Consider the following 144,179-nt stretch of genomic DNA (forward strand, 5'->3'; position numbering starts at 1 on the left):
CCCCAAAGTTAGAGATGTATTTTGCTTTCTACTCTCAGTGTCCCTCGTTTCTTCTAAATCCAGCCTTTAGATGGCACTGGTCTTTACGTGGAAAGGGCCTCCTCCCCGCAATCCCTACCAAAGCGGGCGGGAGGGGTTCTAGGGCGGCACTGGTGTTAGATGTGCTGCGTCCTAGCTTCATGGCTCTTGGGCCAGGGCAGTCAGACTAGTGGTTGAGCACCCTGGCTGGTTTGCATTATAGGGGTGTGAGACGCATTGTTTACTTTCCCTTTTGTATCATTCATTCATTCATTCATTCATTCGCAGAACTAAGCGTTTACTTCTATGTTGTAAGTACTGTGGAAACACGGGGCGCAGAGGGAAGGCTTCACAGAGGACGGGGTACTTTTTATACTGAATTTAAAGAATAAGTATGATTTGTTCCCCCTTCCATTCTTTATGTTCCAGCTTTCCTATACGTCTTCTCTCTCCTTGATCTGTGGCAAGTGATTGTGAGCAAGTGCTAGGTAAGGACAGTCTTGACCTAAAAGATTCAACTAATATTAACGGGGTGATGTGTTTGTCAGGTGCTTTAAATTCAGTTTCTAAACCTTCTGGTAACTGAGGAGGATAGGTAGTATTTTTTTTTTTTTTTTTTTTACAGAGGAATAAAGGAAGGCTTTGAGGAGATGCCAAAGCCACAGACTAGTAAATGTTGGGAGTACTCCTCTTTTTGGAGTAAAGCCTGTGCTTTACCTACTGTTTACTTTGCTCCCTCCTTGGGAAGAAGGTTAAGTAGACTAACCTACGGTTAAGGTCAAATCTCTGGAGAGAGCAGTAATTTCTGTAGGTGGCTAGATGTTGGTGGGAACTCTGCAGGTAACATCAGAAACTAGCCAGGGTGGGCCTTACCTGTGTGTCTCCTAATCCCAGTACAGCACCTGGCCAAGGGGAAGTGCTCCTAAATTGTTGCATTGGAATTTCCCTGGTTTGGATGGAGTCCTTGAGTTCTCGTAGGGGTTCTTTGCCGTGTGTGTGTGTGTGTGTGTGTGTGTGTGTGTGTGTGTGATGGACCTCTTTGGAATCTGGGGGAGCCAGTTTTTAAAAGGCATTAAAAATCTTCATTGGGAAACTTGAATGACCGTGATAAGCCAGAGTTATATAACATTTTAGTTTGGACTTCAAAAAAGAGACAATAATTATCAGCATTACCGTGGTAAAGTAAATTGTTCTTAGGCATCATTGATCTATGTATCAATTGCAGTTGAGATGCAGATGACCAACTTGATGTTGAAGAGGTAGAAATAACCTGTTTAACTTGTGTTCTGCTTATTAGTATGTCTGATCGTATATAAATGCATCCTGGGTTCTGAAATAAGTGGCCCTACTTTCTTCTCCACACATAGATCCCAACTCATTTCTCAAAGTTTATGTTTACATCTCAAATATGCCTGGTCTAATTCGTTATATAAATTAGGCCTAACTGGTAAAGTACATGTAAGCAATCTTCTTTGAAGGTAATATTTTCCAAAGAGTTGGTGTAAAATATAATCTTTTGTTGTTGTTCATTCTCACCTGAGAATATTCTTCCATTGACAGAGTGGAAAGGAGGGAGAGAGAGAATCATTGATGTGAGAGAGACACATGGATTGGTTGCCTTCCGCATGACCGCGACTGGGTCTGAGGATTGAACCAGCAACCCAGGTATGTGCCCTTGACTGGGTATCGAACCTGCCACCCTTTGGTCTGTGGACCAGTGCTCTAACCGCTGAGCTGGACAGGACAGTCACCAAGAAAAACATTATTTAAATTTTTCTCAGTTTCCACATATACCTCAGTCAATCTGTCACAGTAAAGTGTATTATAGTATTAAAAAATAGCCCAGCCAGAGTGGCTCAGTTGGTTGAGCGTCACCCTCTGCACCGAAAGGCTGCCGGTTTGATTCCTGGTCAGGGTACATGTCTGGGTTGCAGATTCCGTCCCCAGTGAGGGTGCTTCTGGAAGGCAATTGGTCAATATTTCTCTCTCTCTGAGCATGTCCTCTGTTGAGGTTTAAAAAAATAAATATTCAGTGGATTAAGATTATATTGAAACAAAGTTATCAAAATGGTGCAAAAACTCAAATTTGTAATAGAGTATTTTATGTTTCTTTATTAATGCCTTAAGTAACAAAATTCAGTACTGTATGAAATAACTGTCATAATTTTAGAGTATTGATGCCCATGTAAGTGATATTTTGAGATATTTGCAACAGCTGCACTGTGATATGGAAATGTCCGTGACTCTTATTGGTGACAGTGTCACCAGAATCGCTCTTAGTGGTATGGTTTGTTGTCCACATGTATAACCAAATGGAATCCTGAATTTCTGTTAGAGTTTCGTGAAAATGAAGATGTCGTAGAAACAATTTTAAGTTCATGGCCCCCTGGATTCTCCCCACGGACACCTTGGAGGGTACCCTAGGTCACACCCCTGCTTAGCGGCTGCTTTCCTTCTGAGTTCTTGCTGGCCGCCCTAGGTCATTGCTGTTTCCTTCTCCCCCAGCGCGTGCTCAGGTTCACAGTTGTTCCTGGTGATGAAAGCTGTTGAGAGGGAGCTGCTGGGTTGTTTACATTCTCTGCCTGCTCCACTCCTTCTGTCGGTATTTCTGCTGGAGAATATTCCTGTGGTCATGGAGGTTTGACACATAGTGCATGCATGACAGCCATTTTTTTTTTAAGAGGAAATGAACCTAAAAGGTGTATGGTAATACCAATGTCAGGGAAGAAAAAGGACTTATGACTAGATATCCCAGACATTTAAAAAAAATCTTAAGATGTTCTTCTGAACAATGTTATGGTAATATGTTTGAAAATTCATATAAAATGGACAAGCTTTTTTAATAAAATGCCTCACCTAAGACATAATAACTAGAAAATCTGCATAGTTCTATGACTGTTCAAAAAGTTAAATTTGTAGTTAAAAAAACCTTTCTATAGCACAATTTCCAGGCCCACATGGCTTCACTTGTAAAATATTACAAACACTTTTAAAAAATGAGAGAATGGCCCTGGCCAGTTTGGCTCAGCGGTTAGAGCGTTGGCCTGCGGTCCGGAGAGTCCCGGGTTCGGTTCCCGCTAAGGGCATGTACCTTGGTTCAGTTTGTCCCCGGCCCTGGTTGAGTCATGCAGGTGGCAGCCACTCGATGTGTTCCTTTCACGTCGGTGTTTCTCTCTCTCTCTCTCTCTCTCTCTCTCTCTCCCTCCCTCTCTACCTGAACAAAAAAATGAAAAAATGTCCTCAGGCCCTGGCCGGTTTGGCTCAGCGGTTAGAGCGTCGGCCTGCGGTCCCGAGAGACCCGGGTTCGGTTCCCGTTAAGGGCACGTACCTGGTTGCAGTTTGTCCCCGGCCCTGGTTGGTCGTGCGGGTGGCAGCCACTCGATGTGTCCCTTCACGTGGATGTTTCTCTCTCTCTCTCTTCCTCTCTCTCCCTCCCTCTCTATCTGAACAAAAAAAAATGTCCTCGGGTGAGGATAAAAAAAAAAAAATGAAAGAATGAAAAGGGCCAGTATAACCTTGTTACCAAAGCTTGATAAGGACCTTACAAGAAAATGACAGGCCCAACTCTCACAAAAAGATACAAAAGTCTTAAAATGATGTGTTGGTAAGTGAAATCTAACAATGTATGAAAAGCATATTAAACCATGACCAGGTTGGATTTATTCCAGGAATGTAAATTAACATTAGAAAACCAATAAACGTACTTTAAACCACATACACAGAATAAAGGAGAAAGTTATTTGATAAAATTCAGCACCCATTCATAATAGCAATTCTATTTATTTATTTATTTATTTATTTATTTATTTATTTATTTTTAATTTTATGAATTTTTATTTATTTTTTTGTTACAGATATTTTACCTTTTTACCCCATTGGCAGCCCCCACCCCACCCGCCTCCACCCTGTCCCCGGCTTAGTTGTCCATGTCCATTGGTCATGCATACATGCATATAAGTTCTGTGGTTTATCTCTTCCCACCCCCCCCATCCCCTCTTCTGAGGGATGTCAGTCTGTGCCCTACTTCCATGTGTCTGGGTCTACTGTATTCCTCAGACTGTTATGTTCATTATATTCCGTATATCAGTGAGATCATGTGGTATTTGTCTTTTTCTGCTTGGCTTCTTTCACTTAGGATAATACTTTCCAGGTCCCTCCATGTCGTCTCAAAGGATAAGAGATCTTTCTTTCTTACCACTGCATAGTACTCCATTGTGCATATGTACCACAGCTTTTTTATCCATTCGTCTACTGGTGGACACTTGGGCTGTTTCCAGATCTTAGCTGTTGTAAATAGTGCTGCTATGAACATGGGGGTACATATATTCTTCCTGATTGGTGTTTCAGGCTTCTTAGGGTATATTCCCAGCAGTGGGATCACTGGGTCAAATGGAAGTTCAATTTTTAATTTTTTGAGGTAGCACCATATTGTTTTCCATAGCGGCTGCACCAGTCTGCATTCCCACCAGCAGTGCATAATAGCAATTCTTTGCAAGCTAAAACATTCAGAGAATTTGGAGATATAAAATAATGGAGGGTACGTCATTGCTCCACAAATAAATCTATAGATTCAGTACAATCCCAATCAAAACCCAGCAGATATTTTCCCCCAAAAAGAGGCATTGATGAGTCAATTTGAAAATTGATTTAGAAATTCCAGACAATCTAAGAAAAGAGAGCAAAGTTGAATCACTTAAGTTAGTAGTATGTAAGTATGGTATTGGCACAATGCTAGACAGATGATGGGACAGAGCAGGGAATCCATAAACAGCCTCGCACATATAACAGGTGACAGCACAGTGCAGGGAGAAAGGGCAGCCTCTTCAGCAAATGATGCTGGACCAATTGGATATCCATACGGACAAAATGAATCTTGATCATCTATATACAAAAATTAATCAAGATACACTGTACAGCTAAATGTCAGAGCTACAGCACTAAAGCTTCTGGAAGAAAGAAAAATATCCTTATGGCCAAGGTACAGTCAAGGTTTATTGAATGGGACACAAAAAACACTAATTATAAAGGGAAATATTGGTCATCTAAAGATTCCATAAAGAGAGCGAGAAAGCAAGCTGCAGAATGTAACACATATCCAGTAAAGAACTCACACCCAGAACGTAGAAACAACTTCTACGTTAATGAAAAAGATGCTCAGCCACATTGAAACGTGGCAAGTCACTTCAGGAAAGAGGATCTCCAAATTTCCAAGAAACACATGAAAAGGTGGTCAACCTCATTAGCAATTAGGGAAATGCGAATTAAAACTGGAGTGGGATATCAGTATACACTCACCAGAGGGGCTAAAATTAAAGAGACGGTCAATGCTAAGTGCTGACCAGGATATGGACAGACTAGAACTCTTGTTGCTGATGGGTATGAAAGTTAGTATAACTGGAAACTGCGCTGTCACCTACTGAAGCTGGACATACACATCTGTGACCCAGCTACTTTGCCCTTAGATAAACACAACAGGAAGGCATACATGTGGGCACCATATGTCATGTGAAAGAATATTTAGAGCAGCTTATTCATAATGGCCCCAAGTTGGAACAACCCACATGGTCATCAATAGTAGAATGGATGGAGGCAGAAGTAAATTGTTTTTGCAATGGAATACTCTGCAGTAACGAGAGTGAACAAATCATTGCCTCCCACACAACGTGGATGAACCTCAGAAACACAAAGCTGAGCGAAAAGAAGGTAGACACAGCAGAGGAAGTTCTATGTGAAGTTCAAAAATGGGCAAAATGAAGTAAACTAGGGTGATCCATGTCAGGCTAGTGGTCAGGACTTAAGGAAAGGACAGAAGGGGCTGCTGAGGCATTTAATTTTTTATATGAGGGGTAATTGCTGGAGTCAGTCTGCTTTTTGAAAACCTTACACTTCTTTCTTGAAGTATATTTTGATACAAACTTTACTGAAACTATTCTAAAATATTTGGTTCATTCAGATGCCCCTAATCCGGGGAGTGTAAGATATGGTGGGCATTTTTCTTGGTGATTAAAAAGGTTTCAAATAGATTGAGAGTTTTCAGGGGAAAGAATACAATATCACAGCAGTAGCTTTTCTGACTTAGGGATTTATAAAACTGACTCCTTCCTTTTTGCCAGTCTCTCACAGCCGACATCTGGCTGAAGGGCAGTTCATATAAAAAGACTTAGAGTTATGTTTGACGTTAAGATTAATATCAGTGTGAAGTAAAAGCCAAAAAAAAAAAAAAAAAATGCTCAGGTGAGAACTGAATACAAAACGTTGTTTTAGGATTTAATTTTCATGCTATTTAACTTTATAAGAGTTGGATTAAAATAGTCTGATGTTTTCTATAAATCCTTTTTAGTTAGGGACTTGCCTCCCACCAGGCAGGGATGGTATATTGGTTTCCTGTTGCTTCCTGACAAAGGACACAAACTTAGTGGCTCACAGCAGGACACATTTATCTTGCAGCCCTGGAGGTGAGGAGTCCGAAGTGGGTCTGCAGGGCGCCTGCGTTCTGGACGCTGGGGGAGAATCTATTTTGTTGTTGCTTTCTGATGCCTTCTACATTCCTTTGTTCCTGGTCTCTTCCTCCATTCTCCGAGCCCATCATCACCTCTGCTCCCGTCGAGACGTCTCCTCTTCTCTGTCTCGGACCCTTCTGCCTCCCTCCAGAAGGATCCCTATGACTATATTGGGCCCACGTGGATAATTGGGGATAATGTCTCCATCTCAGGATCTTCACCTTAATCACATCTGCAAAGTCCCTTTGCTATGTATGGTAATATATTTCCAGGTTCTGGGGATTAACACATGGCAATTTCTGGGGAGCCATATTTGGGGGAATCTGACAGAGGGGATTTTTATATTTTATCTTTACAAATAGCACAGTTCCTGATTCTCAGTAAGAGCTCATTGATATTTATTGAAGAGGTGAGTGTGAGGTTTTATTATTTGAAGTATAGTTTCTGGAAAAAAGAGAAGTGAATTCTTCTCCGATGCTCACTGCCACACCTGGAGTTCCGGGCTCAGCTCTAGGCACCTGTATGATGAAGGGATAGTTGATGGAATGAGAAAGGGCCTGGGAAACAAGTCACTGAAAAAATGGTTGAAGGGATCATGGATGTTTGTCCTGGAAGAGGGGTTGGGATGGAGTGGGTGGCATTAATTATCTTTAACTCTTTGAGGGAGTTAATATTAAGCTGTTTGAGTATAATAACAATAATATTTCAAACAAGAACAGGTGTTTCATAGCTTTGAATGCCCAAAGCATGGTTCCATTATTTTGTAAACTCATTAATTCTCACAGCAACCCTCGGAGAGTTGCTATATTCTCTATTTTACAGATAAGGAAAATGAGGCACATAGAGGTCATGCAACTTGTCCTAGGTCACACAGCTACAAAGTAGCAAAGCTAGGATTTAAACTTTGGCATTCTGCCTCTGGCATCATACTCTAAACCACCACATTGTCCTGCCTCATGCCTTTAGTTCCAGAATGTGCAATAGAAACTAGTGGCAGAAAGTTTTTTAAAAATAGAGGGCCAGTCCTGGCCGGTTTGGCTCAGTGGTTGGAGCGTCAGCCTGTGGTCCAGAGAGACCCGGGTTCGGTTCCCGTGAGGGCGCGTGCCTCAGTTGCAGTTTGTCCCCGGCCATGGTTGGTCGTGCGGGTGGCAGCCACTCGATGTGTCCCTTTCATGTTGATGTTTCTCTCTCTCTTTCTCTTCCTCTCTCTCCCTCCCACTCTATCTGAACAAAAGATGGAAAAATGTCCTTGGGTGAGGATAAAAAAAATAAAAAAATAAAAATAGAGGGCCAGATTTGGACTTGGTTTAAGGAAAAAACAGGATAACAATCAGAACTGCTTGGCAGCAGTTTCTCTGCCTTGTAATGTCACTGGAAATGATCCAGTGGGTTATTGTAAAAGGAATTCCCAAACCAACTGGAGATTAGACCAGATGACGATAAGGTCCCCACTGATTTTGAAATTCTGATTTGGGAGCATAATTACTTTTTCATTCTCTCTCTCGCTCAACCTTTTGACCTTTTATATAATAAAGATCCATTGTGAAATGTAGTTTATTCACTAACTTTCCAGATTTTATTTATTAGGAACTCTGACATCCTGGTGTGGTAGGCCATGTCCCTGCCCCTCTTAGAAGGCCATTGTTGCTCCGCCCATAAAGAGGTGGGGTCTCCCTCTTGCCTTGGGGCTGGCCTTTTGAGTTGCTTTGACCAATAACATGTTCCGTGAATTCTGAAGCCTGGTCCTAAGTGACTTTGCACTTCTTGCCTTTTTTTTGTTTTGAAACCCTGAAGCTGCCGCGCTGTGCAGGGTCTAGCCCACCAGAGGATGAGAGCCCACATGGAGAAGCCAGACACAGCTGGCATCAACTGCCAGACATGTGCGAGAGGTCATCTTGTGCCCCACCCCAGGCCCCGTTGAGCCACGTGGTGACCTTGTCATGAGTGGTGCCCGGTGAGGTCAGCAGAATGACTGCCCAGATTGGCATCACACAGAATCATGAGGAAGAATAACATCTTTGCTTTCAGCCACTGTGTTGGGATGGCTCAGTATGCAGCGATACGTAATACGACATTTCGGTGCATATTTGGAAGTAATGGTATGTATTCTAAAATATTCTGTAATTCAACTTTTTGCCCAGCTCAGCAGACCTCCTCCAATCTGGATAATCATTCTTCTGGGTTTGGAGAAGTGTTTCCCCATAGTATTATGTGGGTAGAAGAATACACTCCTTTTTTTTTTTTTTTTTTTGTGGTATGTGCCCCTAGCGGGAACCGAACCTGGGACTCTCTGGTCCTCAGGCCAACGCTCAACCACTGAGCCAAACTGGCCAGGGCAGAATACGACTTTATAAAACCCTTTAACAGGGTTTGGAGAAAACTGGGATGTTCGAAGACAGGATGAGTCTAGACTTGGGTTTTCTGGCAAAAATCATGTAATTTATATTCTGCAGAATAAGTTTCTGTTTCATTAATTTGGACCCTGGAAAAGAGCAAAAGTCTCATACCAATTTTTTTCAGATGCGCAGAATATTGCCCTACTATTTCATCTTCTCCGAGGCTGCTGCCGTTTCAGTGGGCTTGCGCTCCATTGCTTTTATTACTTTGTGGTTTCCAGAATGCTTGTTTGGTCCTGCATTTAGAACTCTTTTAACTTTACTCGGCCCTTATCTCTGTGGAACTGCTGACTTTCCCTTCCTATATCTGAACTAAATTGGTTTGGTTTAGTTTGTGTTCGGTAAATCTTTTAAGGAATGTATGAGTTAGGTATTTCTTATGTATTTTGATTACATCTAGTTGATTTTCAAGTTTTCTTTGCTCCCCAGGGGATATCTAAATTATACATAACTTAATAAATTATCTTGTGTTTATGTAGCTTATATTACCTGCTAACATCCAATGGATTGATTTCAGCATAGATGTTGAAAAAAAAATGAACCTGATGCACCCTGTAAGAATAGGGAGGTGGCGGGGGGAAGGCCCGGAGAGGGACTTGGTGGGTATGAATCTCAGCTCAGCTGCTTACTAGCTGGGTGATTTGGGGCAGGTTTCTTGACCTTTCTGGACCTGGGTTTTCTCGTGTGTTAAATGAGGATACCAGAATGACCAAACTCAGAGTTGTTATAAAGATTAAGTGAGATAATACTTGTGAAGTGCTTTCTCCACACAGGTAATCTCTAAATAGTACTTATTACAGCACAGCTGTTACCAGCTCGTAAAAATTCCTTTTTCTTTTTTTTATCCTCACCTGAGGACATTTTTGCATTCATCTTCAGATAGAGCAAGAGGGAGAGGGGGCCCTGGCCGGTTTGGCTCAGCGGTTGGAGCATCGGCCTGCGGTCCTGAGAGACCCGGGTTCGGTTCCCACTAAGGGCACGTACCTCGGTTGCAGTTTGTCCCCGGCCCTGGTTTGTCGTGAGGGTGGCAGCCACTCGATGTGTTCCTTTCTCATCGATGTTTCTCTCTCTCTCTCTGTTCCTCTCTCTCCCTCCCACTCTACCTGAACAAAAAATGGAAAAATGTCCTCGGGTGAGGATTTAAAAAAAAAGGGAGAGGGGGAGGAAGAGAGAGAGAGAAACATCATTGATGTGAGAGAGACACATCGACTGGCTGCCACCCACACAACCCCAACCAGGGCCGGGGACAAACTGCAACTGAGGTACGTGCCCTTAGCGGGAACCGAACCTGGGTCTCTCTGGAGCACAGGCCCACACTCCAACTGCTGAGCCAAACCAGCCAGGGTGAGGAAAATTTCAGTGTAGGACACTGAGCAACAGTTCGTAAAACTGGTCATGGTGATGCCGCTATCAGAAGGATGGTTAGTTTAATGCTGAGAGCACCCCTCTAATGGCCTGGTGCACGTGGGGATGGGGTGGTAGCCTGGTTAATGGTAGAAATCAAGACCGAGAAAATGTTTAAAATGGAAATAGTGGAATCCATTTGTTGCACACATCAAAAATAAAGATGACAAACATTTGAAATGATAATGGTGTTTGCCAGGGGGAACGCATCTTACGGAAGTTATGTTTATGCAAATTTCAGGCTTTGGCACAGTGAGCCCAGACTGGGGAACAGGATTTCTGTCTGTGAGAGCGTGGGTGTTGGGAACTCGGGTTCTGGTTTTGCTCGCTGGCTGCTTTTCCCTGAACAGGACTCTTAATTCCTGATAAAGAACTAACAGTACTCCTGGTGAGGATCAGAGTAGATGGCATCTTTGCAAGTGGGTGGAGTATTAAATGACGAGGTCAGTGTAAATGGAAGTTCCTTCAGTATAGAAGGAAAACTCTAGGAGCTGAGGCATTCTTGCCATTTCACACCGAAGATTTTATTCTGTGGGCCTCCTGAGTTCTGTGGTCCTCAGATGAATACTTTTCTGAAATACTTTGGGGGGTCTTATACTCAGTTTGGAGGAAGGGACAGTTCCCTGTTACTCCAGTCTGAATTCCTTCCCTGTGATCCCAGGGAAACCTCTGCCACAGTTTCCTTCCAACACCCAATATTGAATGCATTTTCTCCTTGGCTCCACTTGCCACACATTTCTCACTCTTGTTAATAATATTAGCTTTGAGATACGTGGTCTTACAGCTTTGGAGCTGCTGGTTTATGTTCTTTATTTTCCCTGTTTTAAAAAATATATATCCAACTGCCTCACGGACTAGTTGGATGCCAGATGCAACTTAATTTTTCTTCATCTGTGCTGCTCTGCTTGAGCACCTTCTCCCACTTCCCACCGAGGCCCCGGATCACTGACCTCTGCCTTAGACCCCACCACAGGGTCAGAGGGCTTCTTCCTGTGCTTTGCTCAAGTAGTGAAATGCACTAGCTCGTGAGCCTGAGGTTTCTTTAGGAAGACAAGTTTAAACTTGTAATCATATACGTTTAAGCCCTCTGCCTTGTGGCTCTTACTGTCTCTCCACCTAAACTGTCCACATTCCTTGTTCTTCACAGCCCTGACCAGCATTCGCACTGAGGTGGCAGTGTGCTAGACACCTGTTCCCCATCAGACGTCCAGCAGTCCCCCTCAGCTCTCACAATCCATGGCCCAGACTGGTCAGGTAGACTCTTACTTAAAAACAGGCCGTGTTGCTATAGATTGGCTCTTCCCTACAGAAACAGTGTTACAAATGATGATTCACGTCTGGGCTGTCTCACAGATACCCACGTAGCTGATCATGTTTCTGCAGGACTGAATGCGTGCACAAAGAAGAGAAAAGAAGGTTGCAGTTTGTCCCGGGCCCTGGTTGGGTTGTGCGGGTGGCAACCACTCGATGTGTCCCTTTCACGTCGATGTTTCTCTCCCCATCTCTTCCTCTCTCTCCCTCCCTCTCTATCTGAACAAAAAACGAAAAAATGTCCTCGGGTGAGGATAAAAAAAAAAAAAAATAGAAAAGAAGCATTGCTTTTTGCTTCTTTGATTTCATCTTGACAGCTTATGCCTGCAAAGGACATGCTCGTTCAGGGAATGAGGAGAGAAACGTGAGAATTTCCTGGGAGCGTTTTTGGGAACCTTTTTGAGCCAGGACATTTTTGTAAAGTCCTGGTTATATTCCCAAATGCGCAACTTTCCTCTTCTTTGATACTGTTGAATCACTACATTCTTCAAAACATGTCTGCTTTGATCTGCCTTCTGAGCGCGCCCCTGAAATGCACAGACAAGCCCTCACGGGGAGGACTCTTCTTGAGATAAGCGGGCAGGAGTTGAAAGGAGAGGTGTGAGGAAGCAAGGTCCGGTAAGAGCACGTGGGTGTCTGCGTGGTGGTGGTGTTTTGAAGAGGCGTCCCTGGAACTGGGAGCGATAGACCAAGAACAGTGAGAGTACCTCATGTCATTCCTTTGGGGACAAGAAAAGAGGTGGTGAGGATGAGGCAGAGACGCTGGGCAGAAAGCTCTCTAGGTTGTCCCCAAGGACTGTCTGTCCCGGGGGCCTTGGGTTGGGTTGGGAGGAGGAAGAGGAACAAGACATTCGAGAGCTCTGGGGATGTCCGTCTGCTGAAGGAGCCCAGCAGCAGGTGGGATGGCCATGTCCCACAGAAGGTCACTAGATGTCCTCGATTCCCAAAGGAAATCAGAGCTCTGGCTCAGTAAGCTCCTAATGAATTAAATCCACTCACTGGCCCTGCTGATGGACTGTAGCTAATGTTTGCCGAGTGTCCACTCTGTGCCAGACTCTGGAGAAGCATTTTACATTTCATCCATTCAGCAGCCCTGCGAGGAAACGCATCTGGGAGGCTGTGACCCAGGCAAGTCCCTCAGCCGACCCTGGACTGCCCCCAGCTCCGCTTGGTGCAGAGGGCACCACCGTGCTGTCAGGTGGAGGTCATGGGGTCCAGTCCCCAAGTTTTAAACGTGAGGACACAGCCCTCCGCTTTGTTTCTCGTTACCAGGTGTCTGCGTGTGTCTGCAAGACAGACAGACAGCTGAGAGCTGCCTCGTTGAGGGAAGTGTGACGGCCCTGAGCGTTGTAGTTCCGACCGTGAGATCATTACTGCAGAGGGACTGAGTGTCTAGAAGAGGGTTCGTGATGAGCTTCTAAAGAGCAGGGCTTCTAGAACTTTCCTTTAGTCTCCAGGACTATTTGTGTTCAAATTTCAGTAGCACTTTTAGGGGTTCAGCTCTTTGTTAATCACAGATTTGTAACGAAGTGAGGAGGTCATCCAACATACTGCTGCCCTCCTTTGAAAGGAGATGCATGACAAAACCCACAGGTTAACGTTAATTTCCCACTAAAGGAGTGGCTGGCATATTTCTACAAATTTCCAGAAAGAAATTTTAAGATATTCGAGGAGATGCCCGGTATTTAAAAATAAAGTGACTAGCCCGGCCGGTATACTCAGTGAACTGTGCGTGGTCCCATGGACTGAGAGGTCCCAGTTGGATTCTGGTCAGGGCACATGCCCGGGTTATGTGCAGGAGGCAGCCGATTGATGTATTGTTCTCACATCAATGTTTCTATCTCTCTAAACAAATCAGAAAAAAAAAAAACATATTAAAAATAAATTAATAAATAAAAATAGAGCGATTAGAAATGTGTGAAGCTAGAAGTAGTTCCGTAAACCAGTCGGGGGACCCAGGAGGGCTGTCGTTGAAGTTCGAAGAGTTAAAGAGTCCCAGACAGAAAGCGTGAATGTCTGCTTTTGGGTCTGAGGTTGCGGGAGAAACCTGAACCGACCTGACTTTCAGGGCTCTCTGGTTAGAGGACCACTCACTTGTGACCTCATATTTCATGCAAGCACAAGTTTATATCCCTTTCTGTTCTGTGTCCCCTTAGTCCGAAGAAAGCGGTTTGGGTGTGGCAGATTCTGGGCCGGGCTCTAAGGACGAGTATCTCCTTGGACGCCCTGGCTCAGGGGACGGTGAGGGCCAGGTGGTCCCAGTCACACGTAAGGAGGGAGACTGACTGCTGCAGAGTGGGCACCTAGCAGTGTTTGCACAGCGGCCCGGCTCTGCCGTGAGCTTCCCTTTACGTGCACAGAAGAGGGAAGGCGGAACAGTTTCCCTGAACCCATTCTTAGGAGCAGCCGAGGGAGGACACTGGCGGGGAGGGCCAGGAGGTTCAAGCCAGTGGCTTAGAACAGGTTGGAGATGATTTGAGCTTTTCTTTCATTCAGGCTTTTGATGCCATGTTTTATTCAGGGAGCAGCTTGTAGTCCCTTCTTGCTACATCACACACTCTGTGCTAGGTGTTGAGGACTCAGAGACCATGGTCCCTGCTCCCTACAGGTCCACTCCACGGGGAGAGACAGGTGTATCAGGCAACGAGGACAGAACTGTCTGGTGAACACTGTGATGGGAGGAGGATGGGGTCTACAGGAGCTCAGAGGGAGAGACCTTCCCCCAGGGAAGCAGGGTGTGTGTGTGTGTGTGTGTGTGTGTGTGTGTGTGTGTGTGTACATGAACTGGCAGGAGGAGGTTTCACGGGGGTTATATCTGTGTCACCTTGAATAGTGACGGGTCCCTGGGAGAGTGAGTGAACGGACTGGTGATAATGTGCTGTTCTCTAGTGTCACGTCCAGGCTTAGTGTTTTCATTTGTTTCTCTGTCTAGAAACTCTCCACTTGGGCATCAGGACCTCCTGTCACAAGAAGCAATGCTGCCCCGCTGGGAACTGTCTTTCTACCTGCTTGCCTCACTCGGCTTCCACTTCTATTCTTTCTATGAAGTTTACAAAACCTCCAGAGGTAAGTCCCAACTTTTCTGAACTTGTATCCAGAAAGAAAGGTGGGCGGTGGTGCTCAGGAAGATGGCCTCGGGCTCTTGGGATGACTCGGGCCCCACTTTGCTTTCCCTTCTTCTTAGACATTTTGAATCAACGAGTCAGTGGAGTTTTCCACCACAATCCTGGCTCTCTTAGGTGGTCCTGTGGCGAGTCCTCCGTAATAAGGGGGTTTGAGTCAGTGGCTCTTGAAGGCCGCAGAGGGGACTTGCATCATAATTTGCAGTAACCTCTGACTCTCTTGCAGACATCTGGAGACAGCTCATGGTGTTAGAGGCCCAGACTCCTTTTCCTCTTCTTGTTCTGCTGTCTTTAGTACTCCTGTGTGTATTTAGAAGAGGAATCATCACCAAGTCCACATTCCAGCCCACTGGAAGGGGGTTGGGAACCTTCCTTTCCTTTAAGGGTAGCTTGGCTAGTTACCCTCGTCACTTCTCACATCCAGTTGGCCAGATCTGAGCTCTGGCCACCCCCGGGAGGCTGGGAATGCCATCTGTAGTTTGGCGGCTGTACTGTGGAAGAAAGAATTTTGGAGGCAGCATGAGCGATCTCTTCCGTAGTCAGGGACAGTTTCCTAGAGGTGATGGTGAGCCTTGCCCTGAGGAAGAACAGGAGTCAGCCCTATGAGAAGGGGGAGGATCTGTGGACAGAGATGAGTGTGCAGGCAAGTAGCCAAGTGTGTGCAGTGCCACTGGGGTGTGAGAAAACACAGCGTGGGCTGGGAAGTGCACACCACTCCCTCGGACTGGCGTGCAGAGTGCAAGGGGAGAGGGGCACGAGTAGAGCTTCGAGCACAAAGCAGGGATAGCGTGTGAAAGACCTCACATATTCCGCTGAGGGCGCAGGGCTGTATCTCAGGGCAGGGCAATCTGTAGTCGTGGTCACTTAAAACGGCAGCGGCAGGTTTTGGGAAGCACAGCTGGGCAGGCCCGACCCTCAGCCTCTACCTCCTGTGCTCCACCAGGATGGACTTTTCTCCCGTTCTGCGTATGTCCCTCAGAATAGCCGACACAGTATGGAAGGAGATGAACGAAGTCAGCAACCTAACACCACCCAACTCTGAGACGTAATATTGTGTTGGCTATTCTGGATATTTTGCCTCTCCATATAAACGTCAAAATCAGTTCGTCATTATCCACAAGATAGCTTGCTGGGATTTTGATTGGAATTACACTGAATCTGTAGATCAAGTTGGGAAGAATTGACATCTTAACAATAGTTCTTGATTTCTTTCATCAGAGTTTTCTAGGTTTCCTCATATATCACTTGTACATATTTGTTAAATTTATACCTAAGTATTTCAGTTTGGGGGCAGCTAATATAAATGGTATTGTGTTTTTAATTTCAAATTCCACTTGTTCATTGCTGATTCATAGGGAAGCAATTGACTTTTATATATTAATTTTGTGTCATATAACCTTGCTCTAATTCCTTATTCCAGGAGATTCTTTGGATTTTCTTCCTAGAAAATCATGTTATCTGCATACCAAGAGTCTTATTTCTTCCTTTTCATTCTGTGTATGATTTATTTCGTTTTCTTGTCTTATTGCATTAGTTAGTACTTGCAGCACGATATGAAAAGGAGTGGTGAAAGGGGACATTCTTTCTTTTTTCCTGACCTTAGCAAGAAAGCTTCTAATTTCTCATTATTAAATATAATGTTAGCTGTAGGTTTTTGTAGATGTTCTTTATCTAATTGAGCAAGTTTCCCTCTATTTCTAATTTACTGAGAGTTTTCATCATAAATGAGTGTTGGATTTTGTCAACTGGTTTTTGTGCATCTATTGATATGATCATATGATTTTTCTTTTCTAACGTATTGATGTGATGGATTCCACTAATTGATTTTTGTGTTTGGTGAGACTTTGTTTTTAATAAACCTGGACTTGACTCAGCTGGGCAGTTCTTCTGCTTCATGTATCGTTACCTGGGGCTGCCATCATCTGATGGCTTCACTGGGCTGAAATGTCTATGATGGCTCACTCACATGGCTGGCTGGCAGCCAAGAGTTCAGCTGGGCACTGTCAATTGGAGTGCTGTGGTTCTCTCTCAGGAGCTGTCCATGTGGCTTTCATGTCTCATAACAGAACAGCTAGGTTCCAGGAGGGAGTGTTGCAAGCGCACAAAAGCAGAAGCATCACATCTCTTAAAGCCCAGCCTGGGAGGTTGTATAGGTTCCTTCTGCCTCATGTATTGGTTAAAGCAAATCACAGGGCCAGTCCAGATTCAAGGGGAGGAAAGACCACCCCTCTGTATGGCTGGATTAGAATGTATGTATAGGGGGAGAAGGAACTGATGGTGGCCATCTTTGGAGTCTCTCCAGCACATGGATGCCGAGACTGGAAGATGTAACTTGTTCAAGGTCACACATCTAACAAGTAATGGAACTGGGTTTAAACTCTAGATCCAATATTTTGTTCTGTTCTGCCACTCGTATTTATAGATAATTCAGTTTCCTAAAGCACCTTGCTTTAAAGGCAAAGCCCTTGTGTCTATTCTACTATTGAACTTTAAACTTGTATCCCACAGGAATAACATTTTTCCTTTCTGTGCCGTGTAGCTACAGGCTTGGGGGTGGAAGGGGGCCCTTCTGTGGGTACAAAACTTCTGCACCTCGACTGATTCAGAGGCTGTAGTGCTGTCTGACTCATTACTGACCACTGCCAAGCCTAACACTCCTTTATCTTTTATGTTTTTCCTGTTCATGGCAGTGCTAACGTGTTTGGCCACTCCCAAGAACGGTCTTCTTTCTAATGCTTTTGCCAGTTCAGCTCAGGGAAGCCGACCCCCCTGCCTGGCCAAAGTGTGAGATTAAGTATGAATGCTGAGTTTTTGCTTTCTAATTCAGGAGAAAAGTGCTGCTTACTCGCAGGTCTTTGGGAAAACTGTCTTCTGTCAACACTTTTGGGGTGTCTGTATCTGGAGCAGATACAGGCAGGGCCCAGGACAAACTGGAGGCTCAGAACTTATTAAGTGGTATGCTGCCCGTGGGCGTCCGCACAGCTGCACTTCTGGGCATGGGGCTTGTTTACTGTGTCTCCCATCAGAGTGGCAAGGTTATCAGGACCCTGGGGACAGCAGGCTGAATTCAGCAGCCTTCGTCCAGTGGCATCTCCTGGTAAATCCACAGCAGGGACCAAACAGAACACCCCTTGTTCCTCCCAACTCTGCCAAGCATAGGGCATCTCAAAGGCATATGGAAATACTGGGGGTGGTGGGTGGAGATGCTGTGCCTGGTGACCTCTCCCCGCGTGCTCTGCACTCAGTATCCTGGCTAATCCAGACCTACTGCTTTAAGCGTGTGCTTCGTGGTTTAGTAGAGGTAGAAACACTTTTATTTCTCCCTGCTTGCACATAACACGAGGAAAGGTATGGTACGCCATGCTCAACCCTGAAAGAATTCATGCCGCTGCCCAAAGAAAGGCCATGTGCTTTTGTGTTTCCTTCAGTTTAGTGCAGTTCTTAGACTGAGAACAGTTATCAGTGAAAACTGAAGAAGCATCTAGGAGGGGAAGTCGTCGGCTGCTGTTTCAATTTACTACCTATTGGTTTATATTGACATTTTCTATTTTTTTTCTGGTATCTGTTTTGACACTTTTTGATTTTCAAGGGATCTATGCATTTTATGTAGGTTTTTAATTTCATTAGTATATTGTGGTTCAGAATACTCTTATTTTAATTTTTTTGTTATTTCTGTAATTGGCTTTTCTTTTTCATTGTACATGTTGTTCACTTCTATTTTCTCTGTAACTTCCTCCCTTGTTCATCTCTCCTTCCTGTTCTTTTTTTTTCTTTGATCAAGTGTGCCAGAGAGCTTATTATTCTTTTCAGCTTTGGGCTTTGTTAAATTTCTCAATTGTTTTTTTTTATTCTCTAGTTCATTGACTTCTGCCTTATCTTATTATTTCCTTCCTTATTGTTTCTTCAGGCTTGCTTTGTTCCTTTTTATTCCACCTTCTTGAATCGAATGCTTAGCTCATTGATTCTAAGGAATCAGTTCATATGGTTGTGTTGTGTTGTCTTTCTCTGAAGGATTTTCATAAGAGGAATGACAGTCAAACACATGAATGTTTTTAAGGTTCTTGCTAGACATGCCCAGACTCTCTCCAGGAGGCTGTGCCGGTGAACACTTCTTCTGTTGGAGAGTGTCCACCTTATTTTAGTCCCAGTGAGCTGAGCTTTCTTCTTTAAGCCGTCTCACATGTATTTGGTATTTCACATGAAGTGAAGCGTTAAATTGTTTTTTTTCCCAAATAGATACCCAAACACAATTTATTAATCTTTCTTTCCATATTAAATTATGATGCTAAAAAATATTTTAATTGATTTTTTGGAGAGAGATGAAAGGGGAGAGAGACAGAAATATCCATCAGCTGTCTCCTGCACTCCCCCTGCTGGGGATCCAGCCTGCAACCCAGGCATGTGCCCTGACCCGGAATCGAACCAGCGACCTTTTTGTGCACAAGACAACGCCCAGCCAACCAAGCCACACCAGTCAGGGCTACGAGGCAATCTTAATCATGTGCTAAAATCTTATATATTCTCCAGTCTGTTTGGGGAGATATCTTTTGTTTGTTTCTTTGATGTCTCAACCAAGTCTTACATTAGTACTGAACTGCTTTAATTATTTTTGCCTTATAAAATGTTTGAGTATCCAGTGGAGTTAGTTACCACTCATTGTTCTTTATTTCCACACTTTCCTTATCTATTTTTATTCTTCCAGATACATATTTGAAATTCTTTAAATAATCTCAATTGTGTTCTTATTAGAACTACAGCAAATCTAAAAATTAATTTATAATAATTAACATTCTTATAATATTGTGTCTTTCCATCTAGGAATATGGTATTTTTTATTTATACAAGGTCTTCTGTTACTTCTTTTAATGAAGGTTCATGGTCTTCTTCATAATAATTCCTGCTAAAATTCCTGTTAAGAGTATTTCTTAAGTCTTTTTTTTTTTTTTTCCTTTTATGATTGGGATATTTCCAGTTATATTTTCTATAATTTATAGCTGATTATTTCTGGTCTGTAGTAAAAATGTTTATTTTTATTTGTTTTTATATTCTAACAATTTTTTAAAATACGTTTATGTTCTGTTGGTTTATCATTTGATTCTCCTGGGTTTTGTATGTAGATAATATCATCCAGAAGTAATGATAATGATTTGGTTTTACCTATTGTTGCTTAGCTAGGAATTCTAGAACAATATAGTTGGGAAAGGATGCTACTTTTGTTTTCGTTCTAACTTTAATGAAACTCCCTATATTGTTTTTACCATTAGTGAAAAGTTGAATAAGCTTTGCTTAAACAAAAAAATCATGTTAAGAAATCTTTCTAAACAGTCTTCTGAATCTAATATGTGGGATGCTGGTAGCTTCTGTGAAACATAATATAATGCTATTTATTGGGCAAGCATTTTGTATCATTATTAAATCTTTAATAAAAGTTTAATTCAGTGATTAAAAAAAATGAAATCTTTCTAGCCTCACTTCACTAAATTTCTAAAATCAGCAATAAATATTAATTTTTACCTATTTTAAAAGTATCTATATGATTACACAGTTTTCCAACATAGTTAATATGGATTCCTACAACAAACCTACTATGACCATGCTATTTTAAAATACTTTACTTGCTTTCATTTAAAAAAAAAAAATTGGTCATAGTCTTGGCTGGTATGGCTCAGTTGGTGGAAGCATCACCCCTGCACCAAAAAGGTGCCAGGTTCAATTCCTAGGCAGGGCACACACCTAGGTTGCAGGTTTGATCCCTGGTCAGGGTGTATGTAGGAGGCAACTGATGGATGTTTCTCTCTCACATTGATGTCTCTCTCTTCCTCTCTCTAAAACCAATTTTATAAAAAACAGTTATAAATAATTTCTAAGTGAGATTGGTTGGCCTATAGTTTTATTTTTTGTTTTAGCCTCAGATTTTAATATCAGCATTCTGTTAACTTTTTAAAATAAATGGAGAAGTTTTTTATTTTTCTTTTATATTATGGAACTGTTTAAGAAGTATATGAGATATCTGCATCAAAATTTGATATCATTCACTTGTAAGTTTGTCTAGGTGTTAACGGAGGGGAGGATACCTCATCTCCCCCTGTCGCTGCTGTGGGTGAGTTCTTGGGGTACCACTGGAATAAGTATTCCCATAGGAGGATGACATGTGGTAGAAAGCTTTATTTTCATGGAATTATACCCCCCTGGGTTTCCCAAGTCCCATTTCCCTTAGTCCAGTCATAAAAGAAGTGTAGCCAGTGCTTTGGTAGAGCTAAAATTAGAGCCAGTGTCCAGAGATTCCTTTCCAGGTTGGAGCTGGGTCCAGCTCAGCATCAAGCTAGCTTAGCTTATATTTCCCACTGCAGTTCCATCAGTCCATTCATGTGGGGTCCCCATGGCTGTGGGCCACAGGGGCAAATGCAGGAGAGCCAAGGGAACACGCCCCAGACAACAAGAGTCTCAGGGGTTCAAGTGCACACGAGCACCAGGGAAGAGCTCCTTGGTTCAAGGGATTGCGTGTTCCAAATCGTCACACCATTGCAGCGGCCATGCCCACTCTGGCCAACCAGCTCTGTCCCCCAGTGTGATTGACAGGCAAGTACCTTTCCTATGTCACCCCAACTTTACTGGGCATGTGTCTCCGCCTTCCCTATGTGGTCCCCTCCCCCAGTGTTTTGCAGGGAACATGCCTATAATGTCTGGCCTTCCCTTTGCTCCTTTTCTGTTATTAATAAGTTAATTACAATAGTATCATAGGTATGGAGTTTCTTTAGAAGTAGACTCATTGAAAACTTATTCTGTAGCTTTCAGGATTATTGATATACTTCGGTTATCTTCTTAAGTCAGTTTGAGTAATTTATATGTTTCCATTTCATTGAAACTTACAAATGTAGCAGCATAGTTGCCTGTTACATTATTAAAACGTTTGGAACCCCACATGTGTCTCGTTTCTCCTATTTTAGAACACTTACCGAAGGAGTTGAGTGGTTAGTAGGTTAATTCCCTTGCAGAGAGCAAGCTCTTGGATTCACTTAGGAATTCTGCCGCTCTTCGGTTTTGAGTGAAGACCGCTGTCTGCCGAGCGGTGGCTGCTCCGGACCTTTCGTTTCAGAACCTTCTACGTTCCTCTCCCCGAACAGTTGCCGTTGGCGATACGTGATGACTGGAACTCTGCTGCCCGTGGGTTTGCGTTTCATTTCACAAGCACTTCACTTTCATTTGTTTCATCTTCAGTGATCTGGAGTTAATGTTGACCTAAAGAAACTCCGCGACACTGTTTGAGCAGACGTGCAGCACATTATTCATTGCCGCCTCCAGCCTCCAATGTCTTTGTCTTTACGTCGCGGGTGTTCTTGGGGCGGATACAACGCTAGCTGAGCGGATTCTCCTTCTACCTTTTGTTTATTCCTGTGCACACCTGTTCTTGTCATGCCTCACCAATCTCAGTTTACGAGAAAGGACAGAGCTGCTCATTTCTAGATGAATTCTTTCACGCCGTCATTCAATGCGCTCACCTCTGGTGGGGGCTGGGCTTTGTGACCAGGAGGTAATTTTACTGTCTGCTTCCTGATTAGAGGAATTTGGCTGCAACATGGCCAGTGACTCAAGGTGGGGGGGAGGGGACGGGCAGTTCAGGGTGGGGAAACAAAGGCTACTGGTCCTGTCCTTGACCCCTTGTAGGGGACCTTGACCTGGGAACCAGGTGAGCTGGCTGACTGTGGATTGGGCCACCTGGGGCCTTTTCAGTCTACTGTTTTTTGTGAAGGGACCCAAGGGCATAGCCCCTGCAGGAGTCCAGCACTGGACAGACTGTCTGGACCGCCAGTGTTCGTAGTAGGTGTTGTGGCACAGCTGAGGCTCGGGGTGACCTGCGTGGTGGTGTTTTGTGTCATATTTGACCCTTTTTGCCTGTGGCCAGCATTGTAGGAAACAGTAGCGTTGTTTCCAGTAGCCTTCCTCCTGGGATTCCAAGCCCACCCCTTCTCTCAAGCTTGCATTGTCCTCAAGGGAGGAGAATGTGGGCCTTCAGGGAGTCTGCTTTCTTGACGCTTTTCATAAACCTGTCACAATGACTTGGGCCAGGGCCTGGGCTGTAGGGCATTGGAGGGCAACCCTAGCATTAGACTCCACCGTCCCTCCTTGTCCCCCCAGCCAGTGCTCCATGTTAGATCAAATAGAAAGAACCTGCGCAGAACGTAAGACTTCCTTTCCGCTGGACTGTTTCTGTCTCAGTGGGGCGGGGGCTCTGCTACCCCTCCCTGGAGCCCTCAGGCCTCCCATGCTAAGGGCAGGCCTGCTGGTCTGCTCCAGTAGACCCAGAATTCCGCACGTGAGTTGCAGAAGGGCAGCCCTGTTAGGGAGGTTTGTGTCCTTTATTGCCTTGTACAGTGATACCTCGGTTCTCGAACGCCTCGGTTTTCGACCAAATCGGTATTCAACCAGGAGATTCGAGAAACTTTTGTCTCGGAATCCGAACAAATATTTGGAACTCGAACTTCCGAGATGAGCCGAGTTGAGCCGAATGGCGTTCATTCGGCCCAGCGCGCCTTGCTTGCGTCATCAGTGTGAGTGCAGAGAGAGAGTCACGCTTTGTGGAGAGAGTCACGCTTTCCTATTGGGTTTCATTGCTTCGGTTCTCGAACAATTCGGTTCTCGACCGTCCTCCTGGAACGAATTATGTTCGAGAACCGAGGTATCACTGTATTCTATTTACATATATGGTTTACTTTTACTGGGGGGATTCTTAAATCACTTTTTCACTCCCTGAGTGACAGTTGGGAGCCAGGAGGAGAGAAGGAGCCCCCACACCTCGATAATACGGTGGGAAAACGAGCACCTTATCATCCTCTTCTATATGATATTTTATAGGAATGTTGGAGAGTTGCTTACCATTCAATTATCTCATCGTTTGAAGCCCATTTTTCTGCTCCCTTTCTCTACCCTTACTACCACAGTTCTCTGTACCCACAGGCTTCCTAGAAAGATAAGAACTGTAGGAGCTGATTAGAAGTTTTCACATGCACAGAAGCAGCAGGATGCCTTCAGCGTGATTGGGTGGCTACTCCCTGGCAGGGGCTGTATCCCTGGGGGGCAGGTGACAGTGTAATGTCCCCTCTCACTGATTACTGCCCTCCAATTACCCCTAACCACCCCAGAACTGATTTCCCATCAGTGTTGAGGGTGAAAGGGGTAGGTTAGTTAGAGCGTTTAAGTAAATGGTTTAACACTTGAGCCCATTGGGAGTGATTAAAATGCAAATTCTCTTACTCTGTAGGTCGAATGGGGTTTTGATGTACCCTTTTGTTGGGTGGGGTTGGAGAGAGAGACTCCGCATCGGATTCAGTAGTGAAGGCTCAGCAGCAGAACTGGTTCCATGTCTAAACTCAGACACTTTAGTGCAGCACTGAGCTTTGGGAAATGGAACCAGGTCACCTAGAGGCGGCCTGTGCTCAGGCGGAGAAGGCGCCTCTCCATCCGCTGCGTCCTGCAGGAGTTCCCCTGAACACTGGTCTCCCCGAGTGAGAGCGAGGGCTCCCTACCAGAGGTGTGAGCGAAGTTCTGAGGGCTCCTGGGGTAGGAGCTCCTGCCCCGCGTCTCAGCCTCCATTCTCCGGTGTCAGCTGAATTCTGGAGCAAGGCGTTTTCCTGACTGAAGACACTGATTTCCGAAGGGGTTGTGAATGGAGTTAGGTTGTAATTTAACATGTATGTTATAGAGAATTTGTTTGTGTCAAGAAATCAGATGAGAGTGATTTGTAGAAATTCCCCCAAATGTGAGGGGGGTTGGGTCTAGAGCTGGGCTGTGCATCACTGGTCGTTTGACGCGAGGCTGGAGAGCACTTGAAATGTGGCCACTTCGCCTTGAGATGTGCTGTCAGGATGACATGCTTGCTGGATTTCGAAGAATCAATTTGGGAGAAAAAGGAATGTAAAGTAACTCATCCACAATTGTTTAATATTGATTCCATGTTTGAATACTGTGTAGGGTATGTTGAGATAAATAAAATACACTATAATTAATTTCCCTTTGTAAGAACTTTGGGAAAAGTGGCTACTAGAAACTGTGGGTGAAATGGGGCCCTGTGGTAGGCAACCTGAGCTCAGGGGAGGCCTGCGTGGCGGCCTTGCAAACTCAGAGACCTAAGGTGACCACAAAGGATGGTCTGAAATTAAAACTTTCAAACTAAAAGCAATTTATGGCAGGTAGTCATGTCCTAAGCTGCTATGTCCCTTTGCTCAGGTCAATCTTGACCTTAACTGAGCCCATCTATTGTCTTTCTGCATCTATGATAACATACCTTCGGAATGTCAGGGTAACTCCCCCGTTTGCAGACCCCTCAGGATGCAACCAATGCACCTGGGCAGAGACCACCAATCTGCTCATTGTTATTGTTATTTTGTTAACCGTTGACTGTTAACTATCCTATACCCACCCATGTAACAGATGTATGTGTCTATCATTTTACTTTTTTTTCTTTATTAATTTTAGAGAGAGAAGGGAGAGGGAGAGAAAGATGAAAACATCCATGAGAGAGAACATCGACTGGCTGCCTCCAGCACACCCCCCACTAGGGATTTGGCCCACAACCTGGGCATGTGCCCTGACTGGGAATCAAACTGGTGACTTCTTGGCGCATGGGTTGATGCTCAACCACTGAGCCACACCAGCCGGGTTCTATCATTTTACTTTCCACCCAATCCAGAGGTTTCCCTGCTTTGCTTTATCCACCTCCCTAATCTATCACCAATGGATTTCATGTAACCCACTGTCTCCTCACTCTTGACTACAATGTATAAGATAAGGTGCAAAACTGCCATTCTATGGAGCATCCTCTCAATCTGTTGAGATTTTGCTTCCCAGCGATTGTCTACAGTTTGGCTCAAATAAACTCACAAAAATTATAGGTTTGAATGTTTCTTACGTTGACAGAACTTTAAAATCATAAATGTGTGTGTGTGTGAGAGAGAGAGAGATTATTTCAGTTGGACGGTGCCCCCGCTGGACAAGGTATGGTTGTAATTCTGTCTGCACAGGACTCCTTTTTCCCACTAGAGGGAGGTGTGCTCCAGCTTCAGGAAGTCTGGTGCTTAGCGTGTCAACTTCCAAGATTTTGAATGTACTCCTTTTAAAATGGAGGAAAAAATAACTAAAGTTTCTGCTTGTTTCTCTTTTAAAAAAAAATATTTTAATTTTTATTGATTTTTTTTTTTTTTTTTTAGAGAGAGGAGAAGAAGGAGAGAGAGAGAGAGAGAGAGAAACATCCATGAGAGAGAGAAACATCCATCGGCTGCCTCCTGCCTGCCCTCCACCAGGGATCAAGCCTGCAACCCGGGCATGTGTCCTGACTGGGAATCGAGCCAGTGACCTCTTGGCGCATCCGAGGACGCTCAACCAACTGAGCCACACAGGCGGGCTCTGCCTTGTTTCAATCCTTTATAATTCTGATGTATCAGGAGGTTGCTCTGTGTATGAATGTGAAGCTAAAACCGAAAAGGCAAGAAACAGGCAAGTTGTCCACCCAATTTGCATTAATGAATGAGGAGGCTCCTGTTACTTCTTTGTACACAAAGTCTGTGCACAACACAGCATGTACACAACCACACCCCTCCAGCCCACCCCCTGGACCACGTGGAGTGCCCTGTGTGTGGCAGAGCTGTGCCCTGCAGTACCCTGGCACAGGGCTAGGTACCTCTCCCTTTTCTGTCGTTCCTGGGGCCGTGTTGCCTTTGGTTTGAGTTGAAGCTGCTGTCTGCATCTAGTGTGTGGGAATCTGTCCCGTGGTTCTACTCTAGACCAGCATCATTTCATAAGTACGTTTTAGTAACACTCTCTTCTGGTTTTCCTCTGATCTCTTTGGGTAGCTGCTTTTGGTCTTCTGTGGTTTTTGTACTTTTCTTGGTCCATAAGCTGTGGTTCCCTTGTTCTTGTCCATGCACTCTGTGCCTTTCTGGGTGATGCCAGCCCTTCTGGAGGCTTCATCACGACCCTTTTATTGAGGACTCCTGAGTCTTTATTGTCAACTTAGGGAACTCCTGAGCACCATCTATGTAAATCATATAGACACCCCAAAATCAACCTCTGTAGCTTCCTATTACTGTATCTTGGCTCTTATCGGCACTATTGTAATTTTTTATTATGTGTTTGTCAGTCTGACCTAGTGTACAGTAAGGCCCAGGAGGGCAAAGACATGCACTGTTGTCCTGTTTCATTCCTGGTGTCTCACACCATGCCTGGTTATTGTGCAGCCTCAAAAAATATTTGAATGGCCCAGGCCAGTTTGGCTCAGCGGTTAGAGCTTTGGCCCACAGGCCAGAGAGTCCTGGGTTTGGTGTCCACTAAGGGCACGTACTTCAGTTGCAGTTTGTACCCTGCCCCAGTTGGGGTCGCATGGGTGGCGACCACTAGATGTGTCTCTCTCACATCGATGTTTCTCTCTCTTCCTCTCTCCCTCCCACTCTATCTCAGGATGAATGCAAAAATGTCCTTGGGTGAGGATTAAAAAATAAAGTAAAAACTATTTGAATGAGGATTTTATTATATCTTTTGTTTTAAACCAATTGTATTGTTTGCCTTATAAACATACTTATTACTATTATGATTCCATCTTATAATCTTGTTAGCAATATATCATATCATGAGGCTATAATCACCATCACTGTTTAAAAACCTTTTTGCCCTGGCGGGTGTGGCTCAGGTGGTTAGAGTGTTGTCCAGTGTACCCAATGATCACGGGTTCGATTCCCGATTAGGGCATATACCCAGGTTTTGGGGTTTGATCTCAGTTGGGGAGCATGTGAGAGACAACTGATTGATGTTTTTTTCCTCACATAGTTTCTCTCTCTCTCTCCCTTCCTCTCTCTCTAAAACCAACAAAAACAGATCCCCAGGATTGAAAAAAATATTTTACCACCTGTACAAGTGGGGATTTGCATTAATCCCTCCTGTGGGTCCCTGTGCTAGAGGCTTTCTCTCTGGATACTTCTCCTTTCCTGAGCCTTAGTACGAGGGGGCGGGGTTTCCAGCAGCCCCGCCCCGCATTAAGGAACTTCGCTCACAGAAACTGGAAGGAAGATCACCGCGTGATCACGGCGCTCAGTCCACAGGCAGCTTTTCCAGGACGGATTCCAGTTTCTTTTAGTGCCTCTGCTACTGAGCCCACCCGGTTCTATTTAGATTGGTGACTAACGGACACTGTTTTTTCTTGTCAGAACATGAAGAGCAGTTGGACCAAGAGTTTGACCTGGCGATGGGCACTTTGTTTGGAGGATTAAAGAAGGTACAAAGTGGATAAATGATAACCCTCGATTTTCAAGCCTGGTTTCAGTAGTTTGCATCACTTTGGGGTTGGCATTGACCCAGGTATAGTATTCATCAACAATGAATTATCTTTCCTGTTGTAAAAGGCACGCCCCGTGGTCTTTATCTTCCTGTCCCTGTTCTCTTTTGAAGACACCAGAAATCACATTATGTAACCTGATCACTTGATATAAATTTCACTCTTAAAGTTTAGGAACTTTCTTCCTGACCTAGCTGTATCCGAATTAAATGTGGCCCCAGACATCCCTAAACCAACTGTAGGAAATTCTTCCTTCCTGCCTCCCATTGCCCTGTCCACACTGCCGCAGAGCACGCTGGGAACCCCCTCCCCCTCTCCTCCTGGTTTTTTGGTGCCTGTGGACTCCTTTGTCTTCGGCTGCAGCTCATTGTGCCTGTTTAGGTAGCAGGCAGTGTGGCTGCTGTTCTGTCATGTACCCTGCGCCCTCTTAGATGCGACAGCACATCTGTTCATTAGAGGATGTCATGGGGAGGTACCAGAGCCTCCTCTTCCAGATGTGAGATGCTAGGCTCCTTTTTCCCTCCCAGCAGAACCCCTTGAAGCTGGGGCTCTTCTCATTCTCCCCTTCAGTTGTCCAGGACCCCCATTTCGGTAATGACTTGGATCGCAGGAGTCCAGGCTCCGGCTTGTGGTTCAGGGTTCCGGTCTAGGCTAGTTGTAGCTGTGTATTTGTTTTTTCTAAGCATTTTGATATATTTTTAAAAATGTTATCACAACCTTGCCTTTTACTGTTTTCCCTCTAAGGGTCTAGTATGCTGGATATTTGTACGTTCAGTCAGCTTTTCTGGGCTTGCTTGGGCCATAAGATAATGCTCGCATTGCAAGTTCTGAATACCCAGCTCACCAATGAACCAGTTTGCATTTGCAAACTGTACATGGCCTGTCCCGATAAGTTTCTATTTTGAGAGTTGCCCATCTTGCTTAGAATTGTAGCGAATTTATCTCAATTTGTATCTGTTTCCAAGGGTGACCTGTCCCTTCTTTCCCACTCTGGCTCTGTCATTGCAGCACACAGAAGGCCCATGTTTGTCTGGGATGGGACAAGTTCCTGGCTTTTGTTCTTCTACCCACCAAATATTTTCATGAAACTTTGGATACAAATTGGATTTTCACTCGCTGGTCATTTGTGTTTTTATTTAAATAAGCCCTTCTTAGGGGTATTAGTAGGACTTGTAAGGTAGGTGGTATTGTGTGCATTTCAGAGATGAGAAAATTTGGCAAGCTTGATGTCGTAGTGGAATTTGAGATGTCAGAGTGGAATTTATGAGTGTCTGGGATCAACTGTTTAGAAATATACCACCATTGGATCTCTTCCGACAGACAGAAAAAAATGGTGATTTGTTTTGTTTTCTTTTAGAGTCACAGTTCAGGCATTTCAGAGAATACAGAATTGTTTGCCAGAGGCAAAAACAGGCCGAGCTTTTTGGCTGAACAGAGGCACTTGTGAGGGTGTACGAGAAGCTGAACAGGGTCAGGCCCCAGCATGTTTCGGAGCCACCAGAGATGTCATTGTCAAGGACAGGCTCAGCCTGCTGTGTTCTGCTACTTCTAGACAAAGGGGACTTTGTTTTCACCGACTTCCCAGCTTCTGTTATCCAGCGAGGTCCGGCTGCTGGATCCCTGCCAATGCTCTAGAGTCCTGGGAGGTGAAATCCTCTAAGTATTCTCCATGACACTCCCCATAACAGGGTGCAGCTCAGGGCGTGGCAGTGTTGAAGCCAGCTTGCCCTTGTCAAAAAAGGCACAAAACTCAGATGGACACCCTCGGAGCTCCAGAGACTCAGTCTTTGCCATCCTGAAAAATCTGTGTGTTTCTCCCTCCCTCTGTCTGTCTGTCTATCCATCTATCTGGTGCTACGGAGCACCCTTTGATGCCCTCATCTTTCTGTGTGTCATTATCTTGCAAGCGGGGTGGGCAGTTGGGAGTCCTAGGATTTAGAGGGGAAATGATGAGTCCTGGTGGGTGGCCCACATATGACGGGCATTATCCTGTGTCCCTGGTGAAGGTCACTGCTGTCTGCTGAAAGTCTTATTTGGACTAAACTAGAGGTCTGAGAGGCCCTGGACACTCCTCACTGAATATTTCCTTTCTTGGGGGTTAGGGGAGGTGGCAAGTAAACACTGCCACCAGATTGGTCCAAATTGTAATTAAAAGAAGGTAAATGGCATGAGTAGAAACCAGGAAGTTCAGAAGAAAGCTTTTATGTTCTCTGATCACCGCATCCCTTGCAGGTTGGGCTACAGCAGGGTTGCTAAACCTCAGCACTGCTGACATTTGAGACCAAATGATGATTGCGGGGGAGCCGTCCTATGCAATGTGGAGCGGTTAGCCACCTCGTTGGACCCTTCCCATGAGAGGCCAGTGGCACCTGCTGCCCCAAGTCATGACAGTCAAAAATGGTGTGTGCTGGGAGCCTGTGTGTGGCTGGGGATGCGCTCAGCCCAGCGCCTTTCTAGGTCTGGCCGTCACCTGCCTTGGTGTTTGGTGGACCCCGTATCGTTTTCCTTGCTCATGTTCTTGCTATTGGTCCCAAGGGGGTAAAAGAAACTTTTTTTTTTTTTTTAGTGTCCAGGTCCTTTGTTTCATATAGTAAACTTGTTTCTAGGCAGGATCTGAATCAAATAGATGTACATGAAACTCTGTGTCAGCTTGTATTGTCATGAATTGCTTCCCTTTTGTTGTTATTTCTGAGTCAAGCTAGTGGGTTGGCATCATGGAAGGAGCCTAGGTTTGGAATCGGATGGATTTGAGTTCAAAATGCAGTTTGCTCCATTTGGGAAAATTATTTCCCTTAGTTTATTTTCTGAGCCTTAGTTTTACTTTCTGGACTACGGGCCCGGGAGGTTGGGGGAAGGGATGATGGATGCGGAACACCCAACATGCACATGCTCGGTCCAGATGGATGCCCAGTCCATGCTGTTGTGGTTGTCGTTACTTTGTTTCCTTCCATGGATGATGACTTCCTTGTTTTAGAGGGTGCGTCAACACCCAGAGGCACTGGGAGACACTGGGGACAGCTGGGTGGAGAGAAGAACACGCATGAGGACCTGGGTTTGAGAGGGAGAGGAATTCAGCTTAGCTGGGAGGTTGAATGAGGGGAGGGGGACGACACGAGATAGACAGAGGCCAGGTCACAGATGCCACTGGGTGCCGCGTGTGCAGTCTGGACTTTATCAGGAAGTTATTGAAGGAGCTCAGGCTGTTGCCCTTCCTTCTGTGGTCTCTTTCAGGAGCCTGTGGTTTACCTGCCTTGCCTGCTCCTCTTCCCCCTCAAGATTTGTTCGTCCCTGGAGTCAGTGCCTTGGAATGTATTTTTCATAATGTTGCTCCAGACCCGTCAGTGGTGCCCCATTCCTCATGGCCACAAAGGCTGGACTCTGTAGCTGACATCCAGGCCCCTCTGTCCACTGGCCCTACCTTGTTTCAGCAGCCTCAGCTCCTGATAGTCCCCCTGTGCTACTAAGTGACAGGATTGTCTGCCATTCCCTGGAAATGCCTTGACATTTCCTACCTGTGACTTTCCACAGACTGGCAGGCACTTCCTTCTGCTTAAGCAGCAGCCCACGTGGGACCTCCTGTGACCCCTCTCAGACCAAATTCTGTCACCCATGTAGACATTTATGAGGTGAAGTTCACTATGGTGTAAGGGCACGCGTCCTAACCCCGGCTCCTCCTCCTCTCCACGTTCATGTCTCCCATCTACGAGGTCCGCTCCCCGGACACTTCCCTGCACCTGTGTTATGTCAGTTACCTGTTCTGGAGGTAAGGGTCTCTCCTCTCTGCCTCCCCTGCCTGACACACAGTGGGCCTCCAGTAGTGTTTGTGGGGAGACTTATAGTGAAGGAACATTGGTCCCTAGACCACATTTGTTTTGTTTCACGTGTTGAACACTGCTCCTTTCATTGGTAAATTCTTTCTTTTTTAAAAAATTGAATTTAGTGGGGTAACATTGGTTACTAGCATTTTATAAATTTGAAAGAATATGTGCATCCCTATGTTCATAGCAGCATTATTTTCAATAGCCAAGATTTGAAAGCAGCCCAAGTGTCCATCTGTAGATGAGTGGATAAAACAGCTATGGTACATTTACACAATGGAATACTACTCGGCCAGGAAAAAAAAAGGAAATTTTACCTTTTGCAACAGCGTGGATGGACCTGGAAAACATTATGTTAAGTGAAATAAACCAGTCAGAGAAAGATAGGTACCCTATGATTTCACTCATATGTGGAATCAGTTGAACAAACTGAACTAACAAGCAACATAGAGACAGACGCATAGAGACAGGCTGACAACTATTGGGGGCAGGGGGGCTAAGTGGGGTGGAGAGATTGAGCAAAAAAGGGGGAAAAAAAGAAAACTCATGGACATAGACAACAGTGGTGATTGTAGGGGAGAGGGGGTTGGGTACAAGTGAAAGGGTATAGGGATAAGTGGTGATGGAAAAAATAAAATAAAGAAAAATTAAATTTATTGGGGTAACATTGGCTAATAACATTATAAGAATTTCAGGTGTACAACTTCATAATATATCTGTATATTCCATTGTATGCTCACCACCCAAAGTCTAGTCTCCTGTTACTGTATATTTGACCCCATTTACCCTCTTCGCCTTCCCCCTACTATGTATTTCGAACATTCCTCATGCTAGTAAACTTTCTGGTGCAGCCTTAGATACCAGTACTGAAATTGTTTGAATGGGAACCATGTCTAGGACTAGATTTCTGATTAGGACCCTTATAATGCTAACCCACTGCTTCTGGACTGTGGATTCCCCATCTGGGAACATTTAACATTAAGAGCTTTGCCTCGGAGGTGGAAGAGTTCATTTCCACAATGTATCCTATGTAAGCGATCTAACAGGTGGGACTCAAGAGAGGAGTAGGGATTATTCCAAGACTAGAGAAGGTTGAACAGTGGGACTTGGAGGTGAAATTTGGAGAGACATGAAACACTTCCCTCTTACCTTCCCTAAGAGTGGTGCCTATCAGCATTCTTCACAAAGATAGTCCCTTTTAAAATCATGACATGACAGTTGGTAAATCTCCATTAGAAAGAAATTAGAAGCAACTGTAGGGTAAGAGTGAGGTCACAGGGCCCATGGGAGAAGATGTGAAGGGTGGTGTCTGGGTGGGGAACAGACTGAAGCCACTTTGAGAGTAATAGGAGCTGCTAAAGTGGGATAGTTGTCCATCATAACGTAACATCCAGGTTTCACGACAGCATAACCACATGTGTCCTCAACAATCCAGCTATTGCTCAAAAGTAACTCAAAACAACAGATACTCAGAATTTAATTATAATGACTTAGTAAGAAGTGAAAACTAAGTTCACAGAGTTTTCTTTTTCTTGTACCAACAATATCTGCCCTGCAAAAGCAAGGCAACAAAAAATTGAATATAAACTCAGAATTGTTCCTCTCCACGGAAATCTTTAGTAAAAGGCGAAAGATTTATACGATCTGAAGAGAAACCAGAGTGTGCAGTGAGTTCACCAAATTCCTTCCTCCAGTAGCTGCAATTCCTGTTTCACTGATGGTGACCCTTTAGTCCTAACAGGTACTTCCTACCTAAAGTTTACACAAGGAATTTTGTCAGTAAGTCTCGTGTAGTTAAAAATTTGAAGTTAAAAAATGTCTTTTAACACATGAAAGAATTGTGCTCCGTGCAGGGTATTATGGGTATGCAAATGAAGTCTGAGTCATCACCCTTGAGATTCTACAAACACCTTCATAGTTACTGGGTGTCTCTGGAGTCACCATTAGGGGGCTAAGCAGAGGTCAGGCTCGCTGGGCTCTAAACCTTATTCATGTTCAACCGAAGAAACTCTGGTTTTATCTCTTTTTTATGTTGGGGTCTGGGTTTGGTCCCTCTCCTTCCTTCTCCCTAACCGCCCACACAATTAAGATGCAGAACCAGAGAGAATTCCCTCATTGCTTCTTGCCAGTCATACCCACCCTCCCCTCCTCAAACCTAGCCCGTGGAAGCCTCTGCTTTGTTTTCCGTCTCATAACTTGGTCATTTTGAGAATGTAACAGAAATGGGATCACAGAGTATGTGACCTTTTGAGACTGCCCCGCCCCCCTTAGATAACGCCCTTGAGATCCATCCACGTTGTATCAGTTCACTCCTTTTCACCGTTACTAACCCATGATGTGGGTGGACCACAACTGACCGGTCCACCACCCGTTAAAGGACATTTCGGTTGTTTCCAATTTGGGACCATTATGAATAAATCTCGTGAATGTTTATGTGCAGGTTTTTGTATGGATGTAAATTTTAATTTCTCAGGGATCATTGCCCAGGAATCTGCTGGATTATATAATAAGTATATGTTTATTTATATAAACAACTGCCAAACTGTTTTCTAGAGTAGCTCTACCATTTTATATTCCCACCCGCAATTTTGAGATACTGATTTTCTGCATACCTGCTAGAATCTGGTATTACCGCCATTTGAAATGGTAGCTGTTCTGATTGGTGTGCAATATCTCATCATGGTTTAATTTGCATCTCCCTAAGGGTGATGTGGACATCTTTTCATGTGCTTTTCTGTCATCCGTGCATCCTCTTTGGTGAAATTCCGTTCATGTCTTTTGCTCATTTTCTACTTGGATTATTTGTGTTGTTTTTTGTTTTGTTTTGTTTACTGTTGAGGTTAGAGGGTTTTTAAAATTTAGTCCAGATACCAGTCCTTTACCAGATCAGTGGTTTGCAAATATTTTTTTTCTTAGTGGCTTGACTTTTCATGCTCTTAGTAAGGTCTTAGGTTATGCTTTTGATGCCATGTCTAAGAACTCTTGACCTAGTTGTATACCCAAAGATTTTCTTTTTTCCCCCAAAAGTTTGAGTTTTGCATTTTACATTTAAACCTATGATCTATTTTGAGTTAATTTTTGTTTTAATTTAGGTAGAGTTTTCTTTAAAAAAAATTTTTTCCCCTTTATTGATTTTAGAGAAAGAAATGAGAGGGAGAGAGAGACAAAAACATAGATGAGAGAAAACATCGGCTGGCTGCCCCCTGCATGCTCCCCACTGGGGATCAGGTTCACAACCCGGGCATGTGTCCTGACCAGGAATCGAACCAGTGACCTCTTGGTGCATGGGTCGATGCTCAACCAGAGACACACCTGCCGGACTAGGTTGAAGTGTCTTTATTTTATTATGTGCTTATATGGATAGCCACTTGCTATAGTACCTTTTGTTGAAAACACTATTCTTTTTCCATTGAATTGTTTTTGCACCTTTGTTGAAAATCAACTGGCCAGACTTTTGTGGCCCCATTTCTGGGTTCTTGTTGCTTTCTTTTGATTTATGTTTATAGAGTTTATCCTTTTCCATCCCTTTACTCTCAACCTACCTGTATTGTTGTATTTGAAGTGATAAATACAGCATGGAGTTGGATCATTTTATTTATTTGTTAATCACCTGAGGATATTTTTTCCATTGATTTTTAGAAAGAGTAGAAGGGAGGGCAGGAGGGAAGAGGGGTAGAGAGATAAACACCAATGTGAGAGAGACACACTGATCAGTTGCCTCCTGCATTCGCCATGACCAGGACCAGCATTGAACCTGCAAACCAGGTACATGCCCTTGATCGGCAATTGAACCCACGACCCTTTGGTGCATGAGCTGACACTCCAACCACTGAGCCACACCAGCCAGGGCAGATAATTTCTTAAAAATCTATTCTGCCAATCTGTCTTTTTATTTGTATATTTAAATTGATTGGGGTTCATTTGACTTCTTGAATATGTAGGTTTATGCCTTTTACCAAATTTGCAAAAATTTTAGCCATTATTTCTTTGAATATTTTTTCAGCCCCACATTTTTTCTCCTTTCCTTTTAAAATTTCAATGATATGAATGTTGGATCTTTTATAATTGTGCCACAGGTGTCTGAGGTTCTGTTTGTTTATGTTTTCAGCCTGTTTTTTCTGTTACTCAGTCTGACCTGTCTTCAGGTTCACTGTTTCTTTCCTGTGTCATCTACCTCTGCTACTAAGCCTATCCAGTGAGTTACTGCATTTCTTTGTTCTCATCGTCATTCCTTAGGTCCTGAGGTCCCTAGCCAGTCTGTATTCTTATTTCCATTGTTCAGAGACTTCTTATGTTTATCTTATAATTACATTTAGGGTTTTTAGCTGTCCTTAGGGAGAAATGTGTTTGTTATATCTTGCCTGGGGCAAGAAGACTCTGTGTTGAAGTCTTTTAAAGTTAGTTGCAGACATCACAGAAAAGACAAGTCATTTTAATAACAAGCAAATACGTTTCTGCAGAGAGATGGCTGAGGCAGTGCACTGTGGGGTAGTGGATGGTGGAGTCGTGGTGACCCTTGGTTCTTGCTCTTGTCTGTCTCTGTCCCCAGCCTTGGAGGCACCTGAGCTACCATGACCATCCTAAGAGATGCTCTGGGATGGGAGTGTGTAGAAAACCTACACCCTACTACTCCCGTGTTTCTCTTTCACTCTCACCCTATGACCACAGAACACTTCCGACACCCGTTGTGTGTGGGGCTTTCCTACACCACGCAATTCTGCGACACCTGGTTGTACTGCAGTTCAACTCAGTGCTGACACTCTGTGCCTGGAGATAGCGTCAGATCCCACAGGTTAAGGTCTCAGTCCCAAAAGACTGCTCCCACCCACCTCCTTTGGATGCCAACCACAAGTCCAGGTTGTCACCCATGACCCCTTCTGTAGGTTCAGTTAATTTGCTAGAGTGGCTCACAGGACTCAGGAAACAATTTTATTTACTGTTTAACAGTTTATTATAAAAGGGCTTGAGAAAGGACACAGGTGATCATCCAGAGGGAAGAGACACACAGGGCAAGGTATGTGGGAAGGGGTGCTGAGCCTCCATGCCCTCTCCAGGGGTGCCACTCTCCCAACACCCCACATGTTCACCAACTGGAACCTCTCTGAACCCTGTACTTTTGGGATTTTTATGCATACTTCTTCCAAGGCATGATTGATCATTAACTCCATTTTCAACCCCTCTCAGAAGAACGGAGGGCGGGACTGAAAATCCCGTTTCTAATCATGGCCTGGTCTTTCTGGTGAATAGCTCCGATCCAGGAGCCCACCCAGAGTCACCTCATTTCAACAAAAAACACTGTTATCACCCAGGAAATCCCAAGGGACTTGGGAACCTTGTGTCAGCAACCAGGGTCAAAGACCAGCTATTAGAACAAAAGGTCTCCCAGTGCTCCTACCACAGGAAACTGCAAGGGTTTTAGGAGTCTGTGTCATCGCGGGCAGAGACCAGCATATGCATTTTCTGTTATTTCACAGGGAGCGCCCTCTCGGAGAGCTCGGAGAACTGGCTGAGGGGCAGAGGGGCAGAGGGGCAGACCGAAATGTGTGGGAGAATTCCTCCACATTCTCTGCCCACTTCCCTGGTCTTCCACGCAGTGTGCAAAATTCAAGGAGGAAAATGGCACCTGGGATTAGGAAGAGTTGCCCTCTTCTCCCCTGGATGGAGGGCAGGAATATTAGGTTTTTCCCTTTTTCTCTCTTTCACCAGTCTTCTCTTTCTCAGTTGGCTTTCTGCTTGGAGACCTTCAGCATTTTGAGATTCCATCTGGAGTTCCAGGAGCTAGTTTGCCTACCAGAGATGCTACATATTAGCTAGTGTTTTTGAAGGTGTGAAGACTTCCTAGACAGGAAGCAGATTCTCTGAGTGTGAGGGCCATTTTAGGGACTGCGGCCCCTAAAGGGCTGGGAACCATTTTTTCTCCATGTCACTGTGACTGGCTTTGTCTTTTTGTATTCTGCAGAAGTGACACCGATGAGATGTCTGATTCATCAGCATGGTTTCTGGCTGGGGAATCTTACGAGGTTATGTAAGCTGCTGTCTAGTCATCCCATTCGATTACACATTTTTTGGGTCAGGATCCCTAGCTTATTGGCCAGCCTTATTAACCATTTACAACTCATTTCTCCACATCTGTACCTTACAGAAAATATGGTTAGTATTTTTCCAGTTGAGAATATGGGGAAAATAACAGTCTTTTGTGCCTTTGCCTTCATGCTAGAATTTAGTAGTTCTTTTAAAAATTGTGATTTATTCTTTGTTAGCTTTAGAAAGAAAGGGAGAAGTATGGACTAGGCAAAGCAGGGAGACAGAATCGCTACTTGTTTGATCAAATATAAGCATAAATCTGGCATAATCTGGAGTAGCGTCTGGGAAGGAAGTAGGTAGCGAGGTAGCCAGAGGAAGTTACTGAGTGTAGGTTGGCAGTTAGGTTGAAGAGATTCAAAGAACTTACCCACATCAGTGACGTTCTCTTGATTTAACTAAGCCCATGAGGGGTCTTCTCTTTCCTTCTTCTACAAAACACCTCCCTGTCCACATTACACCCTGGACTGATTTGCCTGACTTCGATCAGAAGGCCAATTAAGAGACTGGGCTGTACCTGGTAGACCAGCGCACTCTGAGCTAGTCCTGTTGATGGAATCCCTGCCTGTGAGCATCTTCTTCATCTGCACAGAATGGTGAAGACATTTAAGCAGAGACTTTGTGATTTACAGGAAAGAAAAAGTTTTGTTAATGAAAACGTTTTACCTTTGAGGAAATGTTGGCGGGGGGAAGAGTGTTGTCTCTGGAAATTGTGAGCAGTGAAATAATTTCACTCAAATTATTTTCAGAATAGCAAAACATCTATTGAAAGAAAAAAAAAAACCTCTTGCAATAATTGCTGCATGAAGCTTTAGGCTAAGTTCATCCAGAAAGCAGTGTGGCTCTGTGAGAATCCCTATAAATACATCCTTTTCCTTTTTCCTTTGGAGATTTATAGACCATTAAGGTGAACTTGCTACCTTGGAACGCACAGGGAACCATTTCTGAATTCAAATATCTTATAAAAGTTTTCTGAGAACCTTATAAAGATTCCAAGATTATTTTTGCCCAGTGTAATTGGAAATTACGGATGGTCTCAAAATAAATAATATGCACATAATGCTATTTAGGAAAAAGATAACACAAAAATGCCTAGTATTTCTTTTTTTGCAAAATTCTGGATACAAGGGTAAGGAAAACAGTAAACATATTCAGCTCTCCACTACTTTCTCTATCTGAGAAGAAAAGAGGTATGCTAATGAAAAATACTGACTGGTAGTAAGGCTAATCATTTTCTTTGGTTTTGAAATACATAAACAGATTCACTGGTGAATGTGTTGTAATGTAAACACTCGTTGCCTCCATTATCCAGTTCCAGAACATTTCCTGGACCGACCTAGCTGGTGTTTCCCTCCATTTAATTTTCCTGCATGGAATAGGCTTATTTCAGAATAGTTTTCCACAAAATGAATTATTTTCGTAATGCTTCTATTATAAAATTTGAGCTGGATTGCAATTAGAAGAAAAATTCCTTCCAAAGTATATAGATTCAAATACCCCTCCCCCCCAAGTATGTTGACCAAGTTTCCACTGAGCCAACAAAATCCTCTCCAGTCGCTTTAAACAGAAAGAAATTAGAGTGAGAATTTAAGGAGATCTCAGAGTAGTCAAAGGGACTGTAGGGACAAGCTCACTCATGATCTTCCCTGGTCAATTCCCGGGGTGGCCCTGCAAAACTGGGGCGGCTACACAGTTCCCGGCTTGAGAACGAGCCCAAACTGCGCACCGCCGGTACCTCCGCGCCGCCCGGACCGTGGAGTTTCCACCGGGCTGCAGGACAGCAACCAAAGGCCTCTGCCCCATTCTTTCAGAAGAGTCTCCCAGCACATGTTCACGTGTTTTCACCTTCAGAGCCTGCGCGTGCTCAACGGAAACAAGGTCCTCTGCAGCCCTGCTAGCTGCAGGGGCTTCTGGGAAATGTAGTTCTCTGCACCGCGGACTCTCCCTGGGCCAGTCCTTCTAGCAGGGCTGGAGGAGGGTTGATTGAGGCAGCTGGTGGTGTCTGCCATGCAGAGCAGACGTTTCATTTGGAGAAGGTTAAGATCGTTGTTTCCCCGTGGCATTTCAGATGTGGTTTGTCTGAAGGCTGATGTTTCCCTTTGTTAGCTATGGATTCACTCCTTTTGAGTCCGTGGTTTCTAGAACCTTTCTCCTTTCCTTTTTTTTTTTTTTTTAAACTGTGTTTGGAGGATCTTGAGTAGCTCAGCTCTCTCAGATTTTACCATGAGTACTTCTGTCTGTTTCAGGACATGCAGCTTGAAAGTCCCTGGTTTATGTTTCTGAGGCTATCAAAGTAAAATAGACTTTGTCCTTTGTTTATATAAGAACTTAACAGACATGTACATAGTACTTCGTAAGCGCCAGGCACTATTTCATGGATTCCCCATATTTTAATTTACTTAAATCTTCTAGTTAAATCATGAATAGGTCCCCTGTTTTATAACAGTACTCTGTTTTGTCCATCTCTTTACTCTGAGTAATTGATGAACCAGAGAGTAGGTCTTGAGTTAGTGAAGATAATCTGCAGAGCAGATCATTCAGAACAAACTGTTCCATGAGTTTGTTTTCTAACTGTGATCACAAAGGCATTTAAAGACAGGTGCCAGGTTCTCCACTATTTGGAGATCGTGCTTACGCTGGGTTCTTAAAAATGATTTGATCCATTGTATAAGCATTCAATGTATTCAAATAGCTTTTATTGAGCATCTAGTATATGCTGATTTCTTGGCAGATACTGTGCTGAATGTATGTGGAGTTCCTGTCAGAAAGGAGCTCACGGTTTAGTGGAGAGGCAGCTCGGTAACCTACAACTAAAGCACAATGTGGTAAGTTGCCATGAAGAAGGTAATCATAGTGCATTGTGGGAGCAGATGTAAGGACGTGAGTCCAGGCTGTAAACAGATGGATTAGGAAAGGGTTCCTGGGGGAGGGCTTGCCTGAGCTCAGACGTGAAAGGTAAGTCATCATTATAGTGATGTTTGAGGGACAGATTTCTCCAAGTAGAGCGAGCACAGGGTGGGAAGTTCTGGCTGTATAAACACAGTATGTTTGAGTGACTGTCAGAGAGGTCAGCACAGCTGTATTGTAGGACTGGTGTGGGTGGGCAGGGCCAGATATGAAGATCTGCATGAGTCTTCCTTAGACTGTTCCCCTGGAATGATAAGGGGGAAATGTGAAGAATATTAAGTGGGAGAGTAACACGATCAGGTGTGGTCTTAAAAATATTCCTTTGGTGCTATGGATAGGGGAGAGAATGGAGAAAACAAGCCTAAATGTGCAAATAATAGTTCCCTGGATGGACAGAAGGCAAGGAGGAAAAAGATGTGCAGTAACTCCAACTTTTCCCCGGATAACAAAGGCTAAGTGGTGGGCTACTGCTGAGATTCTTCGGCGTCCAAAAGATCTGCTTCTTCTGTAGCTGTGGACTTCAGGTCTGACAGCAGATTACCTAAGAATGCCATCCATCGGTGTGATAAAACAGTGCTCCTGACCTGCTCCCACTGGGAGAAAAATGGTGGGTCTAGGAGACATGGCAACCCCTTAGAACAAGGGGGGAGGGCAGCCATGGCCTGTGGACCCAGTTTGGCCCCCTACCTGGTTTTGTAAGTCAAGTTCTACTGGAACACAGCCGCACCCACTGGTTTGTGTTTTGTCTGTGACCGCTTTCGGGTATGCCGTCAGCGCTGAGTCGTTGCCACAGAGGCTGTGTGGCTCACAGAGCTGAAGCTATTTCCCATCGGGCCCTTTCTAACAGTTGGAAGACTGTGTAAGTGAGACTGTTTCGATAAAAACAAGCAGAATGGATTTGGAGGGATGAGTTCAATTTCTGATGCATTAACTTTTCTAACTTTAGACTTTGGGCTTCATGAATCGATTCCTTTAGCTTTCATGATTATATTTCATGCTAATTATAAAGGAGGACTGACCAGCCCAAGGTCACATAATGGTAGGGGGCAGAACTCGAACTCAAGCCTGGGTGTCCTGAGTGTGAGCACAGTCCCGTTTTTGCCAGACACAGCAGGCTTTGGGAACAAGGTCACTTTCCCGCATTGTGGTTGACACACACTCAGGGTAAAAACAGAATCATCTGGAAACAAGCAGGCCTTCCCCTAAGGACACCCATCATAATCGCTGTCCTCTGTGTTCTTGGTGTCCCTCGGGGAATATTAAAGCTCAATAATCTCCAAATTAGTGATGCTAATTCCCTCAGTTAACTGTGAGAGTCTTCACCCATTCTTTTCTGAAGTCCCCAGAGGAGTGTAGAAATAAATGTCAGATTTAATTCTGTTGAGTCAAAGGAAGTAGTTAAACATTTTAGTTAGGCTGTAGCTCTTCATGAACCCTGAGGGATTTAATTTTCAATTCTAAGGTCCTGAACCCTCCTCTGGTAGGTACTGAGCCACGATCGGCTGCACCAAGATGATAAAGTTCTTTAAGTTCCTGACCGTTTTTAAGGATGGTGATAAATTTCTGGTCAGAGAAGATTTCATCATAATTTAAACTTCAGAACATTAAAAATTTAACATTTAGTACACCCATGTTCATAGCGACATTGTTCACAACAGCCAAGAGGTGGATGGGACCAAAGCAACCCAAGTGTCCATCAGTAGATGAATGGGTAAGCAAATAGTGGTATATCCATACAATGGAATATTATTCAGCCACAAAAAGAAGAAAATTCTGCCCTGGCTGGTTTGGCTCAGTGGTACAGTGTCGCCCCGAGGACCAATGAGTTGTGGGTTCGATTCTGGCCAAGGGCACCTACCTCGGTTGTGGTTGGTCCCTGGCCCTGGTCGGGGTCGTGCGGGAGGCAACCTGTCGATGTGTCCCTCTCACGTCGATGTTTCTCTCTCTTTCTTTCCCTCCCTCCCACTCTATCTAAAGATAAATGGAAAAATATCCTCTGGTGAGGATTAAAAGAAGAAGAAAATTCTGACACATGCTGCATCATGCATGAACCTTGAGGAAACTAGCTCAGTGAAATAATCCAGTCATAAAAGGATGAATATTGAATGGTTTCCCTCATGTGAGGTACCTAGAATAGTGAGATCCATAGAGACAGGAAGTGGAATGGTGGTTGCCAGGAACTGGGATGAGGGGGTAGGGGGAGTGATTGTTTAATGACTACAGAGCTTCAATTTCATGAGATGGAAAGAGTTCTATAGATGGATGGTGGTGACGGTTGTATAACTGTAAATGTATTAATGCCACTGAACTTAACAGTAGTTAAGATGATAAAGTTTATGTATTTTTTAAAATATTTCTTTTTATTGATTTATTTTAGAGAGAGAAGACTAGAGAGGGAAAGAGAGAGAAACATTGATGTGAGAGCAACACATCGATCAGCTGCCTCCTGTACACCCCCTACCAGGGATTGAACACGAAACCCGGCATGTGCCCTGGCCGGGAATCGAACTGGCAACCTCTCGGTGCATGGGACAACGCCCACAGAATGGTAGTTGTTTCTTCCCGTCCTGGGGATTAGGGCAGGCTGGATGAGTAGGGAACTTTCTGGAACAAAGCAGGCTGACAGTGTGGGTGGGAACTTGGGGACCTGGATTGGTCACATGGTGGTGTGAGCAGAGAGATCAGCCCTCTCCTGAATGGTCATATGCAGTCAGGGCGGAGTTCCTGGGTGCAGGCGAGCAACACTCTTAGTATTTCTTTGCTTCAGCCTGGAAAGTAGCTGTTTCTTTCACCCTTTGAAAGGAGTCTTAGCCATTGTATGAGTTCAGACCTTTACGTTCCACACGGGTGACGCAGGTCCGGGAAGAGCCTCGATCCAGTTTGCACAGGTGCAGAGATGTGGCGAGGACTTGGGCCACCTGATGCCACTGCCCCGCCACCGAAAGGCTGCCTGAATGCTGGGCATTTGTGATACAGACTTGGGGTTAAGTCAGTCTTGCTCTCAGGAACTTACCATTTTTCCCTCCAGAGAGGAAATGCATGAATTAGCTGTAATAAATATGCTGTACTAAAATGCACGATAATAAATTGAGGTGTGGATGGCAGAGAAGGGGTGCAGTGAGGTCGACCTGGAAGGCTGGAGAAGGGTTCATGCTTGAGCTGACATCTTTGTGATGAAGGGGGCTGGAGACAGTTTGGTCAGATAGTGTGTGTGTGTGTGTGTGTGTGTGTGTGTGTGTGTGTGGCAGGGGAGTCCAGGCAGAGGGGTCGGCACAAATAGACACATCTTAGAAAAGGGCCTCCTCTTTGGTATCAGACGGGGCTGAGTTCTGCCCCCTACTAGTTCTCCTCTTTGGTATCAGACAGGGCTGAGTTCTGCCCCCTACTAGTTCTCCTCTTTGGTATCAGACAGGGCTGAGTTCTGCCCCCTACTACCCTACTAGTTTTGGACAAATGATTTGCTCACTCTGACTTCCAATGAGCTCATCTGTAACAAGGAATTTAAACAAACAAACAAGCAGGACTTTAAGGTTTGTCTTGAGATTATCATTAGAAAGCACTTACCCAGAATGTCAGCCAGAGATTTGTGTGGAAGAAAAGGTCTCAGTTATGCTAATAGAGGGTGGGGCAAAAGGGGGTTTACAGTTGTTTGTATGGAAAAGAATACAATACTTAATAAATAATAATACAAGAATGAACTGTGTTTTGCGAACTCACAACTGTAAAGCTGTTTGGCCACCCTGTGCACGGGGTTGCATCACACCATTGCTGCTGCCCTGGCTTTGGCTTTGCAGTGGGTTTCCGAGGCCCTGACTGTGGGCTGTCGGTGTCTGTCGGTGCTGTGAGCTCAGGGGTGAGGATTTCCCAGAGTGCAGAACTCTGATCTCTGTGGGAAAAGAGGCCGTGAAAAACACCAGGTGAGGCCCTTTCCTTTGTTAAGAGCGGTGTTTCAGCCCAGCCGGTGTGGTTCAGTGGTTGAGTGTCGACCCATGCACTAAGAGGTCACCAGTTCGATTCCCTGTCAGAGCACATGCCCAGGTTGTGGGCCGAATCCCCAGTGGGGGGCATGCAGGAGGCAGCCAGTCCATGTTCTCTCCCATCACTGTTTCTATCTCTCCCTTCCTCTCTCTCTAAAAATCAATAAAGAAAAAAACAAAGAATGGTGTTCCACCAGGAAGAAGGAGTCGTTATTTAAGAGGCCCAGAACTTTCGCTTCCCTCAGAGTTCTCAAGATTGCCTGGTTGCAGATTGAAGGCCTCAGAATGAATAACCCTACTTTAAAAATTTTTTCAATCCAGTTAACTCTCGAATCGAAGTGCTCAGAGCTTTCCATGGTGAACAGGACGATGGCTCCCCCGTGTGTGAGTGTTAGGTGGTCAGCCCTAGGGTGTTCCTGCCTGGGAATGGCATGGGGGTAAGCCGTTAAAGACTCTGGGTTTAGGGACATTCAGCTGTGGGAGGCACAGTTCATGGTGTAGGTCTGTGCTGTCCGAAATGTGGTCCCCAGGCCAGCAGCAGTGGGAGCCTGGGAGCTTGATAGACATACAGAATCCGAGACCTCCCCCTGGACTTCCTGGGTCAGAGTCCGCATCTGAGCAAGATCTGGAGGTCATTTCGTATACGCTGAAGTTCAAGAAGCCTTGGGTGCGGATTACTTTCCCCTGGAGTTCCGTCTCCCCTTTCGCCAAGAGGAGCCTTCCTGGCTCGGTCTGGCTAGAATGTATCTTTGTTTCTATCTGACTCCTTTACAGGACCGAAGAAGAGGTTTCTGATGGGCTGGGGTCTGCAGGTTCATGAAAGGAGATGAGGAGGGAGCGGCCCGTGAAGAAGCTGTTCTCCATCGGAGACGTTGACACTTGCCGTGAAATGTGTGACCGAGCTTGGAGGCTAGAAAGCTTTTGCTTACAGAGGCAGCTAGTGAACCTTTTTCTTACCTGAATCATTCACCATGAGTGTTTGGCTCAGTTCTACTCATTGGCTCGGCTCTTCTATCCGGTCATTTTCTTTTTCTTCTTTTTTTTTTTTTTTGCAGGAGGGAGAGAGAGGAAGAGAGAGATGGAGAGAAACATCGATGTGAAAGGGACACATCGAGTGGCTGCCACCCACATGACCCAACCAGGGTCGGGGACAAATTGCAACCGAGGCACATGCCCTTAGCGGGAACCGAACCCGGGTCTCTCTGGACCGCAGGCCGACACTCTAACCGCTTAGCCAAACTGGCCAGGGCCGGTCATTTTCTTTAAGTAAATATTTTAAATGGAGAAGGATATACATAAGAGAAATATTTTTATTTTCTTTAAATGGATATTTTGTGAAAGAATTGATGATGCAAGTCTGCGATTTTTGTTGATGTGATTTTACCAGCGCAGAGTTTTCAGTAGTTCTTACTCTTCTGGTGGAACATAAATATTTTTTTGGTTTCTTACACTCTACGAGATATATCGTTTTTCCCCCTAAAAATTAAACTTGGGGCCTGGGGTCATGAATTCTAAATGTAATCCCGAGTTTTTCAAAACATTATTTATATTTAAAAAGCTAAAATGTTGGAATTTTTTTTTCTTTGAGGGGGAGTATTAAAAAATTTAATCTTGGCTTTTAGAGTCTTTTTACCTGTATTCCTGGAATTTTACTAGCAGGGACTCATCACATGACCTTTGACCTCATTTGCCCTTATTCAGTGAATTGGCTATCCATTGAGTTGGAACTTCGGAGATGTGGCAATGAGCTCTGGTCAGGGATCGACAGCCAGGGGAAAGGTCTGAATCTCTGCTCTGCTCCTGCCTGGCTGTGTAGCCTGGGCGAGTCCCGGGCCCTGATGGAACAGTCTCTAAGTGGAAGGACTTGGACCAGATCCACGATTTTCCTGGGGACTGGGCTCTGTGAGAAGGTTGTGTGTGTATACGTGTTTATGAAGATCTTTGGTGCAGGGAGTATGTGTTATTTGAGATTGCACAGTACTGTATTTTTTATTTGAAAAAAATCTATTTGTGGTTTTTTTCTTAAACAAGTGGCATAGTGTGAAGCACCATAGGATCTTGGCTGGTTAGCACAGGTGGGACACATGTGCACTAACAGTTAGTGTGGCAAGTTCCAATATCTGGTGAGTGCTGTGTGCTGGGTCTCACACACACACACACACGCACACGCACATGTACACAGACATACCTATATACATATATTCATTCTCGTTTAAACCTCACAAACCCCTAGAAGATCTGCTGTACCGTTGTCATATGAGCAGACAGAGCAGGAAGGTGGAGTATTTTGCTCACGGTCATCACACCAGTGTGTGGCAAACCAGCCGAGCCTGCTAGGCTGGCCACCTCTGTCTTCACAGTCTTGTATGAATCAAGATCAACTGTATCTGTGTTTTACCTTCTGAAAAAAAAAAGGTTTATAATATGTGTAACCGGTATGAACTTTCCCCTCAATCCTCAGGTAAAAAAACACACACGCACAAAGAGCCCCCACCTATTTTTGTCTAAATGCAATTAAATTTGGCTCAGAGTTCTACTTGCAGACTGATGAGTGGTTCAGCACCAGTAGTTACTGGGGGCTTCCTTCCCCACCCACAAAATGTGGCTGTTCCTTCCACACTCAGCTTGGCCCCCGTGATCTCCCTGGGGCTGCTGAGGCTGAGTTTCAAGTGTTGGCCCCCAGGCACCCCGTGTCCCGCAGAGGGTCACCTTGCCCTGCCAGGGAGCCACACAGACAGAGTCTGGAGCACAGACACAGAGCTTTTCTGACAGGAAGGGAAGTCTACTTTTCATTCTTCCATTATGATCTTTTAAACAAATGTTATTGTTGAAAGTATTACAGACGTTCTCCCTTTCCTTCCCCATTGACCCCTTCTAACCTGCTACTGCCTCCCCACCAGCCTTCACCACACTATTGTCTGTGCCCACGGGTTGTGCATGTATGCCTATAGGCTCTTGGTTCATCTCTCTTTCATTATACTCTTACAGGGAAACAGTTAATTTCTCTACCAAAGTATCCTCTTGCCTGTAGATAGCAGCAAGGTAACACGACCCGAAGCAGGTCTGCCCTTGGTGCCCTGTCCAGGCTTCTGGTGAAAGACCCGGGGACAAACCAGATGACTCAGTTCCTTACTTTCCTGGCCTGTGGGACGCTGGGTAACTGAACTGAATTCTTTAACCTCGGCTTGTGTTTTTATAAAATGGGGATAATAATAGCTTCTAGCCCACAGAGGGTCCTGAGGGATCAGCTTTTATAAGGACACTCATTTGGAGAATGACAACAAGGCCAGCCAAGCTGGAGTGGACAGTGTGTGTGGGTTGGGGTTCAGTGGGGAGAGGCTGGGAGTGTGGTGTAAACCCCACTTTGCAGAGATTAGGCTCCCATTGGCCTTCTTTCCAGTTGATTTATTAACTGGAGTTTGTGTTCTGCCTCAGATTGTACCAGAATCCCTCTGATGAGTTCCCCTTTGGCCTATTTAGGACTGGACCGACTTTGAGTGGAGCTTCTGGATGGAGTGGGGGAAGCAGCGGCTGGTGTGGCTTCTCCTTGGCCACCTGGCTGTGTCGCAAATGGCCAACCAGATTGCAAGGAAGGTATGACTATGGGCACCATTTCCTTTTAAGCCTCTTTCTCCTTTGCTTTTTGTGACAAAAGGGTCCGAAGCTAAGCAAGAATCAGTGGACATGGCTGTTAGCTTTGGAAGCTGGAAAAGATGAGAACGGATCGTTAACAATCAATCAGACATTTGAGATACAGGGGTAATACGTTCTTATCCTACATTTACTTCCCACAAGTTATTTTTCAAACCAATGACTGTAAAGGTTTCAAAGTAAAACTGTAGTCAGCACGGATGAATTTCTGGATCACGACACTGAGCTAATCGGTACATTGCTGAGGAATCTCTATCAGGTATGATCCCAGGTATGCAAAGCTCAGAAGTGTGCAAACTAAAATCGCCCATGCAAATTTACAAAGAGAGGTAAGATAATAAAAAATTAATATAAAACTCAGGAAAGTGGTCACAGCTGGTTGGGGAGGGACGTAGATTAAACCAGGGCAGAAGCCCTCCCCAGACTTTGCCAGGTGCGTTAGGTTGGTCTCCTTTGCTGGTTGGACCCAACTGGTTGGTCTCCTTTGCTTCTCTCTTGTTCTTGCTACTTCTTATTTGCTCCTCATAGATCGGTGTTTCTCTAGCTTTCTTCATTTTTACCCCACACCAGGAGACTTTTTAGCTATTTTTTCCTAATTGTCACTTTTCTATGATTTTTTTTGGGGGGGGGGGTACATGCCCCTAGCGGGAACCAAACCCGGGACTCTCTGGTCCGCAGGCCAATGCTCCAACCGCTGAGCCAAACTGACCAGGGTTTCTCTATGACTTTAATCACGGCTATACGGACTGTCTGTTCATATACTGTATGCATGCCTGTGCAGAGTACTTTAGTCTTCTCTCCAAGAACCAATTCCCTGCTCTGTTGGAGGAGATACAACCCCCATTGAGAATTGGAATGTAGACAAACTCTGTGTTCTTGGCTGGATGCTTTCCAAACTTCTTCAGTTGTCACTCCTACTTTGCCCTTGCCATCCTCGGAAATCTGCCCGAGTTAGGTATAGATGTCCCTCCATTTCATTCGCTTGCACCTTTGAGCTAAGGCTCTTGGCGTCTTCGAGCCAAGGCAGTACTCGGCCACGGGGTTAGAAGCACGTGGCCGACTCCCAGCTTTGCAGGTTTTCAGCGCGTTAGTTAATCCCTTCGAGTTCGCTTCCTCACTTGTGCAACCGGGATGGTAGCCCTTGCCTCCTGGGGTGGTGCTGAGGGTCGATGTTTTCTCGGTTATGCTTGCATCTGATGAAAGCCAAGTGAGTGGTGGCTGCTGCGGTCTTCTGCTGGTGGTTAGCATGCCCTGAGCCTGTGGCCCGAGTGTCCGGGGAGCAGTCCCCTCCACGGTGCTCAAGAAAGGAGACGCCGGTCTCAAGATCCCAAACACCTCCAAGGGCAGAGACTGTCTGTGCGGTCACACCCACATTCCTCTCATGACTGTCTTCCTCCGACCCCGACTCAAGTATGTGTTGGGTCCTGGGGGAAGGGATTGGGAGACACGGCCCCTTCCTTTGGAGGGGTGAGTGAGAAGTTACACAGGAGACGAAACCCTGACCTCAGTCCTGGACCTGATGTGGCAGTGAGTTGGGTGCCTGGGGGAAGGAGTGGGCCACATCTGCCCGGGGTGACAGGGGAGGCCTCCGAGGCTGTGGCTTGAAGGTAGTCGAGTTGTTTGATTTCTCAGCCCTGTACCACATTCCCAGGCATGGTGGACAGGTGGACCTGCCTTCTTACCTGCAGAGCAGTCTCATCCAGAGTCAGTAGGAGGTGGCTTGGTGTTGTTCTTGGGATGGGGCAGAGTTCACAGAGTCGTGTGTGTGTGTGTGTGTGTGTGTGTGTGTCTGTCTGTCTCCCACCCCTTTGTGACCACAGGTTTGATTTGTACGACAGCTGGTGAGCCGGGCTCTGGCTGGGGCCGGGGCACAGTGCTGCCTTTGTTGGAGTCTGCTTGACCCTCACATAGTATGAACCACAGCTTTGGCCCCGTTAGCTCTGCGCTTTCAGCACCTGGGCTGTGTGTTCCAGATGGCCTGCATTCGGCGGGTGTTTCCGTGCTTGTTCGGGGTGGAAGATTTGGGCCGGGGTTCTTTGATTTCCCCATCCTTGGAGTCCTCGTGAACTGCGGACAAGGCTGTGCAGGGCCAGACGTTAGCAGCTCTTGGTGTTACTGCCCTTAGAGCCTGCAGGGTGTTTCCTGGCTCCGTGTAACATCGAGTCTCATCTCTTCCTTTACAAGCCGTGCCTCTGTCCAGAGACAGGCAGGCTATTTTCAAAGGCGTGATTTTCTTTTATTTTTTTTGCCACGACAAGTAAGAAAACTTTCCACTGAGCTCCTTGGCCAAGGTTAAAGGCCTCTTCTCTGGGCCAGGCTCTCTGGGTTTTGGTGAGACGGCATCAGAGGCCGGTGCCCTGGGAGGGAGGCCGAATAACTGGGCTTTGGCCGCCGGTGTGTTGTGATTGGGTTGTGCGTGGGGCGGGTCAGACAGTTCCTCCTTTCTTGAACACCCCTGTGGCCTCACCACCACCTGAGACATTGTGTTCCCTGCCCTGCATGGATGCTTTGAGAAGGCCGGCCTGGTGTGGGGCCGAGCGGGGTGCTGTTACTAACCACAGGGCAGTTTCGCTGCACCTCTGACAGGCAGAGCCCGCATCGTTAGCACTGGGCCCGCTGGCCAAGCTCCCTGGCCACGGGACTGAGAAGCATGTGGCGGAGATGAGTCACTAACCTCTGGAGGACTGCGGGGAACAGCGCTCCCTGCCAGCTCGTTGCCGAAACCACAACCTAATAGGAATCTCAGACACTAATGGTTTTCCTGGAACCAGACTCGTCCACCTCCATCGGGGCAGGTCTAGGGAGGGATGAAGTCTGCTCTGCAGGGCCCACGGCCTCTGCTCCCGGGACAGGCAGGCTGGGACGGGGTTGTCAGGACGCTGGCTTGCTTTCTGTGCTCCCTGTTTGTTTGTGCAGACACAGAGTTGTATTTTGCAGCAGCAGCTCCCCTTGATTTTGTGGTATGTAATAAATTATGCCATGCGTAAGGACTATTGATGGACTCCTTGTATTTATTTCTCGAACAGTGCCCCACAGAGTGGATTGAGGGCAGATGTGGGGGATTAATACGCAGCAAAGTCTGGTTGCCAACAGGAGTGTCCGCCGAGCCTTTACATTTCGTTCCTCCTGACAGACAAGACAGTGAGGGAGACCACTCAGGCACAGCCGATTACCAGTCCGTGTCCACTGCCCAGAAAGAGGAAGAAAAGTAGAGGTGGTGTGAGAGGGGCATTGCCATCTTCCTGTGGCTGGGTCTTGACTCCCTGGGGAGAGCTGAAGACTAGATTTGCAAAAGAAAGGCAGGCAGTCCATCGTCTTTTCTCAGGGGTGCTGGTTTCAGCCTCGGAACTGTGCCAGCTCAACTGGCTTGTGGCCAGAAGACCTCACAGCATGATGGGCAGCAGCTCTAGCCCAGAGGTCTGCACTCAGAGGGGGATGCCTGCGCCCCGCCGGCTGCGAACTGCTAGAGACCCCGACGTAAAAGACCCCGTGGGTGGAAACATGCAGCAGTGAGATGGGGAAGGCCCCCTTCTAGTGCAGATGCCTTGGCAAAGCGGCCTTTGTTTATAAGGGGTTAAGTGGTCAAATAGAGACTTTGGAAACATTGTGGACCAAAAAGCCCCAAATGTTGGTTCTAATTTCTTCTTATGTCTTAGTTGTAACTACCAGGTTAAATCCCAAGACTTGGGGAGGCATATCCATCCATCCATCCATCCATCCATCCATCCATCCATCCATCCTTCCATCCTTCCATCCACCCCTACTCCCTTTTTTCCATCCATCCATCCATCCATCCATCCATCCATCCATAATTTATGAATCACTTGCTGTATGCTAGTGTAAGCCCTGTTGGATTCTGGGCTTGCCTTATTATAATATGCACAAGGCAGGATATTAGCCTTCTAAGGAAGGCTATCAAGTGGAGAGTCAGTTCCCCCTTCCCCGTTTTGAGAAATGGCTCCGTGCAAACAGGGAGCAGTGTAAACACAGGGAAGGCTGCCCACCCAATTCAGTCTGGGCAGTAAGCACTGTGTCCCGTCAGAAAGGCCACCGTGTTCTCCGTCTGGCTGTATCTGTACTACCACAAAAACTGAATACAGTTTTTTCCTTAATGATCAATTTTTAAAAAATTGCTCCTCTTCCCCTGCCTTCCTTTTTATCTTTATTAGAAACTGAAGAGCCTGGAATAAAGGGGGTTAAGGAGGTTGGGATAGTTCTGATGAACTTTGCATCCAGCTGGATGTCAAGTTCAACTTGTCTTATTCTCGAGCTTCAGCATGCTCATGCTTTGATATCCTTTAAAAGAGCGTTGTGAATGCAAATTAAAGCCCAGTGAGATACCCCTGCACACCTACCAGAGTGGCTCAGCTGTAACACAGTAACAATACCAAATGCTGGTGAAGTTCCGGATGAACTGGGTCACTCATACATTGCTGGGGGGCAGTGTAAGGTGGCCACTCTGGAAAACTGGACTATCTTATAGAACCAAACACGCAACCCGCAAGTTCACACTTGGGCATTCATTCCAGAGACGTGATCACTTATTGTTACACAAAACCTGAACACAGATGTTCATGTCAGCTTTATTTATAATAGCCCCACGCTGGAAATAGTCCAGATGTCCTTCAGCAGGGGAATGGTTAAACAGATGGTGGCACATCCGTGTCATGGAGTACTGCACAGCAACAGGGAAGCAAAGCGTTGGGACCTGCAGCAACTTGGATGAATCTCCAGGGAATTCTGCTCAGTGGGGAAAGCTAAATCCCAAAGATTGCATGATGCATCATTTTTATTTTTATTTTTTGGTACGTGCCCCTAGCGGGAACCGAACCTGGCACTCTGTGGTCCTCAGGCCGACGCTCCAACCGCTGAGCCAAACCGGCCAGGGCCACGTGCCGCATCATTTTGAAATGAGGCATGGAAGGCTACTCCTGCTCTATCAGGATTTTAGTGGAGTTTTGAGGATGGGATTCTAATCACATTTTTATAGACAAAGGAGGAACATCAGTGTTTTATAGGTGTTTCTTTGGCATTGTTCACATCTTCTCATCACCTGTTCTCCATGAATGTACATAGTAGGGTCGCCTTTACCCATCGGGGAGAATGAATGGGCGGTGTGAGGGTTAGTGGAGAACAGGAGGTGAACATGAGAGCATTTTCTGTGAAGTTGTGAACAGAACCACATCAAATGTCTGCTTGTACTGTTTGGCAGGAGGAAGCAGGGGGTGAGAACCTGGGGCAAGCTCGTGTGCCCCCAAGGTAGCTTTGGTGAGCACAGTTCAACTCGGCAGAGAATCTTGTCAAGCAGTTGGGGTGTGCACAGCACTATCAAGAATTTCCTGAAGCTTCGTTCGGCTTTTCCAAGTTGAAACGGCGTAAGCCTGCAGTGAAGTTCCCGAACAGATCCCAGAAAACAGGTTTTTTTCCAAATGGATCAAATAACACTTAATAAAAAGGAAGCTGTATGTGTGTGTATGCGTGTAGCAAGTGACAAATCCTGTAGGCCGTGTCGGAAAAGAACCTTGTTCTTTTCATTTGTTGGAACTACTTCTTAAAATAGTCTCTGGCAACTTTATTCCTTAAGCTTGCATTCTGCCCAGAGGTGAGTGTTTGGGGGAAAGTTTGAGGCAAATGTGTGGGCTGTTTTCTGTGGGTAGTAGGATGGAAAAATAGTAAAAATGAACTGCAGGTTTCTCTGATTTTCTTGGAACTTAAAAGTGGCTGACATAGTCGCTCATTTAAAATGTTCCTTCTTGGGCAGGAGTATAGGTTGGGGAAAAATTGTACTTCAGCAATGTTTTGGAAGAGTTAGCATCTCAGGATGGGATTTACAACTTATAGTCCCTTAAAGAAGTCTTTTTTTTTTTCTTTTTTTTTTACAAGAAGACATTCCTGGAAACCATATTTTAAAAATGCACACTGAAAAGAACAGCATATTTCCCTAAAATTTCTTCGGTACTTACTATGTATGCGGACACTGTTGTAAGCATTTTACATGAATTACCTACTAAATCCTCACAACCTTCTGAAGTAGATACTGGTATTATCCTAATTTTATATACAAAAAAAAAAAAAAAAGCCTGAGGCACAGCTAGTTAATGGGGACGCTAGGATTTATTTTAGGCAGTTGGACGTCAAAGCTTGAGTAATTACACCACCATGATGTGTTGCCTCTCAAACAACATGAGAACATTATTGTGGTTTTAAGTAAGCCAGACATGACCAAGAGTACAACATATGAGCAAAGACATGTTAATTTATCTATTTAGTTATTCAGTGTCAATCGCTATAAAACACGATCATTAAATATATTTTCTGATTCGCCTAAAATGAGACTGAATGTTTTAATCAGGTTGACTAATGCAAAGGCCTTCACACCACAGAAAGCAGGTACGATGCACTTTTTCAGTGACATAAATTTGACTAAACAATGTGCTAATAAAATAAAAATATAATTAGATATTTAATTCTAAATCTGTGGTTTAGACTTTAAACGCCATTTATGGTTTGGATGGCCCGGATTTCTCAATAAGATGCCCGAGAAATGTTGGCCAGTACTTTCCTTCACCTTCATTGTAGCAGGACAGTGTGTGCAGGGGGTCACTAAGCATCAGCTTCTCATATGCAGACCCTTCGATAACAATGCCCCTTAGCTCACCTTATCTCCTCTCCTCTCTCCCTCCCTCTGGGTCCCTCTCACGGGTCCGCCGTCCACAGCACAGACCCTGGATCCTCACCGCCTACGGAATGTGGGCCTGCTGGTGTGTGCTGGGGGCCCCGGGGACTGCCATGATCTTCCTCCACACCACCATCTCCTTCTGCGTTGCCCAGTTCCGGTCACTGTTCCTGTCATGGCTCTGTTCTCTCCTCCTGCTCTCCACGCTGAGGCTGCAAGGTGTGGAGGAAATTAAGGTAAGTGTCTCCATTTACCACGGGGAAGGAGAAGGTCCCTTTGGCGGTGCCCCCAGGAGGTAACCTGTGTTTTCAGGCAAGTCCACTGAAGAACTGTGGTGGGGCTCCTCCTGGTGGCCATGTGGGGTTGATGCACGCGAACGCTGGTGTTGAATTCTGCGGTTTTGTCTCTCGCAGCCGACTATGTCAGCCCTCTGGAGCAGCTCCGGGCTAACCTTGTACCTCTTCTCCCAGGTTGGGTGGGCGTGGATGTCGGCACAGATCACAGGAACAGAGGTCAGGACTAAAGAGAAAAGAAAGCACTAGTCCCCTGTGCATTTAATAACATGTCATCTATAGAGTACTGTACAATTTATAGGAAACTCTCCCATTCCTTATCCCATCCGGTGCCCACAACAGTCCCTGAGACAGAGAAGGCAAGTACTTCTTTGCACAGAAAATGTTGGGACATATTCCTTAAATCACTGTGGAACTGGAACTCCGGTGGTGTCTATTTTTGTTAATTTGTTCATTCATTCATTCATTCACTCATTCATTGATTCACGGGAAAGAATGTGATGGGAAAGATGAACTAACTAGTGGACAACCTGTGTGACATTTACAAGCCTCTCTCTGTCCTTAGAACCATGGAGGTGCTGTCAAAGCGTCCACTGGGTTGTGGCTCACCTCCCGGTTGCCCACTGGATGTATCTGACAGGTGCTTATTCGAGAAAATCTTCATTACGTTGCCTCAGGCTTAACGCTGAGTCAATGGCTGACGTTAGAGACACTCTTCTGCCCACTGCTCATTAACTGCTTGTTTTGATTTTAAAACGTGACATTTACCCGCGGAGATTTATTTACCTGCTCATCAGTGGTCCTCGACTCCCTTTATGGTACAAGCTGCTCTACTCGCGGAAGAAGTCTCCTTTTCCGGAGACTGGACGATACCGCTCCTTGCCGCTCACAGGCTGTTCTCTCCTGGTGGCTTTGCAGAGAGGGTGGTACAAGACAGAAAACGAGTACTACCTGCTGCAGTTCACGCTGACCGTCCGCTGCCTGTACTACACCAGCTTCAGCCTCGAGCTCTGCTGGCAGCAGCTGCCCTGTGGGCGCACCTTCTACTCCCTGCCCTGGATGATGGCCTACGTGTTCTATTACCCAGTCTTCCACAACGGGCCCATCCTCAGCTTCCCGGACTTCATCAGGCAGGTGGGTCCCGGGGACTGGATTGGGGCTTGGTGGACTAAGCCTCTGTCTTTGTTGCCATGTTCGTGCGCGTGACTTCTGAGTGTTTTCATTCAGGGGTGCCCACCCATTAAAATCACATACTATTGTCTTGATTTTTTTTTTTGACATAATAAATACTTTAGGAAAATCAACCTTTAAAATAGAGCTCGACCTGTCCAGGCCCTGGTTCTCAGTGGACTGTAGCAGCCAGGATTAACTGCGAGGGACTCGCCGGGAACCCTGCAGGGCAGTCCCAGGGAGAGACAGACCAGGTTTCTCGTGCCATTGCTTCAAGTAGAAGGAGAAACTGTCTGAGCTGTTGGCTGGCAACTAGTATGCTCCCTTTTACTTTTATACACGGCCATAGCCTAGGAATTGTTCAGGGCGATTCAGGTGGGAAGATGGGCCGAGTTGAAGGGAGTTGGAAGGCGACAGTGTGTTTTTGGGTCTGGGTGCCTGTTTCTGCCCAGGACCCTGCGTGCCCTGTCTGGACAGCGGTCTGGTCTGAAGCTCATGTCAAGCTGCCGTTATTATTCCCACCTCATTCTTCCTCCCACTCAGATTTTTTTTTTCACATTCCACAGCTAGCCTCATGGAACATGTTTATGAAATTAATTCATTTTAGTGTTAGTAACTGGAAATACCTAAAATGGTGTTTCTTAGGGATAGTTCTACCTCCTACAACGAAAACAGTATTCTGAGTGAGGTACGGAGAATAATACGCATGCATACACAGTACATACCAATACCTGCAGTACATATATACACACAGAGAACACACATGCACACAGTACACACATGTGCAAGCACACACACACATACACACACACACACCTAGAAGTATAGTTTAAAATGCAGAACCAGCCCTGGCTGGTTTGTCTCAGCAGTTAGAGCGTCGGCCTGCGGACCAATGAGTCGTGGGTTCAATTCCAGTCAAGGGCATGTACCTTGGTTGTGGTTCATCCCTGGCTCTGGTTGGGTCGTGTGACACAGAGGCAGCCAGTCAATGTGGCTCTGTCACATCGATGTCTCTCTCTCTCTCTCCCTCCCTCCCACTCTATCTGATGATAAATAGAAAAATGTCCTTGGGTGAGAAATTAAAAAAGAAAAGTGCAGAGCCAATGTTGAACATTTTCAGAGGACAGCATGAAATGTGCCCCCTGGAAAAGTTGGAGGGTTCTCAGGAATCCCTTAATTCCATCGCAAACATTCCACTAAGTTAGGCATGGTACTAAAAAATATATTTGTGCATTATAACAATAATGTCATGTTTTAAAATTGCCAGTGACATTATTTAACATTTTCCCCATCTGCACATCTTTAAGTGAGATTGGTATTCTAGGCAGATATGTGTTTATCGTATGGTTTTGCATACCTCTGTTTGGGTTCCATAGGATCATTCTCCTGCCCTGAAGTGATTTTAAATCTGTGTTTGAAAATTATGTTTAAAATTGCTGTGTAAAAGACAGAGGTGGGTAGCGATGGCAGCCGATCTTCTGACTCTGGTTCTCAAAGTATGATCCCTGGACCAGCGGCACTAGGACCACCGGGGAACTTGTTAGCTGCAGATGCTCAGCCCCCTCTCCCCCCAGGCCTGCTGAATCAGAAAGTCTGGGGTGGGCCCAGCCATGTGGTTTCACAGGTCCTCTAGGTGAGTCTGATACATCTAGAGGTTGGAACCACTCTCCTGAGCTCCTCAGAAGATTAGGGGTACAGGGTGGGGTTTTGTGGGTACAGTGTAGGGTGGGTTCAGGCTCTCCGAGTTGTCTCTTTTATAATCTCCTCATCCTTGTGAGTTTTGAATTCTTCCCAACATTGCAGCCAATATCTTTTGGACTAAACATCCACACATGCCCCCCCACACCTCTCTGAAGACAGATAGTAATTCCCAGAGAAACATGGACTCAATCCATTAAGAGGAAACATTATTTTCCTACCTGAAAATTGAGGGGATTTGCCCTATGGGATGTGCCGTTTGTTATTATGCAAATCATCATTCTTTTCCTTGATCATCTCCCTCTCTGAAATCACCCCAAGGGGTCTGGCAGGAACACAGGAGGCCCACTGCGGGTCCTGTGTCTGCTCCGTGGACGTGAGTTTTGAGGTTACTGCTCACCTACACTCAGCCGAGGGCACCCATTCTCTCGAGTTTCATTCTGGGGAAGAGAAGGGCGGGTGTCTCCCCACAGGGACTCAGGTATGGAGCCTGGGTGGCATCGGTGTCCTCTCTGTCTTTTCTACCCCTTTCAAATTGGTAGCGATTTCTGAAAGCAGGGAACTCGGAAAGACAAGTCGAAACCTTTGTCTGTGGTCTGGGAAGATTGATAGAAAAGTTGGTCTAGAAAAGGCAAAATGTTTAGTCAGCTACAGGGCACATGAAAACACACCCAGGAAGTATCTGCAGTTGCCAAAGGTGCCTATGGGGCACTTACCTCTGGGGAGAAAGGTGGGCTGCAAAGGGGGCAGTTGAACTAGGAAGCTAGTCCAGGCTGGAAGGAGTCTTTCAAAGAGGCCAAGAAGGGAACGGTGGGCCAGGGAGGAAGAACGCTAACTGGAAGGGCTTGTGCGCAAGGCTTGCTCTGGACAAGTGTTTGAGTGAGTGAATACATGCCTTTAGCTAGAAGGACTTGTAACATTGAAATTCCAGGAGCGCAGACTCATGTTTATACTGACGAACTTCTGAGAGCAGGAGAATGAGGCTGTGCCAGCAGGGGGCAGCAGAGCCCCACCTGGAAACCAACCCAGGACCGAAAAGCAGCAGCCGGCTGGGCATCTGCACATTCCCATTGCTAAATGGCCGTGCTGGGCAAACCCTTGGGAGAATGTACCTTTCGCCTATTTTTTTTTCTAGCATGTAGATTTACACACCAGACGAGGGGAGTGTGGAAGAGGTGTCCTCTGTAATGTAAGGTAGAGGAATTTGTACACGATCATGAACAGGTAAAATTTGCCTGTTAGAAGGGCTCAGTGCCCTCACTCAGAGTCATCTCGATGGCATTTGGAGTTGCAGGAACATGGGCTTCGTTTATTTTCTCCCATGGTTCTGTGGAGTTTGGATACTGAGCTTGGTGTGAAGTGGGGGGCCAAGGGGCCTGGGGAAAGGCAGGACATGCTGTGTGTTTGCTTAGCCTGGAGCCTGGGCCACCACCTCTTACTCTGAACAGGTGGAATGGTTCACTGGGGGGCTGGTGTGGGGGAGGATGGTGGGCCTCAGGGTGGTGGGACTGGGGCGGGGGGCTTGTCCTGGCTGAAGCTGTGCTCCTGCCCCGAGGATGGAGCCAGTGCTCAAATAGGGAACTGCAGGTGGCTAAGAGCAGGGACTCTGGAACCCACCCCCCCTATAGGGTTTGAATCCCTCCCTGCCATGCTTTGGCTTGAGAGTGTTTGGTGAGTTACTTACCTTATTTGTGACTCAGTTTCCTTATCAGTAAAATGGGAAGAACAGTAGTACCTCCCTCACAGGACTGTTACAGGGATTACAGGAGTTTGTACCGGTGATGTGGCTTGACACCTAATGCTATTATCACTGCTACTGTTAGCCAGAAAAGCGCCTGGCAATTCTGGGGTAAGTTTAGGCCAGAACGGAGACCCTGGGTGTCCAGTCTCGTGGGTGGGTGCAGCAGCAGGAGATTCTGGGCAGTGGCCATGCCAGCCTCAGAGGAGGTTAGTGTGCTGGCTCCGTCTCCATGGAGAGACCCAGGCAGTTGCCACAGAGGGGAGTCCCACCCCCCAAGTGGCTGGGGCTGGCAAGAGCCGAAAAGGCAGTCAGTGTCCCGGACAGACTGCTCAGGGTCTGGATGGGCTTTGCTTCTAGCATCTACCTGGAATCATACAGACTCTGATAAATGATACCAATAGCACTCGCTCCAGGCCAGGTTTTGCATGTTGTAACTGATTTCATCCTCACCACAGCCCTAGTAGAGAGATACTGTTGCTATCACCGCAGATGGTCATGTGGAGGCAAAGAGGCTAATGGCATGCAGAGTGGGGTGGAAGGAATACAGGTGCGAGCCTTTTCATGCCAACTTGGTGAGTGCCCAGGAGTCAGAGAGAAGGTGCAGCGTGGCTTGCGGACATGTGGGTCCGGAGGCTCAAGCCGGCCAGTCCCAGTCCTGTGGCAGCAGCACCCACTGCAGCTGGCCTGGCAGAGACACTGTATTGCCCACCATGGTCTGAATGACGGGGGAGGAGGCAGCGAGGGTCTGATTAGGAAACGGCTTGTTGGGAGTAAAGGGATGGTGTGTGACCGCTGACTGGACGGAAGCTCCCCCACCACAAAGGAACAAGCTCCAACTCCGATGCCCTTGGCCCAAACACAGATGTTGGAGCAGAGGGGGCGCAGGTGGACAGATGGTTCCAGGGAAGGCCTTGGTTTGTGCTCTCACACACTTACATTATCACTGTGCGAAGGAAAGGAACTTTCCCTCCTTGAAAACTGTCATCTTTAATCATCAGAATATCTTTAAAAGCCTTTGGTATTTCTTTTTATGCAATTTGCATGAAATGAGGTTTAAAAATATAATCTGCTTTAAAATGCACTTTGCAGACGAGTTAGTGTGTGTATGTTTTTTTAGTGGTGCCTTAAATGCCCATTGATGGCAGTTTCCAGTGGTCTCAAGGTTGGCACTGCCCTAGGCTGGAAATGTCTTGAATGAACAGACCAGAGAGCAAGCCAGCTCATCAGGTGAACTGTGCTCCGTACGTCTGTTCTTGCAGGGTCGATGGGGACTAAGGTGAAATTTTTAAAAATAAAAAGCAGTTTATTAGATCGAAGGTAGAAACCGACTGCCATAGTGACCTGACTCTAAAGTAAACCCAAGAATCACCTTTTCATTCTGATCCCCACCGGAGTACATGTTTTATTGTTTTTAAAGTTTTATTTTATTGATTTTTAGAGAGAGAGAGAGAGAAGCATCAATGTGAGAAACATCAATTGGTTGCCTCCTGCACACTCCCCAGCCAGGGACTGAACCCCCTTCCTAGGTAAGTGCCTTGACCGGGACTCGAACCGCTGTCTTTTGGTGTCCAGGACGATGCCCGCTCCAATCAACTGGGCCAGCCGTCCAGGGCAATAACCACTTTTTTTTGGAAAGGTAAAAGCAAATAGAATGGAAAACTGGATTGCTCTCCTGCTGCGTTTACTTGTAAGTTAAGGGACAGACATTGAGGTTACCCGAATGAGGAGGCAACCAGCGTCCAAAGGGAGCGCTGTAGAGGGGAGTCCCTCTGGCCCAGTGCAGGCACGAAATTACCTTCCAGGACCTGGTGGGGAAGCTTTGCCCCGAGAGCAGGTACGTCATCACCGAGAAGCCAGCCAGCTACAAAATGCACACGATGTTTCTTCTTCATCGTGGTGTTTGTCATGGGACTGCACGCTGGGTCGCTGACCAGGAGAACTCTTCAAGGCCGTTACAGTGACTGTTTCCCAATGAGCAGGTCGGTGTGCTGGGCGCATTGTCTTCCTGAGCGGAACCGTGGAACTCTAAAGGAAAAAGAAAGTTCCCGTTAGCATGAGCAGTTTACATTACAAGGTGAAATCATCCTCAGTGTAACTAACCAAGCAGGTGGCAGAAGGCAGAAGTCCCCTTGTGCAGATTGCCCCATGCCCCTGAGCCAGAGTTTCTTAGGCCGGCCGGCTTCGCGCTGGAAGAGGGCATCTGGAGAAAGTGGTAGATCGCCTGTCAAGGCGGAATAAAAGCAAATCCGCTGGCGTGCAGTTCTGCGGTCGCCTCTAGGGGGAGTGCCTGTCACTCCTCTGCCAGCACAGGCACCCCCAGGCCCTGATGTCACTGGAGCCTGGAAGCTGAGAAAGTGCCTCAGGACCCCTCCCCCAGGAATGGCCTTCCGTGCTGCTGTGGTGGTGTAAGCCCTCACTGTCAAGGGCTGACTCGGGTCCCTTGCCCCTCAGCAGATGTTTGCAGACACCCCTTTGTGTGCCCTCCCGCCTCTGCATTTCAAGGTGGCCTTGGGTCTCATGAACTGTCAGCGTCAGGCCCCGAAGGCGTCCACGCTCCCTCTTGCTTTCCTGTTGGTCTAGTGGTGTAAGGCTGGACTCGAACTCACTTCCAGTTTTACAGCGCGCGCCTGCATTTCAGAGTCTCTGTGTTTTAAACTTCCGTGCGTCCCCAAGCAGCGGGCAGCGAGGTGAGACCGCAGAACCAGGCCACCTGGGCAGGACTCTGATTTTTGTGGGTCTGTATTGTCCACAGACACTGAGTTTGTCTATATCTATGAATAGTCAGCACATCTCTCTGTCACCTTTGATGTCTGGCTTGGAATCGCCTCCCAGTTGTGCCCCGTGGCTGGCATCTGGGGCGCCACGGGGGGCGGAGGTGAAGCCGAAGAACGGACAGTACGCGGCACGTGATTATGAGACATCGAGCACCAGTTGTCCAGCGCCTTTTAAATGTAGATGCTGCACTTGGTGCTTTGCTTATTACATTTAATCGTCACAGCAAATTTTATTTTATTTTATGTACGAGGGAACCAAGCCTCAGAGAGGATAAGTAACTTGCTCAGGATCACACAGCTGTGTTGTTTGTGCTAGAATCTAATCCCGATTTTGTTTGATTCTAAGGTCCATGTTCTTAGCGATGACACTGTACTACCTGCTAAGCAAGAGACAGTGCCATGTACGGTCCCTGTTTGTGTTTCCTCTGCCTTGTTTCAAAAGCAACTTAAGCAAAGATGACACCCCCACACCTAACTGTCCCCTTGTTCTCAGGCTCCGTCTGTCATTCTGCTTTTCTCTTACCGGTCCTGTGCCCCTTCTGACTTGGCCCTACTTTTACCAGCCTTAGCTGTGCGTGGGTGATGGGTGAAGACAGGCAGGGTGACCCTGAACCCGAAGAGACCCCCGAGCCCCAGGTTTGTGCAGGGCTGTTGCTGGCAGGAAGCTCTGCGGAACCCGCCTTGGCTCCTGGCACTAGGCTAGCCGACGCCACCCTAGTCTTACCCCGGGGCGCAGTTTTCAGGCTCAGGTTGGGCATTTTTTACCCAAGGCAAACGAAACCAACCCTCTTGTCGTAGATACGGCGATACTGTGTGTGGGTGGTTTATTAAACCAGTCTTGGGGACTGTTTGAAAGGCTCAAGAGACAGAGGGGCAGCCTGATGCCTTCTTTATTCCCCTGCAGATGCAGCAGCGGGAGCGCTGCCCGCTGCGGGTCAGCCTCGCCGTCCTGGCCCGGGGGCTGGGCCACCTGCTGCGCTGCTGGTACCTGGCGGAGCTGATGGTGCACCTCATGTACATGCACGCCATCTACAGCAGCGCCCCGCTCCTGAGCGCCGTCTCCTGCTGGACCTTGGGTGAGTGTGCGGGTCGCCGTCGGAACCAACGTGAAGAGCTCGCGTCAGAGCGACGCTGGACTGGGGGCAGGTGGGGGTGCGGTTGTCTTGAGCAACCCCCACCCCTTTTTTAAACCTCGTCCCTCTTGCGGCCAAGATGGCACACGTGCGAGGTGGCAGGTGGCGGCGAGGGCTGTGCTTTGTGGTCTGGGAACCCAGGATGGCCGCAGTCCTTTTCAGAATGGAATTCGAGCTTCGCTGGGGCTGCCCCTGTCTGGTGGGGCCGCACAGCGCTGGGCAGGAGAGGGCGGGAGGTGCCCAGGGCAGCCTCTGGGCTCCTGCTAAGAGGCAGTGCTCCGGGACTGAGTTGTTCGGCTCTATCCTTGTTGTTCTTGCGAGCAGAAGGAGAAGAGTATACATATGAGCTTTATCCTCAGACATGCATTCGAATCTCAGCTCCACCTGCCGCTAGGGCAGCCTTTGGCCGCTTGCTAAACCGACTCCCCCTGAGCAGAGAGCAGACTTTGTGGATTCACTGAGACCATGCAGGCGAAGGCTTAGCCCATGATGTGTCTGGTAGACAAAATTAATGGTGTGTGTAAGGCCCTGTCTTCGCCCCCTTTTCTTGCCTACCCATTTCTTTCATTTTTAATCCTCACCCAAGGACATTTTTGCATCCATCTTTGGATAGAGCAGGAAGGAGAGAGGGAGGAAGAGAGAGAGAGAAACATCGATGCGAGAGAGACACATTGAGTGGTTGCCACCCTCACGACCCCAACCGGGGCCGGGGACAAACTGCAACCGAGGTAGGTGCCCCTATGTGCAAGTGGGTGGTCTGGCGGTCATTTCCTCCGCAGGACTCTCTCTCCGGTGCAGGGCTTGTCTGCGGAGAAACCACTGTCCTTTACTCCTCGGGCCAAACAAGCAGGAGCTGTGCCCCATCCTGAACCAAATCCCCCCATTCCGTTTGCTGTCCTCTCAGGAACTCCCTGTGGTGACCGACTTGGCCCTGTGGTCTGACCTCCAGCTGCCGCCCCAGTGGGAAATGTGTGATCTTCCGGCCAGATTAATCCGTTCCTGCCGAGGGCAAGAGTACAAGCCTGGCTCCTTATCTGTTTGGTGATTTATAGATTTTTTTTTCACAAAGCAACCCTGGTTGTCCCTGCTGTCCCACATGCTTAGTCAGAGTGTTTTCAAGGAATATGCCTCTTCAGGTTGGAAAAACGCTGAGCTGCTTTGATGACAGTCTCTTCTTTCCAAACAAAGATTCTAAGGTTTTAACGATGCGATTTGACAAAGCGGAGTAGGAGCAAATGATGGTTTATCCCGATTCGAACCCCGGCTGTGCTGCGTTCAGATTCAGAGGCTGTGTCAGTTGGGGTGATTTTAACCACGGGTAACAAAGACACAACTCAAAACGAGGCGGGAGCAATAAGGCAGAGCTGTTGTCTCACACAGCTGTTACTGCTGAGCTCAGCATGGGGCGGCCAGTCCAGCGCCTCGGGAGACTCACCAGCGATTCGTTTGTGTATCTGCCACTCAGACTAACAACCAGAATCCTAGAAGCCCCTTGTCGGTACCTGCAATCCCATCACCTTCTCTCTTTTCTCCTTAAGTATATGTTCATGATTCCCTTTTTAAAAACCTTCCTTTAAAGAAAATTGAGCCTGGCCAGTGTGGCTCAGTGGGTTGAGCATTGTCTCACGGACTGAGAGGTCCTGGTTTGATTCCCGGTCAGGGCACATGCCTGGGTTGTGGGCTTGATCCCCAGTAGGGGGCGTGCAGGAGGCAGCTGATCGATGTTTCTATTTCTCTTTCCCTTCCTCTCTCTCTAAAAATATCAATAGAAACATATTTTTTAAAAATTGATTTTATTTTTAGAGCAGTTTTAGGTTTACAGCAATATCAAGAGGAAGGTACAGGGATTTCCCATCTACTCCCCATCCCTTCAGCTTCTTTCTTCAACAGCCCCCACCAGAGCAGAACATTTGTTACAACGGATGAACCTGCATTGACATGGCATTATCACCCAGAGCCCATAGTTTGTTAGGATTTACCCTTAATGTTGTACAGTCTATTCAAAAGATGTATAATGACACGTATCTACCGCTTATACACAGAACAGTTTCAAAGCCTCAGAAAACCCTCTGCGTTGTCTCTTCCTCCCTGTAGTTCTTGTCCATCTCTGATCTTTTTACCATCTCCATAGCCTTACCTTTTCTAGAATGTCATAGAGTTGGAATCATACAGTATGTAGCTTTTTCAGATTGACCGCTTTCATTTGGTAATATGCACTTAAAGTTTATCCATGTCTTTCAATGGCTTTATAACTCGTATTTTTTTAGTGCTGCATAATATTCCATGATCTGGGTGCACCACAGTTTATTTATGCATTCCCCCACTGAAGGACATTTTAGTTGATTCCAAGTTTTGCAATGATGAATAATGATGCTACAAGAATCTGTGTACAGGTTTTGTGTGAACATACGTTTTTCAACTCCTTTGGGTAAATACCAAGGAGTACAATTTCTGCATTGTAGGCTGAGAGAATGTTTATTTTTGTAAGAAACTGTCAATTGTTTTTCTAAAGTGGCTGCACCATTTTGCATTTTCACCAGCAATGAACAAGTTCCTGTGGCTTTACATCCTCAGCAGCATTTGGTGTTGTTGATGTTTTAGATTAAGGTCATTCTAATCGGTGTGTAGTAGTGTCTTGTTTTAATTTACAATTCCCTATTGACATAAGATGTGGAACATCTTATTATATGCTTATTTTTAGTGGTTGCCCTAGAGTTAGCAACATATCTACAACCAATCCAAGCACTATCTAGCACAGTACGTTGAAATAATATATTCCTAGTTCCTTCCCCCATCACTGGTGTGATTGTTGTTAATTTCATGTAAACTGTAATCATCAATACTTTGTCGCTTTTACTTAGAAAAGACTGTTATTGGTTAGATCAATTAAGAATAAGAATACTATACGCAGCAGAATTTTCACTGATACAACACCTAAGGCAACAGAAACAAAGGAAAAAATGAACACATGGGACTACATCAAACTAAAAACTTCTAAGCACAGCAAAAGAAACAACCATCAAAACGGAAAGGGATCCCATTATATGGGAGACCATAATCACCAATGATGCATCAGATAAGGGGTTAATTTCCAAAATATATAGAGTGCTCATACAACTCAACAAAAGGAAGACAAAGAACCCAATTAAAAAATGGGCAGAGGACCTAAATAGACACCTCTCCAAAAAGGACATACAAATGGCCAAGAGACATATGAAGAAATGCTCAACATCACTAATCATCAGAGAGATGCAAATTAAAACAACAATGAGGTATCACCTCACACCTGTCAGAATGGCTGCCATCAACAAATCATCAAACAATAAGTGTTGGCGAGGGTGTGGAGAAAAGGGGACTCTAGTACACTGTTGGTGGTAATGCAGACTGGTGCCGCCACTATGGAAAACAATATGGTGTTACCTCAGAAAGTTAAAAATTGAACTGCTATTTGACCCAGTGATCCCACTTCTAGGAATATACCCTAAGAAGCCTGAAACACCAATCAGAAAGAATATATTTACTCCTATATTCATAGCAACACTATTTACAATAGCTAAGATCTGGAAACAACCCAAGTGTCCATCAGTAGATGAGTGGATACATGTACATAATAGAATACTATGCAGCTGTAAGAAAGAAAGATCTCTTATCCTTTGAGATGGCATGGAAGGACCTGGAGAGTATTATGCTAAGCAAAACAAGCCAAGCAGAGAAAGACAAATATCACGTGATCTCACTTATTTGTGGAATATAATGAACTAAACAAACTGCTGAACAAAATTAACCCAGAGACATGGAGGTGGGGTGTAGACTGACAAGCCTCAGAGGAGGAGGGGGTTTGTGGGGGAAGAGATAAACCACAGAACTTACATGCATGTATTCATGACCAATGAACATAGACAACAAAGCTGGGGATGGGGTGGGGGGTGAGGGGAGGAGGGTGTCAATGGGGGAAAAACGAGAAACATCTGTAACAAAAACAAATTAATAAATAAAAATAAGAATACTTTAAAAATGTTTTTATTGATTTTATAGATAGAAAAGGAGAGGGAGAGGGAGAGAGAAACATTGATGTGAGAAAGAAACATTAATCGACTGCCTCTTGCACACCCCGACCGGGGATTGAACCTGAAACCTTGGCATGTGCCCCGATCGGGAATCAAACTGGCAACCTCTCAGTACACAGGATGATGCCCAACCAACTGAGCCACACCGGCCAGGGCAACAATAAGTTTTTATTTTACCTTTACTTATTCCTTCTCTGATGCTCTTCCTTTTTTTTTTTTTAATGTTGATTCAAGTTTCTACCTATATTATTTTCCTTGTCTCTGAAGACATTTCACCATTTTTAATCATCTGAGAAAGTATTTCTCATTCACTTTTGAAAGATAATTTCACTGGATACAGAATTCTAGGTTGGTATTTAATTTTTCTGTAGACACTATAAATATTTCACCCCACTCTCTTCTTACTTGCATGGTTTTAAGGAAAAGTTAGATGTCATTCTTATCTTTGTTTCTCTATAGCTAAGGTGTTTTTCCCCCTTCTGGCTTTTTCCAGTATTTTGTTCTTTATCTTTGATTTTCTGCTGTTTGAATATAGTATGCCTAGGGGTAGTTTGGAGGCATGATTTCTGCTTGGTGTTCTCTGAGCTTCCTGGATCTTTGGTTTTGAGCCTGACATTAATTTGGGGAAAACGTTAGTCATTATTGCTTTAACTATTGCTCTTCTTTATCTCTTTCTTCTCTTTCTGGTGTTTGCATTACATGTATGTTCATTGTCAAGCTATGGCTGGGGGTCTTTTTCTCTGGACAGATACCACGGACAGCACCTGAGAACTTCCCCTCAGCAGCAAACACTTCTGCGCACATACCTGTCAGATAGCGATGCCTCTGAAGCCAGAACAAAATGCAAAGATTAGAGTCCCTTGTTCTGTAAAAAGTTGGCATGCAGCCTGGAGGTAAGGCAGAGAGAACCACTCAAACCAACAGGTCCCTAAACTCTGTGACCCGATCACGTCTAGCCTTTGGACTTACACTCGGCTCTGTAACAGCCCCATGTCTATGCCGTTACCTGCAGCGTCCCAGTCATTCTCCCTGACCAAGAGTCATATGTGGCTAAAGCCTGAACTTGGGCTGATGTCCACAAGGGGAAATGACTAGTGAAGGTGTGTTAACATTTCTTATCCGCTGCACTATTTGATTTGTGTGAAGCGAGACCTCCTTTGTGGATATTTTTGGATAGTTATAATTTCACTCAGAAAATGTACTTGGCCTTCAGAAGCATGTTTGATGAATTATTTCCTCCCAGCATATCTTAGTAGGAACTCAGGCTTACTCTGTGTCATAACACATAACTTTCAAAAAATAAAATAAAAAAATCAAGGCACAGGATCTGTTTACGCTAACAAATCTCTTTCCTTTTCTGTAGATCTACAAACAAGACCTTAAATGCCACTTGCTTTGTACTCGGAATCTTCGATTCCGTCTCCAGCCACATTAGTGTACACTCTGTTGTAAATGTTATGAACCGTGGACTCTCAGGGATGGAAACTAGAAAGTTTCCAGAGCACGTCTTACATCATCTATGGATAAAGTTATAGCTCCAGGGCTGTTTGCCAGGAGCATGGATTGGACTGAGAGCCAGTCCCCCAGCTGTTGTCCAGGACAGGATAATAGGGGCCAGAGCGCGAAGGGCCAATGCAATCTGAGGTGGATAACCAGCGTCACGAGGATTGGAGACCATTCTGAATGGCTGGAACAGAATTCTGCAGTTGAAGATTAGGTTTAGAAGTAATACTGACGAAACCAGATGATACATTTGATGCTAGGGTGACAAGACAGACAAAAATCTATCAAAATGGGACTATATAGAAATGATAAGTATGCAGAATTCCCCAGATTCCTGCCTGTAGGCGTTCCAAGGCTGATCAAGGAAAAAGACAGGAGCATGAGGTCGCAGTCGCACACACAAGCTTCGTTTGGGTGATGCTCTGACGGGTTTGCATTGGGGGAAGTCCCTCACAATATGAGTCCCTGCAGAGGCTACACTGGGGGGCCCCTGCTGAGAAGGGGAGGAGAGGAAGGGCACTCTCTGGGGGGAGTGGCGTGGGGGGGGTGCATAGGTGACATCACTGGACAGCACGGTTGGGAGTCTCTGTAAGGGCAGCAGCGGTTCAGGATCTCGATAGCCCTGAGGTTTGTCTTGTCTGTTACTGGCAGATGTTGGGCAGTTTCACAGGGTATGCAAAGGAGGCAGGCTCTAGAGGGCAGAACGTCTGCTTATTTGGGCAGCATTTAAAACAATTGAACGCGTGAAAATTTGAGTTTGGCACTGGCAGGCTTTTGGACTAATGGTTCTCAACCTGGAGTGAGGAAATAAACAATCTTGGAGCCCACACACAGGCCCTCTCTGGCTCATTTGTGTAACACCGCCTCCTCTCAACACGGCGCCTCTCCGTGCATTGGTCTCCTGGACAGATCTAGCTGAGGAGACAGACAGAAATCAGGTCGGAGAGTCTGGCCAGTCTAGTGGCCAAGTGGGAGGTCCAGACTGACAGCAATTGTTAAGGAACTATGCTCTACTCATTCAGATTAATGGATTGATTTAAATGAATGGATTTGGTTCAATGACAAGGATGCATAGGTAAACAGGGCAAGTCCAGCCTCTGTCCTTGCAGAATTCGTGGTCTAAAGAGTGGCTTAGGGAAAAAAAACAAAAAAACAATACCCATTACAGTGCAGGGAGAGAGGTCAGGTGCTGTGTGAGCACAGAGCAGTACCCAGCTCAGTCTAGGGGGCTGGGAAAGGCTTCTGGGAGGAAAACCCGAGGCATGATTAGGAACGAAAGACAATAGATAGATGAGGTTGGGGGAAGGGTGTTCTAGGAAGAGGGACTAGCATATCCCAAAACCCAAAGATGAGAGCTCTAAGACCATGGGGGGAAATGAAAGAAGTTCAGCATGGTGAGGAGCTCCTGTGATGTGCGTGTACGTGTGCGTGAGCGTGCGTGTGTGTCTGTGTTCTGGTGGAAAGATGCGTTGAAGTGAGGGAAGGCAGGTGAGGTGATGGAGGGCTGAATCAGGGTCGTGTTTCGAGATCTGTGATAACTGACAGAAAAACAAATTTGGGACATTCGTGAGGGAGAGTTGACTGGCATTACTAGCTGGTTGGCTGTGGGGGGTGGGAAGAGGGTGGAGTCCCAGAGGAAGGCTGGGATTCTGCTGTGGGCACCTGGTGGGGGGGGGGGGCACCGGCAGCCCTTCTAATTCACACTTGCCCAGGCTCCCTGCCAGGCAGTCTTTCAATTGAACATGTCTTCCCACGCCCCTGCGACCAGTTGTTGGTGGCAAGCGACCGCTATTGACCTCTCTCAAGCTGCTGTGCCACAAAATAAACGCGCTGGTCTCTACGACTTCTGCCTGAGCTGTGACCAGCCCCCATCCATGTCATCCTGTCACGTGCTGGGAGCTTCTGAAGACGGAGGACAGGGCACTCATTGTTCTGTGCGCCTTGTCCCGAGATTCCTCTGGAGTTCACACTGCATGGGAGCGGGTTACGTCAGTGCCTCGGAGTGGTGGCACGCTGACTCTAGGGACAACGGGGCAGCTCGTTGGTCACCGGCGTTGCCACGGCATCCTTTCTGTCTTCTTGCTTCAAACATTCTCATTTCTGGTCAACTTCATAAATGGTGTCAGGTTACAACAACAAAAAGGACACAATGTCTCTCTTCCATGAATATGCAATGTTTTAGAAAAGACAGATGGATGTTCTACTGATACTCTTATTTTCCTACCAGCTTAAGAGTGAAATAGGTAATGTTTTAACTTTTATTAGAGGTGACCAGAATGGAGCCAGCTTGGGAAATATGCTCATTAAGTGCTTTGATTAATATCCATGCATGACCAGCAGCCATGTGTCCACACGCTTGAGTTTCTCTTTCCTGACTGTTTGCCTGGCTCAGAGTAAGTGCTCCGTACAAACTTGTCAAAAGAGTCAGTGAGGCTGCAAATGGTGCTTTTGTTGACTGTTTGGTGGTCGGCCCTCTGTTTCCTTTGTTTGTGGGTTTTGTCTTCTTTGGGGCGCTAACGATTTGGTGAATTAACGGATGGCAAAGGTTCTCTTACTCATATGGCTTTTGTTGCTTACAAAAATTTCTTTGTGAGTGATTTTTCTTTTCTTGATCGTTAAAAAACCCCTGCCAATCTAAGAGCACCTAATGGGACGTGGTGGGTGAAGGCACTCTTACCTGGGGACAGAAGAGTCCTTGAGGCACCCCTAGGTGCCATTGCTGATGATCTGTGTTGGTGTTGATTTGAGCAGCAGTATATGTACAGGTGACAAAGGTGTATTGCACTCTGTTTTGATGTGGAGTGTGGAGGGTGTTTTGGGAACAGCAAACCACACAGAGATATATTAAGAGAGAGAGTGACCAACTGACCTGGTTTGCCAAGGACTCTCTTAGGTTTGGCAAAGCAAGTCTCACCGGGGGGAACTCCTCAGTCCTGGACAAGCTGGGATGATCGGTCCCCTATATGAGAACTCAGAATTGAGTGCAGAGCAAATGGAAGTGGCGCTTTTGCAGGATCAAATACACACTTAAGAGAGTGTTTATAAAGAATGACTTCCCCAAAGACCTACAGAGGAGGCACCTACATTGTTTCACAGGGTCCAGACTTGTATAGTGAGAGTTACTATAAAGGGAAGTTGTTTGGGAAGGTCCTCTGAGCTCCAGATACGCTGGGCCTTCTTTTTCCTTCGGTCCAGGCATTTCTCTGGAGGTGAGACCTGGGGGAGATTACGAACTCTGGAGTTTTAGAGCTGAGTTAGACCTCACAGATTGTGTAACACCTTCATTTTATAGGTTAAGAAATTGAGGCTCAGAGAAGCTCAGTGGCCTTTCCAAGGTCACAGTTGGTTGCGGGCCATGCTCAGGTGCGAGCCAAGCGTGTTGATTTCCAGGCCCTGGTTCTCTCTGCTGCCTTCACTCACCGTCACGTGGTTCGGCCAGTGCGGACCAGTGTGGGCTTCTCACGTGAAACGTGTGAAATGAAAACCATTGATAGCCCTGCCTCGGACCAGGGCGTGTGTGCCGCACAGGGACAGCGGAATGAGGAGAGAAGGACAGCAGTCTGATTTTAGATGACAGCAGCCGGTGGGCCAATGGCCTAAGAATCTAAGAATTGCCAATGAAGATGGGGCGGGGAGCGGGGGTTAACTAGGGACACTGCAGGCAGGATGCTCAGTAATTGTTGGAGGTGCAGGTCCAAAAGGGACCTTGCTCATTTTCCTGATCATGTTTCTCGGCACTCTCCTGATGCCCAGCTGTTCCTCAAATGAGTTTTTCATAACAGTCACTTGCACACCAGTGAGCACACGAGCGGCGCACAGAGTGGAAAATAAAACTGTGCGAGTCTCCCCAGGCACTGCCCACCCGCCTCCCCATTTGCCTTTGGTTTCTTGTCCAGATTATTAACCAGGATTCGCTCATTGCCCTTTTTTCCTTACCACCTACTTTTTGAGCTTAATATATTCTGAATTTTTCCTTACATGATGAAATATTCTTTTAGATTCCATATCTTGGAGTAGGATTTTACTAGATGTATGGTGTTCCTTCCTATGGCTTTACTGCTGTTTAGTTAACTGATTCTCTGTTGCTGATTGTTGTTTAAAATTTCGCCCTGCTATAAATATAAATAATGCCTCAGTGGAGGTATTTGCATAAACATTTTGAACTCAGCCCTGATGGTTTCCTGAGGGCGATTTCCTAGGTCAAAGGCTTTGGCTGCTCATTGCCAAACAGGACTTCAGGGCCAGTTTTGCTTCCCAGTGTCTGCAGTGGGTGCGGAGGGGTGTGCTTTACGCAGTGACTTTCCATTCAGAAGGCGTGCGTCTTGCACCCCGGCCATGTTCTCCTTTCCTGACTCTCCCTCGCTGCTCCCTGCCTTGTGGTGGGTTGAACATCCCTCCCTTTGCCGCAAGACAGTTGTGGGTTTCGTCTCAGAGTTTCGAGAAGGCAGCTGCCAGGCTGCCATCTGAGCAGTGAACTGTGGGGAGCAGGATGGGCCCGAGGGAGGTGCGGCTGTCAGGGTGGACGTGCAGTGGAGTGTGGCTGTTCTCCCAGCGTCCCCATCCCGAGCTGAGCTCTTCGGAGAGACAGTCTAAGGCACAGCCGGTGCCTCCCGGAGCCGGGCTGGGCTTCCCGGAGCTTGATGTGCACGGATGCGAGGCTTTCAGACGGACACACCTTTGTCCTTCCCGCCAGATACTGTGTGCTGAGTGTTCCAGAAACCTCTTACCACATTACGGAAACACTGTGTATTCAAGGGCTCCCATCATGGTGCACTAGCAGTAGTGGGCTGATTGATGGAGTCTCGAGGATGCGGCGCTGTGGAATGCTGTTCTAGAACGCCGTGACTCACTGAAAAGCAGCACCTTCCTGTAGCCGTGTGGCTTTGCATTGTGCTTGGATAAAACGGGACAGAACCTCTGTAACAAAATGCCAGAGGTTGGCTCCTCCCCACCTCCCCAACTTGTCTCAGGCCACCTCCCCTCTGCCCTCTGTCCCTTCCAGTAGGAGTGCTCTTCCTCTTCAGCTTAAAAGTCTCTTCCCAAGAGAAGCTTACCCCGGTGACTGAAACAGAAATAGCCCGCCAGCACTTGATGTCACCCTGTTTTATCCTCCACACAGGGCTCATCACCATCTGAAATGTGCCTTGTTTGTCTCTCACGATTGAATATATGTTCCGTGGAATTAGGAAACTCATTTAAATTGGTCATCATGGTGTCCCAATGCCTAGAACAGTACGCAGCTGATAATCGACTCTCTGTAAATATTTGTTCTATGCCAATAATGCAGTCAGCCAGCAAAGTTCCTGTATGTTCACTGTGAAGAGCAGGTGTCTTCAATAGACTCACTTGGGGTCTGAAGATCTGAGTGTTAGTCTTAACCCTGTATTCATTAAGTCTGTCACCTTGGAAAAAACCACTTACCATGGCTGAATCTCAGCGCCCTTCTCTGTAAAATAAGAATTATTGTATTTGCCCAAAGAACCCCAAAGGGTGTTTGAGAGGAATAGCTGCAATATGGGTGTACAAGCTCTTTGCAAACTTTTAGTCATTCAACAAATGGAAACTGTCATGACCTGTTTATTGAACATACATGACACTACCACAGGCCGTCTCCCAAAGCTTGGAAATAGGGAAAACACAGCCCAATACTGAGGGCACAGGTACGTCAGTGCACAGTGGATCAGAGATGGGCTTCCGGGAGAACGGGAGGTGGTTTGGTCAGAACTAGACCGGGAAACATCCAAAAGGCACGTTCTGACAATTCCCATTAAAGCAGTGACTGGGCAGGGGCACTCTGTTCCAGCAATTTGCTTTGTCATGTCCAGTTTTGCCAACAGCACTTATTGAAGAGACTGTCTTTGCCACATTGTACATCCTTGCTTCCTTTGTTGTAAATTAATTGACATATAAGCAGGGATTTATTTCTGGGCTCTCTGTTCTAGTCCGTTGATCTGTGTTTCTGTATTTATGTCAGTACCATGCTGTTTTGATTATTGTAGCTTTGTAGTATAGTTTGATATCAGGGAGTGTGATACCTTCCACTTTGTTCTTTCTCAAGACTTCTTTGACTATTCAGGGTCTTTTTTGGTTCCATATAAATGTAGGATTAGTTGTTGTAATTGAGAGAATATTGTATCTGTCTATTACTTTAGGTAGTAAGGACAGTATTAATCCTTGCAATTCATGAGCAAGGTATATCCTTACATTTTATTTGTATCTTGTTCATATTCTTTCTTTAATGTCTTATAATTTTAACAGTACAGGTCTTTCACTTCTTTGGTTAAATTTATTCCCAGGTATTCTATACTTTTTTGATGCAATTGTAAATGGCATTGTTTTTTTCCTCTGATTGTTTATTATTGGTGAATAGAAATGCAACAAATTTCAGTATATTGATTCTGTATTTTGCAACTTTAGTGAAGTTATTTATTAATTCTAATAGTTTTATGTGGTGTCTTCAGGGATTTCTATATCATGCCATCAGCAAGTAATGAGAGTTTTACTTCTTCCTTACCAATTTGGATGTCATATTTCTTTGTCTTGTCTGATTGCTGTGGCTAGGACTTCCAATACTATGTTCAATAGAAGTGCTGATAGTGGGCATCCTTGTCTTGTTCCTGATCTTAGAGGAAAGGGTTTCAGCTTTTCACCATTGAGTGTGATGTTAGCTGTGGGTTTATCATATATGGTCTTTATTATATTGACATATGTTTCTTCTCAGTGGTTAGAGCATCGGCCCACACACCAGAAGGTTGCAGGTTTGATTCTGATCAAGAGCACGTACCAGGGCTGCAGTCGATCCCTGGTCCTGGTGGGGCGCATGTGAGAGGCAACCAATTGATGTTTCTCTCTCACATGGATGTTTCTCTCTCTCTCTCTCTCTCTCTCTCTCTCTCTCTCTCTCTCTCTCCCCATTCCCCCTTCTCTCTCTCCCCACCCACTTCCACTCTCTCTAAAAATAATCAATGGAAAAAAATCCTCTCATGAGGATTAACAGAAAACAAAAAAGGGTGTTGAATTTTTGTCAAATGCTTCTTTTGCATTTACTGAGATAATATGATTTTTACCCTTTATTTTGTTAATGTGATGCATTGCTTTGACTGATTTACGGATGTTGAACCATCCTTGCATGCTAAGTGCATCTCACTTAGTCATGGGGTATAATATTTTTCATGTGTTATTGAATCCAGTTTGCTAATATTTTGTTGAGAATTTTTGCATTGGCCAGAGATTCTTGAATGTAATAATTGATTTAGTGTGTGTTTGGCTATTAGTATCAGTAGTTCAGGGTAGACATACCAGAAAGGGCCAGGAGGTGGCAGTAAAAAGTAGGTAGCCATTTGAGAAATTCAAATCGGACATTTTATTAGCCTAATATTCAGCTTCTCTTGGTGAATTTACAAAGTATCAATGTGGGAGTGGAGAGGTGGTCTACAAAAGTGGCCATTCCTGTCCCTGTTTTCATGCTATCCCTGAGTTTTATCTCTGCAAGTTCTTTTCATGAAATTCTCCTGCAAAAATTTTTTTAAATTCTTAATTTACTCCAGTGTTCAGGTTTCATGTAGAACATGTTTTTATATATAAGCTGTAGATGAGATTGTCACTAGATTTCAGCAGTGAGTTATCTGCCAGCCCCTTAATCTCTAAATAAAGTGGACTAGGCCTCTCATTCCCTGCACTGAGCAGAGCCCAGGGTTCTCCTGAAACTTCCACTCCTTGGCCTCTATGGTCTCTCATTCTTGCTTTTGTGGAATTCGTTCTGTTTGGGGATCATTTTGCATTGCCCTGGTTACTACATGGTACTTGATCCTTTACTTGATTTGTACACGCACATGTATCCACACACAGACCACAAACACACGCACATGCACACGCACTCCACACAAAAGTCTGTCCAGATAAACCGTTTGTGTGTATTAGAGGACGTGTGTTGGGAAGAGAGCCACACAGGCAACTTAATGGACAGTTGGAGCTCCCTGGTTGCTCTGCCGTGTCGGAAACGCAGGCCCTGGTCTCTGGCCTTGCTGCTCTGCTCCTTTCTCTGTCCCTCCTTTCCTTCCTTCTCTCAGGACGAAAACCATCCCGTTTTCTTACAGGCGGATCTCTTTGAAACACAAAGCAAATCACCTCCCTTTCTTGCGTGGTTTCTTGAGTCTTTTTTTTTTCCTTTTTATTATGGGGAGGGAGAGAGGGAAGAAGAGAGAGAGAGAAACATCGATGTGAGAGAGACACATCAAGTAGCTGTCACCCACACGACCCCAACTGGAGCCAGGGACAAACCACAACCGAGATACGTGCCCTGAGCAGGAACTGAACCCGGGTCTCTCTGGTTCGTGGGCCAACACTCTAACCGCTGAGCCAAACCAGCCAGGGAGGTTTCTTTAGTCTTTTACTATAAAGCCGTGCTGCTCGGCTGCATCCCCCCCAGGCTGCTTCGCACCCATGTGCTTTGTGCACTTCGTGGCTTGAGGTTCCTGTGTCTAGCTAACTCCCCTTTCAAAACAGCCCCCTTCCTGACCAGTTCTGAACTGGGATTTGGGTGGTGCCCCCCCCCCCCCCACTGCTTGCTATAAAGAATTGCTTTTGATTAGGAGAGAGAAGTTGAGTGTCCCAGTTCCGAATTGTCATCAACTTCGTAATGCTGGGCATGTTCAGGGGATTTTTAAAAAATATTTATTTATTTATTTATTTTTGTTACTCTTCACCTGAGGATATTTTTCCATTGATTTTCAGATAGATTGGAAGGGAGGGAGGAGGAGGAGGAGAGAGAGAGACATTGATATGAGAAAAATGACCCCACACAACCCCAAATGGGGCAGGGATCGAACCTGCAACCCAGGTACATGTCCCTGACCAGGAATCGAACCCCCAACCCTTTGGTCCTCAGGCCAAGGCTCTAACCACTGAGCAAAACCAGCCAGGGCTATTAAGGGGATTTAGATGGGCCCAGTCATTGTAAAGTGGTATTAAGTGGGAACTGTCCTCAAATCAAATTGTGATCAATGAGAAAATGATGGTCATTTAATTCAGATCAATTCAGCAAAGCTTCATTAAACCTCCAGAGGAAATCACTACCCACTCATTCATTCTTCAGACCTTCCTGAGGCACACGGGGCCAGAGGTACAGAGGTGAAGTGGAGAGGCCCAGGGGTGAGCTCGTCTGCAGTTTTTGGAATTTAGGAGAAATATTGGTATTAGCCATAGGTGTTTGGGATTCAGAGTGAGTGGGTGGCCAGTCAAGACCCACCAAGACCGCCGGGCCTTGGACGCATCCTGCTCCCCTCACCTTCCTCCACCTAGAAAGGAAAGTGCTCGGAGCGCAACCTTCATATTCTGAAAGATTTAAGGAAATCATTTATATATTTTACAGTTGTCACATTTTAAATCATTTTCACTTACCTCAGGCACTGTCACAATAGCCGAGGGAACATATTGTCAGGATTGATTGTACAAGATTAAATAAATGCATAATCTATAAACACAGATTAAACATACTTTGACTTTTATTTCCCCCTTATTTACCCTTTGAGGGGACTCTGATAATGGCAGTGACTGGTTGTCGCTCTCAGACCACGCCTTTCTTATGAACAGAGTGGTTGTGAAGTTTCGGGAAGAGTCGCTTGAAGCTCTGCTTTGTGTGGAGTAATTATTTGGGCGGATCTCGGCAGAAGCTCCGGGCTCCTTGCTCTAACAGGGAAATTAGGTTGGGTCTGGGAGACCACAGATCTCAAGCGGGCAGAGCATTGTTCCTTCACAATTAAGTTGTGGTTGTCAAAATTATAGCGGTCTTTAGCTAATAAAATTAAAGGTCAGTCCTATGGCACACGGTTTCTTTCTTTCTTTTTAAAAAATTCCCTGCATGTTATCTTGCCGGCTAAGTCAGTGATGAGTGTCAGAATGAGTCTGGAACATTGCTCTTGGAGTTCTGTCATATAACCTACAGATTGAGCAAGAGAGATGACTGTTCAGTTATAGATACTCCATGTGATGTGAGGATAATTTCATGGTGCTTGCTTACAGAACGGGAGATGCCTGCTTGACAATGTGGCAGTATAAAGGGTAGCATGTTGCACCAGTTATTTAAAACACCAACTATTGCCTGGCCAGTGTGGCTCAGTGGTTGAGCATCGAACCATGCACTAGGAGATTGCTGGTTCGATTCCTGGTCAGGGCATGTGCCCAGGTTGTGGGCCAAATCCCTAGTGCGGGGCATGCAGGAGGCATGATGTTCTCTCTCTACCTCTCCCTTCCTCGCTCTCTAAAAGTCAATAAAGAGAACAAATTAAAAAGAAAGAAAGAAAACACCAACTATTCCCTGCCACCTACCCTTCCAACCCCAATATCCCTTGGACTATGATATTTGTTCATCCCTATTTAATCCATTCCTGTGCCCAGGTAACTTAGTGTACAGATAACTTCTTAGATGACATAGTTAGGTATACAGTGATACCTCGGTTCTCGAACATAATTCGTTCCAGGAGGACGGTCGAGAACCAAATTGCTCGAGAACCGAAGCAATGAAACCCAATAGGAAATAATGGAAACTGGATTAATTCGTTCCAAGCCCCAGAAAATGCCTATTTACTGGCCTAATTTGTATATAATATGTAGAAAAACATAAGTCTCGACAAGAAATAAAAGTGTACAGTATGTCTAAGGGTTAAATTCAGTGTAAAGCGTGACTCTCTCCACAAAGCGTGACTCTCTCTCTGCACTCACACTGATGACACAAGCAAGGCGCGCTGGGCCGAATGAACGCCATTCGGCTCAACTCGGCTCATCTCGGAAGTTCGAGTTCCAAATATTTGTTCGGATTCCAAGACAAAAGTTTCTCGAATCTCCTGGTCGAATACCGATTTGGTCGAAAACCGAGGCGTTTGAGAACCGAGGTATCACTGTATCTTTCTTTCAGGCAAAGTTGTTGTATGGAACTCTGAATTTGTTGGATACCTAGAGAGGAAATTATTTGCTTTCTAAAGGGATTCCTTTCTTCCTTGAAGGATTTTCAGTAGAGTACTTTAGTAGTTAATTTCCAGTTCTTTTGTAGACAGATTTTACAGGGCGCTTCAACTGGGAAAAGTGAATCCCACTGAAGTTTAATGAAACTTCAAACAGAAATATACACCTGATCTCTACCGGAAAATTTGCTTTTCAGAGTTTTCAGGCCATCACTTCATTAAGGCTTACACAGCTGTGCGTGTGTGGTATTACTTCACTTCTGACATGTGGGGGCTTCTTCCGTCATAGAATTTGGATCAGGAAGGGCCGTTGTAGATGTAAATAAACTCTTAATTCAGCACATCTGTTCTGTTCTACTACTTTAGGGCTTCTATTTTTCCTTTAATTTAAATTTATTTTGGCATATACAAATGCTTCTGGAACACCTGCATTTTACTTTAAGATGTATCTTCAGAAGTATTCAGTATTTTTATTGGACAATTAAAATTTTGATCTTGTGTGGTTCATTATGGCTTATCGTCTTTCCCCCCAGGGTATTAACAATTTGTAATTAAAGAGGATGCGCAAGTAGGATTTAGCATCTACCTAGGTAACTTTAGTTCTCCTGAGCAACATACTCTTTCTTTGGAGAGAGGCATTTTGGTGATTTAAACCCTAAGAAGTAGAAAGTTTTAAAAACTGGATTTTCCAATAACTCATATGTTTGAAGATAAACCATATTTGGAGGTAAGCTCTCCTCTGGCTCGTGAGTTAATGACAACTCATCTTGACGCAGAGAGGATCAGGGTTTGGAGTGTGTGACGTGGAGATGCTCCCTGCAGCGCACCACCACGTGCTCTTGTTTCTTGGGTATCTTTGCTCCCAGGGTGCTCCTCGAGGCTGGCTTTCCCGAGGACTTTAGAGCTGTCTCTGCATTTGATTTTCTGCGTGGATGGCTTCCTTCAGCTCCCACTGACAGCTGCTGCGTCCCGCCGTCTGGTCTGCTTCGCCTGGACTGTGGTCTCAGAGATATATGTGCATCTGCTGAACATGGTGACTCTGAGCCAAGCAGACCCGGGTTCAAGTCCCGACACTGCTACTTGTTACTGTGTGATCTTAGGTGAATTTTGTCACTTTTCTGTGCCCAGGTTCCTATCTGTGAAACATGGGTAATGACAATGCCCACGGAGAAGTGTGATGTAATAATTAAATATGATGATGCGTACTACTTGGCATATGGAGATAGTAAGTGTTTAATAATCAGTAGCTGTTATTATTATGCCACAATGCCCTCTCAGGAACTAGTGTGTTAGTGGACTTGCCCCGAAGTGGAGATGATCTATTTTATACACACACACACACACACTACACAGTGAATATTTGCTAAATGTTCTAACAGATGTGTCTAAGCCACTGTGTTCAGACTGTTGCCTGCCCTAGTGGCGTGGGTTTTAATCCCACTTCAGATTTATATTTTTCTGTCTCTTTTAACAGACCGTGTGCTCTATAAGGGCAGGGCTCATGCCTTGTTTTCTACCACTATATTGTTCAGTGCCTGGCAAGCAGTTGGTGCTCAATAACTCTACATGAATGCAAAAATAAATCCTTAATTCTGCATGGGGCACAGAGAAGATACAAGGAAGGGGCCATATTTGAACTGGATTGAAGGATCCACGGTTTTTGCCAAGAGGAGAAGGGGCGATGGGCATACGGGCGGGGAAAACACCAAGTGCCGAAGGGGGGCGGTAAATGTGACTGCAATGAACTGACCCGTGAGTCCCTGAGGCTGGGTCCCTGCCTGCCTTGACCTCCAGTCTGTTTCTCATAGCTGGTGAGTCAGTAGTCAGGTACTGAGCACATGCTCGATGAACACACGGATGTCATCCATGACTTTGTTTTTCGGGGGAAGGGGTTAGGTTAGGTAAAATCAATCACAACTCTTGTTAATGAATCTTTTAAATACAAACTCAGCAAAAAAAAAAAATTAAGTATCAAAAAATAGCTATATTTTGTATTTTTGGAGAGAATGAAAGCTAATTCAATATATATATGTCAAATAAATTTTAATCAGAGTAGACTTGTTTTTATTCTTATGTCGCTTTTCGTCGTACTGTGTGCCTAGTGAGACTGCAGCAACATCCTAGGGTTAACCCTGTAACCTTAGAACAACTCTGACAAGGGACAGACCAGTCTTTTGGTCAAGGGGAAGAGTAATGAGCTAGGTGTCCTTCATAGTGTGGATGAACATCAGCAGCAAGATAGCAGAGTTCTTAAACTCTGATACAAATACAATTTTCTTAAAGATAATACAAATATTACAGTTCTAGTGCCTTAAAACCATTATACATTCTTTTTTTATAAGCACATGAAATATCACATGAAAAGATAAATGTAAACCTTTCATATCTTTTTTTGTTTTATCCTCACCTGAGGACATTTTTGCATTTATCCTCAGATAGAACGGGAGAGAGAGAGAGAAACATCGATGTGAGAGAGAGACACATCGACTGGTTGCCACCCACAGGACCCCAAGTGGGGCCTGGGACAAACTGCAATGGAGGTACGTGCCCTTAGTGGGAACCGAACCTGGGTCTCTCTGGTCTGTGGGCTGACGTTCTAACTGCTGAGCCAAACTGGCCAGGGTTAAAGCTTTTGTATCTTAATCCATCAAAAATATTCAACAACAGGTAAATAGGGCGCCAGTTGCATGTTGATAAATGTGTGGTTTCTTGTGCTTTCCATGCAGATTGGGGTAAAAATCTCCAATTCACTTCAGCTTCCTCTACCGTAGAGTTACAGTAAGTCCCTATACTAAATCAACCAGTTCTTCAGCCCAATTCTATGTGAAAATACTCACAAGCGGTAAACATTGTGTGTGAATGGTGACTCCAAAAGGTAGACTCAGCTATGATTTTATTTCATATGCCTCAGATACAACAACTGTACAAAAACAGTATCAAATTAAAGGCAGTGTCTGAGACAGGAAGCAGCCTGTTAGCGGGAAGAGGATCCTCCCTCTGCGGGACAGCTCCGTGGGCGCGCACCACGCCGGCCCTCCCGGGTCCTGCGGCGCCTTCAGTTCCAGGCTGGTCAGTTAGTTCTGGAAGCGTTGCGCCCTCGGTCAGTCATCCTTACCCGTGTCCTAGCATTTCTAGCTCTGGGGTTTTTCTGGCCAGAGTACTTTTGTGTCCCTTCATTGCCATCTCAGCAAGTGGAACTGATTTTTCTTGATTCAGGGTAGCCACATAGCAATAGCTAGCACATATATCCCACTTATTTTTTAAAAAATATTTTTTCTTTATTGATTTTTTAGAGAGAGGAAGGGAGAGGGAGAGAGAAATAGAAACATCAATGAGAGAGAATATCAATTAGCCGCTTCCCGCATGTCCCCTACTGGGGATCGGGCCCACAACCTGGGCATGTGCCCTGACCGGGGATCGAACTGGCGGCCTCTTGGTGCACGAATCAATGCTCAACCACTGAGCCACACCGGCCGGGCGTCATCTATCCCACTTCTTGATGAATGTGTGTAAGCACACACGCACACATGCCTACGTACATATATATTCACACATATGTCAGCTTCTTCCCTTGACCCCTGTCAGTCGCGTCTCAGAAGGCGGCGGTTTCATACCCTGCCCACCCAGCCGATGTGATGGCGGTCTGGTTTCCAGGAGTCCGAAGAACCTGTTGGTTTGACCAGTCCTGAATGGGGATGAGCGATTCCTGGGGGTTTCTCCTTGTAGGACGCCTGGCTTCCCACCGGAACCACGGTCTGCCATCCCAAACTGTGTCCCCAGAAGTGGCTCATGTGTTTCCTCTGGTACAGTCACCATTTACAGCCACACACTCCCCAGAAATGGCATTTTTTCCAAAACCCTCGTGTAACATCAAGAGTCCAGACAGTAATCTTTTCTGCTAGTGCTTACTTAAGGCTTAGTTATTTCTTTCGGGATCAGCCATGGATATGACCTGATCACGGCACCGACCGGCACCGTGGTATTTCCCTGCACACTGCAGACGGTGGTCCCGAGGCTGGACAGCACGTGGCTGCCAGTCGTCTTCTCCAGGGCTTCCTCACGCGCTTTGCCCTTGCCTTCTTGTGGGCAGTGCTCTGGCAGACTCGTCTCACCTTCTCACCTGGGTGCCAGGCCAGCGAGGACAGGGCCAGGAGCTGGCCCAGGTCGGAGGTGTCTTGTTGGCCTGGCTCCCACCTCTCCCAGGGCGAAGAGGTTAAAGTGACTTTCAGGAAGCCCGAGGAGAGGTGGTGGTTGGCAGATCACCCCGAATCCCAGCCGGAGATGTGGCTCGTTCCCAGCGGGGCAGGTGGAGGCCCATGGGAGCTGCAGTGTGCGTCTCAGGCCTCACACCCTGCCCAGCACACACACCCTGCCCAGCACACGCACCCTGCATCCGCTCACCCCAGCAAGCCGTGACCCAGGCCGGGAGGCCACTGGCTGCTACAGCATGCTGCCCTCGTGTTTTTTGTTTTTTTAAACAACTTCATTAGTGATATAGTTCACATACCATATAATCCACCCATTCAAAGTGCACAACTCAGTGGCTTCTAGCGCAGTCACAGGCATGTGCAGCTACCGCCGCTGCCAGTTTTAGAACATTTTTATCACCTCAAAAAAGAATCCCTGCCCTTTACACCCTCCTAAATCCCATCCTCACCTTCTTACCCCACCCCCCGGCATCCCCAGGCTTAGCAACCACTAATCAACTTTCTGTCTCTGTTTTCCTGTCCTGGACTTTCATATGAATGAAAACATATAATAAATATGTGGCCTTTTGTTTCTGGCTTATTTCACTTAGTAGGATGTTTTCAAGGTTTATCCGCATTTTAACAGCTATAATAATATTCCAGTGTATAGATACACCACGTTTTGTTTGTTCATTTGTCTGTCAATGGACAGTTGGGCACTGTGCTGTTATGAATGTTGGGGCACGAGTGTTTGTGTGGACTTTGTTTTCCTTGGGTATATGTCTGGGTCATGTGGTAACTCTGTTTCGTCATTTGAAGAACTGGCAAACTGTTTTTAAAGGGACCGTACAATTTCACATCCCAAGTCTGTGATGGTTCAGTATGTCCACCTCTTTGCCAGCCTTTGTTGATTGACTCTGATTCTTGTCATCCTAGTGGGTGGGTGTGAACTTATGTAAGGTTGAAAAGATTTGGGAAGGATTTTCCCTTTCTAATTGTTTCAACACAACATATCTTTTGAAGTGTGTCCTTTTCTAGTTGCTGGAGAATCATGACTGTTGAGAGGTCCTACTGCCTGTCCCAGTAACGAAGGAACTTGTATATTTTATTATATTTATTTTAGTTTTTCAACTTTTTTCTTTTTAATTGAATTAATCGGGGTGACATTGGTTAATAACATTATACAGGCCTCAGGTATACAATTCTGTATCAACGCATCATCTGTAGATTGCATTGTGTGATCACCACCCCGGTAGTTAATCCAGAAATTTCCACGATCACAGCCAAGGTGGGGTCCTTTAGAATCTGGGTGCTGAAGGGAAGGAGGGGCGCGGTGGAGAAGCGTGAGCGGGTGGTGTGTCTGCTGCAGTGCCAGGAGGGGGCTCCCCTTCCGCCCCGTGTCTGACGCCCCTCTGTCTTTCAGGAGGACTGGCGTTGGCCCAGGTGCTCTTCTTCTACGTGAAGTACTTGGTGCTCTTCGGCATCCCGGCTCTGCTCATGCGCCTGGACGGACTCACGCCGCCACCCCTCCCTCGCTGTGTCAGCACCATGTTCAGCTTCACTGGCATGTGGAGGTCAGTGGCTTATCGAGCCCTTCGGGGGTGTCCCTGGAGCAGCCGTGGCTTGGTCAGCTTCAGGGGGATCAGGCCGCCAGCCTGTCCCTGTCCCCCACTCAAGCCACAGTGGGCGAGTCAGTTGCTTCACCTGGCAGGACCATAACCCATACTTTCTGAGCTCTCGAGAATACTGTCAGGCTCTGCCGATAGGCGAGATGAGAAAGTGTGTCACCAAGACTGTCCAAATGCACAAGGGTTATGTCTAAAGTGCTTCCTTACTAACTGGGGACATGCTACCAGACAGTGATCATTTTATTGCTGTCTTTTATTCTTGAAAGGGACATCTGTCTATGTGGGACTGTCAATGAGGAAAATAGGCTGAGGGTGATAGAGGGGCCAGTGTCAGCCTTTATGAGCCCAAAGACCTGGGCACTTTACTAAAGCTCTCTGCTTCCATTTCTTATCTCTTAAGTGATAGTGACGTAATACGCATCTCCGAGAGCTGTTGTGAAGATTAGTAAGCTAATGCATTGAAAGCATCTGGCACGTGGTAGGTGTTAACCGATGTTAGCTTTCACCCTTATGTCATTCCCACACTTGGTGCACTGGGCTAGAGAGATGCTCATTCTGTTTTCTTACTCTTCTCGATTTTGCTCCATAACCCTACGTTGGCCTCGAGTCTTTGATCCAAAAGGTCCCTCTGCACCCCGCTGTTTCTGACTGCTGTCCGCCAGGTGGGCTCGCCCCTTGTTTTTCTTAACAAGCAGCAAGCTTGCCCTTGCAATTGCAAACCTACTCTGAGAGCCTCAGGCTGGGGACTTGCACACCCACGGGAGTCAGGCCCACTTCAGTTCTGCTGTCTGGGCCCCTCCATCGGCCCCACTCTAGTCTTGGCCCTGCTCAGAACTGCCATCTTGGCTCATTCGTGTGGCTCATTCAGTGTTATATTTCATTCCTGTAGACAGAAGAGCCAAAAGATAGGAAGGGGAAGAGCTCAGTGACTATTATCATAGCTAATGTTGCTATTAAAAAAGGGGTGGTGCCCTGGCCGGTGTGGCTCAGTGGTTAGAGCATCGGCCTGCACACCAAAGGGTCGAGGTTTCCATTCCTGGTCAAGGGCACGTACCTGGATTGCAGGTTTTATCCCCAGCCTACGTTGGGGTGCCTGCGGGAGACAACAGATCAATGTGTATCTCTCACATCAATGTGTCTCTGTCTCTCTCTCTACCCCTCCCTCCCTCCCTTCCACTCTCTCTAAAAATCAGTGGAGAAAATATCCTCAGGTGAGGATTAACGACAACATCAAAAGGAGTGGATAGTATACAACACTCTGATTTCCCATAGTAACTTATTATAGATGCTGAATTTATCTAAGCCTCTGAAAACTCATTTTGCTTTTGGTCCATTTTGCTTCTTGGGATTAGAAATGTCATCTGGTTATTGCAAGAAATGTCAAGTAATTGCTTTGATTTGTCCTTAATAACTTTATCGAATATCACAGGGTGCCCGGTTTTAATGGCAAGGTTAGCAAAGGGGCTCTCTCTAGCCAGGTGGCCAGGGAGTGGCTGGGAACGCTGTGTTAATGTTCAACCTACTCATAAAAGTAATTTACTGAATGAATGGGTCAGGACTCAGCGTGGTTTGGGGACGTGTCACAAGTGCCCGGCGTGTGCCTCCTTGGTGTAGACGCTTGCACCGATGCTTTCTCGGGAAGCACATTCTTCTGCAGGGCTTCCCCAGTGTCAGCCGGCACCATACGGAGCCAGGGCCCTGGCAGGCTTGGGGGCTCCAGGCTCCCTCCTCCTTGTCCGTAAGTACCAGCGCACTGATTGTCACAAGAGGCAGTTTAGACGGTTGACTGTATTTCACATTAAGATTGGTTGTCTTCTTGTCCTTTATTATTTTAATTAACTCTTAATTAATTATTTTTTGTCTAAGACCCTCAGTTTTATTTTATTTATTTATATTATTATTTTGAATCCTCACCTAAGGGTATTTTTCCATTGATTTTTGTTTTTTTAGATAGAGTGGGAGGGATGGAGGGAGAGAGAGAGAGAGAGAGAGAGAGACACTGATATAAGAGAGACACATCAGCTCTGGCTGGTTTTGCTCAGTGGTTAGAGCGCTGGCTCATGGACCAGTGAGTTGCTGATTCGATTCCGGTCAAGGTCACATACCTTGGTGGCGACCCGGCCCTGGTTGGGGTCATGTGGGAGGCAGTCATTCAATGTGTTCCTTTCACGTTGATGTTTCTCTCTCTCTTTCTTCCACTCTATCTGAACAAAAATGGAAAAGAGTCCTCGGGTGAGGATTAAAAAAAAAAGAGAGAGAGACATATCAATTGGTTGCCTCCCACACAACCCTGACCAGGGCCAGGGATCTAACCCACAATCAAGGCATGTGCCCTTGACCAGAAATCGAACCCACGACTCTAGTCCATAGGCTGGCACTCTAACTGCTGAGCCAAACTGGCCAGGGTAAGACCCTCAGTTTGTTTGTTTTTTTAATCTTTATTGTTGAAAGTACGACAAATGTCATGTCCCCCCCTTCTCCTTCCATTGACCTGCTCCTCCCCACTCCCACCCTGTCCTGCCTTCCTACACCACAGTTTTACACAAACTACAGGGGAGAGAGAACTTTGTCACCCTTGATTAGCATTAGACTCAAAAATTGCAGACCCCAGGTTACTGAAACACTCTCTCCTCCCTCCGTTGCCACGTGAGCCAGAGCGCAAGGCTGAAGGGTCACTGAGGGGCAGCTCTGGGCCGAGCCCTGGGCGTGGTTTGGTTCTAAAGGGAGAGCCTTACCAGGACATGTGCTGAAGTAACACACATGGCCCTCCTGGGAGTGACCTAGACTCACCCTGGCTTCCGTTACGCTCATGGGTGCAGACTCCCCTCCCCTTTCACTTTGTTTTGGTTTTTTGAAGGGTTTTCTGGTCTGCCAATTATACTTAGAAACACCTAGGTCTTCATTTTTTGCACACAGGGTCTGTTCCACATTAAGTAGCTGCATTAAGGGAAGGATTTTAAGTCTTTCTGAGCTGTAATGAACAATTTAAGGCTCAGAGAAAGAGGGTTTTTAACCGAGAAAAGAACACGACGTGCAGCTTATCCTCTGTGCCGCTTGTAGGTGCTCCTTGACCCTCAGGAGGAGGGGCACTATGTTCACGGCCAGGGCTGGTGGCACAGCCTACACTCCTGACTTTCCTTGGGAAGAATGCATGTCAAGGGAAAATTAAGTTTTGAGTCTGTAGTTTCTATTTTCGCCTCACTTGACGCTAATATTTCTGGGGCGTCTGCTGAGGCCGTGCTGCGGACAGAGCATTGCTCCCCCTTCCTGGACTCCTGTCTGGGGAGAACGGAGCCGGGAGCCTGCGGAAGCTGAGGTGCAGGCCTTTCTGCTGGGCCTGGCAGCCGTTCCTGCAGGGACCCGAAGGGCTGGCGGACGGGGAAGGCGGGGGAGAGATTTAAAAACAATCTCTGGCCCTGGCCGGTTTGGCTCAGCGGTTAGAGCGTCGGCCTGCGGTACAGAGAGACCCGGGTTCGGTTCCCGCTAAGGGCACGTACCTCGGTTGCAGTTTGTCCCCGGCCCTGGTTGGTCGTGAGGGTGTGGCAGCCACTCGATATGTCCCTTCATATCGATGTTTCTCTCTCTCTCTCTTCCTCTCTCTCCCTCACGCTCTATCTGAACAAAAAATGGAAAAATGCCCTCGGGTGAGGATTAAAAAAAACAACAATCTCTGGAGGTTTTGTAATGGTTACCCAAACTTCTAGAAAAATCCACACTGAACGAGGTTTGGAAGTGATGATGAGAAATGAATATTCAGCCTCCCGTGTTAAAGGAGCCTTCCGCACCAGACAGTGCTGGCCGTCCACTTAGCAAGAGAGGAGACCGGAGGCCGGCAGCCCACCACGTCGGGGCCATCTGAGCTCCACATCACAGGGCAGGCGAAATCGGCCATTAGCACAATGATAATAGTGCCTGACATGAGAGTTCAGACTGATCATGAAAAATTGCCGTTCACCCAAATGCCCCAAACCTGAAAGTTAGGATCTCTGATGGGTTTATTTGTTTATTTTTTCTGTCTCTTCTCTTTCATATAATTTCTGCTTGAATATTTGCAGGATAACAAAACCCGAAGGAGTTTATGTATTCCCGCTTGTGCGATTTTTTATGTGGCCTTATGAACCTGAGAAATTGAAAATTTTCTGCTTAATTTTTAGGTTTCATGTTTTAATTTCAGTAGGTTGCGCTCTGTAATGAGTCTTTTACCAGGAGTCATTAAAGATGAGGTTGTATGTCCAAGGTTCCAAATTAGAAATCTGATCATGTCCCCCTGGTTTGATTTCGAGCTATGGAAGTAAAGTGTGCAAAGTGATAGGATTTCCCCTGGTGGCCGGTGAGTTATGGGTTCATTTAAATTCGCACAGCCTGTCCTCTGCATTTCTTGAATTACGATGCTCTCAGATCTTCACAGGCAAACTCACACATCACTGTTTATCCCAGAGGTGTCTGGGCACTGTTGGTGGCTGCTGAGCCTTAAGATGTGGGGACATATTTGGGCTGCGGATGGGAGGAGCCTGAGCCCCTTCGTTCAGTGGGCCATTGGCTGACTGCATGAGCTATTCGGTCACAGAATTTAAGTCCCCAGGTGGAGAGTTGGTCCAGCCCTGTGGATGATGAGAGCCAGCGGGCTTTGTGAGAGGCTGCCTTTGAATCATGTGTAACCTAAGATTGCAGGGCAGGACGGCAGCCATGGAGTCGGTGACATATACGCCGTGTCTACCAGTGTTGCTGGGCAGAAAGCAGGGGCAGCACTAACATAGAAGAGAAAAGATGGAAAAGGTGCTGTTGGTTAGAATTCACTTTCTTCGGAGGCAGCCTAGTAACTAAGAGCTTGCTGTGTATTAGCTGTGTGACTTGGGCAAATCATTAAAATGCTCTGGACCAATCTTTGCACCTCCAAAAGGGAGATGATAATAGCACTTGCCTCATAGGGGTGACGGGAGGGTTGATTGAGGCTGGCGTATAGTAGGTCCTCAGGCAGCGATAGCTTCTTACTTTTTCTCTCTTGGAAATCGAACAAAGCCAGAGGTGACAGAGATCAGCCTGAGGACAGGCGGGTGGGGAAGCTGTGGGTGGTGATGGGAGCGGCTGAGAGAAGGCGCTAGTCCAGCTCTGAGCCTAGGTGATGGTGGAGGCAGCACGGACTCTGCCCTCAGAGGAGGGAGCTTGGGCCCCAGTTTCCTCACCCCTACAGAGTTCTCTTTGCCAAGAGTTTTTAGCTACTGGACAATTGCATTACTCACATTTGGGGTACCTGTCTTAGGCAATCCTTCTCTCTGATGACCCCTGCTCAGTGGACTCAGAAAGCACATTTCTTCTTCTAAGATTCATATTTTAAAGTCCCCTTACCTTTACTTCCAAGCGCAGACTGGCATCTCTCAAAGCAGACAGGGAGCAGCAAGCTGAAGTGTATTTTATGAACCATCATTATGGTTGGCTTCTGGATTTATTTTTACGTCAAAGACAGTAACTCTGGCCTCTCTTCCATTTTCCCTCCGTTTGGAAGCTGTGTTCAGTTCACACATGTCTGAGCAAACTCAGCTCGAAAGCTTTCAGAGTGAGGGGTCAGATGTAAGAAGCACCAGGGCCCCCCCCAAATGCAGGCCCGCACCTGGAGGCTGACCGCCCAGGGTAGAACCCTGGTTCCCTGATCATGAATTGGTGATCTCTGTGTACATAGTTTCTTTCTCTGGAAAACAGAGATATTGTAATAAATACCTCTTGGAACTAACACACTGTACTTTTCATAGTACAGTAATCGCTTCTTTCCCTGCTCACCCCCCACCGGACTGGAAGTTCTTTGAGGATAATGATCATTTCTCATTCTTATTAGCACCGTGTCCCCAGCACCCTCCGTGGGGCCCAGCATTTAGTGGCACTCAGGGCATCTTGGCTGAATGACCGAATGGTCACTGTCTTCTGACATTTCTATCAACCGCTCTCAAGGGCACGCCTTTCAAGTGTTTGGAGAGGATATATTTGAGACAGGGTGCATTTCCTCCAGGTAGTTGTAGGGTCTTTCATTTCCATGAGATTCATCCATAGAGAAATGTGAGGGGCTGGTTTTACATAACATGGTTTCTGCATTTCATTTTCTATTTGACAGCAGCTGCAGGCCCCAAAATTACTAATAATCCGTCCACCAAAGTTTTGCCGTTGACTCAGAATCATTAGTAACTACGATGTGGTCTGTGTGCGTCTCCTCTCCAGGGTCAGTGGTCACTGTCAGTACAGCTAAGAAACTGCCAGCACCTCTCGTGGGTTTGAGTGGAGATCTCAGCCTGAGTCACCTGTGGGATTTGGCTGTGAGGTTTGGCTGTTGGGATGGCAACACAGGAGGGTTAAGGCTACTTGTCGGAATCTGGGAAAATCCTTAGCATCCTGGAGGGTTCATTCAGGTCCACTGGCCGAGGGGTCAGAGGAGAAAGGAGGGTGTGAGGTGAAGTGGGTAGAACTCTATGAAAGCACTTCCCTAATGTAGTCTTGACCACAAGCAGCTCCGTGCTCTCCCAGCACAATGTGGGTAGGAAGGGCTCTTCCTGTGACAGCCGGTACAGGAGCTGCCCTCGGGAAATCCACGCAGCTCTTCCCGTTTGCGTTTCTCGTAAATGCAACTCCAGCATGCCCGTCCTCCAAACACAGATGGGTGCTTGAACTGCTCACCGCGGGAAATGTGCCTTCAGGGGTTATGCTAGTATTGGGAAGGGTTGTCTGGAGCCCTTCCCTCCAGAAGGAGAGAGAGGCATTTGTGAGAGGGTTATTGGGGTGGGGCGGTCTCTGTGCCTAGCTGCCTGCTCTTTGTGGGGCTAAACCCATGATCTGATGGCTCTGCCCTCTGACCATTGAACCCTGGTGGAGGTGCCCAGCAGCAGGGGCAGTGAAAAACTGTTCTGCAACGTCATGTGTGATTCTCCAGTGATCCAGATTATTTTCATTATTCATCTTTTACTTACAGACCATTTAGATAAATTGCAAACACTGTCTTAATGGAGTGTACGTAAAATTCCAATTTCTCTTTGTTCTTGTTGCACACCTACAATGTGCCAGCCATTGCCTTATGGGTGCTGAGCTAAATAGGGAAGTCTCTGCCCTCAGGGAGTTAATGCCAACATGTAATGTATCCTAAGAAGGCAGGACCATCACTGAGCCTATATAGCACCTGAGCATTTATTTAAAAACACTTCTACACCTATTGTCTTATTTGTTGGTTCAGTAGGTGAGTCAGAGAAGTTCTCATTCTTATTATCCTCATTGTAATGAGGAAGGAAATAAAAGTCAGAGAGGTTAAATGATTTGTCCAAAGAGCTGAGACAACACTGTGTCATCTTTCAATGGGTCCTCACTTACTGAGGGTTAGCTCCCTTATAGTTCAGCTATAATTAGCTTTAAACTGTCATGTCTTTAAAGTAAAAATATCGTAGAGCCAGAATCCCCACCTTAGTCTAGACCACTATTTCAGCGGAAAGTTCTGACTTTCCATCCATCTGTTTGTTCATTCATTAATCCAATAAATATTTGCTGAGCACTGTTTATACCCGGAAACTGTGCTGGGTGCTGGGGATAGAGTAGTGAACAAAACAAGCAAAAACACGCACTCTCACAGAGTTTGCTTTCTAGCTGGCGAGACAGATGATAATACACATAATAAATCAGTAAGTAATATGTCTGTTAGGAAAGAATAAGTACTGTGGAAAAAATAGAGCCAGGTAAGGAGACTCTGGAGTTCTGGGGGAAGGGTTGCAACATTCAATCCATCAAGTTTGGATACTGAACCTTGCTCCTTGGGGAAAGGAAGGGTTAAATTGCTGTGAGCTTTGCCCGGCCAGTGTGGCTCAGTGGACTGAGCATTGTCCCATGACTGAGAGGTTCCAGTTAGATTCCCAGTCAGGGCACATACCCAGGTTGTGGGCTCGATCCCCAGTAGGGGGCGTGCAGGAGGCAGTGGATCAATGTTTCACTCTCACACATCAGTGTTTCTCTCTCTCTCCATTCCCCTCTCCTAAAAAAAAAAAAAAAAATTAGTAAAAAATATCCAAATTGCTGTGAGCTTTTAGTCACAACATTTTTGTCAACTAGCCAATACCTGAGCTTGTTTTAATGTGTTTCCATTCAAAAACACTTATTTAATCTACATTGTTGATTCATTAACATTGAACTCATGGACAGCAGCACTTAGCTCATGCCCGAGAGAAGCACATCTAACATGCATGTTTTCTCTGTAAGACACATCACAGTGGTCTTGTGCTCAGGAACAGTAGACAGCACTTCAGTGTGCTCGGGGCCATTTGAAACAGTGAAATCATCAGCAAAAACACACAAAACAAAAAATGCAAAAGCCATGGCACTAGAGAGACTGAGAAACACTGGTTTACAGTCCGAGAGGCAAAACAAGGTGAAGGTGCCTTGCTCCACCTCAGACAGACGCGTGGGTGATGAGTGGTTCAGGTTTTTTGTTGCCCTGAGCTTGACTGTGACTGTAAAAGCACCTCACATATTGTTTTTGAGGTCACAAATGTTCATGAGTAGCCACATTTACTACAGAATCTACTCATTTACTAATGAGAACTGTAAGTGGGTAGGCCAATCAGGGGAGGCCTCATTGGGAAGGTGACATTTGGTGAAGTCTTGGAGGAGAGGATGAGTCATGTGGGTATCTGGAGAAGTGTTCCAGGAAGAGGCTTCACTGATGAATTCTACCAAATATTCAAAGATTTAATATCTATTCTTCTTCAAGTCTTCCAAAAATGTAAGAGGAGGAAATACTTCCTAACTCATTTTATGAGACCAGCATTTCTCTGATACCAAGACCAGATAAGGACAACACACACACAAATATTACAGGCCAATAACTCTGTTGTACATAGGTGCAAAAATCCTCAACAAAATACTAGCAAACTGAATATAATAATACATTAAAAGGATTGCACACCACAATCAGTGGGATTTACTTCAGGGGTGCACGCGTAGTTCAGTATCTGCAAATCAATCAGTGTGATACACCACATTAACAATGTGATGGATCAAAATCACGATCATCTCAGTGGATGCAAAAAAACCATTTGACAAGATACAACATCGATGCATGATAAAAACTCTCAATAAAATGGGTTTAGAAGGAAAGTGCTTCAGTATAATGCAGGGCATATGTGTATATGACACACCCACAGCTAACATCATGCTCAGTGGTGAAAAACTGAAAGGTTTTCCTTTAAGGTCAGGAATAAGACAAGGATACTCACTCTCACCATTTATACAACATAGTATAGGAAATCCTAGCCAGAGTAATCAGGCAAGAAAAGTAAATGAAAGGCATCTAAATTGGAAAGGAAGAAGTAAAGCTGTTACTATCTGTGGATGACATAATTTTATATATAGAAAACCCTAAAGACTCCACAAAAACAAAAAACAAAAAAACCTACTGGAAATAATAAACAAATACAGTAAAATTGTATACACAATATACAAAAATCTATTGTGTTTTTATATAGTAACAACAAACTATCAGAAAGAGAAATCAAGAAAACAATCCCACTTATAATTGCAACAAAACAATAAAATACCTAAGAATAAACTTAATGAAGGAGGTGAAAGACCTGTACCCTGAAAACTACAAGACACTGTTGAACTACATTGAAGAAGATACAAAGAAATACAAAGATACTCTGTGCTCATGGATTGGAATAATTAACATTGTTAAAATGTCCATACTACCCAAAGCAATCTATAGCTTCAATGCAGTCCCTATAAAAAATCCCAATGGCATTTTTTCACAGAATTAGAACAAATAATCCTAAAATTTTTATGGAACCACAAAAGAACCTGAATAGCCAAAGGAATTCTGAGGAAAAAAATAACAAGGCAGGGGTCTTACACTCCCTGATTTCAAACTATATTGCAAAGTTATAGTAATAAAAACAGTATAACATTGGCAGAAGACCAGACATGCAGACCAACGGAACCAAACTGAGGCTCCAGAAATAAACCACAAGAACATACACTGGAGAAAGGAAAGGCTCTATGATAAATGGTATTGAGAAATATGGAGAATCATATCAAAAGAATAAAATAAGCCCTGGCAGGTTTGGCTCAGCGGTTAGAGCATTGGCCTGCAGTCTGGAGAGACCCAGGTTTGGTTCCCGCTAAGGGCATGTACCTCAGCTGCGGTTTGTCCCCAGCCCTGGTTGGGTCGTGTGGGTGGCAACCACTTGATGTGTCCCTTTCACGTCAATGTTTCTCTCTCTGTCTCTTCCTCTCTCTCCCTCCCACTCTATCTGAATAAAAAATGAAAAAGTGTCCTCGGGTGAGGATTTAAAAAAAAAAAAAGAATAAAATGAGACCACTCTCTTATACCATGCACAAAATGAACTAAAAATGGATTAAAGACTTGATCTGAAACTATAAAATAGAAGAAAACATAGGCACTAAGCTTTCGGACATGAGTCTTAGCGATGTTTTGGTGGATTTGACTCCAATGGCAAGGGAAACAAACACAAAAACAAGCAAATGGGATTATTACACCAAACTGAAAAGCTTCCACCACCAACAACAGAAAAGCAACCACCCAAATTGGAGAAGACATTTGTGAATGCTATTTCTGATAATGGGTCAATATCCAAAATATATTTAAAAATTCATACAACTTAGCACCAACAACAGTAACAACAGACCTCATTAAAAAAATGGGCACAGGATCTGAAAAGTTTTCAGATGGCCAAAAGGCACATGAAAAGATGTGTAGCCTCACTAAATGTGAGGGAAATACAAATCAAAACCACAAATAGGTATTACCCCAAGCCTGTTAGAATGGCTGTTACCAAAAAGACAAGAAATAACAAGTGTTGGAGAGGATGTAGAGAAAAAAAGAACCCTTGTACACTGTTAGTGGGATTGTAAATTGGGGCAGCTGCTATGGAAAACTATAGAGAGGTTTCTCAGAAATTAAGAATAAAGCTACTACCATATGATCCAGCAATTCCTCTGATGGGTATTTATCCAAATAATATGAAAATATTAATTTAAAAAGACATATGCACCCTTATGTTCATTGCAGCATTATTTAGAATAGCAAAGATAAGGAAACAGCCTGTGTTTATCAAGGATGAATGGATAAAGAAGATGTGATACATATATACAATGGAATACTAGTCATACTAGCCATAAAGAGATGAGATATTGCCATTTGCAAAAACATGGATGGACCTTGATGGTATTATACTAAGTGAAATAAGTCAGATGGAAAAGGACAAAAACGGTATGATTTCACTCATTTGTGGAATGTTTTAAAAAGTAACAAATGAACAAACATATGAAAAAGGAGCTCATAGCTACAGACAACAGATTGGTGGTTACCAAGGGAACTGGGGGAGAGTGAAATGGGTACTGGGGATCAGATGGATGAAACTAGACTTTTGGTGGTGATCACACAATAGAGTGTACAGATACCAAATTATAAGACTGTGCACATGAAACTAATATACTGTTACCTCAATGAAAAAAGAAAGAACATTCCAGCACGCCAAGCCACGCCCGCTTCACAAATGGAGCACAGCCCCTGGAACTTGACTGCTTTGTATGCGGCGTCTACCAGATGGCTGAGGCCCGGATCATGTACCCAGGCTGCCGGTGCCTGTCTGACCATGTGCTCCAGCTGGAAACAGAGCTAACTGAAGCTTTCGTTTCCATAAAGCAGTTTGGCATTCTGTGTTATCAGTCTTGCACATTTAAGTTATTTCAAATATAGGGTGCCAGTAATTAGATAGAAAAATACTCCACTGTTTTTCTGAATAGAAGGTACACATGTTTTCTTACTAAGTTTCAAGTTTCCTTTTTATAACCGTGATCACAGCCCTTGAAAGCCACATCTCATTCACCTTGCCTGGGCAGGGAAAGTGGCCCAGCACATTGCCTGCACGGAGATATCTGTATATGAAGGTGAGTGTGGAGATAATTCATGTCATGTTGCTGCACTGCTTTCACGGACACAGAACAGCCTTTCGGTGAAGCGCTATTAAAGGCACACACGGCAGAGCTTCCCTGTATACAGCTTGCGCGTGAACTTATTAGCATTTCAGGTTGATGCCTCTTTTCGATTTAATTAGATTTCAGGCTTCAATCGATTTATTAAATGAATTTTTCACTGCTCAAAAGGTGTAATATGCCCGTGACAGTAGCTTTTCATCACTCTCTTCTTATTTCCCCGTGCGCCCAAGCAGAACCCCGCTTCCGTCTTGGATTCAGAGCCAGAGGCTGTTTTCCAAAGATGCTCCGCTGTGTGAATGTAGCCTCTTTTGTGTTTAGAGACTCTGGAGCCATGCGTGCATTTTGTAGATTTGCCACCAGTAAACTGAACTGATGCACAGTAATAACACTATCTTCTGTTTCAGTGGCCCTTTGACACTGTGTGTCTTCCTACGTTATTCTGGCATGAAGTCCACAAACCTCTATTTCTACTATGATGAGAGCATTGGGACTATTCAAATGGTGCAAAATTAAATGTAATGAATCAGGCCATATTAATGATTCTCAGGATGAGCTGGAGAGCTAGAACATAACTGCAGAAACTGAGTGATGTTTCAGGTTTGTTTGGAAGGGTAGAGAGACTGCTTCTCGGAGCCACGGGGGCATCCTAACCCCGTGTTACTGTTTCCTGCCTGCATGGACCTAAGTCACCTGTTGGGCCACTGGGCCTTGATTGCCTCGTCTGTGAACGGGGGCTCCTGTGTGTTTGTGGGGGAAGGAGGAAGGGTGTAAAAATAGGTTGCTTTCTGATTACATTTAATAACTATAACCCAGATAAATAATGCTTATAATACAAAGTGGAAGAAGTGATATCATCTGATGTATTTTTAATTTCTGAATGAACTAGGACCTCGGATTAAAGTCAGCGGTGGCCAGCAAAGTGAAGGAAGTTTCTTTTTTATTCTATGTACGGTATATCTCCAAATGGGTTGCATTTTGAAAGTTCAGTCGGAAAGGGAATCAGAGACACAACAACGAAAGTAAAATAACATAAGTATAAATCCATTTCCATAATATAAATCTATTTCGATAGTACAGGGATAAACCCACTTTTGCCCCAGAGAAAAACTGTATTCAGAATGCTGTGAGTTCACAATTTAGGGAGAAAAATTTAGTTCAGAGCAATGCCCAGGGGCACAATGGCACTGTGGCTGGTTTGCAGGCTCATCTCCAAGGTCAGAGCCAATTTTTTTATTTTTGTAAGACTCAGCAAGGGCTAGGTTATATAAGAGGTCTAACTTCTGAGTTTTCCCCTGTGCATTATTCATTTAAGGAATGATAAACCCTGTTATTAACCCCAGGCCTGATCTCTTCCAAAGGAGAGAATGGAAAAGTGCTAGACTGGCATGGAATTAGAGTTCCGGGGTCTTCTTTAACCTGGAACATTTCCACAGCCTTTCTTTACGCTGGTGAACAGTTCTCCCTTATTTAATAGAAGAGAGCCCATTTTGACTCTGTGTGATTTTTCCCAGGGTTAGATGCAGATGATCCTTTCTGAGCAGGAATGCTTTATAAGAAATGAGTCCCTTTTAGGGTACCACCTCTGGAGGCACAGTTATGCCCACCTGTTCTCACTGGTGATATTCATCTTCATCAACCTGAAGGCTGGACCAAACACCCTTCAGTATAGTCTCATACATATATCCACTGCGTCGTTACTTTATTTATTTATTTTGCCCTTGAAACTAACAAGCTTTCTGTGGGAGACCCTTTAAGACCATTCAAATATCCTGTTCTTCATCAGAATTTCCCCCGAGAACATCATGGATGATCCTTGCCCGAGCCAGTCTTTTCTTGCGGAATGACGACGTTTCGACTCCAGCGCTCACCAGTTGGTAGTTGGCATTCTACTGTCAACAGGGGCCTCTTCCTCCACTTGTCTGTCTGTTTATTGTCTATGTGGTTACAGCCCTTTCTGTTTTTCAGCAGTTCATAATTCATTACTGTTCTTAGTTTTTTAGGACTCAAATTGGCGCAGTCTTAGCCAGTGGGAGCCCCACCCGCCTACGTTTGACATGCTCAGATGTATTTGGGAAGGATACCTCATTTATGGAAACCCTATCCTGCCACCACCCTTCTGTGGCTCCTGATGTGTCTGTATACATAAGTTCAGGGTCATGGCTGGCTGTCTGCAGAGCACCAGCAAGATGAGGTTTGGGAGAGCTCCCTGCTCCTGCTTCAGCCCAAACTTAACTTCAGTATCTTGCCTCATGTCGCGTGGTAGCAGAGCACAACAGAGACACAGGAAGAGGGCGCATGAGAATGTGGATGAGGAAGGAGAGAGCAGAGAGGCCAGACCCCTCCCGTGCAGGAATGGGCCCAGGACCTAGATGGGAGAATGAAGAACTCACCTGTGTGCATGACTTTTTAACAAGGGAGCTCTTTCCTCTAGGACGTGGAACACAGTCAGAGTCCCGGAACCTGGCCACTCTGAGGCAGGCCTGTCTCCGTGGGCTCGAGGTCAGGCTCCATAGACCATCCATCAGCCTGCTCGGTACACAGCTGTGGCCTCATCCTTGTCTTCCCAGATGCTGAAGAATAGGGCCCCTTCCATTCCTCCTTGGTGCTCCCAGCAAGAACCGACGTGTGGACCTTTTCGACCAGCAACCTCCATGTTCTGGGGCCACAGGGACCACGGGATCTCGGACTGCTTGCCCTGTATTGTCTTTGGGCCTCAGACAAGCTGTACTATTGGGCTTCAGTTTCCTTTAATGCTTAAAAAGGGGATGCATTAGAATCTTTAAGGTCCTCTTCAGCTTTAAAATGCTCTAATTCTGAAAATTGAGGTAGGAATTTTATGCACTTGAATTGGCATTCTCACACATTTGTCCTACCCATCAACCCTAGGAATTCCATTCTTGTGTCAAGCAAAATAGCCACTTTGCATAGATTGTCTTTTCAAATAATTTCTTATCCTCCATATCATCCCCAGTGACAGAAGTATAGTTAGGATGCTAATTAATACATTTATTAGCTCTATTATAGAGATGTGTGGACACAGTGTTCTCATGGTAAGGGGAATGAAATGAATTAATTCTTCCTAAAACTACATTAGGTTAATGCTTACCCATAATGAAGCCACTCCAATCAGCTTCTCGTTTCCCCTTCACTCATTTTGAAGGACTGTTCTGGAGAGGCTGAAAGTGTTCCTCACATGATTAATAATCAGAGCTCTTCTCTAGAGACTGGATGGTCTTCTAAGCACTCTGTCTTCAGCCCTGTGTCCTTAGCCACTGGCCCCGGGTGGGGCTGACCGTGTGTGTCCGTTTGAGCGGACTGTCAGGGTCCACACACAGACCTTCCGTGTAGGGAAAGAACAGTGTTTCCTAGACATCACACCAACTTCTGAGGTTGTTAATTGCAGAGAACTTGCCACCAGCATTGACAGTTCATATCTAACTACCTTTCTGTGGTTTGTGTCCCTTGAAAGTTAGAGGCTTCTGCAAACTCAAGAGTCAAGGGCATTCAGCTCAGGAACCGCTGTCATCTAAGGGAAGGCCTCTTGGTTCTTCTCTGCTTCTTGGCCTCAGTGACAGGCAACAAGTGTCCCTGTCATTAAGTCCCGCACAGACTGCTGGCCTAACGGAAAGCTTGATTTGCTGGTCATGACTTTGAAAGCCTCTTCAGCTTTCTTCGCCACCGGGGGGAAAATCTGCCTCTGAAGAACGGGAAAAGGAGGGATAATGAAGTTTCCAGTCCCTCTCAACGCAAAGCCATGTGATTATTTTAAATGGTTTCCATTGGAGCCCTGGCTGGTTTGGCTCAGCCGTTAGAGCCTCGGCACCCAGACCAAAGAGTCTCGGGTTCGATTCAGGTCAAGGGCACGTACCTCAGTTGCGGTCTGTCCTCCGCCCTGGTCAGGGTAGTGTGGGAGGCAACCAGTCCACGTGTCTCTCTCACATCGATGTTTCTTTCTCTCTTTCTCTCTCTCTCCCTTCCACTCTATCTGAAGATAAATGGAAAAATATCCTCGGATGAGGGGAAAAAATGGTTTCCATTGGAGAGTCTTTATTCCTATGAAGGGATTTTTCAGGTTTTCTCCTAAGAAGTCCAGGCCGCGGTGCAGAGAGGGGGAGAAGACAGAGAAGGAGACTGCCATGCTGGGCACCTGTGTGGCTGGGGAAAGCACATGGCAAGGTCTGTGGGCACAGGAGGGGCTCGGGATCAAGGGTGAGAACAAAGTGGGTTACAGAACGGTGAGGATGTGGCAAGAGAGGCTATGCCCAGGATTGGGTAATACTTCGAAGTAATGAAAAGCAACCAGGAGGGTTTTTGAGCAATGGAAGAGGATAAACACCATTTCCGCTGGAGCCACGTGAGAGCTATTTGAGTTCTTCCTTGGACTTCAAGGGAATGGACTTCAGGGTACACAGCTGAAAGACAAGACCAGGAGCGTTGTAAGGGGGGTTCATTGACGTCGCCACAGAGCACCATCCTCTTGCACATTCGTTTTGACGACCACAAAGGACACGTGGTTTTCTGTGATGAGACTCGAGAGATGGCTAGTGAATGGATAGTGCACGGCTTGGAAGAGAGGGCAGAGCTGCCGGAGAACTTGATGGATCAGCACAGTGGTTCACATGACAGGAGGGACACCTGTAGATGTCACCGGGCTATTCCTTTCTTCCGGGTGAGTGCCCTTCCCCAACTTATCTGTACCACAAATTCCCTCAACTCTTTCAAGCTTGGCTCAGATGTCATTTTCAAAACGAGACTTACCCTGACCATTCTGTTTGTTTGTTTATTTAAAAAAAAATTTTTTCTTTATTGATTTTGTTTTAATCCTCACCGAAAAATATTTGTCTATTTATCTTCAGATAGAGAGGGAGGGAGGGAGGGAGGGGGAGAGAGAGAGAGAGAGAAAGAGAGAGAGAGAAATGTAGATATGAAAGGGACACATCGACTGGCTGCCTCCCGCACAACCCCACCAGGGCTGGGGACAAACCGCAACCGAAGTACGTGCCCTTGACCGGAATGAAACGTGAGACTCATTGGTCTGTGGGCTGATGCTCTAACCACTGAGAAAACCAGCCAGGGCCTGACAATTCTGTTTAAAATCGCAACCCCACCCCACTCAGCCCCCCCGCCTGTTCTACTTTTATTTCATGCTCTAGTGCTGACCATTCCCCAACACACTGTGTGGGCTACCGACCTGTAATGTGTAACGTTTCTCTCTGTTTCTGTTGAGATGGAAGCTCCATGTTCGTTTGTTTGGTTCACTGACGTATTCTAAGAGCCCAAACAATGCCTAGCACCTAGTAGGTGTTCAATTATTATTTGTTCAGTGAATGAGTAAAATGAGTAAGAGGTAAGACATTCACAGACCACAAAGAAGCCAGCATGGGGAGGAATCCCAGGACCAAGTGTGGTATAGACAAAGGAAATCCCATACTGAAAGGTGAATCAACAAAATGGTTTATAGTAAGTTCTGTCAATTGAAAAGTCCCAGGTAGGGGATTTTCTACCAGTATTTGTTCATTCAAGATTCAGCCTCTTTGGTAAGAAAAGCATTATTTTGATATATTATTCACTTCTGGTGCAAATGTATTTGAACACAGTGTAAGTTATGTCTTTGAAATGTGACGGTTTTGCCAAAGGTTGTGTTATTATTGTTAAATAGTTTTGTTTTTTTTTGCTGGCCTTGGAGAGCTAAGGGTGGGACTTGGGGACATTAGCCAAGTGGAGGGAAGGGACTGGAAGAGGGGGAGATGGTAACCCAGGGCTAGGGCTTAACTGGGCTTCTGCAGGAGAAATGACCACAAAGTTACTGAGGCCTTGTCAGTTTAACTACATAATTGCTCTGCATAATTAAGTACATAAATGTTGAGTAAACACCAATAAAGCCCCCACAAAAGAGAAGTGGGCCTAATTTGAGGATCTTGTTTTGTGCTGCTTGACTGGGGTTTGTAATTGTCCCCGGATCATTATTTGCATGTTGTCAGCCTCCCCCCAGTATTTTGTTGGTTCCCTTTGGCCAGGGCCTGCTTTTGTAACATTCTTTTTCTACTCTGTAGCAACTGGTATTCAGTGTAGCCTTGGTGACTATCAACTCCCGGGCTCTGGTTTCTGATTGGCAGCTTGTAAAGCTCTGAGGTTACAGGTCAGGCTGCCCACACGCTGATTATCTGGGAACAGGAAAACTGTGCACGACTGTATCAACCAGAGTACACTCCTCTTGAATGTACACCTGTAGTTAAAGAGGGCTCAGCAGAAAGTTATGCATGCTCATCCAGTCGCTTCCAGGTCTGTCCTCAGTGGTCGATAGATCCCCTCCCTCAGGAAGGGTGTTATATCACTCACTGTTATTTCAAATCAGCAGAGTGGGCTTATCCTTAGAAGCCATAGCCTTAAAGACTTCCACATCCTAACATAGAGCCCCGACTAGCCACTGAGAGATAGAAGGAAGCAAAGAATTGTATGAACCCATTTTAGCAAGAACAGTAACCCTACAAAAGTCTTCGACGCATCTGAAATGCACTGAGACCTGGTAACTGGTTGGTACCATGGTCCCTGATCGGCCCGGGATTGGCATCTGAGCTTTGCTCCCTGATGTCTGATAAAGGGGCCAGGACTCATAGGCTACGCAGCCCTTCAGGTGACATTGGGCTGGATTGGACTGAATAATGTTTTAGAAGAGAGAAGAAGAAGAGACTTGTTAATAAGTCGGGAGGAAACTCCCGGACTTGAGCATTTTCTAAAGAAAGAAAGCTATCTGAGCATTTCATTTTTTTTTTCTTTATTGATTTTAGAGAGAAAGGAAGGGAGAGGGAGAGAGATAGAAACATCGATGAGAGAGAACATTGATTGGCCACCTCCTGCATGCCCCCTACTGGGGATCGGGCCCACAATCTGGGCATGTGCCCTGACTGAGAATCGAGCTGGCAACATTTTGGTGCATGGGTCGACGCTCAACCACTGAGCCACACCGGCCGGGTGGTATCTGAGCATTTCAGCCACCGCAGGGACTCTGCCGGAAGTGATGAGCACAGATTTGAATGAGCAGAGGCGTGTCTGCTGATCTCCATGGATATCTCTGTTTGGAGTTGAAACATCCTTCCTTAGAAGTGGTTCCCAGGAAAATTCTCTAGGAGAGAGCCCCCTGGGCATGAAAACTGAGCCTCAAACACAACCTGAAACTGCTCATGTCCACCTAAGAGTTGGTGTTCTGGCTGAATCAAAGGCCTCAGAGAACGTCCCTGCAAGGGTTCATGTGACTGCATGTCCTCAGGCAGAACTCCTCAATGAGACTATTAGTCACCACGAATGTTCTCACAAGGGAGTGAGGCAGGGGCCCGCCGACCTGCTGGTGGCATCATGCTGCAAATTCAGACTGAGGTCCTGGCATTTCACCTGGGTGCCATGTCTTCACTCTTGTCAAGTGTAAGCGCAGTGACAGGGACAGAGCATGGAGACTTTATCTCCTAAGAGAAATGTTCTATAGCAGAGGTTTCTACTTTCAGTTTAGAAAAATACTTAAAATATGAAATTACAAAACCAGCTTATAGAAATACAGACATCAGACAAAAACAGAACCAAAAATAAAAAATAAAAAAAAATCCCAGCAAAACGACAGTGAAGACCATCCAATATATAAGCTCCTTCATTTTGTAGCCATCTGCCCAAGGCCCATTTTTATGAGGTTAAATAAAGTCCTAAGTGGAAGCGAGAAGAAACGGGAGGGGGCCGTGGTTTCCCTGTGTGCCTTTAAGTCGCTGTGACCGTGGTCCATGCTGGCTCAAGCCTGGCTCAAGCCCTTCATGCCCGTCTCAGCAGGACCACCGCCATCCCTCCAAACTGGCCTTCCCACTTCACTCTGCTCCCTGCTCCGTTGCTTCACGGAAGCCAGTAGGATCTTTCTAGAAGGCAAATCTCTGTCCAGTCATCCCTTTGCTTAAAGCTGTTTGCTGATTCCGTAGCGCCCTGAGGATCACTGATGACTCGGGAGGCAGCATCAGGCGGCCTGACCGGTGGGCTCTGAGCTGCGCTGCCTGGGTCAGGATGTGGCCTCAGCCACGTACCAGCTGAGAGCCCTCAGGTGAGTCATTTACCTCTCTGGGCTCCATGAAAGAAGTAGATGGGAGGAACGACACTGCCCTGCCAGGGTTGTTGTGAGGATTAAGCGAGTTCAACACATACTGAAGAGCCAGTAAACATTTACTATTACGATGATCATTTCCGTTCTGCTCTCAGTTTTTCTCTGCCCCTCTACCCTTGCCCTCAGTCGTACCGAACTATATGCGGATACCTTCCCCACCCCCACTCGCCTGATGAGACGTCGCTAAATGGGAGAATAATTCTCTATTCCTAATAGAGAATAGAGAAATATTCTCCGTTTCTGTAAACTGCTGCTTTTGTCTGCAGTGTCATATCACACACACACACACACACACACGCTCACTCACACATGCTCATCTCCCCGTGTTCTCTGTATTCATCTGCTTCCAAATGGAACAGTGTCTTGGGATAAAGTGAGTGTTACCGATTAGTTGGAAAGCAACTGTCTTTCAAGGAGTCTCCTGCTTTGGTCGCTCCTGTGTGTGTTTCAGAATGCTCACTTACCCTGCCCGTCGGCACGGCAGCCAAGGTCTTCTCTGGCTTGTCACCCTCTGATCTTGTGATGCCCTGTCACCGGGAGGCCTGCAGCACTGTTATTCACAGCAGGCCTCCCAGGGACTCATAGTATGGGTCAGTGGTTGAGCGTTGACCCATGCACCAAGAGGTCACCGGTTCGATTCCCAGTCAGGGCCTAGTGGGCATAGTAGGCTCTCCTTTGAATTTGCCAAATGCGGTTTGGCTGCTGACTTTCGCTTTTCTCAGCATCTCTTTTTATTCTGGACTGTTAGCAGGCTCCGAATGTGCACTTGATGCGCAGGTTAGATCCAGCCTTGCCCAGACTGTGAAAGGAACATCGGAAAGTGAGGAAGTGGCACCCCGCAGACTCTGTATTCACGTGACATTTACGGATGGAGGCCGAGATGGTGCGACGTGACGCGTTACTATGTGACGTGGTGCGTTACTATGTGACGTGACGCGTTACTATGTGACGTGACGCGTTACTATGTGACGTGACGCGTTACTATGTGACGTGGTGCGTTACTATGTGTCGTCAGCAGGAAGCCTGCTCCAAGTGTTGTGTTTGGGGCATTCTCAGAAAACAAAGACATGGGTGGAGACTGAGAGGAAGGCAGGGGTGTGACACTGAATAAAGAACAGGGGCCTGGCGGACCTGGTCTGTTAGCCTTAGCTCTGCCGCTATTACGCACTTAGGTTTTAAATTATTTTCTCTCCTTCATCCTTAATTTCCTAATCTTTCAGGTGAGGAGGTGAGAGCAGACACACTTTCAGACCTTCCCTACTCTCTGAAATGAAGTGAGGTAGCCCAGCTAGTACTAATCAGAGCATCCTGAGTCTAGGTGTACACTTGGTTCTCATGGTGATTTGATTCGGTTCTCACTTTCAGTTTTCTAAGTCACTTTCCAAACGTCCTGGGCAGGAATGTGAGCCTTTGGCAGCCCACTACTGGGATGAGCCATCTGGACATGAAACGGGTGCTGGTTGTAAACTGAAGTAGAGACACGGATTGAGACCCGAATGAGGTGCTGCGTGCGAATACTGCCCAGCGTGGGTCCCGCTGAGTGACCCGACAGCTGCGGCCCGAGAACTCAGCTCGCTGGCTGTGGGCCATGAGCCAGTTCTGGCCCCAGTTCATTGCCTCGTACCGCCCTAGCTCCCACACAGCCCAGGGCAGCTGGGGAGAAGGACCAGGACCCCAAAAGGCAGGCAGCCTGAAGGGCAGAACAAATCCTAGTACCTCCTGTGGGTTCTGGTCTGAGTTCTGCCTGGGACGTGCTGTGTGGGCCCGGTCCCCCTCTGGGAAGGGTGTGCTCAGGTGCTCCGCACCGTGTTGCCAGGCCCCAGGAGCCCGACTGTGATGCTCTGCGAGGCTCTAAGGAGAACAGCCGTCATAATCATGATAAATAAACCATCCGGGCTGCCTCAGTCCACTGATTTGCTGATGGTGATCAGACAAGAACGGCTGCTCTGGGAGTTAATTCGCTCTTGGAGATGCTTCCTCAAAGTGACTCAAACCGGGAGCCTGAGGCAAGATGGAACCTTTAGGGTCGTCCATTCCAGTTTTCGACCTGATGGTGCAATCTCCTCTAAAGACCCCTCTAACTCAGGCTCGCACCCATCCTGTGATGGGAAAGGCACTGCCTCGTCAGGGCCTTGCGACCTGTTAGACACTGCCTGATGCGATGGTAAGCTGACAGCCATTTCCCGTTGCTGCTGTCGAGTGATGTTCAGACAGCAAGACGTGCCTGTCACACACACAGAAAGGACTTCCTGTTGTAATTTTCTGGCAGGAACCGAGAATGGTATGCACAGGGTCTCTTATGTGTGCTCGTAAGGAAATCTGGCTAACTGCATGGACTGGTGGTGTGGGAGACTTTTCTTAGAAGGCGGTAAGCGTAATTGTACTACAGTTCGATAGGTATCTTATTTCAGAAGAGAATATTTAAAAATGGTTGAAGTGGTCAATTGTATGTTTGGCTTTGTTTCTCTGTTCTCCCCTACCCCATGTCCATGATCTGCAAATGGATGCTTGGGCACATAAAAGAACCTTGCCATTTAAAGAACCCCACAAGGAATCCTGTTTTAATGTTAGTCATCACCTGCCATGTGTCAGGGTGGCGGAGGTGCTGCGCATGCTGGATGCTCCTGGGACACATTGTGGGGGGGGAGTGCTGGAAGCTAGGAAGAGTCAGATCCCATTCCAGGGTAAATTTCTGTGTCCACTGCTCGTTGTCCGTAGAGCCAGAATTAACTCAGGCTTTACTCAGGCAGGTTACTAACCCAGGAGGCCAGCCTGGTGGCGGTAGCGGCGGGGGGGGGGGCACACAATCACCATCTAGGTGTTAGATGTAGTGACAATGCCTGGTGGACAGCAGCTGCATGATTCTGGCCATGCAGTCTTTTTACTCTTCGCCAGACCCAAAGGGAGAGAAGAACTAAGTGTTTGGGGGTGCAGGGGAACAAGCGTGCTAACCTGGGAAATCGAGGCAGCGCTCTTTCTATGGACCCCGTGCATTTAGTGGTGTCCAGGGAAAGCTGAGGTGGAAAGCACCCCTCTCCCTGCCCTGCCCAGGGCTTACTGGATGCCTGGTGCCAGGCCCCAGCTCAGTGGTAGACTCACCAGCAAGAACGTGGAGCAGCTCTGCTCCCTCCCTCCTCGGGCAGACCCCAGTGGGGGCAGGGTAGCTCTCTCGGGTGAAAGCTGTAGGGACTTTGGCTGGGCAGAGCAGGGAGGACCAGAGCTTCCTTCCACGCTCTCATTCTTCCCTTTGGCTAGTGTGGTTTTCTGCTTTTAAATTCATTTTATTTTATTTTTTGAGTAAATGAACATCTGAGACAACTAGTGTTACAAAAGGACTTACCTGTTGGAAAAAGGGAACATACCTGGGCAATCCACCCTTAAGGCCTTAATTTCCAGAGAGAGCTTAGACTTGCCGAAGCACTTTGGCTGTCATGGAGCAGTGGTCCCGCCTCGGAATCACCTGGAGGCTTGTTCGGTCCCAGTGCTGGGCCATCCCTAGGAATTCCGCATCGGTAGGCCTGCTGCGGCTGCTCCAGAGACCATCATTGAGAACAACTATCCTAGAGTTATTCATCTATTCACTGTGCCGAATTTATTCAAGTTCATCATGTTTGTAAATACCTCCTACTGAAATGCTTGTCTATGTCTCCTCTGAACAGGTATTTTGACGTTGGACTTCACGATTTCTTAATCAGGTAAGCCAGTAATTTTTATTTTCGGTATCATCAAATGGCATGTCTATTAGGGAGGACTGAGATGAAAATTAAACCCTTGTTCAACGTCTTGATAAATACTGGCATTGTACACTTGTCAAGGAAACACCAGAAGCACTGTCTTTCTGTGCCTCCCAGAATCACACGAGGCCATCCTTCTTAAACAGTCACAAGAAATGTGTGTTTAAAGGGGTTTATATGTGAAATGTTAGTTACCCAAGAGCTTGAACAAGCTTAATTCCAACCGCTGGGCGTCTAGAAAGGCAAACGGAGGCGTACTAGCTGGCATTCTTGCCTTTAACAACCCTCTTCACCACTTTGCCCTCCGCTGAATTTAAGCTTTTTAAACCGAATCTACTGGTTGTTTTACAGCCATAAAGATACAACGTGTTCACAATGGAAATAGATTACAAATGGCAGTTTATATCCTAGTTTAATGGTGAATTTTACCAGAATTGGCTCACGGAGCATATTAATTCCAAGTAGCTATTAAATCAAACAGAGGTTAAATGGGAATATACCAGAATGTTAACAACATTGGAAATAATATGCATGAGATATTTTTTTTCTGCTATCAACTTTGCTGTAGTTTCTAGATATTTTTATATTGAACTTGTATTATTCGAACAAAGGTGGAAAACTCATTAGCATGCCTGTCAAAAATGTGTGTGGCGGGCAGGACTGTTTGCTGAAGGAACTGTAAGCTGAAGACTGCAGGGAGACCAGAGATCACATCTGGTGATGAGCTTTCTGCAAACGCGTGGCTCTAAATGTGAATGAACTCTGACTGAGAGTCAGCTCTTAAACAATCCACCAATCGCGGGTGATTTCTGAGAGAGGTGGTTCAGGTCTCCACATGCATGACCATCTCCTCGTGGGTAAGGTGCTGTCAGAGGGCAATGGGCATAATTGGCATGACCTTTATCCTAAACCAACAGCATTCCCTCTGTGCTAGATTACATAGGGTGCGGTGCCAGGAAAGGCCATACATGCCTTGTCCTTCCTCCAGAGCTTCCTCTGCGCTGTGCTTTGAAATCCCCTTGGCGTACCCCAGACCCAAGGACGATGCATTGTCCTGGCTTTCTCCGGGGTGCTGCACATCGTGTGTAAACTGTTACACTTGACGCATCAATGGTCAATGCATTTTAGCAGGAGGGATACAGGACCAGAAGTCATGGGAAGGCAGGCATGAGATTTCCTAACTGAAACTGATCAAGAAAAGCTGCCTGGGTATATGCTTCAGGGAGCAGTTTGGATTTTTGAGTTAATGTCTTTGGTGGTCTGTACAACTGCTGTGCTACTGTTCACATCACTCCTCGAATGCAACTTTGTACTTTTCTCATGTTCTCTAGCAACTTTCCTGAGGGCAGGGAACCTGCCTTAATCACCTTTCTGTGGTTTCACTATATAGTATCAACCTGCAACAAACATTTGTGGTAGGAGTGAGTGAATGAAACGAGGCCAAAAGGGCAAGGAGGGTGAGGATTAGCAAGAAGCTATTTAATCATTTATTCAACAAATAGTTATTAAGCCTACCCTGGGACACTTACTTGGATATATCAGGGAATACCATCCTGAGAAAAACACATTGATTTAAAGCTGTCCCTGAGATTGTCACTTGCCAGGCTGTGGTGTGGGACTTGAAGTGGGAAGGAGGGGTGGTCTGCCCCTGGGACCCCTCCTCCTTCTACTTCTGGGCTCCAGCCCTGTCTCCTGTGTCGGGTGGGGAGGAGGGAGGCATGGTTAAGTCCCTCTAATAAACGGGTGCTGGGATCTTCTTGCCCTTTCTCAGGGGTGCTGGTAAGATGCTCCATCTAACTGGTCACCTTCGTCTGTGTTCTGTGAGCCACGCAGTGGGCAGTGGGGCTTCTGTCTGCCCCGCCATCTCCTGGCCGCTTCCTCTCCCTCGGTCTGGTAGGCACAGAGCAAATATCATGTCCCTTGCTTACCCATTTGGGGGATGAGACGTCAGTCTCCCCTTCTTGCAGCCGTACCCAGCGTCTGTGACGAGGTCTCTTCATCACCCCAACCATGACAGCACTCCCCACTAAGCCAAGGACTGAGAGGCACCAGGAGCCCCGTCCCCTGTATCCGCCCAGCTTAGAAGAGCGGGCCTGGGCAGCTGCTTCCTGGGAGCAGCCAGAGTATCTCCCAGGAGTCCCTGGGCCCTCTTTAGAAAACGGCTTCTTTCTGTCTGGGAGGTCAGGCCTGATGAGGACTGTTTCACTGGAACCTGAGCTGAGGCCGGGTTCGGAGGGTGGGGGCGCGTGTCAGTGGGAGGCGAGGGGACAGCAGCAATAACTCTTTGGAGAAGTGAAGCTGTGAAGGGGGGGAAGGAAAGACCCGGCAGCTGAGGGAGAGGGAGGTTTGAGGGGGGAATTTTTTCCATTTTTTTTTAAATTGGAGCAACTCTTGCTATTTAGCCACCAACAGGCCCTAAATGTCCTTTAGACTTAGAGACAGTGGTTCCTGTGGCTGGAGAGAAGCAGAGAGTGATCGCCAGGGGAGTGAGGAGGCAGAGGCAGTGAGTGGTGCCCGGGCCCAGAGAGCAAAGGCATCTTCCTGAACGTGTCCCTAGAGAGCCCTGGAGAGGGAGAGGGAGGGGTGGTGCTTGAGGAATCCTGCTCCCTCAGGGATGGCCAAGAGCAGACCGTTTCTACTTCCCCGTGTAAAAGAGGAGACGGTGGAGAAATTGGCGTAGGTTTTTGAAGAAAAAACTAACTCCATCTGTTGGCTCCAACAAGCTCTCAACGTGATCTCGGTTTTGTCGGGCTACCTTGAATGGCACAGTAGGGTGGGCAGCATGCCTGAAAGGAATCAGCCGCATCTTTCGTGCTGGTGGAAGGAATGTCAAATTCTCTGCAGTGACACAGGCTCCTGCAAAGCGGAGCGCCCTGTCTCAGCGTAGGAGCCGCAGGGAGGGGCTGTTTCCCTCGAGTGAATGGAGTGTTGCGCTGAGCTCTGCATGGGGCGGAGCTGTCACGTTGATGAAATGTGAGCACTTCGAGTACTGGCGTTGCATGATGACTGGGAGCATTCAGAGAGCTCCGTCCTGCATCTTCTAGAAATCAAAAGAAGGCTTCCAGGAAACAGTCACTGCAGCTCACTTAAGAGCCTCAGAAGGAGGCTGCTGGTTGATTGGTCGGGGTTCTTTTTGTTGTTGTTAATCCTCACCCAGGGATATTTTTCCATTGATTTTTTAGATAGGGTGGAAGGAAGGGATGGAGGGAGGAGGAGAGAGAGAGACATGAAACATCGGTGTGTGAGAGACACATTTATTGGTTGCCTCCTGCATGACCCCGAAGGGAGCCAGAGATCAAACCTGCAGCCATGGAACCCGCAACCCCTCTGGTGCACAGGCTGATGCGCTAACTGCTAAGCCAAACCGGCCAGAGTTCTTCCTGTGACATTACAAAAGGAAGAGGAGGAGAGTGACCCACCTGGGAGAAGAGGTTATAGAAGAAAACAGCTCTGTGTCATCTGAGATAATACGGTGGCCTGTTTAAACTGTGTTCAGTTTGGTTTGGGCAAGGACGTAAGGGTGATGGGTGAGGTTTGGTTTGATTCTTGCTGACTGAGGCATTTTCCATCTTACCCAGAACTGTAGCGGCCCCAGCCCTTCCTCGAAGGCAGACCGGCTGGCTCCCTGCTGCCCGGCGCCCCCTTCTAAGTTGGGGAATCGTTTTTCAGTGATAGAGGATGCCATTGTGACTGCTGAAAGGCAACTTGGAGCCCTTTCCATCTTGTCTGAAAGATTAAACCTGTCATTTTTTTAAAAAATATTTTTTTCATTGCTTATACATTTTATTTTTATTTTTAAAAATTTTTATTTTATTTTTGTTACAGATGTTTCTCCTTTTTTACCCCATTGACACCCTCCTCCCCATCCCCCCCGCCCCATCCCAGGCTTTGTTGTCCATGTCCATTGGTTATGCGTACATGTGTATAAGTTCTGTGGTTTATCTCTTCCCTCCCCCACCACCTCCTCTTCTGAGGGTTGTCAGTCTATACCTTACTTCTATGTTTCTGGGTCTACCCTTAAAAATCAGAAAGATATTCACCCATGTTTTCTTCTTTTCTATACTGTTTATATTTGGCCATTTAATCCATTTCAAATACATAGTTCAAATAAAGATCTAACTTTTTATTTCCTGAATAGCAAAATACATTTTCTTGACCAGCACTTTCCATTTTTATTTGAAAGCCCATGTGTGAGTCACAGTGCCTCTGCCTTTGTCCCGAGGGGAAGGTCTGGGCATCCTGGGACGAGCCAAAGTGCGAAGTGGGGGTGCACGTCACTGAGGCATCTCAGGCAGATAGAGAGGGGACCCCTCCGGAGAAGGAGGGGAGCCGGGGGTGAGCCTCTGTCTTTCCTGGATCTGCCTAGGAGGGCTGAAACCTGAGTGGGCCGAGCTGGTCTGGGAACAAGAGAGAGGCTGAGGAGAGACTGGGCGTGTGGAGCAGGGAGTGAGAACCAGATGGTAATAGGAAGATAATTAGTATCTGTGATTCAGTCTGGAAGCTTCGAAACACAACCAAAATGCATGCGTGAAACCAGTATGTATATTTTTGTAGATAAATACAAAAGAAAGATAAAACCATTATGTAGGCATTGTTACATGGGATTTTGAATTTTTCATTTAGTAACTATAACATGGATGTCAACTTCTTTTTGTCTAAGTGTGTAATTTTTAGTAGTGGTATAAAAAGCAAATGAGCTGATTAAAGAGCTGCTCCCGTCTGCAGCGAGCCTAGCTGCTGCGTCTGTGCGGTCCCAGCGAGGCTCCGCGGACCTCTTGTGGCAGCCAGAGGGGAGACCAGGCTTCTTCGGTCCCTGCCGGCTGCAGACTCCCGGCGTTCTTGTTGAACCTTCCTCTCCTTCCACCGTGGTGTGCGGAAACCAGCACCCAACCGTCTGCGTGGGGTCCCAGGGACAAAGTGATTGAACTAAAAAGTGAAGAGCTCGTGGGGGGAGAAAGCCAGATACCAAAACAGGCCCTACTGAGGCAGTTAATGAAAATGCAGGCAGGTGCTGAAGAGCAGCCAGGGGGTGTCCCGTCCTTAGGGGTGTCCCCTTCCAGGAGCCACGGGGTGTCCCCCCTTCCACAGGGCTAACCCCTATTCCATGGGGCTGCCCCCTTCCATGGGTTGTCCCCCCTTACCCCACAAGCAGTTACCAAATCCTGTTGAGTCTGTCTCCTTAACATCTTTCCCGCCACCCTTCCCGTCCTGCGTTGGTGACAGGATGTGCCCCGTGGTCTGCAGTGTGGGCGGCTCCTCTCACAGCTGCAGTGAGGTTTAATAATAAGCGCAGATCACTCACTCAGTGCCTGCAAACTGTGGTCTCCCCCTTCCCCACTTTGCCTCTGAAGCCAGAGTCATGGTTTGAGTCCTGGCCCCTTTCCTTCTACCTGTGTGACTTGAGGCAGCTCTCTCACCCTTTCTGAGCCTCTATCTCTGGACGGACTCCTTATCTGATGCTCTTACTTCCTACTCAGAACCCAGCAGTGATTCCTTTCCCTTCTATCAAAACCAGCCGGTGGCCTGGGCTCACCACACTGGGTCTCCGGGCTACCTCTTCATCTCCCCCCACCATCATGCCCCTTAGTGCCGCTGCCGAATGGGACCAAATGCTGCTTTCTGTCCCACCCCCCACTCCCTGTCTCCTTTCCTTTGTTCAGGTGTCTTGTTTTCTCTGCCTGATGTGCCCAACCTTCCCCCGTATTCAAATCCTGCCCCTCCCGGTTCATCTCACACACAGGGTCCTGCATTCAACCTCCTTTGTCTCCCAAAGATCATGGGCATCTGCCGGATGGTTTAGAGTCCCCAAGCTCTGCCCCTGGAGATGCGGTGGGTTTGGGTGGAGCCCAGGAATCAGCATAGTTACCACTCACCCCAGGTGACTCCTACGCGCAGGGACAGCTGGAATCAAGCTCTCCACAGAGTTCTGTTTGTGCGCATACGTCCCTGACAGACAGGGAGCTTTCTGAGGGCAGGGTCTGATTCGTCCGTGTATCCCCACAGTACCACAGTGCCTCATGTCTAGAGGGCCCTTAAAAAGGTTTGAGTGAATACATTTTAATTTTCAAAAATGTGAAAGGACCTAGCAACCATCCCCCTTTCCTTTCATTTAATCCATTGATTTACAAAACCAATGAAGTGGTCTAAGCACTGTTCCAAGAGCTGAGCTGAAAGCAATAACGAGGTAGACGGTGTCCCCGCCCTCACTGGTTTGCGTTCCAGAGGTGGGGAGAGAGTGTAAACGAGCCAACTAGTAAGCTAGCAGGATGATTCCCACGATGTGAGGGAGGGGCAAGGTGTGAGAGCCACTTTTTTTCTTATATATTTTTTTCTTTATTGATTTTAGAGAGAGGAAGGGAGAGGGAGAGAGAGAGAGAAACATGGATAAGAGAGAACATCTATTGGCCGCCTCCTGCATGCCCCCACTTGGGGATCTAGCCCACAACTTGGGCATGTGCCCTGACTGGGAATTGAACCGGTGACCTCTTGGTGCAGGGGTTGATGCTCTACCTCTGAGCCACACCAGCCAGGCAGAGAGCCATTTTTGACACGATGGGCAGGAAGGGCCTCTTTGAAGCCATAGCTGAGAGATGGGTGAGGAGGAGGAGGAGGCGGCCAGGGGGCTAGATCAAGTCAGGTAGAGGGAAGGGTGCCCATGGGGCTGGAGGGTGTGTGGCAAGGGAGTCCCCCATGAGGCTGGAGGAAGAGGTGACAGCAGGCTGTGAAGGGGGTTGGGTTCTCTTTTAAATGCAATTGAAGCCTTCGGAGGGTTTTAACAGGGGAGCAACATAATCTGATTTATATTTTTCAAAACTCGCTGTGACAGGCTGAGCTGGGAATTGAATGAAACGGGGGTTTTTGAACCTCAGCTGTGACCCCGCTGCTCTACCGCAAGCTGGCGCTCGGTGACCCAGGCCCGGCCTTGCTCCTCGGGGGGTTTCTTTGACAGCCCGCTGCCATGGCAGCTACTCTGTTCAGTGACAGTGGCCCTCAACAATCCTGTCATTACCTTCCCTTTATATCTGCTTGGTGTATCGTAAAAGATGTGATTATACATGTGGACGTTAACTGGGAGGCCGGTAAATTGCAGTGGGACATGGGAATAGGCTCTCTCCAGAAGCGTGGGCAGCTGGGCACAGTGGGCTTGGCACCGGGGAGTCACCTGGCATGGAGGTGTGCAGCTTCCTCAGGGGACCATCGTGCCCTGTGAGCTCAGCAGCCCGGTCCCGCTCCTCCGCCGGGGTCTCTGAAGGTCTAGTTCACAGCCCTCAGTCTCCTGTCTCGGTGCCACTTTGGTTGAGGGTCAGCCACCCCCAGGACAGGGCCCCCTAAATCTGCAAGTCCCTCCAGCGGCCTGGAACGGGCTCCATCTGGCTGGCTCATGAAAGCTGTGATGGTGTGGTCTCCCCTTTCTTGTCAAAACGCAAACCCCAGTCCCAGCTTCTCCCCCCAGGGCCGCTGTGGAAGGCAGCACTTCCGTCCCGCCCCGACTCCAGCCCGCGCCAGTGGTCTGTGGGCCTGTTCTCGGCTTTGTGGACTTTTGGGACAGAAGGACCTTGGTGGTTATGCCCACGGCCCTCTAATTTTCAGTTCTTTGTTTTATTTTGTTTTGTTTAATCCTCACCCGAGGACATTTCTGCATTTATCTGCAGAAAGAGTGGGAGGGAGAGAGGGAGGAAGAGAGAGAGAAACATCGATGTAAGAGAGACACATTGACTGGTTGCCACCCACATGACCCCAACTGGGGCTGGGTACAAACTGCAACCGAGGTACGTGCCCTTAGCGGGAACCGAACCCGGGAGTCTCTGGTCCTCAGGCCAATGCTCTAACCGCTGAGCCAAACCGGCCTGCCAATCACCAGCCAGTTCTTAGAAGCTTTCTCAGACCCACATACGCTCTGATCTTCCTGCTCCACTCGTGAGGAACAACTTGTTAGAAATATTTGTCTTCCTGGCTCTGCTGTATTGGGTTTGTTACTTAGAAAAATCTAGATTAAAACAAAACAAAACAAGAAAAGAAACCCTTTGTACTCTGAGAGTCAAAATGCCTCATTCACTCCCAACCATGCATAGCATCTATCGATACAGATGTTCCAGCGAATAAATGTATCTTTTAAAAAATGAAAAAGAGCCGCGATGAATTAATTGAGAAAACTTGCAATGTAGAGACGTAATGTAAAGTGTAGAAAGCTTGAGTCAGGGAGGTTGCTGAGCAGGATGGGCTGTAAGACCCATGGTCTAACCCGTGCAGAGAAGTTACTCACCTGGCAGCACATTTGTTAAGTAGCGCGTGGTCCTCCTTTTAGAATTCTCTTCCTTATGACTAGGGGATCTTTCTGCCCTGTGGGGCTGCCACACGAGGTGGAAGCCAGACACTTGCTTTGCTTTCTTGCTGAGAGGGCCTCAGTGCCCCTCCCCTTGATGTAGATCCCACTGAGGGTAACGTGGGCGAGGTGGGACCCGGAGAGCACCTGGGGAGCCTAGAAGCAGGGGTGTCCAGCATTGACTGTGGTCCTGGGGTGGAGCCCCGCCCCAGTGCTGGTGATTGGCAGGCACAGAAGGGCCCCACCTGAGCAGTGGTGGCGTAACTTGTCGACAGCCCCTGGCTTAGCCCCCACGCCTGGCTTTGAGACTCTCACAGAGATTGTGCAAACTGCCAAAACTTCTTTAATAAATTCCTTTCATAGTAAAAACTATAACTAGAATGGGTTCTGTTACTTGCACCTAAAATACCTGAGATAATTACAGATCCGGTGATGTTTAGGACGTCTAGCTCAGCAGGGGAAGAGCATGCTCGTGAGTGGACTTCGCCCACCAGCTGCATCCAGTCCACACGCTAGAACCAAACAGAAGCGCAGCTGTGTCTGCACCGGTAACAGAGCAGCCTGTGCCATGGAAAGGGGCTGGATCAGATACAGAAGACCATGCTCTGCTCTGCTTTATGGCTGTCTTGCTGCAACGATTTTGTGTAAGTCACTTCTGTCAGGGCCTCTGTTTTCTTATTTGTGAAATGAGATAACTGTGCCTGATACACTCCAAGGTCTCTCCCAGTTCAGCAGCCTCTGATGAGCGCATTCGTGTTTTTAACATGAGAAAGCGGTGTCTGTTGTCCAGATGTGCACCATTCAGGACAGTAGCTACTCGCCAGGTGTGGCTATTTAAATTTATATCGCTGAAAATTCACCGAAATGGCAAATTCAGCTCTGTAGGTGCCCTAGCCACGTTGTAAGTGCTCAGTAGCTAATGAAGCTACTGGCTGCTGTGTTGGACAGTGTAGATACGGAACATTTATGTCACAGCCAGAAGGTTCTCTTGGCTGGCGCTGGTCTAGATGGCAAAGCCATTGTCCACACGCTTTGTAGAGATGCTGGGTGTTCTACTGTGTTTCTGTCTGCCTGCTTGAATGGTCAGCAGCCCCCTTATTAGCCAGTGAGCTTACTCTTCTTTACTCCTTATGGCTCAACCCTCCTCTTTCCCTCTAAGGGAGTTAAATCAAACAAATACATATCGAATGGTGAGATCAATCATTCTAAATGCATGAATCCATTCATTTATTCATCAGACGGTTTTAGTATCTATTATGGGCTGGAATCCCTACTCAGTACTCAGAACACAGTATCACCGAAAGGAGACATAGTTCCTACTCCCACGGAGCTTTTGGTTTAGGAGCAGAGAGGGATTTGTCAGAGATCAGGCGTACATCTGGGAAAGTAGAGCAGCCAGTACTGAGAAGAAGGAGAGACACACAGTCCCACAAGGCACCTGGCCCGCACGTGGGGTGGAAGCTGACCATGGGGAGGTTTCCCAGGAGGCAGTGCTCGAGGTGGAGGGGGGGTGAGGAGCTCTGGAGTGGAGGAGCAGGATGTCTTCCAGGAGCCCAGAGTAAGGCTGGGCGGGTGTCCTGGGCCAGGCCAAGCAAGGCATCGATGGCATTTGAAAGATCAAAGGCGGGCTTACATTCTAAGCAGAAACTAGGCAGCGAGTGACTAAGGAGTTTGCCAAGAAAGCATAGCTGTTGTTAAAAATTATTAATTTTTCTCCAACCCTTGGGAAGCGACCATTTCCCAGCATGGATTGACATGTCAATATCCAGATCCACCGCTGACATCTATGGGTTTCTATGATTTCATCGCATGAGTGGTGGCATTTTTAATGTACAGAAGGTCACACCTTCAGCATGGACCGTGAGTAGAAAGAGCAGGGGCCTTCAGCCTTTCCGTGGTGACCAGGACATTGAAGATAAATACACTTCAGAATCTGAACGCCTGCAGCATCAGTTTCTAATTGAAAGGTTTTTTGTTTTTTTTTTTTACAGTCAATATGTTTTTCATCGAGTGAAATTTGTATGCATTTAAATCACAGAGTCTATTGCAGTGAAATCCACTGTGGAAATGGAAATAGATGATTATTTTTGAATCTTTTAATTATTCTTTTAGGCAAAATAACGAACCGGAAAGCATTTAGCCGAGGAAGTACCTTCTAGTTACACAAGCCAAGTATTCAGTTAGGATGAGATGCAAATATATATTGTCTCAGAGGCCCATGAGTCGTCCTGGCTTTTCGGTTCATTTCACAGCCTTGGGGAAATCATTTTAAGTTTCTGAGCGTCAGTCCACTCATCTGTAAAACACCTTCTGACTTACAAGGTCTCTCCGAGCTCTGACTTGATATAACTACAGCGTTCTGTGGCTTTGATGGAAGTGGACGAATTCCTGTTACCACTTGAGTAACCCAAGAACTCGGGTCTCCTTGAGGCCCCACACCAGAGCTTAAAACACTCGATTTCCTGTTTCGTTCAGGATCACGCACAGTATTCCTGCTCTCTGCAGGATACAGTAGGGCCAATGAGGGGACAGGAGAGGGAGCAACTGCTTCACTTTTCTCTGGTCTAATTGGAGAGGGAAAGCAAGTGCTTAGGACGTGATCAGAAAGATCAAGCCACCAAGAAATGCCAGACTCCAGCTTTCTCTAGTGTGGAATAAGAGAGCAAGGAAGGGCCCCGGGGGAGTGTGCAGAAGGACACGTTCCTAAGGACAGTATTTACAGCTGAATAATGGGACTTGGATGTGCACTCAGTTTGCTGAGCCAAAGCAGGACTGTGTATTTTCTCTCCATCTTATTTTTGTGGAGCTCAGTCAGGTGGGTCTTTCTCCCTCATTCAGTGTGTGGGTGCCTCGTGTGCTTACCTTCTTTCTATGCGTTTGAAAACCCCGCGGCATCTAGTCGAGCATTTTGCTTAGCGTAAGTGTCTTCAGTGGCGGAACCCCTGGCCCTCCCCTTTAGGCCCTGCCGTTGTTCGTGGGCACCCGAACCTGAGCGAGACCAGGAGCGGGGCTGGAGGAGATGGGTCGAATGGCAGAGAGGAGCGGGGCTCCCTTGCCCGGAGCGTTGCTGCGTTCGCAGCACGGCCCTGGCAGCAGCTTCCGAAGCAGCATCTCCGTCTGGCTCCAGTCAGCTCCACGGGAGCAGGCAGGGTTGAAACAGTCCTCCGACTGGAGGCTGCCCTTCGGCTTCAGCCGGAGGGGGTCTTTGCGGTGCTAACCTGTGTTTGCAGTGACCGCTGAGAGTGATGGACAGCCGACAGCTGCTCCCACTCAGAGCCCCGCCGTCCCGTGCTGAGGCCTTTGCTGGGCAGGGAGGTGGGCAGCAGTCTACCCAGGGGGACGTTTTCGAGGGCCACGCAATCCAGCCATCACTACCTCAGACGGGGGGTCTCTGAAAGGGTTCTGTAGTCCTGCCAGCCAAGATACTGGATAAATGAGACTCGGAGATATTTGTTGTTTTGGCATCCCTGCCTTTCTCTAATAAGGAAATTAAGGGTTTGGTCATTTGGTTTCATTAAATTTGGTTAAATTTCTGAGATCTCAAACCCGACTCTCAGAGCAAAATAAGGCCTAGTTTAAATGAGTTCGTGTTGGCACCTGGCAGGACGCTCGCTGGTCCCTGACATCACTGTGGGAGACGGGGCTGGGGAGGAGACGGGGGGAGAAGACGGATGGGAACACTTGTTTCTGCCTGTCAACCCCATAGGGACAGTGGTGGTACGGGGAATGTCGGCCTGTGGCACAAAGTGGACGAATGTCTTTCCACACCTGCAGCTGCCCCAGCACCGGGCGCGTTCGCCTTTCTTTGCGGCATGCTGTCCTGGATGCCAAGCAGGCACCGTGGGCCCACGGTGGCGTCCGACCCCCTCCTGGCCCTGACGGCTCCTGCAGGGCCTAACGGGGTGTCCTTCGGGCTTCACGCCATGTCACTGCCCTGTGCCCTGGTACATCTATCTTTGTGGTCTGCAGACATGGGGTGATGGTTATTCACATGTCACAGAGCAGAGATAGATACCTTTTTTTCTATAGGGTTTTATCATTTATTTGTTTAATTGCATGCTCCTTTTTTTTTAAATGTAGTTTTATTTATTTTTTTAGAGAACAGCAGAGAGATAAAAACATCCATGTGAGGGAGATACATTGATCAGCTGCTGCCTCCTGCATGTCCCCTACTGGGGATGAGCCTGCAACCTGGGCATATGCCCTGACCTCTTAGTCCATGGGATGACGCTCAACCACTGAGCCACACCAGCCGGGCTGCATGCTGCTTTTATACAACAGTCCCCCACCCACAAATCTCCTACTTCCTGTGCATCTAAGCAATGATGGAATTTTTAGAGAAAGTCCGGATATGTGGGGTCTACATGTCCTGATCACATCTATCCTAAGATGGTCATGGAATCGCTCCTGCTGTGTCTAACTTTCCAGCCGTCAATAAGGACTGTCTAGATTGAGTGAATCCCTCTTTACCTTCCTCCCACGGACATACTAGTAGGTCGCACTGCTGAAAGTCACTTTTTGGTAGAGGGTCGACTTTGCATTCACATGTCCTTACCTAATCTTCCTGACTAGCCCCCAGATTTTCGTAGGATTGCCCAGTTCTGTTGGGGTGCCACAGAAGGGCACCGCGGCCTCTCGGGGCAGAACCAGTGGAAAGCGGGAACCCTAGCCTGGAGAAGGGCTGCTGTTGGGCATAGACATATAAAAAATAATCTCCCTTTTGTAGTTGATGATTCTCCGGACTTTGGCTGGAATTCTTGTGGTTGGGGGAGGGAGAAGGAGGGCCAGGCACTTGGTGTACAGATGATTGTGTCAGATGTGGGCTGGCTTTTTATCACAGAAGCTACTTTGAGGGATGCTCTTGCTGTGTGTGTGTGTCCCTCCTTGTGCTGTGACTGAGTCGGAAATATAGCAAAAATGTTGGCTGAAAATTATTTGGGGGTGGGGAGAATCCCTGTGTTTATAGCATACCTATGGGTATATTTCTAGTTAAAAAACAAAATATAGAGCCTTCCAGACGAAACCAAAACCAGAGCCACCACGGAGCAGAAATGTGCTAGCAGCGTCATTGTAACCTGGTCTCGGTGGTGACCAGGCCACTGAAAATAAAAACGGTTTGGAGTTTGAAAGCCAATAGCCGACCCCTCAGTTCTGAGTCACAGAGCCTGCAAGAGCAGCTTGGGGGTCCTCAGGGTGATTCCAGCAAACACTCAGCCCGGAGCCGCCCCTGCACTGCACAGGGGCAGGCAGCAAGTGCACGTCCGGTCCAGCCACTGCCTGTCCCTGGCTGTCCGACTGCCGGTGACTGGCTGGCTTGGCTCTCTTAAAGTGGTGGAATTCCTCTAAACATGGAGATCATACTTTTAGAGCTTTAGTACTCTAATCATGGCAGCCCTGCTACGAAATATGTAAATAACTGCAAGACATTGGCTCTGAGACATTTGTGTGAGTTTAGCCCATTTCAGCCCCCAGACCCTCATCCCCACCACTGACCCAGAGTCTCTGACTCCTGATGTTCCTGGTGGTTCACGGTGACTGCTGGTAATTTGAGATGAGCTTCCCAGCATCTTTTTGATGCTCCTTTCGACACTGTCTGAACAGATGGAATGTGTCCAGTTCTCCCCAGTTTCCTTCTGGGGAGCCCAGCTGTCCGCTGTTGCCATCCCAGCGTGGCCGTCCCAGGCACGCTGGCTTCAGCACCTCATCACTGCTGGTGGACGGTGGCTTGTCAACATCTCGCTGTCACTGATTGTATCTCTCCTGTACTGCATCGTGTAGTGGGCAGACCAAGGGGTCAGATGCTTTTCTTTCCCATCTGAGCTGGAAAAGGGTTTGTGTGTCCTAATCCACAGAAATTTAATGCTGTAACTGGGCATTCAGATAGCGGATGTGGTGCTAATATAGGTGATGGGGAGACTAGCCAAGACACCTGTCAGATGACTCCGCCGTGGGCTAGTGTTTGAGTTGGGCATTTGCTCTAAGGCAGGGTTTTCCAAGCTGGGGACTATTCACATTTTGGACTAGCGAATTCTTTGTTGTGGGGGCTGCCCTGTGCGGCGTCTTTGGCTTCTACTCACCAGAGGCCAGTGATACGCTCAGCTGTGATAACCAGAAGTGTCTCCCGACAGTGCAGTGTCCCTGGGGGTGAGGTGGGTAGGGGAGACCTGCTCCTGTTTGAGAACCATGGCTCTGAAAGAAAACGCCATGTCTGGCTTTGGGCTGCAGAGGAAGAGGAAGGTGGCTACAGGGCTTTGAGCTTAAAAAGGCACCTGTCTGTGGCCTTCGATACGGCCTCCCCCAACTGCCTGCAGCAGTGTCCGAAAGCTGGAAAAGATGGACACAACAAAACCAGAAAGTACGGCTGGGATCCTGCCTGCTGCCAGACTCCAGGAGAAATTTCTTTTAATGTGGCACCTGGAACTGGCCCGAAAGGGAAGTCGGTGGCCCACTGATACTGGGCTGGGAAGCCCCTCATCCTCCTCATGTCTGTCTCAGCCGTTCAGAAACACGTGGTCCGTTCTCCCCGGAAAAGCGGGCTGCCCTCCCCCAGCGCGGTGGTTGGGTTTGGTCCCAGTGCAGCTGTTGTAGTCCCTCTCCCTCCATAAGCGCCCCTCCTTCTGCATCACTGCGGGGACTCCAGGAGCAACAAAGTAAGTAGGCAGGACGTGGGGACGTGGGGTGGGACAGTCAGCGGTGTGTTTCTGTGCTCCGTCCTGCACAAGTCACTGCTGGAGGTGACAGCGGACGCAGAAAGGGCCCTGCCAACACGTCGGAAGTGGTCATTCTGATGTGTCATGTTGGTTAATGGATCCACGAGCAAGGAAATGGGGAAGAAGAGAATGCCCCCGAGGAAAGGCGAGCTGAATGAGAGCTATCTGTGGGAGACTGGAGCTGGGCTGGGCGCTGGCACCCCCGTCCTTCCTGTGAGCTGCCTGAGAGGAAGATTGCACTACCAAGAAGGCAGAGAACAAAGTGAAAGGCAACAAACTGTTTCCTTTACTTTTTTTTTGAGACACTACTGTCATCTGAAGTCCTTGTTATTTATTTTACAGGGAGTTATTTTGTGGTTCTGTAATTTTTTTGTAATGAGATACTGTAAAAATTTTTAATGATTTTCTCTTCTTTCTAGTTAAAAATAGTGATTAGAGCCCTGGCTGGTTTTGTTCAGTGGTTAGCGCATTGGCTCGTGGACCGAAGGGTCATGGGTTCCAGTCAAGGGCAGGTGCCTGAGTTGCAGGTTGGATCCCTGGCCCTGGTCAGGGTCATGCAGGAGGCAACCAATTGATGTGTGTCTCACATCGATTTTTCTCTCTCTTCCTTCCTTCCTCCCTCCCTCCCTCCCTTCCTTCCACTCTATCTAAAAATCAATGGGAAAATATCCTCAGGTGAGGATTAACAACAACAACAAAAATAGTGATTAGAGTATGTTTTATATTACATGCTATTTTTTAAAACAGTTGTGTATATTTTGTATTCTTTGTTTGTCTCCATATAGATTTTAATGAGAATGGATTCATTATGTTCCATGATTTGCTATTATTGTATATCAGGAAAATGAGTTATTTCCATCACTGAAATATCATGTCCAGAATATTATATAAAAAAGTAAAAAAATGTATTCTTTTTTGATAGATATCAAGGTGTTGACAGATACAAAGTCTGAATACATTTTACCTCACCTAGTGTAAAGAAAAAAATAATAATATGTAGCCGTTGGAAAAAATCCATTAGACAGTAAAAGGCATATCACCCCAAGTGGCAGAGAAGAGCACACCTGTGGAGTGTAAGAAAGAGGAGAAATACTTTAAACATTCTTTACTCTCCCCAGTATGAGATAAAGATGTGGCATAAAAGAAAAAGGAATGATGAGCCATAAATAGAAGATAAAAAGGGAAGACTTTGGAGTTAGGGGAAATAAGAAAGGATTACAGGAAAATACGAGCAGATACATGACTAAAACCCACTTTGGAGAGTACACGGATCAGAACCGACACTTGGGAGAGTACGCGGATCAGAACCGACACTTGGGAGAGCACCCGGATCAGAACCGACACTTGGGAGAGCACGTGGATCAGAACTGACACTTGGGAGAGCACCCGGATCAGAACCGACACTTGGGAGTGCACGTGGATCAGAACCGACACTTGGGAGTGCACGTGGATCAGAACCGACACTTGGGAGAGCACCCGGATCAGAACCGACACTTGGGAACACTGATGCCCATACGTCGAAGGCAGGCTTGAGATGCTTTTCCATGTTGTAGAAAACACAAAGGGAAGAACAGGAGGCGAGAAGACCACAGCTGGGAGAAATAACTGGAGACGTATTTAAGTTCCTGAGGATGAAACCAGAATCAGGAGAGCAGAGGCAATTTTAAAAAATAAAGAAAAATGGTCTGGGCTTGAAAGGACTAACCAACTACAGACAGAATACACAGAAAGCAGCCATGGGAAGACACATTGGCCATAATTTAAAAGCTGCTGAACGAAGGAAGGTGCTGTACAAGGATCCGAGCAGAGAAAGGGTGACTTAGGAGGAGTAAAGAGCTGTCGGACATCTGTCTGCTTGGAAACACGTCGCGGCGGACACAGTGAATGATGCCTGTGGTGCAGGGAAGGAAGATGGTGGGTCAGGAATGTCCTGCCCAGGGGGATGGTTCTAATGTGTGAGGCACCAGAAGAACTGCTCTCAGAACTCTGGGGGCACCTGCTGCGGCCAAGCCCCCTTCTCCTAGGCTTACCTTCACGGGGAAAGGCCCGTGGAGGAGGTGGACCTGAGCCCTGTGCCTCATCTCCAGCGAACCTAGCCGGACCCGGAGTGGACATCTGTAGGACGTAACCTGTGATGAAGGGTCTGGCAAATAGAGGTGAGTTGGGCCAACTAGATTCTTCTTCAGGGATTTGGGGATAGAGAAATGTTGCAGTTGGTACTGAGGACTGGAGCTGGAAGGTCGCAGAGATGCGGGTACTGTTGGCACCATGGCAGGTCAAACGATGTGCAGGCCGACCTTCTGGACGAGGCAGAAACTGGGAGGAAGAGAAGCTGACTGGAGAGAGAAAGGAGAAAGGAGAAGAGAGCAGGGTTGGCGAGAAGCAGAGCCACCACGAAAGGAGACACAGTAACTGTCTCAACTCCTTTCTTGTGCCCACGTAGCCGTGGACTTCGGTCCCGTGTCCTTACAGTAAATCCTCTTGGACACGAGCACATATCTGTTCCTCTCAGTCAAGAAAAGCTCCTACTACAAGGGCATTTCTAGGTAATCAAGGACTTGATAAGTATACTGCCTTGTAACCTTTAATCAAAAACATCTTTTGAAGTAGAATCAAAGTGATAAATCAGTGAAGAAGTATGAAAAGATTGGATTTCTCTGGGGGATTCTCATCAGGATTGTTACTCAATTTATCACTAAAATCTCGAGGTGACTTGTCATTCAGTGAACTACCCTGACTCTTAGCCACTCTCACGACATAGAGGATGGCAGAGGGTTCGGCGTTTCTTTTCACAATGGCATCGGAATGAAACTTACAAGTAAGGAACGCTGCCCTGGCTGGCGTGGCTCAGTGGTTAGAGCACCGGCCCCTGCACTGGAGAGTCATGGGTTCAATTCCTGGTCAAGGGCCCATACTTGGTTGAAGGTTCAATCCCTGGTCCCAGTAGGGCTGTGTGTGGGAGGCAACATTTCTGTTTCTCTATCCTCCCCCCTGCCCCCTTTTTCCCTTTCTCCTCCCTTCTAGTCTCTCTGAAAATCAATGGAAAAAATATCAAGAGAAAAAAAAAAAAGAGTGTTGTTAGGGATTATTATTTCTAATTTAGGCAATAATCCTATAATGTGACATAAAAGATGGTCCAGAACAGCCTCTCTCCCAGGTGGAATTTATCATCAGAATTATAACTGAATTTAAATTTAACTACAACAGTGTAACAAACATGTGAACATCCACAATGTTGCCTAGGAAGAAAACTGGGAAAAAATATGCCAAAATATTATATTGACGTGGTTTTCTTTGATGGTGGGGGGAAAGGTGATTTTTCCCTCCCCCCACCCCTCCTCCTCCTCCCCTTCCCCCTCCTCCTCCTCCTCCTCCTCCTCCTCCTCCTCCTCCTCCTCCTCCTCCTCCTTCTTCTTCTTCTTCTTCTTCTTCTTCTTCTTCTTCCTCTCTCTCTTTCTCTCTCTCTCTCTCCTTCCTCCCACCCTCCCTCCTTGTCTTCCCCACAGTACATATGTGGGTATGTTTGCGTCAATGAGTAAAATATCAATTTTTAAGTGGACAGATAAACTATATTTTAAAAAGTAGAGACAACATTGAGCAACTTCGACTGTGTTCCGGAAACCACAGTAAGGACCGAGTAAGAACCTGCTGTGTCGGATACGGCGCTCAGACTCCTCACAGGCACTGTCTCCCCAGACCCTTCCGTGCATCCAATAGCGTGCGGGCTACTGCCGTTTCCTCCGGCATGTGAGCTCCTCGAGGTTCATGGGTCTCACAGGCAGATCCACTCCGCTCCTGAGTCTTCTCTCCACCCCCACCCCTATTTTCCTCGCCCCTCTGAATTGGCCAGGGAATGAGATGGGCCCGGGAAGACCGTGTCGCAGTGCTGGGGTTCAGCACTATGAAGAAAAGTAGACGGTAGGGAGAATTCATGGATCTCCTTTATGTGTCTAAAGAAAGATTATTTAGTAAAACCACCAGTGACAGGATATAGAGCGAGCCCTCCCCTCTCCCCCCTTTTAAGCTTCAGTTTCTTTGTGAACCTAGGGGCTTGGCTACCCCAGTCCCCACCTCCAGTTCTCTGTCTACGCAAGCAAGCCCACGGGAACTGGGTTGTTGTTGTGTGTATTGGGTGCTGCTTCCGCAGGGACTTGAGATGGGAGAGAAGCCAATGGGCAGAGCTGTGAGCCCCGCGAAGCCCCTTGGGGGCACGGTGCTTGGCGTCCCAGAAGGAGCAGTGAGCGTGTCACACCTAATGTGGGCTCAGCAGGGGCTGAAAAACATGAGCTCACTTTTTCTTCAGGGGTGCCATTTTCATGGGAAATTCTAAGTTTTCATTCTGATCTGAGATCCTAACACACATTCTAGTCCTTTCACACTGTAATTGACCCCAGCTGCACGGGAATACCAACTTCTTCCTGTTCTTGCACCTCAACGCATCCTGTTCCAGGTGCGTCTCAGAGAGAGCAGTGGCCCAGGGACCAGCAGGTGCTGCCACCTGTCTGTGAAAAGCTGGCCAAGTTGCTCCACCCCTCGGACCTCAGTTTTACCCTCTGTAGGATGAGTTGAACTATGTTTACTCCAACACTCGATGCTCTAGTCTATGAAAATCTTTCCCCCCTCACTTTTTAAGAGTTCCTGACTCCCCTGATTGACAAAATACATGGAAAAGGTGTCAGGGAGAGCCAACCTTTACTGAGTGCTTATTAAGTTTCAGGTGCTTTTTAAGTGTTTTGTATGTATTATTTCAGTTAAATCGTAGGACAACCTTCTGAAGTTGGAAAGTACCATTATTACTCTATTTAAAGTTAGAAAGCTCCGAGAATTTAAGTAACTTCTTAAGGAGCCAATATTCTCTCAGGCAGTTCAACGCCAGGACCTGAGTTTTGGCCCCTGTGGTGATACCAAGTCCACGTGGAGGAGGCAGAGGGGTCCCTGCATAGCAGCGTGCACATGGCTGGGGGTGAAGGGCTGCAGGGCAGGTCTGTGTCTCTGTAGATGCTCAGGGTGACCCCCTAAAATTGGAAATTGTGCAAAATAAGTGAAGGCACCCTCTGAAAAAATGTACATCATGCATAAATGTTGACTGTCCTAGAGAAGAATACCCACTTCCACAGGGAACGGTAAGGATCTTCAGTAGAGTTGTCTGTCCTGGTCTGAATAACCCAGCCTGGGGTCCAGCAGCCTTCCAGGCCGGCCAGGTGACTCTTCCTGGGGAACATCTGGGTTGGCCAGGGGAGCCCATCAGGATTTATTCCAGCGGTTGCCCATAGAGTCCCCGTGTCTAAACAGGGCACAGCTGGTCAATTGGTGAGTTCATCTCCTTCCTCCTGCTTTCTCTTTCTTCAACGTGCTATCTTCTTGGTTTTGTCTGCCTCTAGCCCTACTTTTTGGGAGGCAAAGAAGATGAAATTCGAACTGTTTCCAGATGGGTAAGAAAGGAAGTTGTCACTATTGGCAGAAACGATGCCTTTGCATCCTTGATTTTTTAGCTTACCCATCTGTCAGCCTCTCCCCACCTCCTGGTGGGGAATAAACTGACAGGGGTCAGAGATTGGCCTCCAGCTGCTTCGACTTCTTGCTGTCTAAGCTGCTGCCCCTGGTTCCCAGAGTCAGGGCTGTCCCACTGGTGTCATTGCGTCGGAAAAGTGCATCCTGATTCTTCTCCAACCCAGCGGAGGCATTCATTTTTTTCCCCTTCTTTGCTGTTTCAGTGGTAGGTTTAGAAAACTAACAAAATTCTGAAACTCTTTTTTGCTGCTTCATTGTTTTGTTTAAAAGAACATTATCCTGAACCATATCGAATACACATGTTGTATACACAGCACATATTTATATTCACGTATATGTATATGCACTTTTTGTTTGATTGTTTGGTTTTACACTTGCATACAATGTAGGCTGCTCTGCAGCTGGGTGCCGACCCAGGTGGGTTGCCATGGCGCTGTTGCTTGCAGGCATGCACCGTAGGGGAAACTGCATGTATCTCGCTGCAAGGACCAGAGCTAAGCAAAAGTTTTTTGTTTTTTTTTATCCTCACCCGAGGACATTTTTCCACCCTTTGTTCAGGTAGAGTGGGAGGGAGAGAGAGGAACAGAGAGAGAGAGAGAAACATCGATGTGAAGGGACACATCGAGTGGCTGCCACCTGCACGACCAACCAGGGCCGGGGACAAACTGCAACCGAGGTACGTGCCCTTAGCGGGAACCGAACCTGGGTCTCTCAGGACCGCAGGCCGACGCTCTAACCGCTGAGCCAAACCGGCCAGGGCAAAGTTTTAATATTCTTGTTCCAGAGCCTCAAAAGGACCTCAGTCCTGCTGAGAAATGGAAGGCATGTTCAGGGAGTCCGTGATCGAGAAATTCCAGAGGTGCTGTTTAAAAAGGCAGATGTGCTTTGAAGGAAAAGAAATTCAGCAGATTTCACAAATGTAAGCTCTCCGGAAGGCAGGGAGAAGGTGACAGGAAGTGTTCACTGCGTGAGTGGGATGGTTCTGTTTGCCCTGTCGGAAGAACTAAAGGGTTCTTGACACATTCTTGACACTTCTAAAGTCACATCGTACAAATTTTTATCTTTTGCAGTTTTTTATTTTATTTAATTCACTGTTAGGCTATTGTCACTTGTCATAGGCCCTTTCCGGTAGCCTTCTTGCTATGTTGTGTATTCTTGCCCTTTTCGTCCATCCTTCCCACTGCCTCCCACCTTCTCGGAACAAGGATTGGAGTCTACTGATCTCAGACTCTTTTTTTATTTTATTTTATTTATTTATTTATTTTTTATCCTCACCCGAGGACATTTTTCCATTTTTTGTTCAGGTAGAGTGGGAGGGAGAGAGAGGAACAGAGAGAGAGAGAGAAACATCGATGTGAAAGGGACACATCGAGTGGCTGCCACCCGCACAACCAACCAGGGCCGGGGACAAACTGCAACCGAGGTACGTGCCCTTAGCGGGAACCGAACCCGGGTCTCTCAGGACCGCAGGCTGACGCTCTAACCGCTGAGCCAAACCGGCCAGGGCTCAGACTCTTTTTTTAATCCTTACCTGAGGATATTTTTCCATTTATCTTCAGATAGAGTGGGAGGGAGGGAGAGAGGGAGAGAGAGAGAGACCAATTGCCTGCCTCCCGCATGACCCTGACCAGGGCCAGGACCGAACTGCAACCAAGGTATGTGCCCCTGACCAGAATCGAACACGCAACTTTTCGGTCCACTGGCCGACGCTCTAACCACTGAGAAAACTGTCCAGAGCTGATCTCAGAAATTTTGAAAGCTCCTCTCTGCCCACGTGGTGTGGTCCAGAGGCCTGCCCATCAGAGGCCTTCCCGTCGGGCCCCAGCTCGCCTTCCCAACTGTATTTGATTCTTCACTTGCCGTTTCCACCGTCCATGGAACCTGGGCAGCTGGAACGTCATTGGTCCCAAATACATCATTGAGTTTTCTCCCCTCTGTGCCTTTGGGTTGCAGACGGCCTGTGAACTGCCCATACGATCCATGGTTCTTGGCTCTGTCCCCCACCGGATCCTGATGAAAGGACAGGGAAGGACATGGTGCACACTGCCCATCGTCCCTTATCCTCCCCCCACTGGTCCTGGGGAAGGGTCCACTCAAGCTCCTGGCATCTCCGCCGCGGGGGTGTGGCCAGCAGGGCATGCAGTCTCAGTGACTTCTCACTGCGGATTCGTCACATGACCTCGTCAAATTTCTTTATCTGGGGAAAGTTGAAAGTGTCTAATGGGGTTCCATGTTATTCAAAGAAGATTGTGCCAACTATTCCTCATCCAGCTTTTACCTGGATTCAGTTGTCTTATAGGTTTGGCCCTCCCCCTTCTCAGTTCATCCAAAATATATTAATTAACCACAACTCACAATCTTCCCTGCAGATCTAAGTTGTTATCTCAGTGAATGGGCATCACCTCCCCGCTGCGTGTACCAGACGGCAGGGGCCATCTCTGCTACTCTCGTCCTCACCCAAATCAGTCCATTGCCCAGTCTCTTGAATCTACATACCCAATGTGTCCCAAATATTTCACTCTCTCTAAATTTCTATCACTACTCTTAATCACTTAAAATCCTTTCCTACCTGGTCAGTCTCCGTTCATTCTCCCAGTCCTCCCTTCCATCCATTCTCCAAAATGTGATGAGAATGCCTCTTTAGGAACAGTTTTGATTATAGCATCCTTTGCATAAAACACTCCAGTGGTTTCCATTGCGTCGAGGAAGAAGACGGAATTCTTGAACCGACCTGTAAGCCTCTTACCTCTTCAGCCTCATCCCACACTGGGCGTCCCTCCCTCTCAGCACTTCAGCTTCATGAGTTTAGGGGGTGCAGGGTGAACAGAGACAGTGGGCAGAGCCTACAACAAGGCCTAGACAATAGGAAATGTCTAATAATGTTTCGTAAGGTGAAGGAACGGACAAACGAACAGATGGGTGAGTCAGGGTCCAAGCCAAGGATCCAGAGCAGGAAACAGGGGACCTGGTGGAACTGGTGAGGCAGGTGGGTGCAGAAGGTTGGGGCAGGGGTCGAGCTGCAGCTTGGTGCTCACGCTGTATCCAGGGCTCTGGTTCTCCGTGGCGAAGTGGGGAATCAGACCTCACTCACCAGCGGGAAGGTGTTGAACTTGACCGCCAAGCGCTCATTGCTTCTGTATTGACCTCTGGCAGCCAGGCCCATCAGAGAATGCACCTCGTTGGTTGTATGCTAAGATGGACGGACAGAGTCTTCCGCAGGGGATTATATTCGGAGCTCATGGTCTTCTAGGAAGTCCAGGGTAACTTGGCAGGGCTCCCTGAACTTCTGAAATTATATGAAGAAGAGTGTGGGGAGGGGCAAGAATCGTAGCTCTAGACAGTTCTCCAAGGCCAGTAATGGGAAGACATCTATCCGCCAAAGCATCTGGCAGTCAGAAGACCTGAGTTTTAGGTTCACCATTAACTTGGGGAAGCGGTGGGCAAGTTAGGCCTCATTTTTCCTCTCTTTAAAGTCAGCAGAATAATGCATGCCCTGTTCACCTTATGGAATTATTACAGGATAACAATGAAGAAAGGAAGAGTTTGAAAAAAATGAAGATATCCATAAATGCAATACATTATTATTGTTAAATTGGATCCCACTACTCACTTGCATTCTGCCTCTGAAAATAACACAATGAGTCACCTGTGCCCTGGGATACAGGTACCAAAGGCCCATCAGGCCAGTGATCAGGAAATTCACTGTCAGCACCCACTTCCCATCCGACACCCTTCCCATGCCCCCAGCTGCAGGCCTTTGCTGGTTGCTGCAGTGTTTCCTCCGTGTCCCATTATCTAGCCCAGCTGATGTCCCACCTCCTCCCCAAGGCTACCTGATAATCCCAGCCACGGGGAGGTCCTTCTGCTCGGAAATGCACAAGTCAGCGTTGACGGATTCTTCAGCCGGCTGGACTTTCTAACTGCCTCACGGGCCACTGGACACGAGAGCCACGGCTAATGTGTGTCCATTCAAAAGCACGTCGGAGGAAAGAGATATGTCCACACAGTGGAAAAAGCACTTTGGAGCTTGGGGTCGGGGTCTTATCTCTTCCTTTTATAGTCTGTGTGTCCTTGAGTAAATTAAGTTTCCTGAACCTCAGTTTTTTTCAGGTCTAAAATCTTGATTTTTTTTTTCCAATTTTCTTTTATGTTTTTTTTTTCCTTATTGATTTTAGAGAGAGAGAGGAAAGGAGAGGGAGAGAGAGATAGAAACATCGATGAGAGAGAGTTAGAAACATCGATGAGAGAGAACATCGATTGGCCGCCTCCTGCATGCCCCCCCCCCACCACTGGGGATTTGGCCCACAACCTGGGCATGTGCCCTGACCGGGAATCGAACTGGTGACCTCTTGGTGCATGGGTCGACACTCAACCACTGAGCCACACTGGCCAAGCTAAAATGTTGATATTAATACCTGCTTCAGGACTGTTGTGCTCTTTAAATGAGCACAGCGGTGAGCACGTGGTAGGCTTTCAGTAAATGCTTCAGTCCCCTTCTCTCCTGCAGGGGAAGGCTAGGGGGAGGGAAGAAGAGGTGGGAAAGTGGTATTTTTCACCTTGCTGGAACCAGCATCTCATGCTCATTGGTTTGTCTATCTTCAGAAGGCACAATCCAGACTGACACAGAGCCGGTACACAGTCCAGACAGACGCAGAGCCGGTACACAGTCCAGACTGACACAGAGCCGGTACACAATCTAGACTGACACAGAGCCGGTACATGATCCGACTGACACAGAGCCGGTACACAGTCCAGACAGACGCAGAGCCAGTACACAGTCCAGACTGACACAGAGCCGGTACACGATCCAGACTGACACAGAGCCGGTACACGATCCGACTGACACAGAGCCGGTACACAGTCCAACTGACACAGCCGGTACACAGTCCAACTGACACAGAGCCGGTACACAGTCCAGACTGACGCAGAGCCGGTACACGATCCGACTGATGCAGAGCTGGTACATGGTCCAGACTGACGCAGAGCCGGTACACAATCCAGACTGACACAGAGCCCGTACACAGTCTAAACAGACGCAGAGCCGGTACGCAGTCCAGACTGACACAGAGCCGGTACACAGTCTAGACAGACGCAGAGCCGGTACGCAGTCCAGACTGACACAGAGCCGGTACACGATCCAGACTGACACAGAGCTGGTACACGATCCAGACTGACACAGAGCCGGTACACAGTCCAATTGACACAGAGCCAGTACACAGTCCAGACTGACGCAGAGCCGGTGCACGATCCTACTGACACAGAGCCGGTACACAGTCCAGACTGACGCAGAGCTGGTACATGGTCCAGACTGACGCAGAGCTGGTACATGGTCCAGACTGACGCAGAGCCGGTACACGATCCGACTGACACAGAGCCAGTACATGGTCTAGACTGACGCAGAGCTGGTACATGGTCCAGACTGACGTAGAGCCCGTACACACAGGTGGCGCCCGGAATCCTGACATTAGCCAGAGTTTGGGTTTCGGCAGTACCATCCCGGCTCTTCTGGAAGGTTTGGGCTCCTGCTGTGTACTCCAGCAGCCAGATTTCAGTGCCGCTGGGGTTCTCCGTGCCACCGATGCAGAAGTGCCCCCTCTGCCCACGCTATCCATGAGCGGCCGGAAGGAGGGGACCCAGCGCTACCGTGATTCTTGTGATTCTGCATCATTTTAGAGACCGCGCAGATTTAGTAGTTATTCTGAAAATTCTAACACTTCAAGAAGATGGATAGTTTGTTTTTGTTCTTGTTTCTTTCTTTTTTTTTTTTATCCTCACCCGAGGATATTTTTTCTTTTTTGTACAGATAGAGTGGGAGGGAGAGAGAGGAAGGGAGAGAGAGAGAAACATCGACGTGAAAGGGACACATCGAGTGGCTGCCACCCGCACGACCAACCAGGGCCGGGGACAAACTGCAACCGAGGTACATGCCCTTAGCAGGAACCGAACCCGGGTCTCTCCGGACCGCAGGCCGACGCTCTAACCGCTGAGCCAAACTGGCCAGGGCTTGTTTCTTTCTTTTTTCTTTTTTTGTATATATATTTTTAATTGTGTTTCTGAGTATTCCCCTGAGAGGCAGCTGGGCTGCTGCTCCCGAGACCACCCACCAGTGACTTGAAAGTGATTAATCCTTTCCCCCTTCATCATTCAAGGTAAAACTTTCTCGTCACAAGGACCCACTTAATCAAAATGCCAGGAATCCTCTCTGTTATAAGAAATTTATTGGAACAGCTCTTTTAAAATCCCAAGTCATAAAACCATTTTAAACTTTAAATGTCACAGCAACATTAATGGACGGTTTATTGAGGGGAAAACAAATTGGTTTATCGGTCCCAGGCTGCTCTGGTGACAAAGGCACTGGGCGAGGGTTTTGCCTTTGTAAATGGATGTGCGAGCTTTGCAGGAAGGAAAGGGCCCTGTGCATGTGTCCTGCTGCAGTTTGGAAAGCGAGCCGGATGGTTTAGCTCACTCAAGGCCGGTGCAGTTGTGCCCGAGCCTGGCGTCTCCGTGAAGTGGCCGGAAGGGCCTCTGCCAGGGAATCGGGCTGTTCTGACCGACTGTCAGCTGTCGTGCAAAGGGTTGAGTTTCCTTTCTTTCTGCTTCATCATCCGTGGCCAGCAGTTAAAAAAAAATCAAAAGTGTGCAAAAACTTCTTCCCGCAGCACTGTCGATGGCCCCCAGAGTAGCCGTCACCCCGTTCGTATTTCTGATGACAAACGTAACATCTTGTTTCTCTGGACAGACTGAGTTGTGAAGAATGAGGATGATCCCCAGGGACGCAGGTGGCAAGAACGAGTTTCCAGAGACCGGGGGCCATTTGGTGTGGAATTTTCCGGAGGGGTCCGCCAGACCTCCCAGGACCCCTGGAGGGCTTTGGGAGAATGGCTGCAATTTGGGCAAATAATCAATGCTTTGCTCACTTACATGGGAAGTGACTTCTGTGTCAGACTCCTCTCCGGCCGAGATGTTGTTGTTGAATACCTCTGCCTGTGCGCTGTCACCGCCGCGATGGGGGACTATCTGGAGAGGGAGGTTGGAGTGCAGACCCCTGACTGGGAGTGCTCAGAGAGTGAGGAGAGCAGGGTTAGGCAAAAGGAAGACCGAACTGCATCCTGTTCAAAGAGGCCACCCTCTGTGGGCCCCGTGGGTGACTCTGGAGCTGGGGTGCCCTTCACAGTTGTCCCCCCTTGAGACAAGGAGGCTGGACCTCAATAACCATCTCCCTTGGCCCTGGCTGGGTAGCTCAGCTGGTTAGAGTATGGTGCTGATATTCCAAGGTTGCAGGTTCGATCCCCAGTCAGGGCACATACAAAAACCAACCACGGAATGCATAAATAAGTGGAATGACAAATCAATGTTTCTCTCTCTAGAATCAATAAAAAAGAATAACAACTGTCTCCCATTTGACCAGTCGATGGGTGCAGCTGCCTCCTGGGAGGGGCTGGGCCTCGGGTGAGACAGCTGTCCTCGAATGAGGGCAGTTCCTGGAGAGGGGCTCAGCTTCCTCTGCCGACCAGGAAAGTAAGTGGATGTGGTCATCGAAGATTTATCACCCTCATCATTCCCTTTGAGAAGCCTTCCTTGACTTCCTCCCCTCACATGATGATTCTTACTGTCACTCTCTGTATCCCCACCCCCCTTTCTCTCTCTGCTGGATGGTGAGCTCCTTGAGGGCAGGGAGCAGGGCTCCTTCACCTGGTGTCCCCAGCATTTACTGCAGTACCTGGGCTCATAGGCGTGGCTCCTCCCCCACTGCTTGCTTGTAGCATCCCTCCCTCCATCCTGCGGCTTCAGCATCTTCCCGTGGCCCTGGCAGACGGAGGGGCTGTGGAGGGGGACGTAGGATTCCAGAGGCAGCTATGGAAGCTTCTTGCCCCAAGTGGCTCCAGAAGGAAGGGGCCAAGTTCTGTGATGTTGGACCCCATGTAGAACTTTCAGAGTGTGGCAGCCCCCGCCACTTGTCTGTTGCCTCTCAGCTCCGTCCTCTCTTCATCCTCTGCCTTTAGAGGTTCCCAGTGAGGTTGGGGCTGAGAGGGTTACCCCGCTTCCCTTTCCTCGGGAACCTTCCAGGTGGAAGGGAGAGACATTATTCCTTCTGTTGAGGATCTTCCAGGATCATGGAGACAGACCCACACCTATGAGGGCAGAAGACAGGGACCTCAGAACCCGAGTACATAGAGAAATAAGCCCAAACCCATCTGCATTCTGGAGTCCCAGCTTGCTGAATGACAGGCTTTGCGTCTTCAGGTTTCATCCTCACCTTTGCCAGATGCTCCCAGGCCATATATAGTTCTGTCCTCTGAGACCAGAGTTAAACATCTTGGGGTTCAGGACTGGCTTAGTTTCCTGTGGTGTGAACTTCCCAAATCACTTTCCCGTGAGCCTTGGTTCCTGCAAACGGGGCTGGGCTCAGAGCTGTTCAGCCCACACTCTGCCTCTCTGTCTCTCTGTCTCTCTGTCTCTCTCTGTCTCTCTGTCTCTCTCTCTCTCTCTCTCTCTCTGTCTCTCTCTCTCTCTCTCTCTCTCTCTCGTTCTCTCTGTCTGTCTCTGTCTCTCTCTCTGTGTTTTGCTGGATCCCTGGCTTCATTTGTCTCATTACTCTCCGGCTCCCACCCACTCCTGTCTGAGGTTGACATGTTATTAGAAATGGCCCTGAAGTTGTTTTCTTCCCCAGATAAAATATTCATCACTTAGATCTGTATTTTTATTGAAAAGTTCAAGTGGAGCAGGCTCGTTTTCCGTTGGCGCACACCATGGGCACGAAAGCCTTGCAGTGAGTGAGCGGAGCTGAGGGCCGACAGGAGCAGGCGGGGACAGTGCGTGCCCTTGACCCTGGGATTCTTCTACAGGTGCTTTCAGAGAGAGAGAGACTGGTGGTGGTAGTAGTAATAATAATAATTATTAAAACAGATAGGTTGCCACTTTTAGGGTGAGAGCATCCACTATTATAATTGTGCAATCGGAGTTTTTTTTATTCACCACTGTATCCTGAGTGGCCTCTAGTGTCTATGACAGTGGCACACGCTTCATAGAGTGGCCGGTAGACACTCAGAGACAGGAATGGTGCCCATCAGGCCCCCGGGATGCGTAGCAGTACCTTCTGGGCTGGTGTCCTCATTAGTATGCGTGTGTGTGGACTCCCGTCAGAGAAGGGCTGGGAAGTGTTATTAACCCAGCAAGGAAAAGTGGGCCAGCTGCACCTGATTATCACGGATTGAAGTTTCTTCCCACCAATAAATTTGCTCGTTAATATCTGTGTCTGGAGTCCCTGTTTTCCTCAGAGTAGCCATCTGCGTTCTTTTCTTTCATCCTCCCTTCCCAATTTTTTTTGCAATGACAGTCTTCATTTGAAAGGTATTTTGTGAAGACTCGGAACTGTGGCCTGTAGGGTTTGGTCAACTCTACTCTTGCTTCTCCTCCTTGACCCCCACTCCGTCTTTTCTCAGCTAGTCTCTCCAGCAGGGGCGAGGGGCGGGGCTGGGAATGAGCCCAAGTCACAGTTCCACCGGCCCCGTCTAGCACTGGCTCATGTTGCCTGGCCTTTGGAGAGAGTTTCCTCTCAAATGGTATCTTTCTCCTGGTTTTCTTAAAAAAAGAAGGAAAAAAACCAAAAGATTCAATAATTTGACCCCAACCTTGCTAAAATGTTACTTTTGTGTCTCTTTTGCTGATCACTGTTTGCCCCAGCCATATCCAGTCCCCCAACGATTGTGAAGTGAGTGAACATATAAAAGCATGCACGCCCGTCCTGTTCCCATCTCCCTGCTCACCTGGGCACAGGCGCTGCCTTTGCAGCCTTGCCAACACATGCACTGATTTCCTCCCATTGCCCCCCACCCCGCAAGTGCATTCCTTTTGTAATGCACATATGCACTGCCCCGCACATGCATTCCTTCCACGATGCACAAATGTACTGCCCCGCACGTGCATTCCTGCCATGATGCACATATGCACTGCCCCGCACATGCATTCCTGCCATGATGCACACATGTACCGCCCCGCACATACATTCCGTCTGTGATGCACACATGTACCACCCTGCAGGCCCAGAGCAGTCCTCACACAACAGCTCTGCTTTCTTGCCATGGTTGATTGGTTGCAGTTTGGTAGATGCTGACGATTAGCTCTTTAAGTTGGATGGAGATTTGTACTGATGAGACCAAGATCATGGATCTTAACTTCATATCATTTGCCCAAGAATAACAATTTGTTGATCGCAGATTTTACTCTTAACCTGGCCAGCCACTCACAGAGTGGTATGCCTCCTTCTGGGAGAGGAAGTGTATCAGATTCAGCAACATCAAATACCCTGGAATAACAGCTCAAAGCCAGTGGCCTCCTGCAGAGCCAGAGAGGCATTCTGTCCTTTTCATGAAGGAGGGTGCAGCATTATGGCCTTAGGGACAAAGAACCCCAATAACTCAAGGCTTCCTACAGCCTGTGCTGCTGTCACTCACTCTCAGTCCTTACCCCTGAGTGTTGAGAGAGCATGGAGAACAAAGACCCCTGGGTGAGGAGGAGACCTCAGGAAGACAGATTCAATAATGTTGCTAGGACTAACTTTGTAAGGAATGAAATGCATTGTGTTATTAACTAAAACTTGATACATTGCTGGAGAGATGATACAACAGGAAGATCTTTATTATGAGTCAAAGGCTTTTTCATTATAGTAAATCTCTCGCAACCATAAGAGTTTCCTTGGATGACAGATGAATCCCAGATGGGCCAACCTCCCCATCCCCACTTTCCAACTCCACACACCCCTGGTTCAGAAAGTTGAAAAGTTGGAATCTTCCCAGCCTGAAGCCCATAACCCAAGTCACATTTGTGCATGAATTTCTCCTTCCTGGGTCTTAGGTACCCAAGGCCAATCACTTGTTGGCTACTTTCAGGGGAGAAATGGGCAAGGGATCCACTGATCATTCAGGTGGCCAGGAGTATATGGGTAGAGCAGGCCAGATAACTGTCCACGTGAGCATTCGGACACATTTCCTCAAGGGCCAGAGTGCAGTTGTTCAAGTATGAACACCAAGCAGCCTTTCAGTTGTGTCCTGGGCCAGTGGCTACACTTTGTAGGGACCTGGATCCCTAGAGATATTTTCTTCAGCTTGGGGGGTTGCAAGGTGTGTTTGGTGGCACCTTGCTTTGGGGGGCAGTGCTATGTTGTAAGTTACTTGGTGGCAGAGATTTTTCTTCTTCCCCGGGTTTGAATTTCCTGTAGCACATAGTCTGGAGCCTTCTTCTAGAAGGGCAGCCAACAAATGGGAGTTGGATGAAAGGTACGTGAACATAAAATGTGTTTGCAAAGCAAGGTGGCCCCTAGTGTTACAGGAGGAATCAGGAGAGTAGGGGCTTTCCTTGAAGGTGGGGTCTTGGTTTTGCAGAGGCTGCAGCAGAGTTCTCCTACCTGGCTGACCCCATGTCTCTTTCTCTCGTTACTTTACTTGGAAACAAAGGATGCAATTGTCCTAGAGGTCCAGGACTTGCCTTTGGGTCTTATCTACCAGTTTTCATTGGCTTGAGTGGTCTGTAGTGTCCAGTGACTCCAGTGGGAAAATTACTAGGGAAGGAACAATACGCTGTCCAGTGTTAGGAAATAGATTTGGTAACTTTTTCCTCTGCTTTGGGGTCAATGTTAAGGTATTCCTCGTTGGAAGGGCTTATACATTTTGGCAAAGTGAGGAAGGAAAATGCTCTTATTTCCAAGTGGGGAAATAATCTCCACCCTTTTCTTCATGCTTCCTGAACAGCTCTGTAGGAAAAAAAGCTGTTGATCCATCCAGAGCTGTGCCAGTTATTTTTTGGGTCAGGCTTCGTCAGTTGGGGTCAGGTGGCTGGTACTGTATGTGGTATGAGGGACGTCCTTGGGAAAGGTGCCCAAAGTAATTGAAATGGAAGGCTTGGGATTGTCTCGGGGTCGGATTAGTTGTAAGGATGAAAAGTATATAAGATACATCCTGGTCTGGGAGTAGTGAGGACGTTGAATTTCTGACGTTTCTAATGCTATCGAGTATAACTCATCGAATTAGATGATGTCTTAACTTGGCAGAACCTTCTCTAGTCAGTTCATTCTTGATCAGTTGATTGGAATTTGCTGAGCATTTGCTGTGTACTCGGCACTCGAATAGATGTCACAGGGAATAAGGACGTAGAAGGCATGACTTGTATGCCCGTAAAGTGTATCTTCTAGTTCAGGATGGATTAACATACAGGAAAGAGGAGTGAATGACACCACGTCGTCTATAATCGATCCTAAATTATGTGGTCAGATTTCAGCCCCTGATTTTGCTTTATTTTTTCACAGAAACTATTAATCAATGTGAATCACCTATTCATTTGTTTACCTGTTTAAGTCTCCTCCACTAGAATGCCTCAGGAAAGCAGAGGCCTCGTATGTTCTGTTCACCGTTGGCAGTGAACAGTTGAATCGGTGTCTCCTTGGCCCATACTAGGTGGTCAGTAAACAGCTGTTGAACCAGTGGAGTGGATTCTGAGTGCCAGAGGAGAGGTTTGTCAGTAAAGGTTAATGTGAATCAGGATTTAATAGTAGGTCTAATTTTTAACTCCATTCAGCATATATTATTCAGCACCCATTATGTATAGATTTTTAGCTCACTTTACACAGTCACACTGATAATTTGAGGAGTGGAGCTTGGATTTCGACCCAGGCCTGTCTGGCTCCTAAACCCATACCTTTCCACTACGCCGTGCTGGTATCCATAGGAACGGCCAGGTCTCCCCGCCGGAAGTCCTGGGGACCACGGGTCAGAGACAGGCCCTGGTCTGGTCTGCATGGGCTGGGCCAGGGCAGAATGTGACTGCGATGCTGTGCCGGCGTCAGCGGGCACTCTGGTCACTGTGCCGGCTCTGCAGTGACTGACCCGGCGTCAGCGGGCACTCTGGTCACTGTGCCAGCCCTGCAGTGACTGACCTGTCAGCGGCCCTTCTCCTGGCCCTGCGGTCACTGTGCCGGCTCTGCAGAGACTGACTTGTCAGCGGCCCTTCTTCTGGCCCTGTGGTCGTTGTGCTACCCAGGAAAATGAAAGTATATTTTTTGTGTCATTGGTGAAATGTGTATCAGATTCCATAATTTGTCAGAAAAATGACAACATTTCTACTCAGAAACATTTCTCCTGAGGCCATGAATCTGATTAGTCTGAAATAATAGTGACCCTTTCTCTGGTGGTGGTCGGGGAGGGAGGGCTTTGTTCCACGGTGACATTAGCTCTGCTGCAAGAGCTATCGGGGGTCATAACAGTTTCACAGAGACGTAGCCGAATGGTGTGTGTCCCCAGCATGTAGCCCAATTGTTGGTGCATAGTAGGCACCTATAGTTGGGAGTGAGCAAGTAGGTGAGTGAATGAATGAATGAATGAATGAATGAATGAATGAATGAGTGAATATGACAGACGTGAACTGAATGTGATATAAACTTCATCATATTACATCTACATTACAAA

At 46.8% G+C, this 144,179-nt stretch overlaps 1 protein-coding gene and 1 non-coding gene across 2 annotated transcripts; one reads left to right on the forward strand and one right to left on the reverse strand.

The window, feature by feature from the left end:
* Positions 1 to 8,340: 8,340 nt before the first annotated feature.
* HHAT (hedgehog acyltransferase) lies at positions 8,341 to 110,143 on the forward strand. The gene is made up of 9 exons (XM_036273305.1): positions 8,341 to 8,617; positions 14,562 to 14,695; positions 27,945 to 28,012; positions 48,336 to 48,449; positions 55,224 to 55,418; positions 56,394 to 56,609; positions 63,763 to 63,934; positions 86,130 to 86,280; positions 110,104 to 110,143. The coding sequence occupies exons 2-9, from the start codon at positions 14,605 to 14,607 to the stop codon at positions 110,141 to 110,143; spliced, it is 1,047 nt and encodes a 348-aa protein (XP_036129198.1). The 5' UTR covers positions 8,341 to 8,617; positions 14,562 to 14,604.
* On the reverse strand, positions 33,439 to 33,554 carry LOC118638086. Its single transcript, XR_004961044.1, has one exon. It is a non-coding gene; the product is annotated as a U5 spliceosomal RNA (small nuclear RNA).
* Positions 110,144 to 144,179: the final 34,036 nt, after the last annotated feature.

The sequence above is a fragment of the Molossus molossus genome, unplaced genomic scaffold (genome assembly GCF_014108415.1).
Source record: "Molossus molossus isolate mMolMol1 unplaced genomic scaffold, mMolMol1.p scaffold_m16_p_20, whole genome shotgun sequence".
NCBI lineage: Eukaryota > Metazoa > Chordata > Mammalia > Chiroptera > Molossidae > Molossus > Molossus molossus.

Coding starts and splice junctions, on each gene's coding strand:
- HHAT (XM_036273305.1), top strand. CDS start 14,605: ATGCTGCCCCGCTGGGAACTGTCTTTCTACCTGCTTGCCTCACTCGGC. Junction 28,013..48,335: donor TGTTTGGAGGATTAAAGAAG/GTACAAAGTGGA, acceptor TGGCCTATTTAG/GACTGGACCGACTTTGAGTG. Junction 55,419..56,393: donor AAGGTGTGGAGGAAATTAAG/GTAAGTGTCTCC, acceptor GTGGCTTTGCAG/AGAGGGTGGTACAAGACAGA.